Below are 144,063 nucleotides of genomic sequence, written 5' to 3'. Positions count from 1 at the left end.
TCAAAACCAACGCCCAAATATTCTCTGATATGTGGATGCTACATACAACAAGAGGGGAGGGAGGGAGAACAGATGTTCAGTGGGTTTGTCTACAAAGGGGAATGAAGGGAAGAAATAAGAGTTAGGAATAGGAAACAGTAGAATAAATATGACATAACTTTTCTATGTAAATATATATGAATACTCCATGGTGAATCTCCTCATCGGTTATATCCACAAGAGTTTGGTCCTAATTAGAATAAGATATATTCAATGCATGTATAAATATATCAAAAGAGATTCTACTGTCATGTATAACTAAAAATAACAAATAAAAGAAGAAGAAAAATGCAGAATGAGAAACTAGAGTCTAAATATAAATATTTTGAAAATTTAAAAAAATTAAAAAGTTTTATGAAGAATTACATATGAACAATTTTGAAAACCTACATGAAAAGGTTAAATTGCTTGAAGATTTTTAAAAGCTAAAGTTAGTGCAGAAAGAAATAGAAAACTTGAATAAACCAATAAGCATTAAAGAATCTAAAAAGGTAAAGATATCCCTTCCCAATTAAAAGAAAAAAGAAACAAATAATGTATGTGAATTATATCAAACTCTATCCATTAAATTCTATATTAATATCAGTCATTCTAGAAAACAGTTAAATATCCAGTCAGACTTTTTTTTCAATAAAAAAGGGGCCAAATCAATTTATCCTGCCAGGTTAAGAAAAATGAATTTCTTAACTATGCAAGGAGAGTGCAAGTAAATAAAAATAGAGTATCATATCATATGAGCTTAGTTATAGATATCAGAAGTAACTAAAATAATACAGAAAGGAAAAAACTACAGTGCCCTAGAAAGTTTAAAGGCCATACAAAAGCTTTTATTTAATGATACTTTTACTCATTTTAAGGAAAACTAAATAATGAAAATACCAATGGCCATTCATATCTGTAGAAAATCATACAACTATATTGCTTTGATTTATTGAGCATTGAGCATTGTAGTTATGTAAGAAATATCTCCCCATCACTTCTGAAATTCTAGATAATTATAAAAACTAACTTAAGGCATTTTGTTACATAGAAGGATAACATACAGCTAACACGTGTAAGTAAAAAGATTGGTTTTATTATACTCATTCCACATATCTCAATATTATTCATTGTTTAATGAGTAGGATTCAAGGAAATGAAATATACAAGAGCAATTGAAAGATGTATGCTTTGTTCCCAGCAAGACTGGAGGCTGCCACAAGGTCAGCAGGCCTGCACTGGATCCCTGGAGACTGGCCCTGCCCACGTTCCAGAAATGGTGAACCACTAAAACAGGTTCATCATCTTCTAGGAACATGGCTGCAGGGGCCCAAGAAACTCTTAAATGCCAGTCCCAGTTTTTGTTTTTTTTTTTTTTTTTTTTTTAATTCTAGACTCTCTGAGTAATTCCAGTTTCGAAGGAGGGGAGGAAACACTTTTATAACAAGTCCTACCATAACAAAAGAATTATTATAATGCCTTCTCTGTATCCAGAAAATAAATGGAGCATGTGCTTAGGCTAAATATCAGATCACACCCTGCAGCACGTATCAAGTAATGACTGATTGCTGGCACAAAATAGTAACTTTCTGGGAAAGAGACTTCTTTCTTTGTCTTTTTTCAGAAGTAGGCATTTAAAACATTTAGTGAAGCTGATTCTTCAATTAAAAGGCTCACATCAATTTATCCGGCCAGGTTAAGAAAAATGAATTTCTTAACCTCCCTCCTTCACCTATTTCACAGGCACATGCACACGCAGATAGACACACTTCAGAGTGCACAGGCTGATCCTAGGCACAAGCTCCATGCCACAAAACCCAGAGAGTCCAGGAAGTTTGGGGCTACCAGATGGCATCTCTGGATTTCCCAGTTTATTCCCCCATTTATTTCTGCCTTTCAGGTGGAGGCCAAGAGAAGAGCCATCTTTAGTTGAATGATGTTTCCAACAAGGAGTACTGTTGCCAGGAAAAAAAAACTCTTCCCTCACATCTGGGTAGGAAAAAAAAAAAAACTCTTCCCTAAAACTTATAGGGAGTTTGTGTTCCCTTACAAAGAGAAAATGGGACAAGAAATAGAAAATCCCAATAAAAATGATCAACAGCAATTTTAAAACCTTTTAGTATCAATTTCATTCTGATTTCCTCAAAATCATTTTTTCAAAGATTTGATAGAATTTTTACATAAATCTTTAAATCCCTAGGATCACATGCCAGGAAGAAATCCAAACTAGGACATTTTATAAACAAAAAAGTTGCAAAGAAGTTGCAGAAAGATTATAAAAGTTCTCTGTTTGAGGCAGAACCAAGACTTAAACCCAGGTACTCTGACCACCAATCCAGAATTCTTTCCACTCTACTATGTTGCTTTTCTGATAATGTCTCATACACATGTTTTAAGATTAATTTTTAAAGGAAATCTCATTAAAGTCACCATGATTTGATTAACAACCAAGTAATTTTGCTGAACAATCAGAACACATTTGTATTTCCCTGTAAAAGTATTAATGATGTTTATAGCTTTACTTAAATAAGCACCACAAGAACAAATGATAATTAAGATTTTCTGCTGAGATTTGTATTACACAGGTCAATTTGTGGGGAGAGGGTCACCTTAATGCTCATTAACATTTAGAAACAAAAGAAAAATAAGAATTCATTTTCTTAAATGGTGAATGAAGTATGTTACAGATATGTATAAAGGATCTAATAAATAAAGTGAGTTCACCTGGCCACAGACCCTCCATCTAAGGTCAGTGTTACTTGGCATCTGCTGTCACAATCCACAGGGAAGTCACTATAAGTGCTTTTTCAGCTCCTGCATTCATGAGACATTGCCGACACTCTAATTACTCATTTGCAGTGGATTTTTAAAGGGAAAGGTGGACTGGTCCAAATTCTCTGTAAGTGAAGCTTTGACCTTCTACCATCTTCTACTTCAAATGTTTCTGTTAGCTCAGATTGGAAACCTAGTCCCAAGATAATCAGACTGAAAGCAGTAGCCTGCAGCTGGAAAGAAGAGCAGCAGCAACTTATTCTTGGAGTTGGAAAGTAAGTTTTGATTAAAACTAGTGATTAAAAAAAGAACTCCAAGTTTGGCTACAGATTTCCCAGTATGCTTGGACAAGCCAATTTATGTCATCAACTGGGGTCTAAATTAAAGGAAAATTCCTATAGTGACCAGACAGCTGTCTGTTTAATAATGAAAGCTGTTGGAAATTATTTCCTACCTCATTTTCCTCTAAGCTCTTCCTACAAGACTGAACCATAATCAGTTCATTAATGGGCACGCTTCACAATGGCTTAAAAGGGTGTCCTATGTTCCTCTAAAGAAATGTTTTAACCTGTCGGTTCATATACACATATTAAAGACTTGGCTTTTTCTTCTTCTTACAAAAAGCACACCGAATTACAGAGGTCCCTTGAGATGGTCAATATTCCAATTCTGTCCTCAGGCAGATGAAAACATTGAGATTAAGAGCTTTATACCTGGCCTACTGTTCACTCCCCTGTGTTATTTTGACTTTTTTCCCATTCTCATAACTAACCATAATATTTTGTGGCCATCTAGTGGTAATGTAATAATAATAGTTCAGGTTTCATTACCATACAAAACACACTTAGTTTCAATTCTTATTCAAATGGTAGACTCTTAAAAAAATATTTAATAATAAAATTTTAACTCATCGAAATAATTGGATGTCTCCTTATAGTTAATTGTGACTACATGGAATTTTTTTGTTTATTCGCCCACCACTTTTTCAGGACCAGGTATTGTTTTGAGAACAGACAAGAGAGAGGTATAAAAACTTATTATCTACTGGAAAGGAAAGTAACAAAAAGGTGAATTTATAAAAGGGTATCATTTCAAGTAATGACAAAGACCATACAGAAATAAATCAGCAGTGCTACACAGAAAGTGATTGTTTCAGGGGGACAGAAGACTGGATAGCCTTAAGTTGAGTGACAGGGGGAAAGCCTTTTAGAGAAATGATCTCTGAAGCCAGATCTGAATGACAGGATGGAGGCAGGAAGAACATTTCGGCAGAGGCTGCCCTGCAGGTTTTCATCTGTGAGATAGTATACACATCCCTCTCTCCAAGTCACTCTTTTCCCAAATGATGGGACATGAAGCAAACTCTACCATCAAGCCTGTTTCAGAGCAAAATCGAATGTGGTAAAATGTGTCCTGGGAGTCTCAAATCCATCCTTTTGCTCCTTCTCTTCTATTTATTAATTCCTATCCCTGTATCCCGATACCACCCATCATCTTCTTCCTCTTCCCACCACCCAGCTAGCCACGCATGCAAAGTGACGCTATGAGTTGTGCTGATCACTCTTCCACTGAAAACCCTCCTGCAGGGGGCATGAACAGGGAAGCACAGGGAAGCCTGTTCTGTGCCTGATCTGCATTCCATGCTATAAGGAAGATGTGGAAAATAGAAGTTAAAAGACAGACCCTCCAGGAATATATAGACTGATTATGAAGATTAAATGCACAAATGACCATCAAAAGGATCCTTAGGAAGAAGTGTACTGATCGTGTGGCAAAGACCAATTGTTTGCTTAATTCACATTAAAAGAAATTCAAAAGGAAACATCACCAGGGGTATGTAAATGGCTGTATTAACCTGGGCACATTACTTTGACCATATGTTTTCAGTTTGGCCATCTTTCCTCAAAAATGAGAAATATATCTAATGTTTCTGTATAATTTCAGTGATCTGGGCATAATATACTCACATTAGCCTTCATTTAATTATAATTACTTCATTGACCCTTAGAGAAGCTTGTCGGTTGTCATTACTATACCATTTAACGGAGAAGGGAAATTTAAAGAAATCCTGTAACTGCCCAAAGTAAAGGTGAAATCAAGCCTTCTTGTTTTGAATTAGTTCTTTTCCACCAGATTGACGTGTGATTGATAGCAACCTACCTCTCTATGTCTCTAGGTGGGATATATGCAGAGCTGGCAAAACACCAGGTAACCTTACAAAGCAACTGTTACGGGTGGATAGGAAGAAATGAATTATAAGCCCTAACCAAGAAGAACTAGCATGAGCTTCAGAAACAGAGGCACAGCCACAGGACTAACAGACAGCACTCACGGTTCATGATACAGCCTTTCTAGGTGGGTTTTATAATTTTCCAAACTTAAAGTGTCATTGGAATTATCCACTGCATGAATGGAAGAGTTACCAAAAATAGCTACAGAGAGTCATGTGACCACCAGCACAATATTTATATAATGGTCCAAAGTGTTTCATTATAAAATGAGGGGGAACTGGCCAACCACTAGATTCAATTTTAGCCCCACAATGTATGGTCAATCAATTTAGCACAAATGAAAGCAAGACGTGTTCCTTTTGAAAATAGAACTACTACCTAATATTTGGGAAGATAGGTGGGAACTAGGTTTTTGGGGCAAGATCAAGCTCATTAGGGGTAGTATGGCCATAGATGAAACTGAGTTTTTTAAATGCATTAAATGTACCAGAAGTTGACGAACCAACAGGTGAACCATAGGTTCCTATAGATGGTGGAATTACATGTGATCATTTTCTTCTTATTCTTCCTGTTCTTTTGTTTCATAATTTTATTTTCTATATTTCCTATGTTTTCCTATGTTTTTATTACTTTTATGATACGAAAATAACTTAAAAAAAAAATAAAGTCCTATGTGATGAGTGTGTGTGGTAATAACAACCCTCAGTATTACCTGTTCTTCACATTTGTGAAAGTCCAGAGCCATGGAGGAACCATTTCTACCAGGAAGGTTGCTCATCTCCACTGGCACTTCAGCTGCTACTTGAAGCATTTTTAAGTTATTTGTGATATTTCTGCTAAAATAAAAATATATGGAAAAAATCAATACTAATAAACATGGCAGTAAACTGTTTATGTGGAGAGCATTAAGTGGAACTATCAAAAGTGGTTTGTGGAGGAAATTGGAAGTGAAGAAGCTGAGCAGTCTATCCCTGCTGGAAGAAGTCAAGGGCTCTGGATTCTTACAGCCTAAATGCAAACCGCACACTCCAAGCACAGCATTTAAACTTGTTTACAAGTGCCTAGTAAAGGACTGAACTTTGAAAGAGCTTTTGATGAAACTTGGCTTGGCTTTCTCAGGTCTAAGAGTGGCATCTGGGGCTTGTTTACACAGATTGGGATAAGAAGCTATTTACATTTCAAATACATATTTGCTTTTGAAAGAATCAACTTCAGATGGTCTGGAGATTTTATTTGGAGACCTAGCCAAAGGCTGAATCCTCAATTGGGAGCAATACCATCCTCCAGTCTTGACTGTCACAATGCTGTGGTATTTCCACAGGCATCGAATGTCTGAGAGTAACCCAAGAAGCCAAATATCATGCAAGGGACAGACAGCCACACACAACCGGGAACTGTCCTGCCCAAAATGCCAATGGTCTAAGTACAATAAGTCAGTAACAAAAAGACAAATACTTCTGATTCCATTTACATGAGTTACCTAGAATAGTCAAATTCATAGAGATAAAAAGTAGAATGGGGATTGCCACGGAATGCCAATGGGACCAGAAGCTACTGTTTTAGGTTTACAAGACAAAAGAGTTCTAGAGATGTAAAGTGGTAACAATCATACAATGTATCATTGAACTGTATACATACAAATAGTTAAGATGGTGACTTTTATAATTTATTTGTCACAATTTAAAATAATTTTTAAAGAAGCAATGGTATCTCCATTGAATCCAAATCAAATCTTGGGTCAGCCAAAGTGAACATCAAAGCCAAGATACAGGTTCCCTTCTCCTCCAGTTCTTAGCATTAGCCAGGGGTAGTTACAGCTGTCAACTGTAATATGAGACTCAGTGCCCAGGAGCCTGAAGTCCCCTGAACATAAACAATAACAAGCTAGTTCATATAGTTGTGAGATATACGAAGAGACTTCATCCTATATGGTCTTAAAACTTAGGTACACCTCACTGGGTTCCAAATGTGTGCATATAAAAGAGTTTTTAAGGACGCAAAACAATATATAAGATCTTATATCATCAGTGCATATCATCCATCCTGTTGCTTGAAATTAAGATAGTCTACCACAGACAGAACTCGAAAGAGTTTATCTAGCCTAAGTTTTTCAGAACACAATAGTTACTCTATGTGAAAATAGAATAAACACATTGATTTTGCATGATGGTATGCACTCTCAGATTTGATGCTTACATTGTTACAAATCAGTAAGAAAAATATGACATGCCTGGGGAAACAAGAACAAGCAATTTTCTGAAGAGATACAAATGAGCAGATAAATGTATAGGAAAGTTTTTGGTTTTATTAGTAACCTAAAGATGCTAATTCAATAATTAAGATATATGGCTTACCATCAAGATCAGAAATGATATGCCAGACCAGTGACCCTTTCTCTTGCTTTCCCCCACAAAACAATAACTCCTTGATTAAGAAAATCCTTGCTAGAACTCTCATCTCCCAGATTGCCTTCCTTTTTTTTCTTTTAATTTTTTATAGTTGTTGAGAGACCTTTATTTTATTTATTTATATGCATAGTGCTGAGAATCGAACCCAGTGCCTCACACATGCCAGGCAAGTGCAATACCACTGAGGCCCAGCCCCAGCCCCACAGATTGCCTTCTTATATGCAAAGAAATAGAAGATGAAATGTAGACCCATTCCTGTCCCATGTCCCTAAGGTGCATGATCAGAAAACAAGAATAAAAAGAACACTACTTTGCATGAAAAAAAGAGCTTACAAATTACAAAACAGGAAAAAAAAAAAAAGACGGTTTTCTTCAGGAGTTGAGACTGCCCAGTGCCTGAGAATAAAGGCTTGACCTTGGGATATATGTGAGCACTTGCCACGTTCACCAGGAGGAATACCTGATGTAAAGCCTGCAACTCCCTCACTGGTGGGCATCACAAGAGGATGCACAGGCTGAAGAGAAGGGCTCTCACCCTGCTGAACCCACTAAGAGATTTGTGCCCCTAAACACCTCTCAGGGAGAAGGGCTTGCTTGTTGCTTAACTACTTGCCCTTTGGACTTTGAAGAAAGTCAAAGTACATTCTCTTACTTTCCACTTCCTTTGTATAAATTCCTCTGATTTTGAATCATCTGGGCCCCTCAGTAAAGAAAGTTGCAAACACCTGAGTAGCTTGTTTGTTGGTTTGGAAGGGACTAAGGCACAGGTCGTCCATGAAAGGTCCCCTCTGAAGTCTGTGGGTGGAAATAGGAGACAGCAACTCATCAAGAACTCCACATTCTAAAAGTCAGTCAGTGGCCATCAGTACACCTACGTTATAAATTTCCTATTAGTAGAAATTAGATCTTCTTCATTTTAAAAACTTGTTCAGGGGGCTGGGGATATAACTCAATGGTAAAGAACTCATTTAACATGTTCAAGGACCCAGGTTCAACCTCAGCACCACACACACACACACACACACACACACACACACACACACGTATTGTTCAGCATTAAGCTCACTGTCTTACCCATAAGCAATGCTCAATTCTTCCTCAGACTTATTTTGGTGGTGACTATCAAGTGGCATTTTTCCTTTAAATAACACAGAAACAGATTCTTGTTTTCCTCCACATGTTTCCCTTCTGACTAAAAGTAAAACATTTTATTAACTAAAATATCTTACTGATGGGTTCCAAATGGCCCCAGGGACATAAGTGGGAAAATTTCCTGGAACAAAAACATCTTATCCCCATTTTTTCTGGGGTGCACTGCATGGAGCCCAGCCCCAGCAAGGATGCCTTACCTCACTTACGGATTGTAAGGCTGTGTTTCATTAGGAGATCGCTGGAATTGATGTCAATCTGGATTCTAGTCAGGCCCTAGAAGCTAAGTGCTGATAGTGGGTGAGACACTTTATGCCCAGTTCTTCCGGAATGGAGAAAAACATCTGTGTTAGTAGAAAGCAGGTGGACATTATTACCATGATAGCTGAACAATTATTGGGTAAAAAGTAATCTCTCTCCCTTTACAAGAGTAAAGAAGATGAATCTTTCGGGCAACGCTCTTTAAATTAAGGCCTAGAAATTTGGAGAAATAGCAAAATTCTTTTCATTACTCCCAGCTCCCTAGAGTCCAGGAGACTTTTTAACAATGACACATCTAGTGACTCCAGTGCCATTTGCAACATTTTCCTTTATTTAAAATGTTAGCCATTCATCAGGAGCACTGTCTTAGTACCAGATGTCTGAGACTTACCATCAGGATGGAAGATATCCAGGCCGGGAGGGCATCTTTCAAGTACCTGAAAGGGGAAAACAGACACACATTCCAATGCTGTACATCAGCGTAACTTGAATAACTTGAGGCTTGCCAAGACTCTTCCATGACATACGTTACAACCACTTCGTTGTCACCTAATAAATGTTCCCTTTGAAATCTCCTAGATGTTACACCCTTCCTCTCAAGAGATAGGGCAGAGAAGAAAGAATGAGTAAGGTAGAGTCTGCAGTCAGGACAGCTTGCAAGACTTTGCATCCCACTGACCCTGTTCTATTCTAACTCTTGCAAATATCCAAATGGCTCCATTTGGCACCATACTATCCAGTCTGGCCCACACTTTCTATTTTAAATTCTTGCCCACAGTTATTGGTTGGCTCACTAGGTAGATTTCATGTCAATGCAACTAAACATAGACAGTTTAGCCTGGATGACCTGAAGTGGAATAGAACCAAGTATTGGTAAGCTATGAGGGCTCAGCAAAACTGAGGGGCTTGAGCAAGCCTTGTCTTAAGTGAAAATGAGAGTGGTAGAGGAATCAACATGAGTGAACCTGTCAAAGACGTGGGGCTTCAAACTATAATGTCTCATTTGGGAGTGATATATGTGGTAGGCTGAGCCAAATGGTAGGTGAGCACCTTAGAGGCAGCCTCAAGACCCAGCTGCAGGGCTTAACCTTGTACTTGCACACCTGAGGGAACCTCAGAAGAAGAAGAAGAGGGTTTTCCTTAGGAGTCCTGACCTAAGCCAGTGGGCAACAAAGGTGGGCTTAGGTGAGGATTCAGTTGAAGGTAGAATTGATTATTTACCAGTTCTATAACCTACTGTGTTTCTCAGCCAGGTCTGCAAGGTGGATGAGTTCTACCCATGCAACAGAACACTCTCCAAGTTCTAGATTTAGCTGTTCATAGCCAGGACTAGGTTAGGCAGCACTAGCCTGGCAGCACTGGATTTCATTTTGCATCTTCAAGGATAACACTGTTAACCACCATCAGCCTCACTGTTTTTCACTACTTCTACCGTCACTCACTAAGAAAGGCTATCAAGTGTGTTCTGAATTTAATCATACATGAGAAAGAAACCCTCCTCAGGAGGTAGATATTATAGACTTAACAAATCCCCCCGGAAGAAGCAGCGGAAACAGCCACTGGATGCAGGACCAAAATGGCTGCACACAATGAAGGTATAGGACTCCCAGTCTCTAAACTTTGTAAGAAGGTATCAATGTCTCAAATACTTTTTTGAGAGAGAAAAGGGAAAAGTTGGACTTGGGGTGTAGATCAGTGTTAGACAACTTTTTTAGCATGTACAAGGTCCTAGGTTCAATGCCTAACACGACAAGAAAAAAAGAAACCAATGAGACATTTCCCCCACTTGATTTTAAATTAATTTGTTGTGGTTTATGGACAACTGGCATTGATTGGCATTCTAAAGAAACTAAAACCAAGTGCTGTTGTTGTTGTTGATTTTCTGGTCAGTTGGTTGTTATTGCTTTATTTTGTGTCATCTACACTCCTCACATCAGATGCCATTGGCTTTCTTCCATAACTTTTGTCAACACTATGTCTTAGGTTCTGGAAATATAATTTTGCCTAGGTTGCTCACTAAAGTTGGTGAGTATGGGACTAATACTGTGGGGCTCTGTTGACTCTTTAGATTCTTTTAAAATATTTTGTCAGAAAATTGGCATCAGAGATTCTGAAGCCCTGAACCAATTGCAATCCTCTGTATGAGTGACACACAGGGACTAGCTGTCGTTGCAGAAACAAAGAACCTTTAGCCAAGACTGAGCAGAATATATGCTCTAACTCACAAAGGTTATAGAATATGATTTTGGACCTTAATTTTTTTACATAGATTTTTCAATTCTCTTAATTTTTTATAAATACAGGAGTTTGAATTTAGATTTTGGGTAGCTCTATATTTCTGTGGAAAGAATAAACAATACTTGCTTAAAAGGCAAAGAATTTATGCCAGATTTTATTATTACATTTATTTATCAATTACATATAATCTCACTGAAACCTTGAGAAATGATATTGGACTACATGGCTAAACATAAATTGGGATAAATATGAATTTGAAAAATGGAAATATTTTTCACCCCTGGGCATGAAGTGATCATTGAACTTATTTAGATAATATTCATTTTATCCACTTCACTGTCTTCTGGGTGGAAATATACACTGTCTACCAGTGTTCCCACAATGAGACCCAAAGGAGCCATGGTTAGTATTGAAGGGTGACTACATGTTGGTGGACCAAGACTGTCCTAGAGATAGCAGCTTATGTTATCTTGGGGTAGCTGTGTTTCCAGTTTACCTTGAGCTTAATGGTAAGCCCATTGGGAAAGACAGCACAAAGCAGGGACTGTTAAATGGAACATTTCCTTCTTACTCCTGTTGTTTCCTTACAGGTAGAGGGAGTTTAATGAAAGTGGCACTGGAGACCTCACACTGCCACTTCTGTCTCTCTCAGAGTATGTAAGATGCAGAGCAGTGACTTCTGTGATCAGAAAATGTAGGGAGACTGCTCCTCTCCGTCTTTCCTTCTTTTAGAAGAAAACCAACTATATACACTATTCATTGTGCTACTTCTCCAGTGATCAGTTATCATGTCTTTGGCTCTCACACAAAACCAGAATCTCAGATTTAGCCTTCATCAGACATGAAGACAATAATCAGATGAATAAGATGACCTGGTGGTCATCACTTCTTGTTGACCCCATTGGTGCATCTTTCTCACCTGCATTATTTTTATAAATAAATTTTGTGTATTTAAGGTACACAACATGATGTTATGAGTCACATATTGATAGTAAAATAGTTACTATAAGTGAAGCAAATTATAATATCCATCATCTCACGTATTATATATTTTTTATACTAATGTAAGGCATATTGTTGTTGATTCTAAGCCTTTCATTAGGTGTTCTACCTTCTTCAGAAGTATGTCCCTCTCATTTCCTTAAGACTCAACAACTGTACCAATTCCATCCTAAATAATCTCAACTTTCTCATTTATACTTACGCAGAGTTATTTTACATGACTTTTATACTTACTCAGGATGTCCAGTTCATGAGTAAATGAACTCTTAACATTTATTTGTAATACCCAATCCTGTGGCATCCAACACAGTGTATGTATGTTGAAAGTAATTGACTAATTACCTTCTGATAGACAAAGATTTTCTCTACCTTTCTGTAAAATCTGGAAAATGCTGAAAGGTTTCTCTTTTAACACAATGATAATAATCTCATAAATATGAATGTTTAAACCAAAAAGTCAAAACTTCTCAGGTGTGTATTGCTTTTTCCAATATGTATAAATTATTGTGTGGGAAACTAAAGGAATTATCCATCTCTCTGTACCGTACCTTAGAAAACACTTGGCAATCAGTACATATTTGTTCAATGAGCATCTAATATAGATATGTATACTATATTCTAAATACAGGGGATCCAAAGAAGAAGATAAAAGCCTGGCTCTTGTGGAGATCACTTTGGAGATGATCAAAACCTCAAAAGTAAAGCCTTAAGACCACTTCGTCAGAATCACCAGCAATGATTTGCTAATATCCAGACTCCCCGGTCTCAGACCTCCTGAATCTCAATCTCCTGAAGTAGGCCCAGTGATCTCATATATAATGACTTCCCTGGTGGTTCTTATGCATAAAGAACCTCTGCTGATGAGAAATTCAGAGACAAGTAAAGGCTGTGACATCTGAATAGGACAGTAAAGATGTGCCAGGAAGGGCACCCGGTCTAGGGTACTCTTGGGAGACCAGAAGAGTTTCTCAAGGGAAGTGATATCCAGGCAGAGATTGATGATGAAGGAAGAGTGAGCCTTATAGTGAAAGGGGAAAAGTAGTCCCAGAAAGCAGTGGAGTTCTGGTTTTTAACTTGTATCTGCCATGGTTCCTACTCAAAATAAATTCTCCCAACAGTGTGTTGTGTAGTGTGGTTATGGTGGTGTTTTTTTAGCACCTTTTCTCTGGATAACACACTGTTCTGTTTAATTCTCATAACAACCTTCCAAGACCAGCAGAACTGATATTTTTAAATATATTTTATAGATCAAGAAACTGGGGTAAGTAATTTAATCTTGTCATGTTCCTGGGAAATGTCAAAGGTAAAACCAAGAACTAACATGATCTCATCCCAGCACTGGTCTCTTTTATATCACCGTGACAGGTTATTTCTTAAGGACTGTATATCAACTTTAAAACACATTATACTACCCACTTCTGCTCCTGTAATTATTCTAACAAAAATTCCACAAATCTGTGAAAATATTTTAAACTTGTTAAAATGAGATCAAAGTTCACCACTAATTAATTGATTCATCTATGAGACATTGCCCTTAGTTTCTAAGTAGATGTTTATTTTCAGGCAAGAGCCATGGTCAAATTGGGAAATGCCAGCTGGAAAAAACATTCAGAAATTGTTATGATTCAAGTAAGAATAAAAAGATAAAAAGAAAAGGCCACCATGATTGAATATTGTGACATAGCATGATGTCATTTGAATTGTATTTAAATACCAGTAAACTTTTTAAAGGAAAATGTTTAGATACTCATAGAATTAGTTCTGGTTTTGGAATCATCAATTGGAATTAAGACTTAGCCTTTATTTTTATGACTTATTTCTGACTAGTGTAGAAGACATATTCAGATGTGTCAAGGAGCATTGGTGTTTATTACTAACATGTGTCAATAAAGTGATCTTTAAAATAGAAAAGGTAGGAGGAAGAAAGCAGGATAGGGCATATCATTTAATATGCTTTTAACTTAACAAACCAAAAACTTTGGCTCACTGACTCAATCAATAAGGAATTTATTATCTCACATAGTAAGAATCAAGCACAAAATTGTTCTAGGACAGGCTGACTTAGCAGCTCATGGGCACCACTAAAGGACTAATTTCTTTCCCTTTTTTGCTTAGCTGTCTTCAGCAAATTCACTTCCTCCTCAAACAAATGGCAGCACAGTTTCTTTTTTTTTTATTGGTTATTCAAAACATTACAAAGATTGCAGAATCACATCGGTTACACATCCACATTTTTACATAATGCCATAAGAGTAACTGTTGTATTCTGCTACCTTTCCTATCCTCTACTATCCCCCCTCCCCTCCCCTCCCATCTTCTCTCTCTACCCCATCTACTGTAATTCATTTTTTTCCTTATTTTTTCTCATTCCCCTCACAACCTCTTATAAGTAATTTTGTATAACAATGAGGGTCTCCTTCCATTTCCATGCAATTTCCTTTTTCTTTCCCACCTCATGACTCTGTTTAATGTTAATCTTTTCTTCCTGCTCTTCCTCCCTGCTCTGTTCTTAGTTGCTCTCATTATATCAAAGAAGACATTTGGTATTTGTTTTTTAGGGATTGGCTAGCTTCACTAAGCATAATCTGCTCTAATGCCATCCATTTCCCTGCAAATTTCATGATTTTGTCATTTCTTAGTGCTGAGTAATACTCCATTGTGTATAAATGCCACATTTTTTGTATCCATTCATCTATTGAAGGACATCTGGGTTGGTTCCACAGTCTAGCTATTGTGAATTGTGCTGCTATGAACATCGATGTAGCAGTATCCCTGTAGTACACTCTTTTAAGGTCTTCAGGGAATAGTCCGAGAAGGGCAATAGCTGAGTCAAATGGTGCTTCCATTCCCAACTTTCCCAGGAATCTCCATACTGCTTTCCAAATTGGCTGCACCAATTTGCAGTCCCACCAGCAATGTACAAGTGTACCCTTTTCCCCACATCCTCACCAGCACTTGTTGTTGTTTGGCTTCATAATGGTGGCAGCACAGTTTCTACACATCATATCTTCATGACAATGAGACATGACAGAGAAACTGTTTCTTGGATAAATAAATGTTTTGTTTATCCACAATAAACTGTTTCTTCTCATGTGTCTCATTGTGTCAAAGCATTCCCAGAACAACTCTCATCTCATTGGCCAGAATTACATCAGAATCCCATGCCTACACCAATCACTGTCAAGAGAAAAGGGGTCTCCACAATTGCCCTATGCTGATGCTTTCAGTGTAACTAGGAGCCCCCACACCCCAACATGCCCTCCTATACTTTGTATCACCCCACACTCTGCTCACATGGGCACCTAAAAATGTTGGAAATATTTTTAGTTGTCACGGTGATGGGAGATGCTTTGGGAATTTAGATAACAGAGATCAGGATCAAGGATGTTATATGTCCTCAAATACATAAAACAATTCCACAAAACAAAGAATTAACCTAATCTCTGAAATATCCGCTTTCAGAGAAATAGAAGAAGATCTTAGAAGATGGAAAAATATACCCTGTTCATGGATAGGCAGAACTAACATCATCAAAATGGCGATATTACCAAAAGTTCTCTATAGGTTTAATGCAATGCCAATCAAAATCCCAACGGCATTTCTTGTAGAAATAGATAAAGCAATCATGAAATTCATATGGAAAAATAAAAGACCCAGAATAGCAAAAGCAATTCTAAGCAGGAAGTGTGAATCAGGCGGTATAGCGATACCAGATTTCAAACTATATTACAGAGCAATAGTGACAAAAACAGTATGGTACTGGTACCAAAACAGGCGGGTGGACCAATGGTACAGAATAGAGGACACAGTAACCAATCCACAAAACTACAACTATCTTATATTTGATAAGGGAGCTAAAAGCATGCAATGGAGGAAGGATAGCATCTTCAACAAATGGTGTTGGGAAAACTGGAAATCCATATGCAACAAAATGAAACTGAATCCCCTCCTCTTGCCATGCACAAAAGTTAACTCAAAGTGGATCAAGGAGCTAGATATCAAATCAGAGACTCTGCATCTGATAGAAGAAAAAGTTGGCTCTGATCTACATATTGTGGGGTCAGGCTCCAAATTCCTTAATAGGACATCCATAGCATAAGAGTTAATAACAAGAATCAACAAATGGGACTTACTTAAACTGAAAAGTTTTTTCTCAGCAAGAGAAACAATAAGAGAGGTAAATAGGGAGCCTACATCCTGGGAACAAATTTTTACTTCTCACACTTCAGATAGAGCCCTAATATCCAGAGTATACAAAGAACTCAAAAAATTAGACAATAAGATAACAAATAACCCAATCAACAAATGGGCCAAGGACCTGAACAGACACTTCTCAGAGGAGGACATACAATCAATCAACAAGTACATGAAAAAATGCTCACCATCTCTAGCAGTCAGAGAAATGCAAATCAAAACCACCCTAAGATACCATCTCACTCCAGTAAGATTGGCAGCCATTATGAAGTCAAACAACAACAAGTGCTGGTGAGGATGTGGGGAAAAGGGTACTCTTGTACATTGCTGGTGGGACTACAAACTGGTGCGGTCAATTTGGAAAGCAGTATGGAGATTCCTGGGAAAGCTGGAAATGGAGCCACCATTTGACCCAGCTATTACCCTTCTCGGACTATTCCCTGAAGACCTTAAAAGAGCATACTACAGGGATACTGCCACATCGATGTTCATAGCAGCACAATTCACAATTGCTAGACTGTGGAACCAACCCAGATGCCCTTCAAAAAAATGACAAAATCATGGAATTTGCAGGGAAATGGATGGCACTAGAGCAGATTATGCTTAGTGAAACTAGCCAATCCCTAAAAAACAAATACCAAATGTCTTCTTTGGTATAATGAGAGCAGCTAAGAACAGAGCAGGGAGGAAGAGCAGGAGAAAAAGATTAACTTTAAATAGAGACATTAGGTGGGAGGGAAAGGGAGAGAAAAGGGAAATTGCATGGAAATGGAGGGAGACCCTCATTGTTATACAAAATTACATATAAGAGGTTGTGAGGGGAATGAGAAAATAAACAAGGAGAGAAATGAATTACAGTAAATGGGGTAGAGAGAGAAGATGGGAGGGGAGAGGAGGGGGGATAGTAGAGGATAGGAAAGGTAGCAGAATACAACAGTTACTAATAGGGCATTATGTAAAAATGTGGATGTGTAACTGATGTGATTCTGCAATCTGCATTTGGGGTAAAAATGGGAGTTCATAACCCACTTCAATCTAATGTATGAAATATGATATGTCAAGAGCTTTGTAATGTTGTGAACAACCAATAAAAAAAGAAAAAAGAAGAAATAAAAATAAAAATAAAAACATTTTTATTAGATCATTGTATTTATATATAATATTACAGTTCATTTTGTCATAATTATACAAGCATGGAATATAATTTATTCTAATTCCATCTCCAGTCCTTTCCTTTTCCCTCACCTCTTCCCTTTGCCTGTTCGTTTGATAGAGAAAATCAAACTCTATTGATTTTCTATTATTTGTTTTTTTTTTTAATTAGTGTCTGGTAGATACACATAAATGTAAAATTCCCTTGGTATATTCATATATGTACAAAAGTAAGTTTGGTCAAATTCATTTCACCATTCTTCCTTTTGCCGTCCTTGCTCCCTCCCCCTCAATTCCCTTCCTCTAATCCACTCTCTCTTTTCATGGAATACCTCTCTCTCCACAAAAAGGAAAGAAATTCTGACACATCTACAACATGAATGAACCTTGAAACCATTGCACTAAGTGAAATAAGCCAGTCACTATTTACACAGTTACTGCATAATTCCACTTACACAAGGTATGTAGAGACAGAAAGTAGAATGGCTGCTACTTTTTTGTGTGTGACTACATGAAAATTAAAGACTTTTAGGCATCAAAGAACACCACAGTGTGGAAAACCATCTCTGTAATGGGAGAAAATATTTACAAACCACATATTCCATAAGAGATTAGTATCCAGAATATGTAAATAACATGGCAGGAGCAGGGGAGAGGAACAGTGGGGAGTTCTTTAATAAGTATGTTGTCTCCCTTTGGGGAGATGAAAAAAGTTATGGAAATAGTGGTGATGTTTGCACAACCACGTGAATATACACAATTCCACCAAAATGTACACTTAGAAACATTTAAATGATAAAATTTTTACATTATATATATATATTTTACCACAATAAAAAGTGACTAGTTATACATGATAGGAAGTTTAAGAAAGTTTAAGCCAAAGGAAAATGTATTATAAGGCAGAAGTATCTGTCAATGCCAAAGGCAGAGTTACAAATGGTACTAGGGAATGGTCATAAAAAGCAGAGACTAGAACACTGCGGAGAAGCAATATCTCGTCTCTGCCACTGCCTAGTGTCTGCCTCACTCTTTCTCACTGACGTCTTGCTCTGTGTCCCCTGTTTGGAAGAATGTCTACTGTCTAGAATGTCTTGTTCTCAAGAGCTGAATTAGAAAAGGGACATACTGGCCTACATTTTCCAGTCAATCACGACGGCAGAGGCATGTGCAAACCTGTCCACGCCCACTGTAATCCCATATGGGGACAAGAAGTTGTCAGTGAAGGGAAAACCACCGCAAGCTGGCCAGCAGTGGCATTGATGGCTGCTATGAGCCCTCCCACATATTTTTAGCTTTTCATCCTTCTAAATTTTCTCTTTTTCTCCTACTGCCACCCACTTCTCCAAGGTTCTTAGTGTCACTGAACTCACTGGTCCATCTAGACATGGTTTGGGTAAAAGGTTCTATACTTGGAAGGAATTTACCTGTCATCAACCCTTTCACCAAAAATTCTGCTCCACTCTCTGCGCTCGAAACAACTCATTTGGCTCTTAAGTTAATACATAAGTCCTTTCGGGGTGACCCTATTTGCATTTTCACAGGATTTTCTGGATATATTACTTTATTTCTCTTTGTCATTAACAAATATTTTAGGGAAATAGTGGAAATAGTGACATTGGCAAGTGAGTTTGGATCAGTTGTGGTATTTGACAGACAATTGACAAAGATAGTCAAATAACTCAGATAATAAAAGCCAAAATTTATAAACTTAAAAGTACATATATATGTCATCATATATGATTTTTATTTTTAAAAAATGTGTCCTTGTGCTATATAAATTCCTTTATCATAATTAAAGAATAAGTGTTCAAAGTGGTAAAAATATGTATTATTAAATTAACTTAAAACATGGTTTCCATAGAAAAAGAAACTAAAACAGTACAAATTGCATAGAGAAAAAAAAAAGTTGGAGCAAATGAAAACCAGATGATAAATGTTGAATACTAAAGAAAGAAAGAATGGCACACAGATGGCTCAGGAGCAGAACAGAATTAGCAAAACAAAATTCAGGAACACAGAGATGAAGTCTGAACTGCTCCCAATTTTTCAGGAAATCTAACTGATTAGAAAGATGTTTGTTCTGAATTGTAAGACAGAAAATTAGAATGCCAATAAAACTCTGGGATGAAGAATGTCGGCATCGAGTCACAGAATTGGTCTCCGATCTCATTTCTGTCTCTTAAGAAGCTACATAATGTTGGGGAATAATTCAATAACTCATCTTTAAACAAGAGGCAATAATAATACGTACTCCATTTTTTCAGGTGGACTAAAAAGTAATAAATGTAAAGCATTATGTGAGACATTTGGTTAAGTACCAAATATTTCAATAAATATTAGTCTCATCCTTTGAAAATACTATAGAGTCCAGTATAGGGAATGACACGTCAGGTCACTGATATGGTACTGAACTGATTTTATCATTCAACTCTAGTTTTTCCTCTGGATTGCTTTCCCCAAACAAAACATAAATCATCCATATCTGTGATCACTCCAAAACCCAAGGAATTGTAGATATATTCCGCACAATTTAATCTTGGACAATGGAAGCCAGGTAAATGCTATGGGTATAGCAAGGTGATGCAGGGCTTGGGAGTACTTGCTCTGGAACCAGACAGCCAGGATTTGAGATGAGACTCTCCACCTACTATTATTGATACATACTTCACCTCATTTTGCTGACATCTTCATCTGTAATAATGCACTTACCTTGTAAGTCATTTGGAAGAATTGTCTGGCAAAAATCTAGTAAAGAACATAGAATAATGCTGAACATGTTGGAGTCAAGCAATCACTGTGAATAATGTGGTGGGCATTTTGGAGAAGGATGAGTGTTAAAGAGCTTCTGACAAGGCTCTACAATGATTTTCTTTCCTCATAGAAACACATGGGGTCAATACTTTATAATTATTAGGCAATTGCAGTTGTCATCAACATAGTATTGCTTTTCAAGGAAAGCACTGTAGAGAAGAAAAAGAAACACCCCAAATCTCCTGAGAAATGTTCCTTGTTATGTCTTGTTTCTTTCATGGATTTTGCCATTTTATTTCTATTAATGAAGAGGACAATGATTTGATGTTGCTCTGGTCCTACATTTCTTTCCCAAATAGGCAATAAGAGGACGCACACACCCTTCTGAAACACTCACTTTGTCATACCCTCAAGGGTAGGCTATGGATTGCAGGAAAAATTCTTCTATGTTTGCTCCTTTGATCAATAAGCCTCACATCCTGGGGACCCAGAATCCCACTTCAACAAAGTTGAAGACTGGGCAATTAATATCTAATATCATTTTACCACTATCTTTGATGAAAAATAAAGAATCTGTAGGAAAAAAAAATTTTGACTGCTTTCCATCTTCTGATATTTCGAAATCTTTGTCTCATTACAAAATAAGACCCAGCAAAGGCAACGGAAATAACCTTGTTTGGGGCAATGTAAAAGAACTTGGATTCAGGAAATTTGAGTTTCAGCCCCAGCCCCAACTTTAACCTGGTGACTTTTGGAAACATCAACTAAGTTCTCTGAAGTTGTTTTTGCTTTCCTCACTTGAAAACAATTGAACAAGGGAGTCCATTCTAAGTTGTTAATAAATACGGAAAAATCCCCTGCTTGACTTTCTTATGCTAGTAATTGAGAGATTTAAAAGAAATTTGTCAGGAGTGGAGCTAGCTCTCTGTAGCATTTTATGTGAGAAGAAATCCCCATGGTCCCCTCATTCCACCTGTCCTACTCTGGGTATCTAAGAGAAACCCACCCTTTCAGGGGGCCATGAAAAATGGTTCTCGTGGCAAGGGAGGGCTGGGCCCTGTGACCTTGACTATAACTTTGACCCTCACATTCAAATTCCTGCTTTCAAGGTCTAGTCTATTCAAGCTGCCACTTCCACCCTGGGCTCACATGGAGGCATAACTCTCACAACTTTAAATTCTTCCTTAAATTCCCTCAGTACAGTTGAAACAGTACCAAAATGTTTAGAAATCACTGATGCTAGGAGAAAACAAAAGGAGAAAAACATGATCAACTAGATAATTGGGTTTAGAGGGTATAATTTGCTTATCTTCAACCTCGGTCTGTCACCCACCTCCACCCACACAGGAGAGGCCACATAAACTCCTCCTACCTGGGAGCACGTGTCTAAATGCTCAGTGAAGGAGAAGTGCTCCCATCCCTGAGTCCCAGCTTCCCGAGGACCCAAAGCTTCCCAGATCACCGCATCAGGAATGACTGCCCATTTTGAGAGCTGTACCCCAACCCCAGGACTGTCGTTCCCTCACCAGGACAATCATATCACTAACAAGTGTTCACTTGAGGTCAAAAGAGCCCATGGGGCCCTGAGGGAGAGAGGTCCCTTCCTTATCCTGTCAAGCCAAATAATGGATTTTCCTATTCGAGAATTTATAGACCAACCTCCCAAATAAAAAAGGTCTCCCAATTCTCACAAAATATTTTTATATAGACAAGCTAGTTCATAAAAAAAAGGAACCTGTGGGAGTCTAGAGTTGTACAAAAAGACACACCTTGAGAAGCTCAAGGGGCAAGCAAACCTCCACTAACATGTACCTATTTTGCTATTTTTTCTTTTTTAGTTGCATTTATTCTTCTCCAGCTATGAGTAAAAAGGAGAAGAAAGGGGGCAGGGAAGATATTTCAAGAGCAAAGGAAAGTAGGTGGAAAATGATAGTAATAAGTACTTGTGAGATGATTAATCAAGACTCTTTGATTCTATTAGGAGATTAAAATTCCATAAATTCTAGGTCAAACTTTACTTGCCATGACTTATTCACTAACCAAAACAGGCTAGAGTAATGATAGCAGAATTTGGCAATACTGCCTCTTTCTATACTGTCCAAAGGTTAATGATCTCTTTAGTTTCAACATCAGGAGTTACTTTCATAAAGTCAAAAAGCAACTCTTACTCTAGGCAATATTTTTTTACTCTAAGAATAACAAATTACTATGCATCAATTATATACCAAGATAAAAATGCATCCTAAAAAGTTGTATGGCAATAGAAGCAAGCAGACTGCTTTAATAACAACTCAGATCTCTCTTCATCTTTAGTATACAACAGGAATTTTTAATTTGGCAACAAATTTGGGAATTTTCTTTTCTTGATCCTCCGCTGCCCCCTCGTGGCAGTAAAATGAGATGCCCAACACAACGAATATTTGGTTGTATTTCCACCATTAGAGTACCTCTATTGTACTTTATGCCTATTATAAATCTTAAAGTCAATAAACACACTTGATAATGTGATAAAACTTCATGATCATTTTAGTACTTAAAATTGCATAGTAACTTACAGCAACTTTACTTATAATATCTTCCCTGGAAAACTCCAAGAGAGAAATAATCTGGAAAAAAACGGCATTCATGTGGTGGTCTAAAAGCTTGGAAAGCATAGAATATCATATCCTTCTCTTAGAATTCAAGATACAGGATCTCATTAACAAATTTAAACTGAAAATATTATAGACTTGCAAAAAATTTAAAATAGTACATAGAGGTCCTTTATACCTGTCACCCAGCATCCTCCAATAGTGACATCTTAAATAACGATAGGCATTACTAAAGCCATGGTATTGATTGGCATGATACAATTAACTAGACTTCAAACCTTACTCTATATTTTTATCTTTTTTTTTTATTGATTGTTCCAAACATTACAGAGCTCTTTTTTTTTTTTTTTTTTTTTTTTTTTTTTAGAATTTTAACATTTATTTATTTTTTCTTAGTTCTCGGCGGACACAACATCTTTGTTGGTATGTGGTGCTGCTGAGGATCGAACCCGGGCCGCACGCATGCTAGGCGAGTGCGCTGTTGCTTGAGCCACATCCCCAGCCCTTAAGCCACATCCCCAGCCCCATTACAGAGCTCTTGATAAATCATCTTTCATACATTTGACTCCATTGGGTTTTGAACTCCCATTTCTACCCCAAATACAGATAGCAGAATCACATCTGTTACATACTCACATTTTTACCTAATGGCATATTAGTGACTGTTGTAATCTGCTACCTTTTCTATCCCCTACTATCCCCCCTCCCCTCCCCTCCCACCTTCCCTCTCTGCTTCCTCCTTTTTATCTTCTTTACATGCATTTATTTGTATATAATTTTCAAAACTTGAGGCAATTTTAATACATATGTAGATTTATTTACCTACCATCTAATCAAGATATAAATTTATCTCTTCACTAAGGAACTCCCTCATGCCTCTCGTACCCACTCCCTGTCTCCTTCCTGATCCCTGGCAACTATCTATCTGCTGTTCATCAAAATAATCATTGTCATTTTGAGAATGTCATATAAATGAAATCATACTATATAACCTTTGGAAGATTTTTTTTTCCATTGAAAAGCAAACGCCCTTACAAACATCCAAGCTGGGTGAGGTGGCACACAGTTGTAATCCCAGTGGCTCAAGTGGCTAAGACAGGAGGATTGTGAGTTCAAAGCCAGCCTTAACAATGGTGAGGTGCTAAGCAACTCAGTGAGACCCTGTCTCAAAATAAAATTTAAAAAAAAATAGGGCTGGGGATGTGGCTCAGAGGCTGAGAACCCCTGAGTTCAATCCCTGGTATCCCTCTTCCCCCCAAAAAAAAACTATCATGCAAGTTGTTATATTATCCATGTTCCTTTAATGGAGTGGCATTTCAATTACTTGGTCTTGTTCCTTCACTGGAATCCTCAATATGGAGTATCACCTCATCAGCCTTTTATAAAGTGTTCACATGAAATAACTGAAATTGTTATAATGAGGAATAACAGATGTGACAAAGGAAGAAGAATCACAAAGAAAGAAAGTGTTAACTATTCTAAGGAGAAAGAAAACGGGGTTGGGGTTGGGGTTGGAAACAATACCTACATGCCTAAAGTGTATTGTACAGGATGCCAATGGGTCTAATGTGAAAAAAAAAAAAACCTGTTTAATGACAAAGTATAGAAAATAAAAGCAAATGTTATTGCTGTGAATTCACCATTGACATGGTAATGTATGTCTTGAATTCTAAGAGAAGGTGATGATATTCCATGATTTCAAGCCTTTAGACCAACCACCACAATTGTTATGATATCCAAAAGTATATTTAGTAATAAGTAATTATTATGTTAATTATTAAAATTAGTTAAAACTAAAAATCAAAATCTTTTGCATTATCCCTGCATTCTCAAGCAAGGTCAACAAGAAATTATATAATTTAATATGAACACACAGAGCCACATTTGTTCATAACTTTATAAAGTTAACTTTTTATAAACTTTATAAAAGGGTGGTGAGGTGATACTCCATATTGAGGATTCCAGTGAAGGAGCACTTAAAATTGAGCACTTAGAATACAGGACTAAAACATCTTCAGTGTTTATAAAGTGTTCAAATAAAATCCACTAAGATCCTCCACTAATCCCTACAACGGAAATCTAACCAGTTGTCTACTGCGGGTGCTCAAAATTAGTCCTTATTTCTCTCCATCTACATTTCTTTCTTTCCATGATTTGCCCCCTTCACTTCCTCTACTGCTACTCCTAAATCTTTCATTTATGTACACAAATGTTGTGGTTTGGATGTGAGGCATCCCCCAAAAGCTCACATGTGAGATAATGCAAGAAAGCTCAGAGGAGAAATGATTTGATTGTGAGAATCTTAACCCAATCAGTGCATTGATCCCTGATGGGATTAACTGAGCATTAACTAGAGGCAGGTGAGGTGTGGCTGGATGAAGTGGTTAATTAGGGGTTTGGCTATGGGATATATATTTTGTATCTGGAGCTGGAGTCTCTCTCTCTCCCTCCCTCCCTCTCTCTCCCTCCCTCCCTCTCTCTCTCTCTCTCTCTCTCTCTCTCTCTCTCTCTCTCTCTCTCTCTCTCTCTCTCTCTCTCCCTCCCTCCCTCTCTCCCTCTCTCCCTCTCTCCTTCCTCATGTGAACTGTTTCCCTCTACCACCCTTGCCACCATGATGTTCAGCCTCACCTGGAGCCCCAGCCAGCCTTCCATGGATTCAGACCTCTGAAACCATGAGCCCTCAAATAACCTTTTCCTTCCCTACAGCTGTAGAGGTCAGTTCCTTTAGTCACAGCAGCAAAAAAGCTGACTAAAAAAGCAAGGAAGTTATTAATCACTGGTTCTTATTATATTCACTTACGCATTTCTGAACATCCACAATATAGAAGGTAATGTCAGATACTGTGAGGTACCTAGCATGGGTATAATACTTTATTCTTCCTTGTGGTTAGTATCTAAACAAATTAGCCAAGGTTCTGAAGGGAATCAGACCTAAAAAATAGATATTACCTTCATTCATTCCAAAAAGTAAATGTTTGATATCCACCAGGTTGAGGATCCACTGTGCCAAGCTGCAGATACTGAAGATTCAAAACTGAGCAAGGCAATATGTCTGCCCTCCAGAAATTTGTTTTTAATTGCACCTGAGATGTATAGAAGAGAAAAGTAGAAGGAAAAAGGGGGGGCAAAGGACTCTCATAAACTGCCAAGAGAAATAACATTAACCTGGATTGAATTTCCTAAAAACAGGGAAAATCCTTTTCAGTGTGCTTCTGTAAAATCAAAAAGAAAAATAAAATCCTTCAAACCACAAATTTTTCTTGCTGATTTATGTTCTTATCTTATATTCCTAAATAACTTCTCCTGTTCTTCAATATCTGTCAGCCTGATTCCTAAGAAAACAAAATATATGGTAACTTGTAGTAAGGGGTTAGGAGAAAACACACAAACTAGCAAATGAAAGGCTTTAGAAGGAAAGGTAGTTGTCTGTTTTTACTTGTTTGAGATGTCAGGACTTTTAGTGCATAACTTTATTATGATAACATTATTATTACTCACCAATTCCATATTTCAGAGTCCCCAGAGTCATTGAATATATCATATAGATAGCATTTATCTATAAATATAGTATTTTATAGTTTTTCTCTATATATTTATATATAGAGAGAGAAAGAAAAAGTCTATATGTAGGGGAGAAAATTAAAAAAAATGCAAGCTTACAATATGGTAAGTGAATCAAGACTAACAGGAATAAAAACCATCAGTCCACATTGAAATGCAACTTACTTGACTACTAAATATACCATACACCCTAAAGAAGGAATGAAAAAGTCCCAGTTCAAACGCCATCATCTGATCCTGGCTTGCCCATGAAGACATCCTGATTCCAATCTTATTGCCATTGGATCTGGAAATGTCCTTTAAATCTCTGGCAGAACCTTTCCCCCACCTCCCACTCAAATAGTCATTTCCCATTGGTTTCAGCTGGTACACCAGAGGAAATCTATTGGTGTCACAGTTTTAAGCATATTTTAAAATACAATGCACTAGCTTAGAACAGATAGCAATTCCACTTTTCCCACTGATGAGGGAAGGCAGAATGCCAAGAGCAGAGGTGAGTATTGGAGACTTAGCCATTAGCAATGGCCTCACAGGGCAGGAAGCAGGAACAGGAAAGTCATCAACAGGCTAAAATTCAAATACAAGGTAAAACAAGGGGCTCTTCACTCTGATGGTTTTTGACTATCTGCTACCTGCCATGCAAAAGTCCAAATTTTGCTCTTATGATGTTGTACAGGGAAAAAAGCAGTTGTACAGCTTATTCAAGGCACTTAATTTCCCTATATCTTAGTATCACTTGGAATAATAAATATGGTAGATATTAGTTTTCTATTAGCCCTGTAACAAAGTACCACACATTAGTGGCTTAAAAACAACAGAAATTTGTCCCGTCACGGTTCTGGAGTCTGGGTCTGAAATCTGGGTTTCAGCAGAGCCATTCCCTGTGAAAGAGGTAGGGTACGCTTCTTTTCCTCTCCTAATATCTAGTGATTTGCTGGTAACCTTAGACTTTTTTTGGTTTGCAGTTTTCATAACTCCAATCTTGCATTAGTCATTGCTATGTGTCTGTCTTAATGTAGCCATGTTCACATGATCTAAAAGGACACCAGTTTTATTGTATTGGGGGCAATCCTTCACCAGTAGGACCTCATCTTATTACATCAGCAATGATCTTATTTCCAAATAAGGTCATAATCTGAGGTGCTAGCAGTTAGGACTTTATGTTTTCAGAGAGGACACATTCAATTTTTCATAAGAACTAAATTAGAAAACTTCTTAACCTTTATCATTTTTAATACACAACGCAAAAATAATAATAATAATGGATAAGATAACCAGTTTTTAAAATGCCAGTCACCAGCTATCATCAGCCTCTGATAACCAATTCCAGGCACCATGTAATCACCACCTTCTGAAATAAGGGGGTTCTATTTGATTCCTAATATTGTCCAAATCTACCCATTAGTAATGATTTGGCAACTTGAGCTTGCTCACAGCATCCTTTCAGATATTTGAAGACAAGCATTAAAATCCATACTGCCTCTTTTACCTGCTGAGTGTTACCCATCCTTTGATCATTCAACCTGACACTATTATGGCCATTTTGCCCCACATGGATTCCTATTGGTGCACCTTCTTAATTGCAATACTAGTAACTTGTCCTAAGGCCCTGAAACACAGAGACTATATTACAACATGACTAGAAATTGGAGACATTTGCTTTTGTTACCAATGCACACTTATTTGCCAGTTACTGCTGCCCTCATCCTGAACTCAGGTGTATGTTTGAACTTTTACATAATTGGGATAACATAAAAGGGAATAAAAGCCAACTACCAATCAGAGGAAAGCATCATCCAAAGTTCTCTCATCACTCCTTCACCCTAGGGATATAAACTAGCATTATCACAGACAGAAGAGAGAAAGCTCTGACTTGCGGCTCACAAGAGACAAAGGAAAAAAGGCAAAAGATAAGACTTGGAACTTGCTGGTTTCTGAAAGGAAATAAATGACAGGAAAAGAGAGAAAAGTGAGAATTCAGAATCAAGAGCAGAGATAAAATACAGGGTTGCTGGGGGTGGGATTGGGCCTAAAGAAAGCAGTGAAGGTAAATAAATCTCTCTTCTAGCAGGAAATGTCCTTGTGGAGACACTGTAAAGGTCTGGACAGGGAGGACTCATATGCTCCTGCCTAAGACCAAAGCCCACACTCTTACCTACTGCAGTATCTGTATAAGAATGAGTCCAGGGAACTATTGGCAGGATGGGCAACCAGGGGTCAATTCTGCCTGAGTTGTGATGGGGCAGGGATTGAGTGTGTCAGAAAGAAGGCAGATTTGGATGACCATATAGTATCTATACCTTGTGGCATGTAGCCCAGTCTCCTAGACTTAGGTTTGTGCCAGAGAGAAAGAGAGAAGGAAGGAGAGAAAAAGAGAGAAAGGGGAGAGATAAATAGATGGTGGGGAGAGAGGGGAAACTACAGTAAAAGGAGAAATTTTAAAAGTGGTTCCATTACAAAGAGCTTTGTAATGTTGTGAACAACCAATAAAAAAAAATTAAAAATTAAATTTTAAAAAATAAATAAATAAAAAAATAAAAGTGGTTCCATTAAAAACTCTGAACATGAGGCATAAGCAACCCCACTCCTGAATCCAAAGGATATAATATAGCAGAGTCAGGGAAACAAAATAAGGTATCAGCTGGAGCTGCAGTCTCCAACAGGGGCACTAGGATGCTCAAAGGGAAAAAATCTAAATTTGTAGACAGAACTCAATTTTGTACAGCTGTAGGATTTTCAGCTTCTTAATGGAGTTTGCTCTCAGCTCCTAATTGCTGTTCTCAGTTTCTTGCCACATGGGCCTCCAACATAGGGAACCCAAAGCATGACACTCATTTCTTCAAAATCAGAAAATCCAACAAGAGGGGCACTGCAATCTAACGTACACAGAGTTATTTTTGCCATGTTCTATTGGCTAGACACAAGTTGTAGATAACTTGAGGGGAGGAGATACACATCAGCATGAATATTAGCAGTCAGGTTCATGAGAACCACCCTAAGTTGTCCACCTCAACTGCTTTAACCAAGATAAAAGTTTTCTCTCGTGTAAAGGAAATCTGAAGGTAGACAGTTTAGGGTTGCTCCATCATGATCAGGGACCCAGTTTCTTCAAACTCTTCAGCTCCCTCGTAATCCTCAGGGGTTGGCCTTCCTCCAATGAACCAAAAGGTTGTGTCAGAGCTCCAGAGAGCTATTCACAATCCAGGTAGCAGGAGGAAGCAAAGCCCCTGCTCCCTGCAAAAAAAATGAAATGGGGGGCTTACTCCCTTCTTTTTGTTATGATACATCTTGGAAGTATCACTCACATCTCAGATGACATCCCACTGGATAGAATAAGAGTTCAGGACTCCATTTAGCCACAAAGTAATCTGGGAAATATAGCTACCATGCTGAGTAAACTCTGAACTCCAAAACTAAGAAGATGGAGGAGACAGAGTAGGATAGAGAAGTGGCAGTCTCTGCTACACTAGACACAAACAAAATGTGCCAGATAAGAAAGAAAAAAAAGAGGATCTCTTGTGACAGCCCTCAGCATCTTTGGGGGGAGCATTAAATATTCCTGGATGCTCCTGGGAAAGACTGGGAAGTAGTATTCTGCAGGTTGCAGGTCCTACACTATTTAGATTGGATGGGTAATGTTATATTCAGCATTCCATTTTATCCAAGCCAGTGTGGTCTGGAAAACTCGTTATATATCAGTGATTCCCAGATCATTGGCTCAACAATTTAGACTAAGAATCTAAACCTAGACTTGCTGAACTACAGCTTCTATAATTAAGACCAGAATTTTTTGTGAAATTAAGCTCTATGGGGAAGTCTTATGATCAATCAAGTTTAGAAACTATCATCACAGACATTTATTAAAAAATCACTATATCTTTTCCCTAGTCTCCAAGCTATGCTTCCTCAGCTTGGAATACAGACTTAGTGTTAACCTAAGTATCAGTCTAGTGATTCTAATGACTCTTGTTGTCTAAGTACCTTCGTCTATTTTCTGTTGCTATACCCGAGGCTGCATAATTTATAAGAAAGATTAGTTTATTTGGCATGGTTCCAAAGGCTGGAAGTTCAAGATCAGGAACTCATCCGATGAGGTCCTGTTCTGGTGGGGAACTCTACAGAATCCCAAGGAAGTGCCAGGAATCACGGCATGTGAAAAAGGCACATGCAGAAGAGAGGGAAGGAACAGAGGGACAACAACCTGCTCTCAGAAGAATTGCACTAATCCCTTCATAAGGGTGGAGACCCCAAAACCTAATTCCTTCTTAAAGGCCCCACAACCTCTCAACACTGTTTCATTGATGATTAACCCTCCGTGTTGGTGGGGACAATCCATAATCAAACCATAGCAGGAAGGATGCATTAATCATATTAGTCATTTAATTGGCATTAGCAGGTAAGCTAGAAGTACCCAGTAACACTTAGCTAGAAGGTTTTTCAATCTCAACACTTTTGATTTTGGGGACCAAACAATTCTTTATTGAAGGGGGCTGTTCTGTACATTGTAGGATGTTTATCAGCATCCTTGGCCTCTACCCACTAGAAGCCAATACCACCAGTTCTGAAAAACAAAACTATCTATAGACATTGTCATCTGAGAGCAAAATCACCCCAAGAACCACTATCCTTCATCATTTTACAGGAGCCCTGAAAATTTGTGGCAATAAATAAGGTTGAGTAGGAATCAAGAATGTGTACTTAGAGTGTTGTACTCTGGATGTGATACTCCATGCCCCTGTTTTCCTATGTGTACATAAACTACTTTATTTCCATATACTCAGTCCACATTTTGTATATCACCCCCTTCTCCACAGACCCCACCCCAGCACATAAAGCAAATAATGAGGAGAAAGGTGGAGGAAACTGGTGATCAAATGTCTTAAACCTCACTCGTGTTAACCCCTTATAAAATTAATGCTTACTCTAACCTGCCCTCATACATTCCAGATGGCATAATTAATAGATTTAAGTAAGGAAGATGTGCTATAAACATGTTTTGAGCTAAAACTAAAAGAACACAAATAACAAATAGGTGGTAATTTTGATTTTTATTGATAAATCATGATTTCCTATTAAGTATACATAAAAGGGTGCAAGTAACAATAACACAGCATTCCAACATTTAAAATAAAAACTTTTTTAATCACCTTGATCAATGTATAAAGCTTTACTTCCTGGAAAAATAATGTTTAATTGCAACAGTACTCTTCTCATATGTAAAACAGCTTCTCAAAGTGAGGGATTTACAAATGAAACTTTATACAGCTTCTTTTGTACAAAAGGATCTACTTCACCATATCAACTGCACCCTACCAAAAGTCCAAAACACAAAGGCTTGAAGGACCAAAATCAAGCCACGTCCTACTGACGTTATCAAAGATAAATCCTAAAAATCTCCCAATAGAGCATGGAACTACCCTCTACCACCAATTCAATACCCTGGGCAGAAGATGGTAAGTGTTGACCTCATGACAATATGACATAGAAAGATTCTTAAACATAGCAACACATGTGCCAATATAATTCCCATAATAGAGACACACACATACCAATATAAGTGTCCTCTGACATGAGAAACTTGGAAATCATCTAAGAAATGTGTATTTTCCTGTGTTATAATTGGAATGAAAATGACAATATATTTAAGGAATGATGCAACATGACACTGGGTTTTGATGAGGCACATATAAACAGACCTCACTGCCTAGAAACAGTTTTAATGAAAGCCAATTCTTACTGGTTTGTACTTAATTTAAAAATGACCTTTGCTGTTTAGTTTCTTGAAGAAAGAAGAATAATGGTCCTTGACTCAAAGTAATGATAAAAAATATATAACTGAACTTCAAATTCCTCCCAATGTGATTTAAGATGCTTAATATTAACATAAATATCTGAAGAGGCAACAAGAAAATGTTAAGTTCGTAAAACTGCTAAGCCTTACTAAAGAGTGAAAATATGGGGAAATGTTAAATATACTCTTCTGCTGAACAGAGCCGTCTTCTGAGAATGTAAAAGGTTCTGGTGGTTTACTCAAAAGTGAGTCCACTTGTCTTAAATTTACAACATGAAAGAAATTATGCACCCATCAACAGTAACTTGACCCATGGTAGTCACTTGGCAGACTCAAAACAATTGCTAACCTGGTGCTGAGAAATCTTGCCAAAGAGGTATTTACAACATATTTTTATAGAAATGAGTATCCAATAGTTCGATAAAGCAAATTACAAAAAGTTAGGTTGTTATAAGGGAACTCCAGATTATGCGAGCAGTCTAATAAGATCTCTCTTTAAAAAATAAAAATTAAAAAAAATAAAGAAAAATCATAGTTCCAATTTTTTAATGTCATGGGACACCTAAAAATGTCAAATTACATAGCTGAATTAAGTCAAAACAAAGTTAATTGACATTATATTGCCAATCTATTTATAACCATATTTAGCAAAAGCAGAAATAGAGACTAAATATGTTTTTTATTTCCATATCATCAGTCCACAAAAAAAAAAAAAAACAACTATACTCAGATTCAACAGAACTGACACAGGGAAAGTTGTGCCTTCAATTCTGAAAAATCCTATGTTTAGGACATGACGTTGCATAGATAAGAACAAACTGTATACCTGCTTTATACCTGCTTTCTATATAAGCAAACTGCTCCCCATATTATAACATAACTGAAATACTAAGCCCAAGATATTTCTTTTAGAATATTTTGAAAAGCATGGTGTAGCAGACAACATAAAAAGAGGAAGCCTTTTAATGATTGAGCATACTGTAATGGGCTTTCATTTCTTTTTTGGAACAGTAACTAAAGGCAGTAAGATGGTGGTCCTATCCTAGGACTTTTTGGCTATTGGTTATTCCCAACATTCAGTCTGTGCAACCACTGGCCAGAAAAAAATGCAAGTGAGATATTCTTAACAAGTGAGATATTCTTAATAAGATTCCCAGGCAGTGGAAAAGATGAGATTAGTTCATATGAGTAAGCGAAACTGACAGTATTCTCAATTGACGAGCTTTGGCACAAGCAAACTTAAAGGTAAAATGAGTATTTTTTTTTTTATATTACTACTCACAACATGTGAAGAAAATAGCCTGGGCTATTGGTTAATTACCATGACTATGTTCACACCCTCTCTCCTTATGTCTGCAGCCTTGAAACACTGAAGATCCAGCTCCATTGCCTGTAGTAGAAGAGTCCAGGACACCTCCACAGCCCACACGCTTTGAGGCTGTTCTAACTCATCCTTTCTCCTCCTCTTTCTCCTCCTCACTTTTAATATATTTATATAAAATGAGATGAGTTACAAGGTAACTTTTAACCTGAAAATCTGAAGTACTTCACATAAAAAGTATCTGAGTTCTTGTTTTTAAATGAACCTGTCTTTCAGTGGCCTTTCCATTCCTACTATATGACACTAGAAGTTCAATGTAAATTATTTACTGCTGAATGTAACCTTGGATAGTCCAAGGTTCCTGGGAAGAGCGGGAGAGGTGGACTTCCTTTGCCAGCACACTTCCCTAACTTCATCCTAAGAAAAAGTCCCAGGGTATAAAGGCCAGATATCATCACATGGAGGCTCAAATATTAAAAGTACCACTTTCAGAACAGACTGTAGAACAGATTTTAAAAATTTTCCACTTGAAAAGAAAGTCAAGAAAATTAGATATTTAAAATTTAACTACTACTCTCTGAAGGTCTACTTTCTACAAATAGGATGCAAGCACTAAAATAATGATATCCAAAATATCCATGAGTAATATACACATATCCCCTCCAATATAATTTCTTTAAATATAAGCATTCTTTTAAAATTAACTTTAAAACATATCTTTGCATACTTTGATTTTGATAAATTTATTTTTAAATAGCTGAAAATATTATAAAGCACCCTCTGGAGCCCATGGCAAGAATTTCACAGCACTCAAGAAAAAAGCCATGGAGTCAGGAGCAAAATTAAACCACTTCTCAGATTTACTTTTTAAAATGCCTAATTTTTTTATATGTCTAAAATATTTCAATATATTTGAAAGGAAGAAAAGAAAGAAGAGAGAAAGGAAAAGGAGGGAAAAAACAGGAAAAGGATTTTTCTTTAAAATTCTCACCCAGAAAAAAGAAATGCAACCCTCAGAAAACAGGGTAACCAATGAACTAGGTGCTCAGAATTCAGGAATATTCTTAAAGATCCACAGCAAGTATCAAATGTCACTTGACAGCTGGAAGTCTGATGCTTAGACCTCTGAGCCTGAAAAAGTTTTTAAGGATCCCTGGCCAACATTATGGAACTTCAGATCAACAGTCATGTCAAGACTCTGTGGTCCCCACAAACCCTGACCCTTCCCCAGACCACAGCGAGGTAGGTCAGTCTGCTGTGGCTGATGTGCAGAGTAGCTGTGCCCTGGCTCAGATCATCTCCTGTCCTAAGATACTCTGGTCTGAGTCACCTAAGGCACACACTGCAGTAATGAACTCTGTCCTGTCACAGCCAAGGTGTGGGGCTGAGGCCTGAGGGCAGAGCTCAGCAGCAGCACCCTTAAGAACAGTTTTCAGTATGTTCCTCACCCCTGAGCTTAACCTTTCTCATTCTCTCTAGACAAAAAGGAGAGCACAGGTAAAAAGTTTTGGAGTGGGAAAAGATCATTTAACTCTTAAAAATTCACTATCTACATTCTAAAAAGAAAGTAGTGTCCACTTAAAAAAAAAAAATGTACTGAGACCATGGGGCATGAGATGGGCAATAAGGTTAGGGTAGGAAGGACAGAGAATAAGCTCTTCCTGCAGTTTCCCAGGGAAACCCATCTTGAATACTAAAGCAAACTCTTAATGTGATAATGCTGAAGAACCTAGGTTAATAATGATAATCTAAAATAACGCTTCTATTGTGGAGAAAACAAACACTTCTCAAAACAATCCTAAAAGATTTCAAGAGGGAGAAAAAAAGATACACAACTGCAATCATTTTGACCTTCCCCACCAAGGTCAGGTGAAGAAATCTTTGCAAGTCTACATACTAAGACCTGATGACCATCTCCCAAATTCCACAGAAGGTGGAAAAAAAATGTTTTTCAAATATGTCAGAGGCAATATTGGATTATGAAAACAATCACATATGACTTTTGGAAATGTTCATTTTACATGGAGTCCTTTAAAAATAAGTTACAACCAACATTGCAGAGAGAACAGAAGCATGACACAGGAAATAACAAGGATTGAAGAGTGATGAAGGGAGCCTAAAGCTCCATCCTCACAAGGATGGCAGCCCTGGACGTCTCCACAAAGGTCACAAGAGGACAGCTTCACTCTGGAGTTGTAACTTCTCACCGCCTGTCTCCCTGTTCAGAGAGGCAAACATCAGATTACACGTCTCCCTTGTTTAGAAACAGTGAATTTGCCAGAACATAAGAGCATTTCAATACACTTTTGTGAGTTTTCCACTCTTCACATCATTTTCTTTTTCTTTACAAGAAACAACTGAAATGCTCAAGAAAGGCCCAAACTGCAAACCAAATCCAAGAGAGAAACAAGGCATTCAGTCCAATCTATCTACCACCAGCAGTTGGCCGGCATTAAAAGAGAGCAAATGGACCACAGCTGCACACTATGGTCACAAGCAGGACTTTAATCTCTTTCTGGAACAGGAAATGTTTTAAATTGAGGATTGTTTAGCCTCCTCAACAGTTTATTTTAGGATGACATTTTCTATGCATTCAAATAAAATTCTAATCATTATAACAACTGAAAAAAATATTGGCCCTGGCTTTATTTTAAAATACATAAATAGAAAGGAAAGATACTGAGGAACAAAATTGATCAAATTATATGGTTACCTTGTGTGCATATACTAATATATAACAATAAATTCCACTATGATGTATGATTACAATTCACCAATAAAAGTGAACAAAAAAAGGTAATAATACTTAAGTATGTAGTGAAGTCTGTCTATGCAATGCCTTGTTTCAGTGTTTTAAAACTTTGAGCACACAGGGTTAAAAACTATTCAATCTGAGTATAATTTATAGCACAAACAAATATTTTATAAACTATATAAAGTCTATTAGTTCTATTTATAGTGCTATATAGAGCACTATAATGAGCTCACTGCAAAACAAAACTGAGTTTTATTTTATGATTTTTAATAACAAAAAACATTATTTTCTAGTTTCTGTGTAATTGTTTTGTAAATCACAAACCTGTTTTGGAATTTTTAAAAATGAATTGGTGGGAAAAAAATGAATTGGTGGGTTTAATTATTCTTATCTTTCTCATAATCTCATTTTTAAATGGCATCCTCATAAATAGGTGTTTTACACACACCAAAAAAATTTATATAAACGGAATCTTTTTCATTTCTTAAATGCTTAAAATGTTTCCTGTGCACCTAAGAAACATTAATTGGGGGATTTTGCAACCAGGTTAAATAACAAAGTTGGCTAGCAAGGTACAGTCATTGGGTCTCTGTGGTGGATCTCATCTCTCTACCAGGAAAAAGGGTGCTTCTCCTGTTTTTGCAAAATATCCCCCCAAGGGTTTTCTCGTCCTCAATCCCAACAGGAGGAATACGGCAAGAGAACAACTCAGAAAGAGAGTCTTGAATACTCTGTCAAGCACTATCAAAACTTAAGTACATAGTGATCAAGTTCATTTTTTTAACATGTAATTATCTGAAACTACCTACCATAAGAGAAGGTTTATCCTTCTCAGGCATTCTAATGATTGAGTCTTATTCAGGATAAGACTCATTACAATTAGAAACATTAGCCCAGAGATCCCACACTCACAGAAAGTCACTCTGTGATGAGAGTAGATTATTCACAATTAACTTGGGCTATCTCTAGGCCAGCTATTTTCATATCCTAAATTCCTATCATTTTATAAAATAAAACATTACTAGTCAAATCAAAGAAGTTATCTTCCAGTCTATATTTTTCTCGATACACTAAGAAAAATCCTGATATAATGCATAAAAGTTTTAGCAAAACATCAGTCCTTCCCAATGAAGAAACAACTGCAAATGTTCTTTCCTGAAAAGCTCCAACTTGACAGCAGGAGCCTGATGGAATAGAAGCTTGGAATAAAAGCCAAAAAAAAAAAAAAAAAAACACACAACTGGATTCTTTCATCACCTTCTCCTCTGAAGTTTGTGATTATGAATTAAAAACCTAAAACATGCCGGGCACTGTGGTGCATACCTATAATCCCAGTGGTTTGGGAGGTTGAGGCAGGAGCATCATGAGTTCAAAGCCAGCCTCAGCAAAAGGGAGGTACTAAGCAACATAGTGAATAAAATACAGAATAGGACTAGAGTGTGACTCATTGGTTGAGTGCCCCTGAGTTCAATCCTGGTATCAAAAAAATAAAAAAAAAATTAGCAAAAATGTCACTCTATAACATTTGTATGCTAAATGTTGTCATTAGCACTGATTGTAAATTATCAATCGTCTTCATTCAAATAGAAAGCTCACCTCCAGAGGCCACCTCCTACACTTGCTCCCACTTCTTGTGAATAGAAGAATGATAACTGAATGCCTGGCTTCACTTGTAAAGTATTACAAACTCCAGACCACAACTTACTTGGTTCATAGTAATCCACTATGGATACAGAAGCATCTTGGGTATTTGAAACCTTAAAGTTTCTCACAGCAGGAATATCAATACAAAATTGGGTTTCATTTACCTTGAAAAATACAAAAAAAAATACTTTTAAGGGGTTATGGGTTGGCACACCCTGTGTTCATAAAAAAGTAAGAGAGATCTTTTTCTTACCATTTTAGGAAACAGAAACTGATATTTAGGGAAGACTTGTACTTACCATGTACTGCAATAAATACTTTCTATTAATTATCTTTTCTACCTTGTAAAGCAACCCTTACAAGTCAGGTATTGTTCTTAGTTCTATTTTGCTGAAATGGATATTGAGAATTAGAGTTGTTAAGCAAACATTCAGCCCAAGGGTGCATGCTTATGGGGACATGGTTCGTTATCCAAATCCTCTCTTTCAGAGAGTGCACCTGTCCTGTAATGATTCACAGAAGCCCCCTCCTCCAGAGAATCACCCTCAGCTTATGTGGGCCACCTCATGCAGTAAGTGAAGCCCTGAGGTGAGGGTGCACCCCACAATTAGGTATACCCCTGCTCAATGTGGGGTACCAAAGGCCCACCTCAACCGGGTGCAGTGGTGCATGTCTATAATCACAGATACTTAGGAGGGACACCAGCTCGAGGCCAGCCTGGACAACTTAACAAGACCTTTTCTCAAAATAATGAAAAGAGCTGGAGATGTAGCTCAATGGTGGAGCACGCCTGAGTTCAATCCCCAGGACCACACACATACAAAAGGGCAGGAGGAGCAGTTCATGCCAATCTGACAAACAATGTCAGTTAAGAAATCAAAAATTAATAAATTCCTTCAAACATTCATTATACACCAACAGCAGTAAATGAAAAAAAATTAAATCAATCAGAGATTATTGGGCACTCAAATTAAACCATTAACAAGCACATCAAAGATGCAAGACAAACTCCAGAAACAATTACTAAATAAAAACTTTAAACTTTTTTTTTTCAAGTTCCAAATCAGGTCCATGGCTTTCAAGCATAATTTAATATAAGAAAATTCCTTAACAGCAAAGTAATTTAAAGGCTAAATTAGCTTTAACGGGACTTTAATCAGAGTGATTTCTGAAGTGCTGAAACAAAGAAGAACATTCAGGATTTAGCTTTTTAAAGGTAAATATTTAGCAATATTTAGTATATTTCTGACTCATACTTAGCAAAACTGGAATAAGAAACACATGGGTTCCTCCCATGTAACATACAATCCCAAGAATGCTTAGAAATCAGTTTCAGTTCAACCTCTGAGTTTCATATAGATGCTAGAAGAAGAGAAAAAATTCACATACCAACAATTTTGAAACCTAATGAGTCAAGGCTGGAATTCCTCCCTGACCTCTTCCTGCCATGATTTTTACTCTTATCCTTGGATCAGTACTACTCAGACAGCAATGGAAAGGGTAGCATATAATTCTTGGTATAGACCAAACCTCTGACAATATTCTTCTATAATTTAAGCACCTTTTTGTTTCCTCTTGATGTTGAGTATAGAATGTAGGGCCTCACACGTGCCAGGCAAGCGCTCTGGCCCTGGGCCACATCCCCAAACCTAAGCACATAACCTTTTAAGACAGGAATAATAATCACTTAGAGATTTGTTAAAAGCTTCACAAGAGCATTTTAGAACATGTAATTAAAGCTTTCATCTTTTGCATCTGAGCAAGTATGTTTAGCAATTCCTGAAGGTAGAGGGGTTCTCAAATAGAGATCTGGACTGCATTTCTGAACTGGTAAGATGGCAATCTCTACACATTTTGCATCTAATATGAAATAATGATTTTATTATCAAGATTGTCCTCAGGCTCATGATTAATAATAACTCTAAACTAATTATATGGTGATGTCTTTTTAATGTCTTTTAACATGGTCATCATGTTAAAATCATTCAGGGACACAAAAAGCTGAAAGAACAATGACTTAAAGAAAACGTAAGTAAGAAAGACTGTGTGTGTGTGCGTGTGTGTGTGTGCGTGTGTGTGTGTGTGTGCATGTGTGTCTGTCTGTGTATGTATTGCTGGGGATTAAACCTAAGGCTTCACACCTGCTAGGCAAGCACTCTACCACTGAGTTACATCCTCAATCCCTAAGGTAGACTTTTGAGCACAAAAAAAAAATGGTGACTTTATCAATAATTACCCTTTTGAAACTTAGGTTTTACTACTTACAGAATCTAAATAGAGGTTGAGCTTTCCATGATCATGTTCCACCTTCTTCACTGTCTCACTTAAAGGAATTGCATCTGAAGGCACAGTAAAGCCACTAAGAAGGTTAACTTCCATAAGGGCCATGCCACTCCTATCTGGGCCCAAAAACCTACATCAAAAAAAAAGAAAAAAGGAGAAAATCCTTTAGGAAAAGCTATAAATTGTTAGCAAATGATTTTCAGACAAAAAATTAAAACTGTAAAATATTACTCTAATATCATTTAAGTTTAAAAAAATGACTCTAGAATATTTCTGAACAGGTTACCTTTTTCCTACATGTGTAATATTCTTTCAACCATATGAGTAATGCTAATATAACAATGAGGTCACTGGACAGATAGGATGAAATGTCTATAATCCAACAGGCTTGTGCTTTGAGGTTGTCACAAGTACAACGCATATCCTTTCGACCGATTCTAGTGGTGCTTTCAGTGGTGATTCCAAACTGTATGTCATTTTCACTTTCTCAAAAGTTAACAGCATCAAACTTTCCAGCTGAAAGCCCAAGACCTTTAGAGTACCATTGCTTGACCACTTAGTGGCAGATGCCAGCCAAGCCTGTAGGTTTTCTTTATCTGGTTTTAGAAAAAGAAATCTAGTAGGGAGAGGCTTTCCTCCTCTGTTTTCATGCACACACTGAGCACAGTACATGTTTTCTTGAGCCACCCTGAGAGATCTGCAAGCCTTGGAAAGCTTTATTGCACTGCATTCTTTCACCCTATCACACCTCCCACCTCACCCTTATGGTAACTCCCAGCTCAACACCACAGTGTGAGCATCAAAGAATCTGGGCACCAACAACATGTTGTCTCCTTCAAGATACATATTTTTTGAAAACAAATAGGTGGCAGAAGTTTTTCATCTGGAACAGGAGTAGAGTGTGGTTATAGAAAGAAGTTTGCCTCCAACACAAAAGGATTATAGTATTGTTAAGTTACTTCCTGCTGTCCCGTTTGATGGCAAAAGCAAGAAGTCTGTTTAGAAAAGTTTGCTTTTTAGAGCAGCAAACGGATGCCTGCCAAACATGACTGATTGAAAAGCCACTCAATGCAACTTCTAACCTCTGCTGGCTCAACACTCTGAAGCAACTAAATCCATCTGCTGGGCAATGCACTTAGCCAAAGTAGGTGCTATTGAAAACTGAGTAAGTGGATTGAAACCAGAGGAGTTTGCATGTGAGCAAAAATTAAAGATGAGAAGAACAGTTAATCTTTTTAAATGCTTAAAAGTATAATGCAGATTATACTTTCACTACCTTGTCAAAGCACCTTGGTTGACCAAAAGCATTTTGAAAGACTAGTTTACTAGCAAATGAAGAATTTGCTAAATTATCCTGCCCCACAGAAAACCTTGTCTGAGGTCACGTCTTAGACCCTGTTGATAGGAATAAAATGCCTGAATTATCAGGCAATCTTTTTATAAAGTATCACTAAAAATAAAATTCAGTGCTTTTTATTACTGAAAATTATTATTAAATTCAATTATTTTTATGTTGTTTGTGTTTGATGTAATAGTTTTTCTCAGAAAACTAGCAGTTGCATTTAAAACTCTTCCTAGCCAGAACAGTGGCATATGCCTGTGTAATCCCAGCTACTTGTGAGGCTGAGGCAGGAGTATCTCAAGTTCAAGGACAGCCTGGGCAACTGAGTGAGACCCTGTCTCAAAATAAAATAAAAGGACTGGAAATGTAGTTCAGAGATAGAACACTTGCCTAGCATACATGATACCCTGGGTTTGATCCACTGTTGCATAAGAAAGAAGAAAGAAAAAAAAAAGAGAGAAAAGAAGGACGGATGGACCAGCTGACCTTCTATAAAGCCTCCACTTTCACATGAAGACATTTCCTTCTTCAGGATATAATTACCAAGCAATATCTGATGCCCATTTTATTCCTCATACTGGATTAAGATTTAAAATCCTGCTTCCTTACATAAACCCCCATACAAATAAGGAGACCTCTGGCCAGGGATACAGTTCAGAGGAGGTAGTTCAGCTTGGCTACAGTATGTTCAAGGCCCTAGGTTCAATCCCCAGCACCAAAAATATAGATAGATAGATAGATAGATAGATAGATAGATAGATAGATAGATAGATAGGTCTCTTCATGGTCTGAATCATGGTTCTACTTCATTTCCTCCTCTGTTTCTTCACTTGATGCCCCTGAGAGGTCAAATCCCCCTCTCACAGGTCTGCAAAGGTCTTCTCTGACTTTTTCAAAACCACAATTTTAGACTTGCTTTGAGGATACTTTGTATTCATTTCTGCCTCCCCTTCCAAACAGTAAATTCCATGAAGGCAGCCTGGTGTCTAGCTCAGCATTATATTCTCATGCCTGACTGCTGACACACAGAAGAGACTTCACCAATATTTATTGAGTGAATGAATGAGGGAAAGAGAAAAACAGGGAAAATAATAGCATTTAGTGCATGGAGTTATTGAAAGGCCTAAATGAAATGCATGTAAAAGCGTTTTGTATAGTTGCCTGTCATATATATTTGTGATAAATGTAGGTTGATTGTTGACAATAATAACAATTTGATGTTGTCATTCTTGAACACAGACAATTGCAAACCTAGTAAATAACAATAATAATAATAAAAGCCCCACTTCCTTCTTAGCTGAAAAGGAAGCCACTGCAGAGATGTTGCTATTTTCCTAGTACAGAATGTCCAAGAAGGTAATGCAAGGTGCAAATATGTAACACTGTGTCCCAAAGTCATGAATAAGAAGGCCCAAAGATAGTACAGATAGTAGTGATAATGCAGGTGATTTAGGCAGTGGTTGAACATCAGGATGAACACTTAGAGATGGCTTTGAGGAACATCTGGAAGCTCTGAACCACACCAGTGACCTTCAGCCCAACAAGATAAGTTCAATCATAATGGTATGGGATATTTGAAAAGTGCAGACAGCAATTCCTTGGTGTTAGTGCATCCTTTCATAGTAGCTCCCAGCTCACGCCAAAAAATGCAGATGTAACAGGAAAGACTGAGAAGGAAGAAACTACAAAGCCTCTTGATTCAAGAACTTTCTCAGAGTTGTTCTCAAACTTGTGTGTGCATTAGTATGACCAAGAAGCTGAAGAGGCAGCTTCACAGCCTTACTGTGAAGTCAGCAGTTCTGAGGTAGAATCTCTTTTCCTTATGATTTAAGATCCTCAGATGCTCTGGATACAAACCCATCTAAGAATTACCTCAATTAAGTACTTCCAGACAGGTTCTAATTATCCAAGATGCAAATCTAAACTGGAATATTTTCAGTGCATCTAAAAAAAACTTTTCTTCATTGAATGTGCATGCTCTTATAAAGTTCAGGGTCAAATGTATAAATAAATGGAGCAAAGTATGTTATATGCATTTATGAAATGTCAGAATGACATAGTATATATATAATGCACTAATAAAAAACAGACATAAAAAGTTAAGGTTAAATCTGAACCTGAAATGAAATTATTTTGACAGAAAAATGACTTAACAGCAATAAATAACTATTTTGGAATGTTAAACATGATTGGTTAAAGTTTTCCTAAATTAGATTTGAATTTTATTGAATTTATATATATTTTTATATTCTAGTATGTTATAAAATACAACAAAAACTTGTGAACAATTTCTGGGCATGTCTAAGAAATGTTGAAAACAATCAATAGTACTTTTAGTCTGTAATCTGAAGTCATAATTACATAACTAAAGTCTTCATGAAATAAAAGTCCTTACATATAGTTTGATAATTATACATAATTAAATCTTCAAATCTATTTTTTAAAGAAGAAAAATAAAGAAGAGGAAGGACCTAAACAGATACCTACCTTGTACACACATTCAAATTCACATGATTGATATCATCTTTATTATCTTTTACTTCAACATCTAAATCAAAGCCTTCTTGCTTTTGGATAGACTTTTTTCTTCTAAAAGACCCTGAATTTTTCACATTATAAATAACATTGAACTGCAATAAATAACAAATTAGCAGAAATAACAAATTATCAATATATTTATTAACAATCAATTGCCATCACTTTACATTCTAAATATTAGCTAATGATTCTCTTTAGGATAAACCAAACTAGATTTGTAACCTTCACAACTAGAAAAAACTCATTTCACTGGCCAATAATGTGTCATTAGCAACAAATATTATTACAAAGTATTATTTAAAAATTATTTTTAAAATTGTAAGTAAGGGTGAGGTTGTAGGTCAGTGTTAGAGCATCTGCCTATCATGCACAAGAACCTGGATTCTATCCCTAGTACCAAAAGAAAGGGAAAAAAATCTATATCAAAAATTTTAGGTAATATTCCAAAGCAATCACCATAAAACAGAGTATAATATTCATGGGATATTGTTTTTATAAAGAATATAAAGCACACCCTTGAGAGGAAAGGGTGGAGCTATCTTCTTGAGAGTTTTATCTAATTTCTAACTTTAACACCAAATGAAATGTTTTGCACAAACTGGAACCAAAAAATCTCTCAGTAAGATAAATGAAAACTAAAACATCGCCTGTTCAGCTGCTGGGGATTCTTTTTCATGATACAATGCTTTTCAAAGATGATAAAATGATGGACTTGAAGTCAAATGGGTCTTTTACAGAACACAGTCAGTGCCCACCACTGATGTGAAAAGTGCTACGGGAACACTGAGGCAGGGTGAGGGCCAGTATCTTCCTCAAAGTGATCCTAAATCAGAAGGTTAGGAATGTACTCAAAATTTCCTAGGCCATTCTCATCCCAAGATGAAACAGAATCTACTTAATTGTTTTATTTCATCCACTCTTTTTACTACCAAGGTTCATAAAGTTGAATATTGATATGCAACATTATATTTTCTTTTATTTCTACACACATACACATACCCCTCAGAAGTAAACATTAGTGTTCTTCCTATATTTAGATACTTTGAAAAAATCTTCTCACTAAACTTCACTTTTCAAATCTAAGAGTTGTAGTCTTTTATTCTATCACAACCCAATAATCTTCCATCATATAATCATGTAATCTTCCATCTCTTTGATCATCCTGATTATCTTACTCTGGACATTCTCCAGTGCTTTCTAAACTACAATAATTAATTATTAATTTTAAGAATAATTTTAATTATTGATTTTAATTATTGTATTTTAATTACTTCTGGAGAAGAAGTTGATGGTTTCATAAAACTGGAGAGATGGTCTTTGTTATTTCCATCATGATCCTTCAGTGGCATGCAATTTTCCCTTCAGAGATCAATGTCATCAAACAAGGACTATTAGATTTTTCCTCTGTGTCATAATTAATACCCATCTACAACTAAGTGTTAGGACTTATGTATGGATCACAGTGAAGCTCTACACTTCACATAGAACTCCAACAGATCTTGCAGTTGATTTCCAACAACTTAGCATCTTATTACCCAAAAGAATTTAACAGCTACTACAAATATAATAGTTTTCTGTGCTCTTCTTCTTCCAGAACACAAGAATCTCATATCCATTTCTGGGTGTCCAACGTTTTTCCAATTATTTCCCTCCAGTATAAGAAGAGGCTATTGGTCATTTCTATTTGTTTTCCACATATTTATATAGACATGGGACAATGAACATTCTAAATATTATGTACCACAGTTACCCCTCTGTCCTTCAAACCTCAAGTAACAAGCATTTGGTTTCAGTGATTTATCTATATTTGGCTTATCAAAAATGAATCCCAACAATTTGTTGATTTAAGCATACATGATTTTTATATTGTCTAAAATATACTGCAATATTTACATTGGCATTTACTCTTTGCTTTAAGACAGTTCAGGAATGAGAATTTTCCCATGGCCTTTGTTAGTAAAAACCAACAGAGATTATGTACTCATTCTCTTAATAATGTAAATAATAATCTAAATAATCTTTAAAAATTATCAGGAAATTTCTAAATCATACCTGCTAATAAGCAAGGTATACCTGCCCTTGGCAGCATACCAGTTTTCTCAATTAGAATTAGTACACTGATTTTTTTTGAAAGTACCATTTTTCAGTAATGGCTACTGCATTACTTTCTTAGAAAGTGTTTTGAGGTTGGTTTGGTCTTTTACCCATATGTATAATCATTTTCAGTCTATCAGATATTATTTGGGGTTCCAATGAGATGATTTTAAAGTCTGTATTATTTTCATGTATTTTCAGTGTAATATGTATTCTAGTCAGTATTTTCATAGTAATTCCAATTTACTGTAGCTCTTGCTATATCACAAAAAGTAGGCTTCTTCAAGTTTTCTTCCTGTACCACAGCATTGAACATAATAATGCTCTAATTTTTTATTTACTATTATATAAGGATTTACATTAAAGGAATGCATTTCCTATTTTCAAGACAAAAACTTATAATGACACACTGACCTTTATATTCTTGGATAAATATTCAGAATATGTAAATAAAATGTGTATTTGTTCATCAGGTAATAATAGAAACTATACCAACAGTAAAATTCCTGAATTGTAAAAACCAAAAAAGTGGGAGTTCCCAACTATTCACTTAAATCATATTAAAGGATTTTAACTCTCACATCAAAAGGCAAATAATCCCCCAAGCTCATTTTTCAAATTGATTATCAATACATGACTCTTGTCTACTCACTAGTGCATAACACCTCTAATACCTTTTACTAAATAAGAGTAGTATATCTTACCTAAGTCATAGAAATAGATAATTAAGAATTTTATACAAATTGTCTAAGATAAAATTTAGCAATATTCCCAAAGAATTATTATTAAAAGTCATACTTAGCTTAAAAATAAACATTATTACATACCTGACAAATAGCAAATCCAAAACCACTTGCAGAAATATTAACTGTAGTTGGCTGTTCCACAGCAATCTGAACAAAGGGGGGGGGAGGAAATGAATGAAGAATGAGTGTGATTTTCCATATCTAGTTCCTTCCAAGTAGCCAAAGAAATCAGTATCATCCTCAGTATGGGTAGAAGCAATCCATGGAGAATTCTGAGAGCTTTGCATGGTCTTACAAGACAAAGCTCACCTCCTCAAGCAGTTACACAATGAGGTTTTGCATCTGTCCTCTGGAGGAGCAAGCCAGTGTGGGGTGTCACTATTCCACTGTCTTCCCAACCTCTTCAAGGCTAGTAACTTGTTCAAGCCCCTGTTAGTTTGGTGCTTGCCATAGCCCCACGTGTGTAAGCTAAAAACTTCCAGAAAGAATACAGGTTTGGAAAGTGATGCCACCTGATGCCACTTGCGTTCTGTCCCAACTAGTTTGATTAGAGCTGAGAAAAATTTTAACAAGCTGCATCTGCACTGGTCTCATCATGTAGGGTTGATAAGACTAAGGTGAGTGCCACAGCAAGGAGCTGTGATTTCAGCCCTGTCCCTTCCCTCTCCTCTTGAATTACCTAGATCTGCACCCCATCTTTTATCAGAGGACAAGTGATTCAGGAGGCCCTTCAACACAACTGGAGCAACCAGCATCAGAATCGATTTCACATAACAAAGCTACTATCAATAATACCTGTGGAAAATCCCAGCTCCTGATGGGGACTTCCACTCTCAGAAGTGGCTACAGAGGGCACATTCCATCTACCCTGCTTCCTATACCACATCTGCCTGAATGTTTCCACTCTTAAAGACTTGCAGAGAGAGTGGGGGCTTCTCTGACTCCAACATGGAACACTCTAGGCCCAAACTGATAAATCACAACCAAAGAAGCTACAGGAAAGTTACACTACATAGTCCACTGGAAATAAACTCAACAATATGCAACAAGTCAACACCCTAAGTCATATTCTCAGAGGAAAGCTGCATAACAACAAGGACACAACATAAATGTGGAAGAGATACCAATCACAACAAATGCATGAATCTCAATGTAAAAAAAACAAGAGACATGAAAAAATAAGGTAATATTTCGATAACTTCTACCTCCATAGTAACAGATTTCAAGGAAACTGAAGTGGATGAAATGCCAAGAATTCACAAGAATGAGTTTTTTAAAAACTCAATAAGATCCAAGCAAATATAAATTAACAAGTGAAGGAACTGAAGAAGACAATGCAGAATATGAATGAGCAAGTCAATAAATATATGGAATCTGAAAAACAACCAAACAGAAATCTTAGAAATTAAAAGCTCAATAAGTCAGGTAAAATACTCAGTTGAAAGCCTCAACAGCAGAGTAGATCAATTAGAAAAAAAAAGAATACTGGATTTTGAAAACAACTCTACCAAAATATTCCATTCATATATCAATAAAGAAAAAAATGTAAAAGAATGAAGAGAACATACAAGATCTCTGAAACACCATTAAAAAATAAAACATCCACATAATTGGTATACCCAAGGGAAAAAGTGACATACAGAGGGCACAGAAAACCTAGTCAATGAAATAATTACATAAAATTTCCCAAGTCTTGGAAAGATATGGAAATTCAGGTACAGGGGGAATTTAGAATTACAAATAGACATGATCAGAAAAGAACCCTTGCACAACATATTATAGTTAAATGGCCAAATGTACAGAATGAAGAAAGAATATTACAATCTAAAACAGAGAAGAGCCAAGTTACATTTAAAGGCAAAACCAGTAAACTAACATCAGATTTCTCATCTGACACTCAAAAAGCCAGGAGGACATAGAAAAATATATTTCAAGTCCTAAAAGAAAATAACTGCCAACCAAGATTACTAAACCCATCAAGGTTATCCTTCAGAATCAAAGAAAAAACAAAGACCTTCCAAGATAATCATAAACAAAGAGAATTCATGACCACTAGACCAGAATTATAAAAGAAAATATTATACCCACAAGAAGAAAGATAAACACAATTATGAGAGAACATAAAAAAATAAATCCACAGGATGGTAATTGTAGGAAGATAGGGCATGGCTTTAAGAAGTAATTCCCTGGGGGCACAGTCTAGGGGACTACATCTGTCCCTGGTCCTTTCCTATATCTCTCTCTTCTTCAAAGTTGCAATGAGCAGAGCAGCTCTATCATGTCCTACCATGATGTTTCTGCCTTGAAAGCAGTCAAGCATGGAGTGAATCCTTTGGAACCATGAGCCAAAAGAAATATGTTTCCTTCTAAGTTGTTCATGTCATGTATTTGGGTCACAGCAACTAAAAGCTGACTAACATAGCTTCTATCATTCAAGGGAACAATACATCAAGAAGATGTAACAATTATAAATATAAATTCACTGAATGTTGGGCACCCAGTTTTATAAAACAAATGCTACTAGACATAAAGGGAGAGAGATGCCCTAATACAACGATAGTGGGGAACTTCCTACCCTTCTCTCACCAATAGACGTATCATCCAGACAAAAAAATAAACAAAAAAAATCAGAGTTGGATTATACTATAGATCAAACAGATTTAACAGACATCTACAGAATATTCCAGCCAACAGCTGTGGTATACACATTTTTTTTTTCATTAGCACATGGAATTTTTTCCAGAAGAGGTCATATATTAGGCCACAAAGCAAGCGTTAACAAATTCAAAAAACTGAAATAATTTATTGTATCTTTTGTGATCACAATGAAATGAAACTAGAAATCAACAGCAAAAGAAGCTACAGAAATTATACAAATGCATGGAGACTGAAAAAAAAAACACTACTGAACAGTGGATCATGGAAGAAGTCACAGGGGAAATTAAAGAATTCTTGAATCAAAAAAGGAAACAAAACATACAAAATCTGTGGAATATAGAAAAAATCAGTACAAAGAAGAAAATGTATAGCAATAAGATCATTTAAAAAAATGAGATCTCAAATAAGTAACCTAATGATTGCATCTCAAGGTCTTTGAAAAATTAAGAACAAACCAAACCAAAAATTAGTAGAAGAAAAGAAATTATGAAGATCAGAGAAGAAATAAATGAAATAAAGTCTAAAATAACAATACAAAGGATAATGAAATTAAGAGTTGGTTCTTTAAAAAGATAAATAAAACTGACAAACCCTTACCTAAACTAACCATCAGAAAAAGACAGAAGATGCAAATTTTTACATTGAGGTAAAAGGGACACAATACAAGAGAAAGCACTGAAATTCAAAGGGAATATTTTTTTAAAAACTATATACCAATAAATTAGAAAAATCTGAAAGAAATATACACATGACCTACCAAAATTGAATCAAGGGGATAAAAATTCTAAAAGGATCAATCAAAAATAATGAAAATGAAATTAGAGTTGTAATAAAAAAAAAAGTCTCCAAAAAAAATAACTTCAGGACCAAATGGACTCATCACTGAATTTTACCAGACTTTTAGACAGACTAACACTAATGCTTCTCAAGCTATTACATAAAATAAAAAGAAGGAACACTTCCAAATTCTTCTGCAAAGTTAGTATTTCCCTGCTATCAAAACCTGATAAGGACACAACAAGAAAGAACAGTAAGGACCAACACCCTAATAAACATCAATGCAAAAATCCTCAATAAAATATTCTGATTAATAAGTGAGTAAATCACCTGAATAGACCCTTCAAAAAAGAAAAAGTACAAATGGCTAATGAATATATGAAAAAGTGCCCCACATTTCTAGCCATCAGGGAAATGTAAATCAAAACTTCATTGAGATTACATCTCATCCCATTTACCACACCGGTTATCAAAAAAAAAAAAAAAGAAAGAAAGAAAGAAAGAAAGAAAATAAATAAATAATAAATAAATATATAAATAAATTCTGGTGAGGATGTGAAGAAGAAGAAAAAGAAAGCCTTATACATGGTTGGTAAAAATGTAAATTAGTACAGTCACTATGGAAAACAGTATAGAAGTTCCTCAAAATACTCCAAATAGAACCCTCTATGATCCAGCTATTCCACTCCTGGCTATGTAGCCAAAAACGAAAAGAAAAGAAAAATGAAGTCAGCATACAAAAGAGGCACCTCCCCATACTCATATTTAACCCAGATAAGGAATCAGCCTTAGTGCCCATCAACAGAAGAACTGATGAGGAATATATAAAATATACATAATAGAGTATTATTCAGCCTTAGAGAAGAACAAAATCCTGTCTTGTGCAGGAACAATAGATGGAACTGAAAGATACCGTGTTATAAGAAGACACAGAATACAAAGGATAATGAAATTAAGAGTTTGTTCTTTAAAAAGATAAATAAATAACACACACTTCCTCTCAAATAAATATAACTTAAAAAAGAAAGATGTCCTGAGAAATAGGCAGGAATGGAAGGCATGGTTATTCCCTTTCCAATGTGGAAGTCCCCGTATTCTCTCCTTTTCTACCAATATTTCCAAAGTTCCCGTCTCCTCCATCCTTCCTGAGATCAGAAAATTCAACCGAAAGGACACCACCACCATCTCTCTGCAGGGCTCTGGGAAGAAGTCATTGCTCATGTCTGCAGATTAAAAATAAAGCAGTATTCCAGTACAAATAACCAACTGCACAGAATTTTAAATAACTACCCCTGGTTCACACCTCTGCTGTCTGAAGGAGAAAGTGGTTCTGTGTATCGATCAGAAACTTTACAGGACTCGGTGAGCTAGGCTGCAGCACAGTCACTTGGACATTTGTCCTTTCTGTATTCATTAGAGCTGCAAATTCAGACAGGGCCTTTAAGGCCACAATAGTATCCTGTTGAGAGAAAAAAAAAATGATTGTCCATATAAGTATATATCAAGGTCCTCAAAGAGTAGTCAGATTTAGGAAACCTACTGTACATTCATCTACCCTCCTTGAAAATGGAAGCCTTTCTAACTCATCTTTGAATCTCTTGGCTCAGAGAATAGCAGAAGCTTAGAAAACATTTGCCCAGGAACATTGCTCAGAAAACACACACACATACTTACAAATGTCACTTTTTAAACTATTATAACTTAGAAATTTTCAAACTGAGCATCTACCCTTTTATCAGTTACTACAGATACAAAATAGCCAATACAGATGGGGAACTAACTTATTCCATATAAATGTCAGATATGAAGTTTATATTAAAAAATAAAACGAGTCTCTTAAGTCTTGGAGTTAAGTTACTAAGCTTTTCAAAATGAGTAAGTTTATGAAGTCATAGTGAAAAAAAGGAATCATATGCTCCTAATTTAAAGGGGGAAAACTACCATCTCTCACCTGGGTAGATGCAAAGCCTCCCAAGCTATTTCTCTGCCTGCTTAGCCACCTCATAATTGGGATTCCCTCGGAAATCTGAAACTGCAGAAAGTGTGAAAGTAGTGCATAAGCTGCAACTTCAATATCCAGAGAGCGTGGTTGCCAGGACTCAGAAAGCGTGGATACTGATGACACCCAGAATTGCATGCCTCCTGAAAAAGGAAAGGACTAATGTTTCAATTAACTATCAAAAATTACATTTAATTCCACTAAACCTACACTGATCCAAGTTCTGCTTCATTAGCATAAAAATATTTTAATCTAAAAAATATATATATTTTAATCTATGTATATGTTTATGCAGAAACATACACACACACACACACACACACACACACACACACACACACACTTACATATGTCACTTTTTAAATGATTACTTTTCATCCTTTTGCTATTGCCTCTATTTGAGGATGTTTTGAGGAACTATTTTTCCCAAGAGAAATTCCATATGTTTGGCTTAAGACTAAATGACTATAAATAAAAGAAAAAACATATTATATTCCAGGAAAATAATGTATATAATTTATCTGACCAGGACATCCCCAAAATAGTTTAGGACACATGGGAAAGAATCCTGTTCTGGAAATCAGCCACTAACCAGATCTCACATTCTGGGAAACCTCTCCCTTTTTCATAAGATCTTTTATAGTTTCTGAAGTCTCTAAACAATTTCTACATTTATCACTTCTTGAATGAACAGAAATTTGAATCGGTGGGCGTCATTTAAAGTTATTTCTGCCCACCCACCCCTCTCTCTTTCCCTCTTACACACATATATGTACAACTGACTACATAGTCCATTTGGGTAGTAACTACACTTGTGCTTTTGTAGCCAAAAAGCAGTCCCCAGTCAAAAAAAAAAGTCCTAAATACAACCCACTTACTACTAATAGCACCTCTTTTACTATTTTTATAATCACTTTATTATATTTATTTTACATTTTTATAATTGTACATTATAATTACATAATAGTGGGATTCATTATTACAATATTCACACTTGCACATAACATGAATTGGTCAATTTCATTCCCTAATACCTTCCCTCTCCCTTCTCCCTCCCTCTAGTGTTTTTCCTCTACTCTATTGGTCTCCCTTCTATTTTCACTAGATCCTCCCCTTTTTTTTTTCCTTTATTCTAATTTCCACTATATGAGAAAAAGTATATGACCCTTGATTTTCTAACTTATTTCACTTAACACAATGCTCTGTCACAATGCACTGTCCATCCATTTTCCTGCAAATGACAAAATTTTGTTCTTCTTTATAGCTGAATAAAACTCCATTGTGTATATATATATACACATATGTGTGTGTGTGTGTATATATATATATATATATATATATATATATATATATATATATATATCAACCTAGGTATCTGTCAACATATACCTAGGTTGATTCCATAATTTGACTATTGTGACTTGTGCTTTGGCAGCATTTTTTTGATACCTGCATTTAGATCATATTTTTGAGCACTTGCAATAAGGCAGGCTCTGCACATGAGTTCATTTAATTCTTACTCATGATCTCATTTAATTCTCATTTAATCCTAATACAGGTGTTAGTCCCACTTGTAAAGTAGAGAAACTGGAACTCTTAAAGTTAAGTTACAGAATTAGAATTTGAATCCAAGTCTCTCCAGAACCCAAGATTTTAAAGAACATTTCAAATCAAAAAATGGCAAGTGATGTACAGCAGAACATATCTAAAAGGAGACACCTGAGCCCGAAAATTCTATAGGTAACTCCTAGAGGGGCTAGAGGCATCGTCACCATGTCAGGCCCATCCTGAACTCATTCTGTATTTCATTTTTGTAAATGTAACCAACTTCATACCCAGCTTATAAAATCTTCTCACTTAATTTACATCTTCCATAATGCTTAACAGTCCAAAAAAATTCAATCCAGTTCACATGTTACCTTCATGTTCTGCATGCTCAGTCAGCAAATTCAAAGCTTCCTTTGCTTTAGGACTTTTCACTGATGACAACGCGTAAGTTATAAGAGCTAGAGTGTAATTGTCTGAAATTCCTCTACTGAATTCAGACTCCAAAAATGTGACAGAGTCTTGAACATCAATATTAGGCTTGAAAGAAAAATACAGATTTTACTACTCAACCCATAACCACACAGTAAAACAAAAAGTACTTTGAAACATTTATTCAAAAAATTTTTCAACATTTCTTATGATCTTGACCTAGGCAATAGGAATCAACAATGCTCATTGACATTTAAAGATTTGCTATGTATTTTGAAAATAATACTGCTTTTAGTTGTTATAATTAAATAAGCACCATTATTTTTGAAGGAATAAGAAATAAAAAGTAGAGCTTTTGCAACTGATTATCATAATCTTAGATTTAAAAAAAGAAAATACAGCTTAAGAAAAATATTTCTCTGATTTAATTTCAGATACTGAATCTCTAAATTTAAGGGAAAGTTTATGACTAGTGCTGGGCTAGGAAAATAGTAAGAGCTTAATAAAAAGAATAGTGCTGATCTTATAAAATGTAATTGACAGTTAGCAGTAAGGTGTCAAACACCAAGATGTCAAACATCTGGAGCAAAATTAAGCTCATGAGTGTAACTTTCTGTGCACACTCATTCTCATGCAAGCACCCATGCCCATTCAGAGTGTGGGTGTGCTTTCCACTAGATTAACCAATACTGCAATTGTTCCATGGTATTTTAGAAATAAAAATCCTTCACAATCTCATCTTGCTAGAACACATTCCCAATATTTAAGAATATTCTTTTCCCTAACAATAATGAGATAGGGGCTGGGGTTGTGGCTCAGCGGTAGAGCATTCGCCTCACATGTGTGAGACCCTGGATTCGATCCTCAGCACCACATTAAAAAAAAAAAAAAGTGAAATAAAGGTGTTGTGTAAAAAAAAAAAAGAAAATCAGCACAGTGTCCAGGAAAAAATAATAAGATATGTATTGACTTCTCTTACTAATAGCAAGTTCAATACCTATATTAGAAAATATTTTATAATTCTCTTATTCTGAAAAGTGAATTAATTTTATACTCAGATTTTGGGATGTGACCACAAATTGAAAGCAAAGGTCACCCAAATTCAGTTTTAAACTCAATGTAAAATTGCAAAATTCTTTAAGCTTCCAGACATAGATTTGACCCACCAAAATCTACTTTCCTAGGATTTCCCACTTGTCATTTATTATAGATTAAGTACCTGATACTTCTTGTATCCCAGGAGAGAAGTCACAATATAAGCTGTAAGTGTTACTGGACTTTTATTGCTACCTTGAAGTTCACTATGGATCACTCTTCCTGGCTCCCAAAATTCACCATTGGATTTCTGATGTCCTTTGAGCCAAGTATATGTTCTGTGTAACACATTCGGATCAATATCTATGTAAGGATCAGCTTCAAGGAAACATCTTAAAACAAAAGCTGACAACCTTGGTGAAAAGGGGAAAAAGACATAAAACACACTTTACAAAGTCCTCCAAGTAACACTGAGCAAGCAAAACAACAACTCTTTTCCCCATCAAAATATTCACCAAAGGTGAATTTCTCTGAAAAAGAAAAACAAGGAAGAAAGACAGAAGAGAGACAGCATGAATGAACAACTGCCTAGCAGACAGATCTGGTTTCTACTTGAGCGCGGCCAAGAAATTCCAGATTGAGTCACAAAACATCAGATTTGGAAAGGAATTTAGAAACCACCTAATCTAGCCTCTTCATTTTATAGATTGAGACTTTGGAACTCTGAAAGAGCTAAATAAATTGCCCAAGATCATCTTTGTATTCTTCTACACATGTACCAAAGAAGATCTTAAACGTGTGGCTCAGCCTAAAGCTGTGGATGAAGTATATACTTTAGTTACAGTTAGCTCACAAGCTAACTGTAGTCCTCCAAGTGAGAGGATTGGGCATTTTTCTCTCTTATAGTACTGCAGCCCACAGACCCCATCTGCTTGATCCAAATCTGGCCCTGAGGCCAAACAACTCAGGACATGTTTCTGTCTGCACCCCACACATACACCTGTCAACAATGCCAAAACCTAAACATGATTCTAAAAGGGAGAAGCAGAAGAGAAGAGAGGGGAAGGAAGAAAAGAAGAAGAAAGGAAGGGAGGGAGTGAGGAAAGGAAGAGAGAGAAGGAGGGAGAGAGGAAGGAATGCAAAGATGGAGGGAGTGAGGGAGGGAAGGAGGTAAGGCTTATCCAACAGAGACATGTGCCTCAAAATGTCTGAAGTGTTTACTGTCTGACTCTGTATAAAAAAAGTTTTCCATCAAACACATTCCAATACATCAGCAATGAATCCACTGAAAGAGAAATCAGGAAAACTACCCCATTCACAATAGCCTAAAAAAAAAAAAAAAACAAACAAACAAAAAAACCTGGGAATCAATCTAACAAAAGAGGCGAAAGACCTCTACAGAACACTAAAAAAAGAAATTGAAGAAACCCTCAGAAGAAGAAAAGATCTCCCATGCTCCTAGATAAGCAGAATTAATATTGTCAAAATGGCCATTGTACCAAAAGTGTATACAAATTTGATGCAATTCCTATAAAAATCCCAATGACACTCTTCATAGAAATAGAAAGTGCAATCATGAAATTTATTTGGAAAAATAAGAGACCTAGAATTGCCAAAGCAATCTTTAGCAAGAAAAGTGAAGGAGGAAGCAGCACAATACCAGACCTTAAACTATACTACAGAGCAATAGTAACAAAAATAGCATGGTATTGGCACCAAAATAGAAACAGACCAAAGCACAGAATAGAAGACACAGAGACAAACCCACATAAATACAGTTATCTCATACTAGACAAAGGTGCTAAAAACATTCACTGGAGAAAAGATACCCTATTCAACAAATTGTGCTGGCAAAACTGGAAATCCATACGTAGCAAAATTAAATTAAACCTCTATCTCTCACTTTGCACAAAAATCAATTCAAAGTGGATCAAAGACTTAAACACTAAAACAGAGACCCTGTACCTAATAAAAGAAAAAGTAGGCTCAGATCTTCACCTAGGATCTGACTTCCTTAACACGATCCCTAAAGCACAGAAAGTAAAATCAAGAATCAATAAATGGGATGGATTCAAATTTAAAAAGCTTCTTCTCAGCAAAGGAAACAATCAATAATGTGAGGGGAGAGCCTACAAATTAGGAGAAAATCTTTACCACATGCACCTCCAATAAAGCATTAATCTCTAGGATATATAAAGAACTCAAAAAACTTAACACCAAAAAAAAAAAAAACAAATAACCCAATCAATAAATGGGCTAAGAAACTGAACAGACACTTCACAGAAGAAGAAATACAGTTGATCAACAAATATATGATGTGTTCAACATCTCTAGCAATTAAAGAAATGCAAATCCAAACTACACTAAGATTTCATCTCACTCCAGTCAGAACGGCATTCATCAAGAATACAGACAACAATAAATGTCAGCAAGGACACGGGGTAAAAGCTTCACTCATACTTAGCTGATGGGACTGCAAATTGGTGCAACCACTATGGAAAACAGTATGGAGATTCCTTAGAAAACTTGGAATGGAACCACAGTTTGACCCAGGTATTCCACTCCTCGGTTTATACCCAAAGCACTTAAAATCAGCATACTATAGTAATGCAGCCACGTCAATGTTTACAGCAGCTCAGTTCACAATAGCTAAACTATGGAACCAACCTAGATGAATGGATGAATTCAATAGATGAATAGATAAAGAAAATGTGATATATATATATACATATATATATATATATATATATATATATATATATTCATTCAATGGAATATTACTCAGCTTTAAAGAAGAATGAAATCATGGCATTTGCCAATAAATGGATGGAATTGGAGAATATTATTCTAAGCAAAATAAGCCAACCCCCCAAAAAAACAAAAGCTGAATGTTTTCTCTAATATGCGGATGCTAATTTATAAGGAAGAGGGCACTAGAGAAGAATAGAGTTACCTTAGATTAGGTAAAGGGAAAAGAAGGGAAGGAGACATGTGGATAGGAAGGATAGTAGAATGAAACAGACATTATTACTTTATGCATATATATATATATATATATATATATATATATATACATATATATATATATATATGACTGCATGAGCAATGTGATTCTACAACACGTACATTCAGAAAAAATGAGAAATTATATCCCATCTACGTATGATATATCAAAGTGCATTAATGCATTCTATTCTACTGTCATGTATGACAATTAAAAAATTTAAAAGAAAAAGTTTTCCAACCTTGATATGGAACACTATATTAAAGTAAAAAGAATATACAAAATCGTCTATTTATGGATCTATATCTGACTCGTGATAAGAGAAAATTTGAAGCAGAATCCATTTCATCTTATAAAAGTTTTAGCATGATAAATATCACTAATATTCAATAATATGCAGTTTTCCTTTAAGTATTAATGTTCGATAATATCCAGTTTTCCTTTACTTTGAGTTTGCAAAGGGATTCACTTCCCTGCCCCCTTGGTACCAGCTCTGATAATGATAAAGTGAGTAGAAATATTACACTTAGACTAAAGCATCCAATTGCCAGTGTCAGATACTGCAGCCTTCTCTTTTAGGGCTGTGGCAAGCTTGGAGCCTCCTGTTCTGATGGTGAGATGCTGGCTGCCAAAGCACAGAGAGCAGAGTCCCCTGCTGACCCACAGTGGAAATGCAGCAAACGAAAGAGAGACCATTGTTAATATGCTTTTGAGATTTAGCATTTATAGTTTGGATCTTGTGTTCCAAGATGTGTTCCCCCAAAGTCACATTTGCTAATGGCTTGATCCCCATGAGGGTACTATTGAGAAGTGGTAGAACCATTAGTGAGAGGTGAGGGACTATGGGGAAGTCCTTAGATCATTTGGGGCATTTAGGGCATGGATCAATGGGATTGTGGAAACCTGGCCCCTTCTTGTTTGTTTTGTTGTTGTTGTTGTTGTTGTTTTAATTTGTTTTGTTTTGTTTTGTTGTTTGTTTGCTTGCTTGCTTGCTTGTTTGCTTCCTAGACATGAGGTCAGTGTCTTTGTTCGGCCACATCTTCTGCCATGAAGTGCTGCCTCAGCACAGACTCAAAACAATAAGGTCAACCATGGACTACAATATGCAAAAATATCCAAAATCTTTTTTCTATGTCTCTCTTTCTCCCTCTCTTCCTCCCTCCCTCAAAAAAAAGGGGGGGGGCTGGAGTTGTGGCTCAAGCGGCATGCGTGCAGCCTGGGTTCGATCCTCAGCACCACATACAAAGATGTTGTGTCTGCCAAAAACTAGAAAATAAATATTAAAAAATCCTCTCTCTCTCTCTCTCTCTCTCTCTCTCTCTCTCTCTCTCTCTTTCTCTCTCTCTCTCTCTCTTTCTCTCTCTCTCTCTCTCTCTCTCTCTCTCTCTCTCTCTTTCTCTCTTTAAAAAAAAAAGTTTTGTAGATACATTCTTTTAACATTTTTTTTTCAGAAATGAGGATCAAACCAGGGCCTTGCACATGCTAGGCAAATGCTCTGCCACTGAGTTTATATACCAGTTCAATCTTTTCTCTTTATAAGTAGATTATCTCAGGTATTTTGTTATAGTAACAAAAAACTGACTAACATAGTCAATTTTATTCTGAAATATGAAATTGAAGATAGTACAAAGAGAGAGATTAATTATCCAAAATCAGCCACATAGAGATTCATTCAAGAGGAAACTCCAAATGCTCATTATTTAATCTAATCATTGTGTTTTTTTAAATAAAACAACCTTAAATAAACCACATAGACTGTATTAACAAAACACTTGCACTAATCAGATCAGCTTATAGAAAGAACAAGGTTACAATGATGAATTTTCCTTGTCAGCTGCATAATTATCACAAGATATTTTTAGTGCAAAAAATAAGAGAAAAACAAACAAAAAGAGAAATTGTAATTTATCTTTTCTAAGTAAAAAGTATTTGATTTATTAATGTTTTAAACCATGCTTTAAAAGATAATCCCTTTTATGGGACTGTAAGAAAAGCAGCTGCCAAGTCTATACACAGAGACATGTCTATCGGTTCCATGGCCAGTGTGACCTAGTAAAAGCCCATGCCATGACACATGTGTTGGACTGGAAAAATCACTTACCAAGTGCTCCCAGAAGGGTCGTTATTCCCAAAAGCACTGAAGGAGCCATCATCCCTCTGGTACAGAAGTTCCCTCTGGTAACCTGAAGAAACAGAAATGGACTAGTATTCAATGTAATCACCTCGCCATAATAAAAGTTTCTAATAATGACTCCATGTTGAGGAAATAGAGCAGAGAAGTGGAAAGATGAAAACATAAACCCACACCTAATAATGAGTACTCCCTATGTTAAGTGTTACAGGAAATTTTAAATACTAGGACTTTTAAAGCAGAACGCAGAAAATAAGAACTGTAATACCCCAAATTAAATGCAAAAGACTTTAAATTTTGGACAACACTTGGAGACCTTCAAAAGCAAGCAAATTAAAGGCAGAGTTTTATTTAATGCTCCAGTGTTCACCAAGATGTTTTTTATGCTTAGTCATCTAAAATTATTTGATGCCAAAAAAAAATAGTATTTCCTATGGTATCATAATTAAAGTTTACAAGACCTCAAACAGTAAAAATACTTTCTACTCATATACCAGCAATAGATAAGAGGAAATGCTATTAATCTGAGATAACATCTCAAATATTTTGGTCATGGCCAACTGAGGCAAAACAAAACATCAATGGTCAGCATACCACAGCAATTCTACATTTCCACTCAAAAAAGTACTTGGTCATAAAACTGAAGGATTAGTTTTAAAAGTAAAAATTGGAGAGGGATATTAAGGCTCGAATATTTGTCTTCATAAATGCAGATGTTTCATATTTGCAAACAAATTATTTCAAATCAGATGCAGTTGTTTCATATTTGCAAAGCAATACATACAGGACCAAGTCCAATGACTGAGAAATCATAGGCCAAACACATAGTGAAGAAAAGAAAGTACTATGTTTCATAGTAATCTTTAAGACTTAACCGAAAAAGGAATATGAACGTTTAAAGTGATAACGATTTTGCTTAGTTTGAAGAAGGGAACATTAGATTATGATCTTTTTATACAACCGAAATATTATAGTATGGTAATTAAATAATCCACTTTCATTCAACACTGACTAGATATCAAGAACTGCTCAGGGTCCTTTGCAAGTATTAACTCAGGTAATTCTCACAACATCTACCCTGTGGCATAGATGCTATTATTATCCTCTTTATACCGATAATGAGGCTGAAACTCAGAGTATAAAAATACTACATACACAGTCACAACTGGTAGATAGAGAATGTGGGATTAGCCAAGGTCTAACCAGCTCCAAATAATTCAAAGAATTCTTTCAATGATTAAACATGACACTGCATGAAAAGTCCTTAGCACATTAAGCTCTCAACAAACGGTAGGAATTGGTCTCTGGGATGTGGGAAAGGTTTTCTAAGCACCAAATAAGACAAAATAAAAATTGAAAAGTTTGACTATTAAAAAAGATTTTAAATTCCTCAATGAAAAATAAACCACTATAAGTTGAAAAAATAAAAGGACATATTGCAACATATAAAATGGATAAATAGCTAACATAAATAATATTAATCAATAAATGTATTTGTATATTTATATGTTGACATTATATATACATATATAAAAAAATTTTAAACTTCAGGGGAAAGATTTTTTTAAGTCCTATAGGAAAAAAAGTGAACAAAAAGACAAGAATAGACAAGTCATAAAAAAAAAATAAGATGAACTTAAATATATGAAAAATGCTCAACGTCATCATAGGAAAAATACAAATTAAAATTACAGTGAGTTACCATATCTTATTTATCAGATTAGCAAAGATTCAAAAGCTTGACTACTCATTATGTAAGGAAGATAGTATTCGTCCATCACTAAAGGAGATTCAAAGTGATATAACTATTTAGGAGAGTGTCTCTCCCCTTTTGAGCCAGTAACCCCACTTCTGGGAATCTACCCTGGAGACACACCCCCAATAACATAAAACTATATATGCAGATTATTCATTTTAGCATTATTTGTAATTATAAAATATTGAAAACTACCTAAATAGTACCCAAGTCAGAAATTGGTTGAATAAACAATTACATCTATGTAGAACAAAGTACTATGTGACTGTGAAAAACGACAGAGGAATATCTCAATAAACTGATGTAGGGTCATTTGTTGGACATACCTTTAAATTAAAAGGCCAAAATCTAAAATAGCATATCTTATATGCTACTTTTTGTACAAGAAAAAAGAGGAAATATAAAGCATACAAGTATATGTTTATTTTTTTCAAAAAGAGAAGATAAACCCGAAACTAATAAAGTCAGTTACTCACAGGGAGTAGGAAGAAGAGAAAGGAGAGGGAAAGAGATCTCTTTAAATATACTTTTAAAAATGAGATTCACAGGATGGGCACGGTGGCATATGCCTGTTATCTTAGTGGATTACAAGTTCAAAGACGGCCACAGCAAAAGCAAGGTGGAAGCTACTCAGTGAGACCTGTCTCTGAATAAAACACAAAATAGGGCTGGGGATATGGCTCAGTGGTTAAGTGCCCCTGAGTTCAATCCCTGGTACCCCCAAAAAAATAATAAAATTCACTTTTAGAACCATGTTAATGTTCTGCATATTCAAAAAAACAAATAAAAATAGGAAAAAAATAAATCATCAGCTTTATTATGAACACTACTTAGTTCATTTCATCATGTTTTAGTTTTTATACAACCCTGAAAAAAAAAAAGCATATAAGCTCTTAATTTATCAGAAGCAATCAGAGATCACAGAGAAGCAGAATAATTTCTTAATCTTCACAAACAATATTAGCAAAAGAGTCTGAGACAGTCTCAGGACGAAATCCACTAGATAGCCAGAGCTCAACTGTGAACTCAATCTAACAGGGAAGTGGAGGGGAGAGGAGACCTTTGGAACCCTCCATCATTACAGGAGGTTCTTCTGGGGGAGAGAGCCATGTACTTCCAAGCCCCCACACATCAACAACTGCAGTTCCAAGTATGAGATCTTGTAAAACCAGTCAGAGAGCTGAGATCATGGAGATGAGATCAGTGCTTATGGAAATTACCCCTCAGGTGGCTGACCTCCAACATTCCCTGTTAATATCAACAACTAGCACCATTCTTCCACCAGGGGCAACCAGCCCAGAGGAAAAGAGGAGCCACATGTAGAGCCAGTTGTGGAGTGAATTTCTTAAACTGACATAGATAAACCTGAGAGTCTAAACCTCCAGCTCTGCTCCCAGGAAAAAATAAAGGAAACAAGCAGAACCCAGCGAGAAGAACTTACATGACTGTCTTTGTGGGCGTCCCCTGAGAGGTTTCCCTCCTCCTGTTACACCAGCCACGCATTGTTGGAGAACCCTCAGCTGTTTGTCCTCCAGTGCATCCTAGTGCATCAGGCCTCATTTCCACTCCATGAGCAGAAAAGGACACTGTTGATGGAGCTACAGCTTTTGTTCTTAATAAAACAATTCAACATTCCAGAGCAGTCGCCTGAGTTGATGACTTTTCATCACAATAAGTGAGAATGTCAAAAACATGGTTTTCTCCAAAAGTTTATGAAAAAAACAAGACTATTGCTTTTAAATTAATAGTTTTATGACCAGCTCTTGAGTTTGAAATTAATAACATAAACAGAATTGTCAGACACTTCTGAAAACTGAAATACAGAAGAAGTCAAGAGACTTTTTTAAGATAATGACCCAGAAAGCACTGTTTACAAATGACAAAATAGGACACATACATTTCAGGGTCATGAATTTTCTTTAGACTAAGTATGAATTAAAAAAAATCCTCAGAATTTACCATAGTAAAGATAAAAGTACTGTTTACAGAAACACATCAAAAAGTAACATTCCAGGGCTTCAGATGTAGTTCAGTGGTAGAACACTTGCCTCACATACAGGAGGGCTTTGGGTTTGGTCCCCAGACCAAAAAAAAAAAAAAGAAGAAAGAAAAAAAAGAAAGTAACATTCTGAATACAGTTTGGCTTGATTTACCTTAAATATAAAAATTATATGTAAATAAAAGAAGTAAAATCAGCTTTTTTTTTACTATTGAAGCACTTTCTCTAGCAAAAGCTGATAAAGATATTTTCTTTACTAAAAAGAAAAATAATCATTATTCACTTCCTTTCTTTCTCTGACATGAGATATAGATAGAGAAGTTTATGGGTTTTTCTCCTCTAGGTTCTTCACTATTACCTCCAGCTATACTGGTGATGGCCAAAGGCAGCAGCAGAATTCTAAAGCCCATTTTTTTCCTGTATTTATTTCAATAGACAAAAATATAGTGTTTTCAACCAGACTTGGTATGATTCTCACTTGAAAAACTTAAGCCACAAATGCTATGATTTGAATATCTCTGAGGAAAATAAGGTTTAAATCTTCAGTTAACGGGATTTCCAGTCCTTATCAGAAACAGTTTTCATTTTATGATTCTGCTTTTTGCTTTTTTTAAACAGCAAAATACACACACTTCATTCAATGATGTAGCTGTTGTTTTGACCCAAAAAATCAATGGGTTAGGTTACAGGTTTCCTGGGCCAAGCATGATTTAAGTAAAACAATGCGCTGTCCATAAATGACATTTAAATAATGTAATCATGACTCACACCAAAGCCACTTCAATTTCTTAAAAAAGAAAAACAACTACACTATATTTAAAGGACTTGGGCAAATATGATGGCAAAAGAAAAGACAGTCTCTGATTTCATTATGAAATCAGTGTCTGATTTCATAATGAAAAGTATTATACCAGGAAACTTTTGTCTACCACTTTGAAATGTAATTTGGACTAGCATGTGAGATGATGTCTTTGGGGAGCTCAGTTTTGCTAACTTTCATCAGTCACTTCACCAGATCAAAGGGGAATATGTTGAAACCACGGGTCACATTTCCCAGCTGATAAGACCTCGCTGAGACCAGGGGGAATCTTGAGTGTCTACAGATAATCACTATATTGTGGAAGTGCTTCAAAAATCTTCTAGGCCCATCTCCACATGAAGACGGTGACTCTAAAGCCCATTGAAAGAAGTGAATATGGATAATTCATTCAACCATTGGCTATTTACTGAGATACCTCTAAAGTCATAAAACGAAGATGCAGTTAAACCCTGTCACAGAGTTCATTCTCCAAGTGTAGGAGACAGATGACGAATAGGATAATTTTAAAGAATGTTAAGTGAAAAAAAACAATATGGAGTAATATAAATCAGAGTCACTAAATGGTCAGAGAAGGTCACTCTGAGGAAAACACAGCTAACTAAGGAAGACAGTCAGGGAAAGATCTGAGGGAAGAGCACTCCAGGAGAAGGAAGAGGAAGTAGCTAGAAGCTGGGAATGCTCCAGACAGCCCAGTAAAGGGAAGCAGAGAGTGGTGGCAGTTGGGGAGAAAAATAGAGGATGAAGCCAGTTCACTCAGGACCTGGTGGGCCCAAGTCAGTAGCCCATTGGAGGACTTTAAGCTAGAAAATTACATAATCTAGAAATTTTCAAAAGATCCCTTTTATAATATATGGAGATCATATACTGAAGAGGAGGGACCACAGAAGCAGAAAGACTAATTAGACAACCAATGGATTAGTCCAGATGAGTAACTATGCTATTAGAATTGGAACAGTGAGCCCTGAGATGGAGAGAGGTGGAAGGATTTCTTATTTGTTTCTAGAGGTAGAATGGACAGGATTTGTTTGCTGACTTTCAACCCTAACTCCAGAGTTAGAAGAAACCACTCTCATAACTGACATACTTAACAGTTGAATACAGTGCTGAAATATTTCATTCGCAAGTCAACTGTATCAGGTGGGAAAACTGAGGCTCCAAGAGGGCTAGAAAATCCCAAGGTAGGAGCCAGGATTTAGAGCCCAGTTCTGACTGCCTCCTTAGCGGGTGCTACAACACCTACACTCCAGTTTCTCTCAAGAGAAGACAGGCTTTCTTTACAGCAGTAGTGCTGGACAGTCTGAACAATTTGGAGGACCATTTGGCACTTAGAGACCAAACATTTCTTCGCCCTCTGGCTGCTATGCACCTTCTAACAACCAACAAAAGTGAAGAAAGCTTCCAAGTAATCAGTGAGATGTTCAGAGGACTGCTTAGAAAAACTTACAGTTTGGCACCAGCCTAGTCAGGATTGGCCTGAAGGAACCAGCACTGCTTTTGGAGCAAGGGCTCTTTGGAAAAGAATTGGACCAGTCATTTTTTTAAAAAATCTTTCCTGACCCAGAGCCAAGGATCTATGTCACAATCTCGAATCATCTTTTTTTTTTAAACTATTTTCTTTTTTTAGTTGGTGATAGACCTTTATTTTATTTATATGGGGTGCTGAGAATTGAATCCAGGGCCTCACACATGCCAGGCAAGTGCGCTACCACTGAGCCACAGCCCCAGCCCCTCAAATTATCTTTAAAGGACAAGTTATCATTCCTTAAATGTTTCAAACTATTCCTTTAAGGTTCCATCTTTCAAAAGCATTAGTATTAGATTAGCCAAAGTTCATAAAGCATATATAGATATGAAATTATGGCATTTCCTGAAATATTTCACTTCACTGTATTAAAATATCACAAAGAGTGAATATAACAAATTAAAAAACACCAGTGTACTTCTTAAATGCACTCTTTTCTTGAAACCAAACAAACTAAATCTTGACTACACACCAGATCTTGTTTTTAAATGTGCAGAGTTAACTTAGGATAATCTCTAATAAATTTTACTCATCTTCTTAAATATAACTAATACACCAATGTATAAAGATCTCATATTTTTAAGCATGGCACACAATATGCCATAGAGAGCTCTAATAGCACTTCTTAAACAAAATTATGATAGAATTTGAAAAATAAACAGTTTTTATATGTGTGCATTTAAAATATAACTAATCCACAAATATATGTATAACAAATGGCAATTTTAAGTGGAAAACTCTACAAATAAAATGCTAGATCTTTGAGTCCTTAAAGGGCCAAACCACCTCCTGGGTTTGAGAACCAGTCAGTGTCTGCAGGACCTTTCCATAATCTGAAGGAAAATATACCAGTATCTCCATCCTCACTCAGAACTCAGAACACATTTAGCCCTAATTCCAAATCCTGGTCACCCTAGTTTGTCATAAACTGCCTGTATTGCTCCTGATGTAACCCCTTGACTCCCACTCAGCCTTTGTGTGTACCATCCAGTCCCACAGACAGTAATTCATCTACTTGAATCCAACACCTAATCGTTCACATTGTTGTAATCTGACATTACAGATTCTAACCTGTGGTGTCTCCTTCCCCACAGGACCCCATGTTTCTCTCTCACCATTTTATCTGAACATTCACCAAGACCTCAGTACATTAATGGTACTCCAGCATCTTGGTCCAATTCCTGGTCTTCTTCTATTCTATCCCACTGCTTCTAACACCCTAACAGCATTGCAAACTGGAATTATGCTGCAGTGTTCTGAGGAAGATCATGGACGGAACCAGATGACCTGGGAGTAACCATAGGTAAGTTAGTTAACCTCTCTGTGCCTCAATTTCCTCATCTATAAAATAGAAATAGCAGTCCATTTACCTCCTAGAATTAACTGAAACATGTACAGGGCTTTCCAACAGGGTTAGTTGCTATTACCATTACTACACAGACTTTAGGTTAAACAGGTCTCTAAATTATAAGGGAACATGCAAGAAGAGCTCACATGAAAGCAGTCTTTACTGAGTTTTCCAATTCTTTTATTCAAAATTTAACAAAAGGGCTAACAGCTTGCCTCTCTTTGCATTTAACCTATTCACTATAAGAAAGAAAAACAAGAACTTAAGAATTGGAAAACACTGAACTATACTTTACTTAGATTATACTGAACAAGCATTTTCCAATCATCTTGTATAAAACATTCAAATCTTCATGAATCTGAAGGACAGCATACAAATCACACAGACAGGAAAAACTCAGTCACACAGTGATCTTCCTCTAATAAGGAAATGCAAAAACTGAAACTGTAGCTTCAGGATAATTTTTGGAATATTCCAGAAAATCATATTTATATTATTATTATTATTATTGAAAATATCTCAGAATTCTTCATTTTGCTCCTAGATGTAAATACTAAGAGCACAGACTCTGGAGCCAGATGGGTCCAAATTTCAGCTCTGCTACTGACTTGCTACATGACCCTGGTGAAGGTGTCATGTAATGCCTCCACTTCTTCATCTGTAAAAATGGGGTCATGCTAATATTCATTATGAGCATTCAATGAGATATTAGATATAAATTGCTTAGAATACTGCCTTCTACAGAATAAGCTCTCAATCCTGGTAACTGTGGATATTAGCAAGTGGCCAAGCCATCTGGTATCTAAACAGTGCCACCAAATGTAAATTGATACAGCCAATATGGAAAGCAGTATGGAGATTCCTTGGAAATCTGGGAATGGAACTACCACTTAACAGCTATCCCTCTCCTTGGACTATACCCAAAGGACTTAAAAACAGCATTCTATAGGGACACAGCCACATCAATGTTTATAGCAGCACAATTCACAATAGCTAAACTATGGAGCTAACCTAGATGTCCTTCAGTGGATGGATGGATAAAAAAAATGTGGCACATATACACAATGGAATTTTACACAGCAATAAAAGACAATAAAATCATGGCATTTGCAGTTAAATGGATGGCATTGGAGAAGATAATGCTAAGTGAAGTTAGTCAATCCCCCAAAAATAAATGCCGAATGTTTTCTCTGATATAAGGAGGCTGACTCATAGTGGAGTAGGGAGGGGGAGCATGAGAGGTATAGATGAATTCTAGATAGGGCAGAGGGGAGGGAGGGAAAGAAAGGGGGTTAGCAAGGATGGTGGAATGTGATAGACATCATTATCCTAAGGACATGTATATAGACTCGAATTGGGTATAAACATTCTTCATATACATATATATGTGTAATAAGAATTGTAATGCATTCCACTGTCATGTATTTAAAAAATAAAATCAATAGAACTAAAAAAAATAAAATGAAAAAATAAAAAAATAAACAATGCCACCTCTCAGAGAGTCAGGGCAGAGTCATTACCAATATGGCATTTTCTGAGAAGCTGGAAGGTCCTCTCCATACAAACACTCCTCTCCTAAATTCCATCTGATGGATATTTTAAATGCAGTGAGAAGGTCCCCATCATAGGACACTGTCTTCTCCAATGACAGTGATTCTTCAAGAAAGGCCCCAACTTCCTCTGTTTCCTCAGCACTAGAATTGACCCTGGCACTAAGAGATCTCCATAAATGTGTACTGAATAAAGGAACACTCATTCTTTTAGATTTTTAAAAGAGTTTTAAATTTCAGATCCCTTATTATAATACAAACCCTCTAGAAACTACCTGCTTAAGCCACTGAGAACACCTTAGCAGCAGTTACTGAACAGTTAGCTGCATGAAGGATGGTGACAGCTTCTAACACATTCAACACCATCTGGTCCCACCATTGCACACCAGTACAATACCCATCTAGGCTGAAATATAGTCTAGGGCAAACTCTGCCTGGAAAAAAAAAAAAGGTCAAACTTTTTATTACAAATAAAAGTATATTTCTAAAATGTTTACCTTGCCTCATAAATGAAAGTGATTTTTCTTTTATATTATCTGTCAGTTGTTTCTTCTTTGTCAGATAATCCAAAATGTAGATATTTGGAGCGAAATTGATCATGTTCTGTTCACCGCAGCCATAAGGCATCCGAATCAGCGAGGCTAAGCCATTGATGGAAGGCCCGAGAACATCTCCTGAAAGCACAAGACATGCAATCCATTCAGTAGTCATTCACAGTTATCTGCAGGCGGCAAGTCTTCCACTGAAAACAGAAGGTATTTGTCACTGAAGCAATTAGAACAGAGTGGAATCTTTACATAAATTACCTGACCAGAAAAATAATAATGCAATGGTACTGAACTTGTAAATTAGATGATAAATTAGGAGACTTTTAGCTCAGTGAAACATGTGACATTCACAGTAACAAAAACAGCATATTGGCATAAAAATAAACACATAGAACAAGGAACAAAAAGAAGAGAGGACCCAGAACTAAATCCACACACCTTCAGGCAACTTATTCTCAACAATGGTGCCCAAAACATAACATTAACTGGAGAAAGGACATTCTCTTCTATAAATGGTGCTGGGCCAACTAGATATTCATAGGCAGGATATTGAAACTTGACACATTATTTCTCACCCTGTACAAACATCAGCTCACAATGAATCAAAGACCTTAATCTAAGATCTGAAACTATGAAACTACTAGAAGAAAACACAGAGGAAACACCATTGCAGGCAATGATTTCCTGAATAGGACTCTAATCGCTCCGGAAACAATGATATATGGGATAACATCAAATTTAAAAGCTTCTGTACTACTAAGTATATAATCAATAAAGTAAAGAGACAACCTACAGAGTGTGAGAAAATCATTATCATTTGTTCACCTAAAAGAGTTTTAAAATCCTGAATATAAAAAGAACTCAAAAAACTGAACAAAAAAAAAATGAATAATCCAATTTGTAAATGGGCAAATGACCTAAATAACCACTTCTTAAAAGAAGAAGTACAAGCAACTAATAAATAAATAGAAACAGCTAATAAATATATGGAAAGAAATGATCAATATTTTTAGCCATCAGGAAAATGCATGTCAGAAGTACACTGAGATTAATTCTCACCCCAGTTAGAGTGACTATTATCAAAAAGTAAACAAACAATTAAAAAACTAAATGATGGGAAGGATATGAAGAAAAAGGAACCCTTAATATGCCATTAGTGGAAATATAAATTAGTACAGCCATTATGGAAGACAATATGGACATTCCTCAAAAAAACTAAAAGCAGAACTTCCATATGATTCAACTATCCCACTCCTGAGTATATATCCAGAAAAAATGAAGTCAGCATACAGAAGAGATACCTCCTTACCCATGTTTATTGCAGCACTTACCTCAATAGCCAAAATATAGAATCAGCCTATTTGTGTCAACAGATGAATGAATAAAGAAACTGATATATATATAGATATATATACACACAAAAAATGGAATATTATTCAGCTATAAAGAATGACATCATGCCATTTGCAGGAAAATGGATAAACATGTAAGGTCATCATGTAAGCAAAATAAGCCAGATACAGAAAGACAGTATCACATGTTTTCTTTTGTATGTAGAAACTTAAAAAAAAAAAAAAGCTTTAAAGTAAGAAGGACCTACTAAAGACTGAGAAGGGAACTTGGGAAAGGGAAATGAGAGGAAAGAGTGAGGGAATATATAAGGGAGGTTGGACATGATCAGTGCACAATATATGCACGTATGGAAATGTCACAGTGACTTATAAAATCATAAAGTTAACATGTTAATAAAATATGAAAAAAGTGACATAAATTAGGCAAAAAATATTTCTTCTTTAAATCTTGAATAAAAATGTAAGAAATGGACCATGAGGACCCATCATTCTTAAACATGAACAAAATGTTTTATTATTAGTATTCTTTACATGACTAGAACTCTTTATTTCTTACTAACGTAATACAAATGCTTGGCAAATGTTATTTCTTAAAACAGGGGTGGTAGTGTTTTTCACTGTCCTCTATTTGGCAGCAACAAAGTAGAAATAACAAGAATAAGTTTCCAATGACCTTTAGGATCAAAAAATATGGGGAATATTCTTCAAAGGTAGGAATCTAAAAATAAGACAAAACAGATACTTAACAGACTCTTCTACCCACATTCAAACACCCTTGGGAAATAAGTAAAAATTCAGATACAGCTTGAGTTTTTAATTTTGACCCCTACTGTTGTTAGCTGTATGAAGAAGAGTATTCGGCTATGTAATTTACTTTGAAAACTTACACCATGCCAAGTTCAAATAACTAGTGAAAATCTGATCCTAACAAAAAATGAATACAAAAAAAGAGATCTCTTTCATATGAACAAGATGCAGGCATGCCAAAATGTCTCAAGCTTTAGATGTTAACACAAAAAAAAAATACAGTTCTTATTATTACCCCTGAAAATTTACATTTTTAATATTCAAAATGAACATAAATTTACAATTTCAAAATCCAAAGTAACAAGCTAGAATTCATACATTTTGGACCTCAAAGGTTTTTTTTAATCATATAAAAATAAAATTTGAAAATCCACTCTTTGCATTCAGCAAAAAAAGTTAAACCTCTGAGTATTTTTGTGACCCTAGATAGGACAGACTCATTCCTATTTAGAGAGTGATAGTATACATTTAAAATTCAGAGATTCTGGGCTGGAATTGTAGCTCAGTGGTAGAGTGCTTGCCATGCACATGGAAGGCACTGGGTTCAATCCTTATCACTACATAAAAATAAAATAAAGGTATTGTGTCCATCTACAACTAACAAGAATATTTTTTTAATTCAGGGATTCTTCTATATGTGCGTATGCAGATGTGTATTGTACCTGCACTGTATTTCTTCTGCATCTCCCAGAATATCAACACTGTGAGAGAAGCATAGGCAGAATGTTCTTAAACAGAGAGCTTCTTTCATTCTTTTAAAAAATTATATCTCAGGCTTCAAATAAAGTCCTCTGCACAGTGATTAGTTCTTTGTGCTTACAAATATTACACCTGTAGGTAAGATTTTTTTAAAAGTCTGAAGGCCTGAAATCCTGGTGTCTTAAAGGCCTAACAAACTATTTAGATGTCTTTAATTAATACATTTTCTACAGTTATTTGTCAAATATAATTTATAAGAGTATTCATCTATGTCATTTAGAAGGACCTATTAGATGTGGTAGTTAATTTTATGTGTCAACTTAAGTAGAAGAGATGTGCCCTGACTAAACATTATTCCTGGGTGTATCTGGTGAGGGTGTTTCTGGATGAGATTAATGTGAGATTTTGTTTCTCTAGAGAACCCTAAGACACCAGTGTGCAAAGGTTATGTTTAATTCTAAAGTATTTTAGATTGCAAGGCACTAAAGTTACTAAGAGACATAATTAGAGTCAGTGCATAGTTTCTTATCCTCAAGGTAACCTGTGTCCTGCAGAGAACTAACTGCTCTAGGCAGTAGCTCCCAGCTCTTGGTTATTACAATCACTGTACCTGCCTTACCCAAGAAATTCTACTATAGTTGGTTTAGAGTAAAGCATAGATATCTGTGTCTTTACCAAGCTTCACAGAAGATTCTGATACTCACCAGTGGACAAGAGCTAAGAAGCTATGCTTTTAGGAACAACCCTTTCATCCAACCACAGCAGGGTAGCACCTTGCTATTCATGGTGTGATATGCCAGAAGCTTCACGATAATATACCTGAGAGCTGATTAGAAACGTAAAATCCCAGCTCCCACCAACAGGGCTTTCAAACAAGATCCCCAGTTGATTCATATGCACATAAGACTGAGAAGAGCGATTATTCTAGGACACATAATTTGCTAACCTTTCTAATATAATCATCAGTTGGGACCAATTAAAAATTCTCATAAATAAATAAGAAAATACATATATAAATAAATGAATAATATATATTATTACATACAAATTAATCAGAAGAAGGGAATATATTCTTACCAACTGCAGTGATCTGAATTCTTTCACTGCCACTGACTGTATGAGGAGGAAATGAGAAACTGAAAGATTTCATGGTGGTTTGCAGTTTGTTGTCAGTCAAGTCTGGTAGGATGGACTGTGAATATGATTTTTCTATTCCTTCAGCCTATTGAAAAAAAAGGAACACAATTAATATGGTCTCTGCACATCTATTTACAGAGGACTATATGCAGATATGAACACAAACACCAGGCCTGTTGTTCTACAGTTTCTATACAGCTAGATAAGTAATTACCATTTCTTAATTCTTACTTCAAATCTGTTAAGTGTTTACCTTCTAGTTGAATTAGAAAAAAGTTTCACAGAGTGTGGTAGAAATGACAAAGGTGAAATGTGATGAGAAAAAAAATGTATAGGGTAGGTTCTATTTATTATCGAAAGAGAGGGAGTAAATATTTCATCCAAAATCACATTCAGCAGCGCAGAGATACAAAATGAGGGCTCTCTCACCCCAGAATCTAAATGCACATGTGCTATGCTGACTTGTCTTTTTCTGCAGAATGTCTTCTACAGGCACTGAGAATTCCAAAATTTCAAATCTACTTATCAATCTGACCATGATTTAATAGGATCCCAATGTAACAAAGACTAAAGATGTAAATGACTATAAAAGAGACTTTGTGATCTTGAAACTCACTGTCCTGATTAAATTTAAAGAGTATACTGGCAATTATTTCTAAGCATATATGTTATATTTTTACATAGAGATGAGAAAACAACTGGGCATTATCAGGAGGATTGAGGAAAAGATGTACTATGTTTGCCAACAAACTTAACTAAAAGAAAAATCATCTTCTTTGTCCTTTCCAATTCCACATACATATTTTCATTTATTTTGGACTCCCAATATTTACCTTTACTAAAATCCTCTGGGTGATAGCATCAGAAGCAGTGGGTGAAATAGCCATAACTGTGATAGGAATTTCTCCCAGATGTGTTGGCCTGACAGGAAAAACTACAGTTGCCCCATCCTCACTGGGAACCAGAATGGTCTGTTGGTGTCCTGTGGCACTGATTTCATTCGAAGTCAATAGAATATCATATCCATCACTTTTCTTAATGATTACCTTAACCTGGAAGAAAAAAAATGCCTGAGGTTTTGTATAATAAGTGCTCTTTAGCAAAGTGTATTACCACCACCATAAGTGCTGTTATAACTTGCAGCTCAAAACAAGAGAAAGATGAGGCCAAAATTCAGCCAATGAGAGAATGAAAAGGAAAATCCTCATTCATTTCATATGCTTTCCTTTCTACCTCAAGATATTTGGGGAAAAGGCACGCTTCACCTCCATTTCTAGTCCTATCCCTTACATTAAATTCTGTCATTATGCAAAGCCATTGAATGATAAGGCTATACACAGAACGTGGTGTAGGTACCACCACCAGCCTGATTTAACTGTGTCATTCCATCAGAAAACAATGAGACAAACAAGATGAGATGCTATTACATCCCTTGAGAATCTCCGTGAAAATTATTCCAAGGAAAGTGTGACTCAGAAATCAATCCTAAAGTGTATCTTGGTTATAAACTTTTGTAAATTATGCCAAAGTTGCTAGTCTCATCAAGAATAGCATTTCTCTAAGCCTTACATTTTACAGATTATTTTCTAATCTATTTTCTCAATTGCTTTTCAAAATACTTTTGTGTAGATAATAGTTATGATTCCCATTTTATAGATGAGGAAACTACAATTAAGTTAGTTGCTAGTACGTGGCAGACTGGACACTGAGCCTTCTGACTGCAAATCTTTTGTTACACTGTACCATGCTGACTACATTAAAAAAATACAATTAAAAATTTTAAAGACTCGCTGGTAGAGTGTGTGCTTACCATGAACAAAGCTCTGGGTTTAATCCTCAGCACCAAAAGTAGTAGTAGTAATTATAATAATAATATTAAACATTTTATTATATATTTTTAAAGTATGTCATTTCCAGCCAGGTGTGGTGGCGCATGACTGTAATGCCAGCGGCTCAGAAGGCTGAGGCAAGAGGATTGCAAATTCAAAGTCAGCCTCAGCAACTTAGCAAGGCCGTAAGCAATGTAGCAAGACCGTGTCTTTAAATAAATAAAATATTTAAAAGGGCTGAGGATGTGGCTCAGTGGTTAAAGACCTCTGGGTTCAATCCCCAGTACCCAAAAAAATAAGAAATACCTTTCCATACAATAAAGTTAATTGCATATCCCTAATTACTCGGGGGGGAAATATCAACCATTTGGTTAACACTACTGTGGGCACGGTACAAGCAATGGCCCTCATCCAGGCCATCCAAGGAATTGACTAGCTAAGGAGACACAAAGCACATGACTCAAAAAATAAATTCTTGAAAGTGTAATATACTGTATAACTATGGGGACTGTAAACACAGCAGAACAGGTTAGATTCCTCAGGAAAGGCATCTTGGTTCCAAGCCAAGTCCTGAAGGGGATAAATTTGCCAAATGCACTGGGCACAGAACGTCAGTGAGATGTGACAACACATTCTAGACGTGGGGGACCATGGGGAAACATGGGTCAGGGTAGACAGGAGGGAGAAAGGCATGCCTCCAAAACCATAAGGAAGGACTGTGGCTGAAGGGGAGAACCTGTGCTGGGAATCAAGGAGGAAGTACACAGACCTGCTAATGATTCCCTAGACGTTATTACAGAAGAAGCAACTAACTAAGTACATCCATATTAATCTCCCAGAAAGGTACAGCATGCCTAGAAGCACAGATGTGCAAATACTACCTATGCTAATCCACATGTTTTCTCCTGAAACATAAACAAGCAACAAAACCTTAAACACATTACCTCAGTGGCCTCTTTCAAATAATTGAATATGGTTACTTCCAAAGCAAATTCTTCACCTCTGATAACAGAGTAGGGAAGATTCAAAAAAATGAAAAATGGTTGGAAGGCTTGTAGCTGGAAAGAACACAGTGGGTATATGTTTTTATTCAGGTCAAATGTTTCACACTATATACAATTAAAAACAATCCTCACAAAGCCTGTGAAGTTTACAAGTCCTCTTAGAATTTTCCGCTTTCCTACCAACAGAAGGCAAATAACAACTTTTCCCAAATAAATTATATCAAATTGTCTTGATTTGTGTTATTCAACATTATTAATCCTATACTTTATTAAATGCCTAAGAGGAATAAGGCACTTCACAAATTATTCCATTTAATCATTATAAATCTATAAAGACTCTATGCTCCTATTAAATAGCAAAGTAACGTTCATGGGATCTGTCACTAGTAGAACCTCAAGTTAGAGGCAAGCAGAGAGACCAGAAGCAAGTTGCTGTCTAATACTGAAGCAAGTTGCTCTTATTTTATGCTATATTGACTCCATCATCTGCTTTGAAAGCCATTGCCCAAATCAACAGTCTCTGTTTTAGACTAGTGTGGTAAACCTCAACACAGCCGGCCTGGTGACAGTTTACTTCTACACACACATCCATGTGTGTTTCCTCCAGGTGGTCCAACTCTGAAAATGTTGGCTAAGTCCTGCAGGGGAGGCTGAGGCCCTCCCCTGACTCTGAGGTTTAGTTTAAGCCATGGTCACACTGGCAACAGTAACTCCTTCTAGAGGTTTCTTTGGACATTTGTGAAGGTGTCTTAGGTCATCACAATGATTGGAGGATGCTACTTAGTGGGTGAAGGTCTGCAATATTCAGGACCAACGCAAACAATGAAGGACTGTTTCATATTCCTCAGGACTCTTGAATGTTTCTTTAGATATGCACATAGCTAAAGTACCTATTTAAAATGACTTAAGCTTACTACATAATTCCAATTTAAATATGACTAAATTTTTCTGAATACAACTATTTTGTAAGAGAAGAATGCATTTTGGTTTGTTTGTAACTTTACCAAAAGTTGTTCACCATTTCAGAAATTTACAGGCAGCACCACTCAAGGATTTTGAGTTGCTGAAATAATACATGTACATCAAAACACGCCTGTAGTATTACACACAGGGCGATTCCAGGCATGGCATAAGCATTTAAAATTTCGCTGTATCTTTAGTGCAATAATGTCTGGTCATGAACATATTTAAATACATATCATGTTACCATGTGTTACTTTCTTTTTATTTCTCTTAGTATCTCACTTAAGGCATCATGTTAACTTTTTTGAAATTGTATACATAGGAATGTTATGCTTTCTACTAATTTCGTTTTGGGATGCTAAAGAGGCAAAACAAATGTGTTATAAAGAATAACAGAAGTGAGGGGCTGGGGTTGTAACTCAGTGGTAGAGTGCTTGCCTCACATGTGTGAGGCACTGGGTTTGATTCTCAGCACCGCATATAAATAAATGAATAAAATAAAGGTCCATTAACATCTAAAAAGAATCAAAAAGAAAAAGAATAACAGAAGCAAGAAGTATTGGTCTTTGGCCATTCATAGTCATGTTATGCCTCTTAGTAAGTAGAAACGAGATGTGATGGCATATCTACTAGGGGACGTCTTGAGAAGTTGTGCTCATCCATGAAGGACACATGAAAATTCTCTCTCCTCTCTCTATTCTGGCCATTGGAAGTTGTTAGAGCACATCCATAATAAACTTTTCTATCCTAATCTTAATATGGACACTTACCACTTAACACTCTAATATAGCTCTCTTTCTAAAATTTAAAACAGATGAAAAGCAGAAAGGAAAAATCAAAAAAAATCTCTAAACTATGATAAACATTATAAGCAATCATTTTTTAAAAATCTATTGAGTAGCTGGAACTTCCTTAGCTTCACGGTACTGTAACAGTAATAAGCAGCCCCTCCATAGGTTACCTCCACTGGGGCAGTCGTTAATCCAAGACCTAAGTCTTCGGAGATCACAAAAGCAGTAGCCACCCAAGAAGTGATAGAGTCAGGTACTGTAACTTCAAATTCCTGGTGAATCTTGGATCTGAAATCAAGACAAACATAGAAATCACAAAACCAAGAACTGACATATTTCAAAATAAGTCAACAACTATTTTCGGAAGAATTTTAATTTTATATATCACTTATATATCTAAATTTAAAACCATTTAGCATAAAAAAGCAGATCCCAAGTTCTCAAAAAAGAGGTCATAATATTTCATACTAATTCAAATTCTAATAAATTCTTTCTATAATATTTATATCTTCAGAATTCCCACTGTAGTTTCATAAATTTTTTATAAAGAATAAATACATATTTTCAAACTCCAATTTTTTCTCAGTTTGAAGAAGAGTTACTTTTCTATATCCCTGTAAATACTGTTATTTATTTTTTTCTGAGATTATTTAGAATATTCCTAAATAGCTATCTATATATTACTGTGTAGAACAAAATTTATCTCATCAGGTAGCACACTGTTTAGCAGTGAGGCTGAATTCCTTCCACCCCCATGTCCCTCCTTCCCCTGAGGATGTTCTATGAGTATCAGTAGCAGCACTGCCAGTGGTCCAGGAGGTGATCACTAGTGCTTCTCACCTAATGGCAACAAATGTATGTCCAGCAATTTTTCTCCAGTGAGAATTATGAGACTTCAAAGTTAAAATCACACTTCATTGGGGGATTAAAAATAAAAAGACCTATCATCTTCTTATTAATAATCTCCTGCCATAATTTCCATGTGGCTTTATTAAATACTACAGGTAGATTTGATGAACATCCTAAAACAAAATCCTCTTGGTCTACTTAGTTCTTCATCAACTATGTACTATGCCCTCTAGAAAAAAGAGCAAATCTTATTTAAAACATATACTAAGTGAAATATGTGTGAACAAAGAACTTTATAAATGTTTACCCCATATCAGTGTCTAGCCAAATCCAAGTCTCTGGAAAATGCTTTCTTACACGTGGGTTGCTAAATGAAGAAAAATCATTAATATCTACTGGATACCCCTGAGTTTCCTCCACAAACATCTCAGCATACTCCGCAGTATCATCTAAAAACAAATATTGATAGTGGTTAGAAAAACAGTCATGGGAGAAAATGAATTGTAAACTTGGTGCATGGACTCATAGCCCCTCTCTGCTGCAGGAGATCTTAGTCTGTCTTGTCCAACCCTCTCATTTTCTCAGATGAGAAATCTGATAGGCAGAGAAGTCAAGTGATTTACCAAACACCACATGGACAGTGACCTCAGAGCCAGAAATAATTTTTTTAAACTGTTTCCTGTCACTAATGACCAATAATAATAAAAAAAAATACTTACAGTTCAAATGCTTAAATTTTTAACTTGATTTTTTTAAGTATTTAAAAGTATCATTTTAAAACCATTTATAACTTTTCTATTCCTCTCTTTCTACCTCCTTAGTGCTGACAATAAAATAAAGACTATAGCAGGCGGTGGGCAGGATTTGATAAGTAGAGATGAAAAAAGATGCATAAAAACAGAGACTGGAAAATGGATAAAGACAGATTCTTGGAAGGCTCGTAGGACAGAGAATTGTATGAGGAAAATTAAGTGTAGCACATGTTTTTAATAAATAAATATCATAAAAACTCATAAATCTTTAAAACTATGAAATATTTTTTAAGTTTCAGAACAGAGGCTCATGGTGTGACAAGAACCAACAGAAAGCCAGATAGCCTGGGGCTGAGTGCAGAGTAACTGAGAACACCTGATAGGAAATTCAGACAGAGGAACTGTGATAGTTCTGGAACACTTTCAAGATGATATTAGTAAATTTTACCTGAAAAAAAGAGGGAATAGCTTCTACAGTTAACCACCCTTATGTATACATTTCCTCCAGTCAAAATATTTTATGATTTCTTTGTAAGAGTATACTTTTTTTTTTATTTTTCAGTGGTCACCTCCATGGATGAAGTGTGTGTGTGTGTGTGTGTGTGTGTGTGTGTGTGTGTGTGTGTGTGTGTATGTGAGAGAGAGAGAGAGAGAGAGAGAGAATATCTACTTTTGGCATCTGGGCTATTTCTGAGTGAACATCAAAAAGCTAGAAAACACAAGTGTTTCAAAACATTTGTGTTTCTCCTTTGAAGTAGTTCCAAAATAATAGCACAGCTTTCAATACAAATTGGAACCAATATGTTCAAAATATAACCACCTCAAAGGATTACACAAAACAAATGAAAAGCATACATTTCAAAGACAGGAGCTCAGAAGAACATTTTATGTCATGGCCCAGATGTACTTCCAAGTATGATAAATTCCAAACATTTTAAGATACAAATATTCATGTTCAACCAGAAAATATCCATACCTGTATAAAGTAATACTAAAGGTCTGATGTAAAAGACAAATATCTTGCAAGCATACTGCCAGTTTTTACTTACAAACAATATCAACATAATCCTTCACAAGGTTTGCATCCGTCAATACCCAGAGACCACATTCCTAGAAAAAATAATTTTAATTTTCTTTTAAAATAAACATTTAGATGTTCTCTAATCACAGAAGTCTCCAACACTCTAGACTCACTCTTGCCCATTCTTGAGAGCTTAGATAGTTTCTCTCTCTCTTTCTTTCTCTCTCTCTCTCTCTCTCTCTCTCTCTCTCTCTCTCTCTCTCTCTCTCTCATATGCATGAACAGCCATTTCAAAGTCAAAGAAAGTAATATGAAGGAAATAAACTATTTGTTTAGTGATAATTCCATTTCTCTCTCTAATGGTGAATTTTTCCATTTACTTTTAAAACTGAAAGGATGATTATCTTTCCATCTCCAATTATACTTATGTAATAGTGCACTTTAGTGACACATATAATAAAAGGTTAACATCTCACAATGATCTTTAATTCTGATAGTGTTTGATATAGTAAAAGATACTATGGTCTTCAAATTATAGAACAAATCTAATACTTTTTTTTTTCTTTTGCGGTGCTGGGGATTGAACCCAGGGCCTTGTGCATGTGCGGCAAGCTCTCTACCAACTGAGCTACATCCCCAGCCCCCTAAATTATAGATAAAACTGAACATACCTTAAAGACAGCAAAAGAATTCATAAACATGCCTAAATAATATCCTGTGTTATAAAGTTCCAAGTCATGGACCACCTACAAAGAAGATAAAATACACAGAATGATTAGTTTCATATCAATACTTTCTGTCTTCCACATCATTTCTTATAAGTAACTTAGATTAGTCATAGCCCCCAGGCTTATTAAACTTGAAAATGATTCAAATCAAGGAGTAATAAATATGTGAATGTTCTGCTCATGATTCAATTGGTTGGAATTATAGTTCTTCCAACCAATTTTAATAAACTTATTTTTATTCTGCTTAGCAATCCAGAACTCCTTCAAGTACAAAATTGAGTTTTGCCCAGAAGGAACTTAAATGTCACTGATTGACAGATCAACATATAAAGGTCAGTATTAAAAATTATCTGGCAGAGATATTTAAACTGGATGTCAATGAATATATCTATAAAATATCATTTACCTAATTTTTTCAATAACCTAAGCAGACAATTCAGAAAAGAGGAAATATAAATTATTAATAGGAAGAAAAAATATTCAACCTCATTGATGATCAAAGCAATACAAATTATACCTATAAGATAATATTTCCAAATTATACCAATAATAATAACATTAGAAATATTATTATTTTTTAAGAATAGTACTCATTGCTAACAATAATAGATAAATAGGCTAAAAGAGTGAGTAAAACTCTCATTCTTTTTCCTCAAAAATTTAAATATGTAATTTAGAATATGACTCAGCAGTTCCACTCCTAGATGCATACTAAAAAGAACCAAAATCAAACACTCAAAGATACTTCTATCAATGTTCATTACAGCATTACTCACAATGGCCAAAGGTAGAAGTAATAAGTAAATGTCTAGAATAAATAAATAGGTAAACCAATCAAATTCATAAAAGACAGAAGTGGATTAGAGGTTGCCAGGGGTCAGGGCCAGGGGAAAATGGGGAATTACTGCCTGAATGTTACAGCATCTCTGTAGCAATGAAAGTTTTGGAAATACTAATGGCGGCTATATAACTTTGCAAAGAAATCAATGCCACTGAATTGTACGTTAAAATGGTAAAAGTGGCAAATTTTATGGTATACATGTTTTACTATAATAACAAAATTAAAGTATTATATCTTTTTAGGTCAGTTTTGATACTTCTCCCTATTTACATTAGCATTGACCAAGACAAACTGAGATAAAGGTAAAAACCATGAAAGCATCTAAGTTGAAAAAACTCATTCTAGGATAGAGTTAAACACCTGCAACCTCTGTTTCAGCTAATAACCATGGTTACACCCGCATTAAGCGAACATGATGATCTGGCACTGTGTTAGTTTTTTGTGGCTGTGACTGAAATTCCTGACAAGAACAATTTAGAGAAGAAAAAGTTTATTCTGAGCTCACAGTTTCAGAGGTTCAGTCCGTGGTCAGCCGACTTCATTGCTGTGGGCCAAAGGTGAAGCAAAGCATCATGGGGAAGAGCATGGCAGAAGAATGCAGCTTAAGACATGGTGGCCAGGAAGCAAAGAGGGAGAGAAGGAGGATTCAGGAGGACAAGCTATAATCCCCAAGGCATGCCCCTAGTGACCCACGTCTTCCAGCCATGTCCCATCTGGCTACAGTTACCCCCTAGGATAGTAATACTTTCAAAGTATTAACCCATGAAGTGACTGGGTTACAACTCTCATAACCTAATTTTTTCACCTCTGAACATTCCTACATTAACACAGTAACATTTAGGGGACACTTCAAATCCAAACCATAACAGTCACCAATAAGAAAACGATCAAATGAGAAAACAAAAAGTTTCATCATGTCTCAAAAAGCCAGCAAATATAGTTAGGCCAACCCATAGATGATGGAGCCAGGGCCAGAGTCAGACATAATGAGAGAAAAGGTTTTAATTTCATGACTCTAGCTCTGCCACAAAATACAAATACTTGAAGATCTGCTTCTGCTCTCACTCAAGTAGGAACAGATGTTAACTAATCAAGAAGCAGCATGTATCTCATAAAGCAATCCTCCTTTTCTCACTGCCTCAATAAAAAGCACTGCAAAGCTGCAGCACAAGCTAACAATGGGAAGGCTAAATGCCTAAGAATTGTTCCTGGAAGATCTAGAACAATTGAAGTACTCTAAACACTCAACAAGAAACAGGGAAGCCAGGACAGACTGGTATCACAGGCTCCTAACTCCCACCTTCAGAGTCAACTCTGGAGAAATAATAAAAGCAAAGAGAAAATTTGGATGAGTGAGATACGAAAATCCCCAAAAGAGTGGAGGATATCTTGAACTGGTGCTGGAAGGAAGCAAATGGCTTCAGTATGAGGCAGAAGATAACTAAAGAGAAACCAGGAGACAGGATGGAGGAAAGTTTTCATAATTCTGCTGTTGCTTCTTTTCAGGAGATAGCATTAGGAAAATCATTCTTTTCAATTTCCCTGTCAAGATCAACAGCAGCTGACTGCCCTTGTAGATGCCCCAAAGATAATAGCAGGTGGGCATTTCTGATGTGAGAAAAACATGGCCAGACCCTCCTCCCCAACTCTTCCAAACCCTCAGAGCTTGGATCATAATCTCTTCCTAGTGCTTCATTTCCCTAAGAGTTTAAGTGAAACTCTTGAATAGAAGCACATAGCAAAAATAAAGGAACAAGAGTAATGAGTTTCAACCCATTCTTTATCTTTAAAATCCCAGGACCTACACCAAATATTGGAGCCTGGTATTCAGTTTTCCCCCCAATAGATGTTATCAGAGGAGAGAGACACCCAAAAGACACCCAAAGGTTATAACTACCAAAGAAAAATATCCAACTGGACAACATATGGCATGTGAAGCATAATTGTTGAAAAGATCAACTCAAGAATTTAAAATAAGCCTAGTAAACATGTATAAAGAGATATAAGAGAAATATTAGCAATATGAAAAAGGAAAAAGCCAGGTGCAGTGGCATACACCTATAATCCCAATGACTATGGAGGCTGAGGCAGGAAGATCACAAATTCAAAGCCAGACTCAGCAACTCAGTGAGACCCTGTCTCTAAATAAAGTACAAAAAGGGGCTGGGACGTTGCTCAGTAGTTAATCACCTCTGGGCTCAATCCCTGTTACCAAGAAAAAGAAAAAAGGAACAAAAAATACGACCCAAATGAAAAACAGGTACTAAAAATATAATAGCTAACAAAATAAAAATAAGTTAAAAACAAAAATGAAAATCACAACCAGCATAAATAAAAAAATAAAATTTATCAAAGTAGGATACATAAGATGATAAATAATCTCAGAGCTGGAAGAATCAATGGAAGAACTCTCAAAGAACTACAGAAAAAGAGACAGAAAACATGAAACAAAAAATGGAGAGATACAAAGGATAAAAGTAGAAATGCCAAATTTCTGAATAATAAGAGTCCCAGAAAGAGATAAAAAAATAAAATGGGAAGAAAAAAAGAGTGGATACAAATTTGCAGGATTAAAAACTGAAAAAAAGAACATAGAGGGCAATCCATAATCATACAGAATTAAACGACACCATCATCTGGTCAGGGCAGGGGAGGAGAAAGAAATGCCATGGAGACAAAAAGGATATGAGAATGAAGGGAAGGGGAGGAATGGGAGCAGGAAAGACAGTAGAATGAATCAGACATCACTTTCCTATGTTCATATATGAATATACCACCAGTGAAACTCCACATCATGTCCAACCACAAGTTGGGATCCTAATTAGAATGTATAATGTGTCAAAATACACTCTGTCGTGTATAGCTAAAAAGAACACATTTTTTAAAAAAGTGTATAATTTTTAAAAAGCTAAACTCACATTTTCCATTGTAATATCATTTGAGGCATTCATCAGATTCACACTTTTGTCAACAGCTACAATCCCAACTACTGAGTCCGGCTGTGTTACAGAGACCCTGAGAGAGACTTTCTCAGAAGGTTCAGCATGAGCTTTGCTCCAAAACAGCTTTATCTAAGAAAGGGAGAAAATAGGATTGATTGATTTCACTTTTTAAAAATCATTACTTACATACTCTACCAATAACAGATCAAGGACTCAAAATCTAAAAATTTCTTTACTTGCCTTGGTCCAGGGGTAATTCTAAAACCATACATAAGAAAATAACAAAAAGAAAACTATTCCCTCATACTTGCAAGTCAACTTCTCACAGTAGTTATAAATCTGAATTATCCTTCCCATCTCTCTTCCCTGTCTCTCTCCCTCTCCCATTCTTCATCCCCCATCCAATGCTTGACATAAGATAGCAGTATCTAGCACACCTGGGAAGGACAACATCCTAGAGGGGGCACACAAAAGAGGAAAGAAACCTAAAGTAACCTGAACTTGGGAATAAACACAGAGAGCTCCCAGAGGACTCACAGAACTAGCTGGGCTGTGAGATATGGGGGTTCTGTCCAAGACCTCTGTGCCCTATGTCTCCATAGCTACCTGAACTTCTTGTCATTACACACAACGAAGTGTGGTCCTACTACTTCTTAGAAACTGTCAGTCATTGCATGACTGCTGAACAGAGGGCTTTGTCATGAGGCCCCTTCCCACTGGGGACTCTCATTTCATCTAGCATCTCTACATTCCCCTGTATCAATGATGGCACCATCTGTCCAAGATGGCCTTAATGCCACCTTAGGCTTCATTAAACTTTGGATAGGCTTCTTCCTGACTGTAGCCCCCAACGTTCCTTTCCTTAGAACATCTGCTTTAGACAACTGGCAATTCAAAGTCTTTCTCTGACTCTTTAAAACTTAAATATCCTGGTGGGAGCCATCCTCTCAAAGTGTAATCATAAAGAATGGCAGAGTCCCAGCTATTTTCTTAGTCTCAATGGAAAAGTGGGAGCCAACTTCAATAAGTGCTGATTAGCAAAAACTGAGGGTCTAAACACTTACCAATATCCCCACAACAATCTCCAGTACTTTTATTTTAATTCACCCAATGCTTTAACACTCTCCTGCATTTTTTTTAAATATTTATTTATTTTTTAGTTTTTGGCGGACACAACATCGTAGTTTGTATGTGGTGCTGAGGATCGAACCCGGGCGGCACGCATGCCAGGCAAGTGCGCTACTGCTTGAGCCACATCCCCAGCCCCATCTCCTGCATTTTGTTTCAATAAACTTGAATTCAATCTCTAGTCCATTGTAGAGTCTTGAGTTAAAGTATTCCCCTCCTGCCTATCTGATCTGGTGCAATACACTCCTCAAGCCTTCATATCTAGTTTACTTTCTTCACCTACACTCTAAAAGAGAGAGGGGTTATAGGGTGGGAAGTAGTGTATTCTAGGCTGTCTTAGACCTTGTAGTTCACTCTATTCTCTGAACCTCAGACACCCCATGGCTTCAACTTACACTTCTATGTGGATAATTTCTAAACCTACATCTTCTTATCCCTTTCTATATCTCATTCATTCATTCCATTGTCATCGTTGAACATCAACAAAGATTCACAAATTTTCTCCTAAACACTTTCTATTATGATTCATGCAGTTTCTGCATAGTGCAATAATTGTTGCATAAAAGTTTAAGATACATCTTTGCAAATGGAACTGAAACTAATTTCCTATCTCATATGTCTAAGAAATTTCTTGAAATATGCTCTCAAAAACTCTGCTTCCTCAACATCCATGATCTTGTACACTGTTACTACTTTTAGAGCTTGATCTCACTTTCAGAAATGTGTCTCCTTGGTTAAGCCTCCATGACTCCTACTTTAAAATTCACTTTTGTCAAGTGACTACTATTACTAGAAATAAAAATTGGGCTCTGAAGCTAACAAAATATAGTCTTTTCTTTTCTTTATTTTTTTTTGTAGTTGTAAATGGACAGCATGGCTTTTTTTTATGTGCTCATTTTGTATGCAGTGCTAAGAATCTAACTCAGTGCCTCACATGTGCTAGGCAAGCACTCTGCCATGAGCCCCAGCCACAACCCCATTGTGTTTTCTTTCTTTTTTTAACAATTTTTAATATGTACTTGGACACAATACCTTTATTTTATTTATTTGTTTTTATGTGGGGCTGAGGATCAAACCCAGGGCCTCACACATGCTAGGTGAGTGCTCTGCCGTTGAGCCACAACCCCAGCCCCTGTGTTTTCTTTCTTAAAAAAGAAAAATATCTCGTGTCTTTTCATCAGACAAAAGTAGAAGTTTATATTCTGATAATCAAAGTTAGGGTTAACAAGTCTCAACAAAAGAAAGCATGGAAGAACCATACTCTGTAAACCACTGCTTTAAAACAATGAGGACTAGAAAGACAGTAATTTTTAGTAAACTATGGCTGATCCATGTGAGATGATTCAATCATGTTTCTTTTCGGTTAGGGGCCAAGGCAGCTTTCTACACAAGCTGATTACTCAGGCTATAAAAAGCACTGATGCATCTGGAGGCCAGGCTTCACAGAGGTCCTCATGTGCAAGGTGACCAAGTATATTAAAAAAATCTGTCCCAGGTTAGTTTCCAGCTGATGTAATAGATAAACCAAGCCCAGGTCTGCTTCTTAAATTCATGGCAGATGGCCTCACTTCCTCAATCCATGGCAATGTCAAACCACACAGATACTACGGTGCCACTGAATTTCACAACCAAGCAACGTCAACTCAACTATTTGAAAAGTCCTGAATGGTTTCATGTTTTTAAGTTGAAGTCTTACAGCCAAGAACATTGTGTCACAAATAAGACCCATAGAGCCAAACAATTCCACATGCAAAAACACATATATAGGGGCTGGGGTTGTGGCTCAGTGGTAGAGTGCTCACCTAGCACAGGTGAGTCACTGGGTTCGATCCTCAGCAACCCTTAAAAATAAAGGAATTATGGGGGGTTGGGGTTGTGGCTCAGTGGTATAGCGCTTGCCTAGCATGTGTGAGACGCTGGGTTCGATCCTCAGCACCACATAAGAATAAATAAAATAAAGGTATTATGTCCAACTACAACTAAAAAAAAAATTTTTAATAAAATAAAATAAAGGCATTATGTTCACCTACAACTAAAAATAATTTTTTTAAATATATACATAGTAACTAAATACAGAAGAGGTTTTACCATAGTTTTAAAGGGAATAATATATCCTCCCAACCAATTCAGCTTAGTGATACTTTTCTAAAGAAATAGTATATGTCTCAGACTTCACTAATATAAGGGTTTCTTTTAAATATTATCATCTTAAATCTTACCTTATTTTTAAAAATAAGCTGAACAGGAATTTTTAAGACATCATTTATAATTTCTCCATCATCTTCAATATAATACACAATTATACAAGCCTTTGGTGCCCAAGAACTTTCTGGTATTAAAGAGAAGGTTGTTGTATTTTGTTTGCCTACAGCCACCAACTGTCCCTTGGATATTACCTAAAAAAAAATAGATAAATTTAATTTTTTACTAAAGCTAGTAGGAGCTCAGTTGAAGTTATATTTATCATAATTTTAAGCAAATCCATAAATCTTGACTTAAACCAGTCTTGACACCTTTTCAAATATAAGAAAACCTACTTGACAGATAATATAACCTAAGAAATAGAAATTGAAGATTAAAACAATGCTGACTGGAGTAACAGCTTTGTAGTCAAAAATCAATATTTTTAATTCTCAATTTATTGGCATTTTTTATTTTTATTTGTCATGTAACATTTGTGCATACTTGTGGGTCATGGTATGATATTTCAATACAGCATGTAATGATCAGATTAAGGTAACTGGCATATCTATCCCCTCAAACAATTATCATTTCTTCATCTTGGTAAAGAATCTATTTTTGATTGGAGAAATACAGGACTCCACTGGGAAAGTTGGGTTTAAAATATTACAAAGCCATCATGCCATTTTTATTTTCTCTTATATTTTACAAATTTCTACCCAAGGATGTATATTATTAATCTAATAGAAATTTGAATTTTAAACACAGTGCTAAAATTAATCGTCCAGTTTACATTAGAAATGGAAACACAGATGAAAAAATTTAAAAAAATATTTTGATTGCAATATAAAAGGGACAGCCTAATTTTAAAATAAATTCAGTGTAGACAGAATATAGATACCATTTAAGATAATTCTATAATAAATCATAAATTTAAATTCTATAAGAGATTACCATATAGCTAAATTCCTTCAATTGCTTGTTGCCATTGACCACCAATTCAAAAGGTGATCCCACCTTAAAAAAAAAAAACTCAGTTAATATGCACATATCAATGGCAAGAGAGTCCAATTGTACTGTAATTATCAGGTGAATTATACATATTACCTTTATATTTTCATCTCTTGCTTTTAGCTGGATGTATGTCTTACTGGGAGATGTAAACATGCCATGAACTGCCATGCTACTTACACTAGCAAGAAAATAAGCCTAGAGCAAAAGAAAAAAAGCCATAAATTTTCACCTTGAGTAACCTTGAAAAAAGATGCTGTCTGATGAATAATTACTAAAAGCCAAATTCGCTTTCTTTTTTTGAGCAGTAAAAATACATTTACCAGATACTCATCTTCATCATTTTATAACCATACCATCAAGAATCTGCCAATTTGAAAAACATAAGAGTCTTTACTATAATAACCTGGGCTGGAATGGGGGGTGTCACAGCTCTTTTTCAGAAACAAAAGTTATTTTATCAAGAAACATTCTGAAAATGAAATGGAAAAGGAACCCTTTCCTTTTCCACAACACACAGCTCACAAACACCTCACTCAATCCACCAAGGTTCAGAGTGCAAATCAAAGAAGCCACATCTGTGGAGCACCCTGCTGAGCCAGGGCCCTGAATGGAGCAGGACAGAGTAACCAGAAGGCAGGCAGCAGGGACGGCTGAGGATTCTCAGACAAACCACTCTGGGAAAGAAAGCTCAGCAAAGGTTTTACAAATACATAAACCTGTTTGATTCCATCTCCTGCTAAAATAAATTCACTTTTATTTTTATTTTCCAGTACTAGGGTTTAAACCCATGTTTAATTAAGGCCTCACTCATGCTAGGCAATTGCTCTACTGCTGAGCTATATCCCTACCTCTTTCCTATGTTATATCTTTATATGGCTCTCTAAGTTACCCAGGCTGTCCTCCAATTTGTGATCCTCCTCCCTCTGCCTCCTGAGTAACTGCCATTACAGATGTGCATCACACACTAAAAATAAAATTTCGAATGACTAAAAATCAACCTAGACCCCGGTTTTGTGGAGCTTCTCCATCATATCTTCACATTGTTATATTTTACTCTGCTCTTCAAAATGAACTTACAAGGAAACATTCAGGCCAATCCTTAGTCACTGTCATCAAATTACTTCTAACACTTTCTCCCACTTTAAAAAATAAAAACATGTCCACTTCCTTTGCCCTTTGAGCTCTGATAGGTTGAGTATCTACATAGTTACAATTGAGATGATGGTGTCCTGGAACCATAATTGTGGGAAACAGAGGTCACCTTCAGCTGTAGCTCACTGGAGTTGTCCAGGATTGGGAATTCAATCTTAAAGATTCCATTTGGGGGGACCGTATAATTCACGATCTGGACAGTGTCCATGTCCTGATTGCCACGGTTCTGTCTGCTCCAGAAATCGGTTTTGTTTCTCTGTGTCACTGTTATGACTACATTATTTCTTCTTTCTTCAAGAGTCAGTTGGTTGCCATCAGAACGGCTTACCTTCACCTAATTGTCAAAACAAGATATTTTTAAAACAGGTAATTTAAAAAAAAAAAAAAGATTTAAGTTCAGCTGGCTGCAGTTTCCATCTGTAATATCCCATGACACGAAGTCTCAACAGTTATTGATGGCACCCTCATCTTCAGATTCATTGGCCTCTCTGTAGGAGGCATCTAGAGGCCCACGATCCTGCTTTCTGAACATTATGGCTTCCTTGACTTCCATGGCTCCACAGCAGTCTCCTTCATTTCATACCTCTCCTTGTGCACCCTCTCAGTGTCCTTTATGGTTCCCCTTTCCTCTCACAAAATATGGGAATTTGTCAATAAACTCTTCCCCAAAGGTCTCAGTGTTCCTAGGGCTTAGCTTGTTGTTTCCTTGGGATTGTACGGCAAATTCAAAAACCCTGTTTTTACCTTGCACTGCATCTCACAACAAAATACCTCCAGTTCCCTCCAAGAAATTTTCACTTGGCTCCCAGTCACCAGGAACTCAGCATGTCTAACACAGAACAACCATCTTGCCTTGCTTTTTTCATTGATACCACAAATCTTCAAAACTTACTTTCCGAAAGTTCCCTCCCTCACCCTACCTCCAAAATCTAATGCACACCAAGACATATATTTCTCTGCTCCACCTGCCACTCTTCCAGCCACCACCACGAGGCTCCCCATCGCCCCACCCCGAGGCTGCTTCCATCCTCCAGCACATAACCCCATTAGTCCTACTCAAACAGTTTCCACCATATCCCTAGGGTATAAAGTTCAAATCCATTTGGGAGACATTCAGGACCCTCCTGTTTTATCACTCCCAGAAACAATGCTCAGCTGGGACTGCAATTGTCCAGTCACTGCCTTCTGAATACCTCTGAATTTGCCAACCAGCCTCTCACTATTGTTTGTTTGTTTTTTGTCTCTACTCATCTTGCTCCCCACCTCCCACCCCCATGCCCAAACACTTAAAACTCTACTAATCTTTTAACAAAGCGTTCAGAACTTCCTCTTCCATATAGTATTCCTTAACCCCCATTCCTATCCCAAACCCAAACCTTCCTTCCTGAACTCCATTGTTTCCCTCATCTGGAAACAAATATCAGCAGCCTTGTGATTTTTATCTTTCAAATTGTCTAAATTATTGAGATAACTGAAATCAGCAACTATCTAAAACTTCTCCTCACGCATTCAACAAGGATCTGCACCTCCTTTCTTTTAAACAAGGGTTAGCTAACTGGAAAGCAGGCATGCCCATCCAGTATTTTTGTAAATATAGTTTTACTGGAATATAGTCACTCTCGTTTGTTTACAAATCGGCTGTGGCTACTTACATATTACAATGACAGAATTGAGTAGATGTGACAAAGACCATATGGCCCAGAAAGCTAAAAATATTTACTATCTAATCTCTGGAGGAAAAGTTTGCAACACCTGCTTTAAATCCCTACAGAAACTAACTCATGTGTGAATCTTATACTTCCTTGAATTATAGTTCTGTGCATATTTTCTTGTCACCATCAGAAAAACCTTGAACTATGTAGCACTGGGTCTTTCTTAGCTCCATAAGCCCTGCCTTGCACCACACCTTGCACTCTGTCAAAATGTATTAAAGTAACAAGTGTTAATTCAACATTTTCTTTTGAAAAAGAGATTTGATGTTAAATTTTAAAGTTGTATCTTTTCTAGAAATAAAATTAGCATTATAAAAATCAGATTTAAGCCCAGTGTGGTGGCACAACACTTGTAATCCCAATGGCTTGGGAGGATGAGAGAAGAGGATCTAAGAGTTCTAAGGTGAGGTGCAACTCAGTGAGACCTTATCTCTAAACAAAATACAAAATAAGGAAACAGGGCTAGGGATGTACGGCTCAGTGGTCGAGTTCCCCTGAGTTCAATTCCTCAGTACAAAAAAAAGAAAAAAGAAAAGTGATTTACATTAAAATTTTGACCACTATCAAACCCCTTCAATTAATAAAAGCTTCAGTGTAACAAATCTAACTTAAACTATTTGCTAAATGAATCTCTAGGAAGATATTTTGTTGTTGTTAGAAATGACTCTTAGGGGAGGGGAGGGGAGGGGGGATAGTAGAGAATAGGACAGACAGCAGAATACATCAGACACTAGAAAGGCAATATGTCAATCAATGGAAGGGTAACTGATGTGATACAGCAATTTGTATACGGGGTAAAGTTGGGAGTTCATAACCCACTTGAATCAAACTGTGAAAGATGATGTATTAAGAACTGTGTAATGTTTTGAACGACCAACAATAAAAAAAAATAAATAAAAAATTAAAAAAAATTAAAAAAAATAAAAATAAAAAAAAATAAAAAAATAAATGACTCTTTTAGAAAAAGTAGGCCCAGATTACTTAGAAACAATTCTACATACCTCACATATCTAAAGAGAAAAGGTAATATATCGAATTTTTGACTAAAATTTTTGAAGAAACACTGAGTATACTCTTTCCCATTCTGTTTCATTCAACTGAACTTACTGCTATGGACTAGTAATAAATATACCAACTTACAGTGGCTGTGAAGTTCAGAGTTGGCTTCAAGACAGTAGCATAATCAAAAAATTCAATGATGTAATCATGTTGCTTGAAAAACACATTGGAGCTTGCATTTCTTGAGATGCCTATTTTGGAAATTGCATCATTTAGAATTAAAAAGAAATAATTCACCAACAGCTTCTATCCACCAAATCTTTCCATCTAAGCTACTTATAAAAGAGGCTGAAGATATCAGGACACATAAGCCTCATTTCTATACTGGCTTAACACACAATAAGAGAACCACATGGTCTATTATGTTCTCTGTGGACTGCTTTTAATTAAACACTACTACCACCATCCTCCCTCAGTGACATAGACACACAAAAGCAGATTAGGGCCAGTGACAGAATAGTCTTTTGCTCTTCCAGTGATTGGTTAAAGCTGTTGAAATAACAACAGAAACGTACAAATAACTAACATTTTTTTTATTAAAGGAGAAAATCATCTAGAACCAGGTGAGATTTTAGATTATGTTAAGTAATTTTTTTAAAAAAAAAAAAAGGAGAAGGTGACTGGGGTTGTGGCTCAGCAGTAGCACTTTTGCCTTGCATGTATGAGGCTCTGAGTTTGATTCTCAGCATCGAATATAAATAAATAAAATAAAGGTCTATCAACAACTAAAAAAAAAAAAAGAAGGAGAAGAAAGAGGAAGAAGAAATAATAGCTGAAAATGTAGGCCTTTCTGGGTGGGTTTTCAAGCTAAAAAGAGACTAAAAATTGAAAAATGCAAATAGCTATCACATGTGATTGAAGCACAAACTTTCACAGAAAATAAGTTTCACTTCTATTATGAAAACATCTCACAAGTTAGACTATTTTATAGTCTTGAAAACTTCAACATTAAAGCATCTTTAAAAAAGCAACTAATGCCCCCAAGTGAAAGTGCAAGTTATAAAAAGAGATTTCAGAGCAACAACACATAAGTAGCTTTACCTTCAAGTCAATGTCCACAAACCTGTAAGTGATTCTGTCACTGTGGCTAGAATTTCTATTGGCCCAGGAGTAGAGAGATCCGAGTGTTCAGAATGCCCATCTGAAAAGTCCATCACCTTTTTCATCTCTTCATCATTAAAAGAGAAGTTTGCAGATCCATTTATCTGTTTTGTTTAAAAGTTCAGTTTTATTCTCACTTTAGCAATTCAAATTCTAGAAATAAAACTCACACTAAGTCACAACACCACAATGGCTCCATATTAATCAGTGTTGTAAGTGGGTAAATTCTCACTTTTCCAATGCCACAAAGTTCTTGATTTTCTTACATTCAATTTTTTTTGCTAATTTAGTACAAAATCTTATTTTTAGGAAAAATACACATATTTTCCCATCACAAGTTATAAACTGAAAAAATTACCTTAAATTTTTTTGTAATATTTTTCTTTTCTCCCCAAAAAGATAGAGGTAAAAATGTAAGCACTACATCTCCTTTCACTGGCTTCCCATATGTATACCTGAAAAACAATAAACAGGGTTTTTTTTCCCAAAAAACTTAACATTATCAGAAGAACAAAATAAAAAATATTACTTTCAATAGCATACACTAGCAATCTAATGTAGAAGTATTATATTAAATACATGCTTCTACAGCAAATTTTTAAAAACTAACCCAGGGCCTCCCACATGCGAGTCAAATGCTCTACCACTGAACTACATCTTCTACTATTTTTATTTTATTTTGAGACAGAATTGCTCCAGCTGGCCTCAAACTTTCAATTCTCCTCCCTCAGCCTCCTGAGTAGCTGGGATTACAAGTATGAACCACACCCAATTTGAAGATTTTTAAATGTCAGTTGAACTTGCAATCACCATGGCCAATGACTGCATGTTCCAATATTTGTCAGGAGGGATTTTTGATCTTAGATTCTGAAGCACTGAATGAACTCACAGCTGCCAAAAAAATTATTTTTTGCAAGAAAAATCAAAAATAGTGATTTTTTAAATCTATAGTATCAAACTTATCTTCTTGGATCAAATCTCCTTCTCTGATGTTAGCAGTCTATGTATTATTAGTATCCACTCTCATCATGGGAAATTGTCCTCATGCAAAGGAGAGGCACTCTGATGAGTCATTTTACTGCCAGGAAGTCTTTTTAAAATGTGTTTTCTAGATTTCTTCCATCTCTATTATGAAATTCGAGTCCAAATGTAAAAGTAATTTTGCTTTGCATTCTATAAATTGTATAGTAAACTACAGCTTCCTGAATCCAGTGATTAGACACAGAAATAGCCCCTCATCTGGGTAAACTCAGCTCAAAAGCAAACATTGCAAATCTCAAAAAAAAATTTTCAACCTTCAATGTATCACCCTTCCAAACAAAAATAGTAAAGGTAGTAGAAACCCACATTAGAAACCTTAGCATCAAAATCACTTACTCTAAAGTCTTCCAAACCTAACATTGTTTGTATCTTGTTAAAGATTAAATAAAAGCAAGCTATAATACCAGCATATTGTATTTTACAAAGCTGTATCACATGCTAGTAAAGAATTTTAAAATAATAATTTACTCTCACATGCAAATTTTTAATTTTGGCTTGAATGTGAGGCAGACTTAGCTTTCTACCAAGCTGATAATAATCACTGTGAAACAGGAATACTTAAAATTAGTATCCTAAATAAAATCTGAATGTATTTAGAATGCCTTAATTATTCATAAAATAACTTGACAACATTTGACAAAGCAAATCAAAGATATTCTGGGATAGTATCATTAAGAAGACAAGAATTTTTTTTCTAAAAACATCCATAGTACAAAAATTTATAAAATAACACCTTAAAAAATGAACCCTATAATTAATGTTTCTCTCCACCTACCTTTTTTTTTCTTCATGTTATTTCCAAGATACAAATGTCTCAATTCATCAAATAAATACATTTTAATAAACCTTAGATTAAATAATCTATTTTAATTCTACTGTTCCCAGGAGTTGTAGGAGCAAACTAGATATATGCTGTGTTATTTGATTTAGAATCCTCTAAATCTCACTGTGGTTAGGAAGAAAGAATCTATTATTTATTTTTAATGAGGTAGTTAATAAGCAGATATTCGCATCAAAGGTAACAGACAAATACACTAAAAACTTTTATTTTTTTGGTCACCTCATTTAAAGACCTCAAAACAAAATGAAATCTTTTTTTAGTTCATTCTAATTAGTTATATATGATGGTATAATGCATTTTGACACATCATACATAAATGGAGAATAACTTCTCATTCTTCTGGTTGTATGTGATATAGGATCACACCAATCATGTAGTAATATATGCACATAGGGTATTGTATCAAATAGAACCTTTTAACCTTCTCCAAGAAATTTCTAGCAATGCCCTGAACATTTAAAATAACCTTGATGGAACAGATGTCTACTAGCAAAAAAGAGTAAGCTAAATTGCTTATCATGCATCCATAGAGATGACTATGACAGCTATTATAAAATAGATATTTACAAGATCTTTCTATAATTTAAAACAATCACATGAAAAGTAAGACAACAGAACCCATCTTTCAAAATACACCTGAGGAACTTGATTTCGGGTTCTACTCTCTACTCCCTAATTTGATAAGACCAAACCTATTGCCCATCCAACTCAACCTGGTTCACTCCAAATCACAACTTTTAAATTTGGTATGAAGACCTTGGCTGTGCTACATACAGCTTGGAACTGAAATCTTAGGAGCTGTGTGTTCATGCAATGTTCTTCCAGCAGTATTTATTGGATGCCTATTCCATAGCTGACATGTACTAAGCACCAAGGTGCAGTAGTAAGACAGACTCATTTTCAAAGAAGTGGACCAGCAAACAGCAAAGCTGTGCAACTAGTTCTGTGATGAAAGAGGGTCCGGGGGAGTAGCCACGCCTTGAAATTACCTAAATAAAGATCATAGAAAGCATTTTTCCTTCTTGAAAACACAAGTGAAATTTGGGGAGTAGAGTTTGAGAGAGAGGAGAAGGGGCTGCATGGTGTCAGGAAATACATTTAATGGAAACTGCAACAGTAATTAAGAAGAGATGATGTAGGTCTGAATCAAGGAAGTAGCCGTGGAGAAAAGTGGATGGATTTGAGAGATATGAAGGAGACAGAATCAACAGCACTGGTGGTTGATTGGATATGGGAATTGTTAAAAGAGAAGGAAGAGCATGGCTGACTGGAGCAGCTAAACCAATGAAGGTTCAGTCCACCAAGATGGCAGGAGGGGTGTCACAGAAGAAGCATCAGGTTTCAGAGAAGTGATATGCTTAGTTAAGAGCCTATAAGATACCTGAGGGGAGATGTCTAGTGTACAGCAAGATATGAGCATCTAAACCTCAAGACAGACATTGGGGCTGAAGACAAGGATTTAAGAGTCGTCAAATTATACACCATAGCCTGCTGAGGGCCATTACCAAGTAGGAATGACGCATCGAAATTTCCTTGCCAAGTGTACCCCTTGCTGCTTAGAGGACATTTGATGGAACATTGCATACATGCTTTAATAAGGTGACCTTGCTCAAGGACCAAGGCGGATTCGGGTTTAGAGCTGATCAGGTTTGAGGAAGTAACCGGCTCCTTGAGTTTAAGGCGTTGCCAGTTTAAGATAATGGGTTTTAGGGAAGTTGGAAGTTGAAGATTATTGCTGGGATTAGGGTGTTCCTGCTGCTTGTTCCCATTGAGTTCTCGTGAGATTAAAATGGGATTTGGAGAGAGCCTCGTGGGGTAGGTGAATTGTGCGGGTAGACGGCAGAACGCGTTTGCCCCTGGACCTGTGTGGAGGCGGTGTGAGAGCTGGAATAAAGAATTGCTGTTTGAACCTACAAAGGTGTGTGGTGGCTCGTGATTCTGGTGCCAAGCCGAGACATTGGCCCTTGGCATTTTGGTGGCCCGTACGCGGAACGTCTGAATTTGGAGGTGAGTAAAATCGCTCGCCCCTGAGGGAAGGCGAGAGAATGGGTGACCATTTCAAAAAACAATGTGTTCTTGTTTTGATTTATTTCGTTTTTGTTTCAAGCTGCCTATCCCTAGAAATTTCTCAGGCAAACTGGGAAAAATGGTTGGCTCAAGGTTTGAAGTTTGTTAGCCCCGAGAAAGAGAAAATTGATACAGTGAATTTTTATTCAGTTTTTGTTTCATTCAGTTGTGGTTTTGTTTTGTGTTATCTTATTGGGTTGCGTTATCTTTATAGAAGATTAGAAATTATTAAAAAAGAAGCTGAAAAAGTGTTAAGTAAATTGTTAGAGATTCAGACCATGGAGGAAGACATTTTAGGTCAAGCAAAAGAGAAGGTCTCTCGAGCTAGTCAGAGAAAGGGAGAAAATTTAAAGGAAAAGGGGTTATTAGAAAAAAGGCCACAACAAGAGGCTGTCACTAACTCCGTTTTACCAGAGGGTGTAATTCAACCAACAGCCCCACCGATGGAGACAGCTGAATGGCCCTCAAACCCCGTAGTTGATAGATGGGATCCTGAGACAGGACCTCAAAGATTAGCATGCCCTGTATTTGAACAGGCAGGAGGGCGGCGAATTCACCGTATTTTAGAATTTAAAACAGTGAAGCAGTTAAAGGAGGCTGTAACAACCTATGGTCCTCAAGCCCCCTTCATGGTAAGCATGGTGGAGTCCATTACTAACTTGGACATGACGCCAGCAGATTGGGCTAGCATGTGTAAATCTGTGCTAAATGGAGGACAATATTTGTTATGGAAGGTTGCCAATGAGGAATTTTGCATGGAGACAGCTAGGCGAAATGCAGCAGCCGGTTACCCTCAAAGAAGTCTTGAAATGTTATTAGGAAGGGGACCTTATGAGGGTCAGCGGCAACAAATGGAATATGATCCTGCTGTATATGTACAGATTGCTGCAGACGCAGTTAGGGCATGGAAGACTTTACAAGGACATGGAGATTTACAAGGTCAGCTATCTAAGGTAATACAGAGACCTAATGAACCTTACGCTGACTTTGTAGATAGGCTTATTCAAACGGCTGCCAAAATTTTTGGTGACACAGAACAAGCAATGCCATTAATAAAACAACTGGCTTATGACCAAGCAAATCGTTGCTGCAGAGAGGTTATTAGACCATGGAGACATGAAGATTTAAACACATATATTAAATTATGTAGAGATGTTAATGAACAAGGGCAAGTCTTGGCAGCTGCAGTACAACAGGCTTTAGATGCCAGGCTAGAAACATGCTATAATTGTGAACAAACAGGACATTTTAAAAGGAGTTGCCCCATAAGAGGAGGGTTTAACAAAACTAGAAATCAAAGGAATAGAATACCGGGTATTTGCCCACGATGCCATAGAGGGAGACATTGGGCTAATGAATGCCGTTCTCAAACCACCATAGAAGGTACTCCCTTATCAAAAAACGGACAAGGATCAGGTATTTACCCACGATATCGTGGAGAAAGGCACCAGGCTTCATTGCCAAAAAACGGACTGGGGGGCCCAATGCTCCGGGGCCCACAACCACAAATATACGGGGCAGTGGAGGAACCCAGCAACCCCATCAGGGTGGTGCCCTGGACACATTGTCCATTAAATCCCTCATCAGACAAACCCGAGGGAGCGCAGGGTTGGACATCTGTGCCTCTCCCAGAGCAGTATTAACTCCAGAGATGGGAGTTCAAATCATTCCTACAGGAGTAAAAGGACCTCTTCCCCAAGGAACAGTAGGCTTATTGTTGGGACGTAGTTCATCTACATTAAAAGGACTTATGATAAGTCCTGGGGTAATTGATCCCGATTATGTAGGTGAAATAAAAATTATAGCTAGTTCTCCAGGAGGTATATCAGTAATTTCACCTGGAGATAGAATAGCACAGTTGTTAATACTACCCAGCCTACATAATAAGTTCTCTAGTCTTAATGTAGAAAGAGGTTCCAAGGGATTAGGCTCCACAGGTGTAGATTGGGCTATGTTGTCTTTAAATTTAGATTCTCGCCCAATGTTAAAACTAAATATTCAGGGTCGTGACTTTAATGGACTGCTGGACACAGGTGCTGACCTTAGCATCATATCTCTTCAAGAATGGCCAAAACATTGGCCATTACAACAAGCCACTCAAACGCTTCGAGGCCTAGGAGTGGCGACTAATCCCCATAGAAGTGCTATGGTATTAGATTGGAAGGATCCTGAAGGATGTGAAGGAACTATACAGCCATATGTTTTGGATCACCTTCCTATTAATTTATGGGGACGAGATGTCCTAGATCAACTAGGTTTGATGTTAACAAATAACATCAATCCTAATGTGCCCACTACTAGGGCTAGACAAGGTATCAGGAAAGAAAAAAGATTAGGAAAACAAGAACAAGGTATAGCAGCGCCAATTCAAATAGATCAAGGAACAGACAGACATGGGTTGGATTTTCAAAAAGGGCCACTGAGACAATCAAAATTACTTGGAAATCAGAAAGACCAGTGTGGGTTCCTCAGTGGCCCCTGACTAAAGAAAAGATAAAAGTAGCCCATGAACTGGTCAAACAACAATTAGCGGAAGGACATTTACAACCTTCCGTATCTCCTCATAATACTCCCATTTTTCTTATCAAAAAGAAATCGGGTAAATGGAGATTATTACAAGATTTAAGAGCAATTAATAATGAAATGGTCATTATGGGACCTGCTCAATCAGGGATTCCTCAATTGTCTGCTTTACCAAAAACGTGGCATGTTTTAGCTATAGACATTAAAGATTGCTTTTTTTCGATTCCAATTCATTCCGAGGATAGTCCACGTTTTGCATTTACTATCCCTGCATTAAATCATGAAGGTCCTGATGAGAGATATGAATGGAAAGTACTCCCTCAAGGAATGGCTAACAGTCCAACTATGTGTCAAATATATGTTAATAAAGCAATCCAGCCACTTAGAAATCAAAATCCTGAACTAAAAATATTTCACTATATGGATGATGTATTATTGGCACATAAAGATAAAAACACATTGCTGGAATGTTATGCCACACTTACAAACTTGTTAAAAAATTATAATCTAGAGATAGGAATAGACAAAGTACAATTAAATTTTCCAATTAATTATTTAGGAGTTCTATTATCCTCAACCATGGTCCGTCCACCTAAAATTCAAATACGAGTAGATCAACTCAAATCACTTAATGACTTTCAAAAGTTGTTGGGAGATATAAATTGGATAAGGCCTTATCTAGGCATACCAACAGGAGAGTTGGGACCTTTGTTTGATATTCTAAAAGGTCCATCAGATCCAAATTCACCCCGAATGTTAACTCCTAAAGCTAGAAAGGCATTAAAAATTATTGAGACATATATGGAAAATATGCATTTAGATAGAATTGATATGTTTGCCTTTATTATTTATTGTATTACCAACAAGAAATATTCCTACAGGAGTATTTTGGCAGGAAGGTCCATTATTGTGGATACATTTATCTTATTCTCCTAACACTATTCTTACTAGGTATCCTGAGGCTGTAGGACAATTAATACTCAAAGGTATAAGAGCAGCAAAGACAGTGTTTGGAATTTCTCCCAATAAAATTATTACTCCATATACTATGGAGCAAATTGATGAGTTAGCTAATGAATTAAATACTTGGGCAATAATCATGTGTAAATTGAATGTTTCATTTGATAATCATTTACCATCTAATCCTTTGTTGTCTTTTTGGTCTAAGCATCCTGTAGTTTTTCCTAAAATGACAAGAAAAACACCTATCATGAATGCTCCAAATATATTCACTGATGGGTCTAATAATGGTACAGCTGCAGTAGTTACCCCTGATCAAACTTTTACATTTTTAGTTCCCAAACAGCTCAAAAGGTAGAGCTTAATGCAGTTCTACAAGCTTTTGTGATGTTCAAAGATTCTGTATTTAATTTATTCTCTGATAGCCAGTATGTAGTTAATGCTATAACATCCCTTGAAGATGCTGGTAGGATTTCCCCTTCCTCTACTGTTTTCTCTTTGTTTTCCACTATACAAAGTCTAATCTGGGATAGAAAAGATCCATTCTTTATAGGACATATCAGGGCACATACAGGATTGCCTGGAGCCCTTAGTTTGGGTAATGATTTAGCAGATAAAACTACACATGATATACATATTTTTTCTACTGTAGAAGAAGCTACAAATTTTCATAAAAGGTTTCATGTTAATGCTAATACTTTACAAAAGCGTTTTAAAATAACTAAGGAACAAGCCAGGCATATAATAAAACAATGTCAGAATTGTGTGACCTTTTTACCACAAGTTAATCTTGGAGTCAATCCTAGAGGACTGATACCTAACCATATTTGGCAGATGGACGTCACACACTTGCCAGAATTTGGAAAATTAAAATATTTACATGTTACAGTTGATACTTCTTCCGGATTTTTGATGGGCTCCCTTCATGCCGGAGAAAAAACTAAAGATGTTATAGCTCATTGCTTACAAAATTTTGCCACTGTGGGTGTTCCTAAACAGTTAAAAACTGATAACGGTCCTGGTTATACGTCTAAATCTTTTAAACAATTTTGCTCATCATTTGGTATTACTCATATAACAGGAATCCCATACAATCCACAGGGACAAGGCATAGTTGAAAGAGCTCATCAAACTATTAAAATGTACCTATTAAAGCAAAAAGAGGGAATTGGAAAGGGGTATATATCCCCCAAAGATAAACTTAAAATAACCCTTTTTACTCTAAACTTTCTAAATTTGGATTCATCAGGACTTAGTGCTGCGGAAAGACATATGTATCCGAAAAATGTACATAAGCCTAAGGTACTTTGGAAAGATATTCTAACAGGACAATGGAAAGGTCCCGACCCAGTTATTGTCTGGAGTCGGGGTTCCGTTGTGTGTTCCCACAGGGAGAACAGCAGCCGATTTGGATTCCAGAGAGGTTAACCAAAACAATTTCTACAGAAAAAGAAGATGATTTGACTGAAATCCATAACAGCTGATATCCAGAGCTCCAGCTTGGCTATTCTTACATCTGCGACAGTGATTAATCACGGTGCTTTTTTTCAATATCTATTTTATTATTGCATTTTTCCCACATCGTAAAGTTCTATTTTATTTTTTGAGCTCATACAAACCTAGGTTAATGTTTTTCTGATCAGTTTTGTTTTTTGACTGTGTTTTATTTTTTTGACTGTGGAGTTTTTAAACATTGCAATGGAGATTTTACATAGGTAAAGCTACAAGGCCGTTATTATTGTCTTATGTGTTGTATGTTATGTCTGCACTGTTTTGTGTTGCATGTCAGTATGTGTGTATGTCCATATTTTTATATGAGGAGCGCTCATGAAAAAATGGATCCGAATTTTCTTTTTTTATTCACGTGATTTAAGTGGTTTAATTTAAATTAGGTAAACAGCTGTTAATGATTGTTTTCAAAGGTGGTTAACAGATCTGTTTGCTTATTAATTTAAATTAGGTAAACAGCTGTTAATGATTGCTTTCAAAGGTGGTTAATAGATCTGTTTGCTTACTATTGTTTTTAAAGGTGATTAACAGATCTGTTTGTTTACTTTCACTTTAACTTTTCATCATATTTAATAATTCTGTTCAGGATAATGTCTCTTTAACATCATTGCCAGAATTCCCATCTCCATCCCAGTGCCGGTGAAGACAAAGAAAACCAAACTACAGCTTCTATGATAGCTACCACAGTAAACTGTATAAACTGATGCATCAATGAATATAACTCAACAAGTAATGCTCAATCAAGGACTTGATTTACTTTGGGAGGAAATGGACATATTGATAGACTCCTCCGATTTGAACTGCCTGCAGAACTTGCCTGGACTATATATCAGTTGCATGCATTGTGAACTATCGTCTGGTGCAGCGAATTGTGGTACTGCTGGCATATTTTTGCTGATGGTGTCACCAGTGATGCAATTTCCTTGCCAGCGCACCCCATGTTAATTGTGGTAATGCTGACATCTTTGCTGATGGTGTCACCAGTGATGCAATTTTTCCAAAGGAGCCGTCAATTGGCTTGGTGTCGTGGCATTTCTGTATCTTCCTCCCTTCTACTAGTGATGGTCTAAAATTTGGGGGCCAACAGAGGTGAGGCAAGAACCTCACCCCCCCACTGGCACCAAGGTTAAATTTGGGGGCCAACAGAGGTGAGGCAAGAACCTCACCCCCCCCACTGGTGCTTAGGCCTATCCACAAGCATGGCTGAATGCTGGACCGGTAGTCAGCGACGGGTTGATCTGATTGCAGTGGATTCAACCTAAGACAGGGGACTGACGCCTAGAGGTCAGTTCATCCGATGACGGGTAAGAACCATATGTTGAATTGGACAACCTACCAGGCACGGTCCTAAGCCACATTGCTTGTTGTTTAATTAATCAGAAGGGGGGAGATGCTGAGGGCCATTACCAAGTAGGAATGACGCATCGAAATTTCCTTGCCAAGCGTACCCCTTGCTGCTTAGAGGACATTTGATGGAACATTGCATGCATGCTTTAATAAGGTGACCTTGCTCAAGGACCAAGGCGGATTCGGGTTTAGAGCTGATCAGGTTTGAGGAAGTAACCGGCTCCTTGAGTTTAAGGCGTTGCCAGTTTAAGATAATGGGTTTTAGGGAAGTTGGAAGTTGAAGATTATTGCTGGGATTAGGGTGTTCCTGCTGCTTGTTCCCATTGAGTTCTCGTGAGATTAAAATGGGATTTGGAGAGAGCCTCGTGGGGTAGGTGAATTGTGCGGGTAGACGGCAGAACGCGTTTGCCCCTGGACCTGTGTGGAGGCGGTGTGAGAGCTGGAATAAAGAATTGCTGTTTGAACCTACAAAGCTGTGAGTGCCTCGTGATTCTGGTGCCAAGCCGAGACATTGGCCTTGGCAATAGCCGAATCCCAAGCCGTGGGGAAGGAAATGAAATAAACGTGTACAGAAAGAAGAGTGCCAAAGATGGAACTCTGAGGAACAAGAACTTTTCAAAGATGGACAGGAAAGAAGAGACTGCAAAGAGTCTAAAAGGAGTAGTTAAAGGCAAGGAGCAACCCCAGAAAGGAAATTAGAGTGGATAGCAATGCCAAATGCTACAAAAGGGGAAAAAAATATAAAAAATATTTTTTAAAAAATGTGCCCATGAGACTGAGCAGGAAGGAGGCCTTTATGATCATGGTGAAAGCAATTCTGACTGATTGTAGGTGGTTGAGGAATGAATGGAATGTGAAGAAGTGGAAAATGCACTGTGACTGGCTGTGAAGAAGCCAGAGATAGGGCCCTGGATGGAAGGACAGGGGAGGGTTTGTTTCTTTAATGATAGAGATGATTAAGAGTGAAGATGCCTCTAAAGAACAAAAGGTTAAAGATACTGAACGGAAAAGTCCCGACTCAGGAAGAGGAAGTGGGATTGGAACTCTCCTGATAGCAGCCTGACAAGGACCAAGTGGAGGAATTAGCCTTTAGAAGGAAAAGAACTGCAGCTTTCATCATGACAGACAGGATGATGGAGATGCAGACAGGGAGAATGATGGTTACGATCATCTCCACCTCTACTGGGACACAGTATTTATAGAGTATGTGTAGGCTCAGCTATAAGCTGATTTAAAAAAAAAAAAAAGCCAGGCATGGTGATGCATGCCTGTAATCCCATCAGGCTGAGGCAGGAGGATCACAAGTTCAAGGCCAGCCTCAGCAATTTAGAGAGTCCCTAAGCAACTTAGTGAGACCCTCTCTCAAAATAAAAAAAATAAATAAAAAATGGCTGAGGGTGTAGCTCAATGGTTAAAGCACCCCTAGGGTCAATCCCAAGTACCAAAACAGAAACCTGATAAAAAGATCTCACTGACCCAAGTATTTCCTTACTCTACTGCAGTGTGGTAAACTACATTCTCAGTCGGATTCTCAAGGCAAAAGCAGACTCTTCTGAAATTCACTGGTAGGCCCAGCACTCTATTTTGGTATAGAGGGAATGTTCATGATTTATTCACAGGCCTTGGCAGGGAAAGGGAAGGGTTCACACCATGTTAGTTGCAATTCTTCTGAAGTCACACAAAAGACCCAAGTTTGCACTGCTCTGGAATAGAACTATCTGTCACCCCCATGGACATCACCTCCAGGCAACTGAAGCCTGAAGGAGATTTTAATAGAAAGGAAGGACAGAATAGATCATCACCAGAGCTAGCCAGATCTGAAAGCAGCAAAGAGGCTCACAATCCACACCTGAAATACCAAGCACACTGTGATGGTCCTGTAGGTGTGTCAACTTCGCCACGCTAGATCATCCTATTACAAAATCAAACACTAATCTCGGTATTGAGGTAATGGTATTTTATAGATGTTGTTAGAATTCATAATTGGTTCGCTCTAAGTAAAAGAGATTTTCCTAGATATCTGAGTGGGCCTGATTCAATCAATTCACAGATCTTAAAAGCAGCGCTAGGATTTCCCTAAATTCTGCCTGTGGAGGCAACTTAGGCCTCTGCCTGAGAATTATAGCCTCATCCTCCATTCCTGGCAGCCTGCCCTATGGATCTTGCACTACCTAACCAGTGCCGCAATCACTAAGCCTACCTCTTGTAATATATCCTCTTGTACTAAACATATATTACTATATGTTTCTTACTGCTTCTACTTCTCTGGCCAACCTCTATACACATACTAAGATTGCAATACAGCGAGCACTACAGAAATGCCAGGAGACTATCACAAATATGTCATTCTCAACTGTTAGTTAGAAATTCAAGCATTACAAACTGTGGTGAAACTATAAGGTTCCCTATTGGGCTTGAGGTAAGGATATTAGTGGTGAGAGCTCAGAGGGTCCATGGCGCCCTAAAATTATATGTAAAATTTTCTGGAGGTTACTCAACTTTAACAACCACTGTTTTGACTGTTTCTACTAAATTTTCTGGCACACCTCTGGAAACCAAAAACAGAATCAAAGAAGAGATCCAGGCTCAATCCAACCTATGTGGACATGGATTGTGCTGATCTACATATATTTGGGGTTTGTACCAGAGTTGTTCCAAGTTTTAAAAACATTTACCAAAGAACTCAAACCCCAAACAGGATGCTGAACCTTTGACTAAAATCAAGTATAGTATAATAATGATGTAAAATGCAGGCATTTGTGTGTTTTCTAAACCAAAAATCCATCCACAGCCTCCAAATTCATATTGGACGTTGTTTCTTGAACACAAGCAGATATTAATTTGGTATAAATCATAGACATGATTTTGTTTCTGTATTGTGTGTTTCATGTAACTTTTTTTGTTATTGTTGCACACTTTAAAGCAGGAATTTTTAGAACATTTTGGATTGTGAAGTGCTTGCTTCTGCCAGGAGACTCACTGCCCATTGCTTACACTGACATAGATCCTCACCAGTGGAGATACAGTGGTGAGACAGCAGTAGGGGAGTCCAGTTTTTCTTAGCTCTTAGAAATAAATTTCAGAAGCTGAAGCACAGATACAGACACATCAAAAAATAAAAGCTACAAAAGACCAATCCTTCAATTACTTGAGGCCCATCCCAGCCTGAACCACTAGTCTAGAACTCTGAGTATGCTTTTTGCCTCAGCAATACAAAATGCTGTGCTGTTCAAGCTAGGGGGTCCAAATCATGACAGCCACCAGACATATATGAGACAGGGTAAATTGAAGGTCTCTGTGTACATATGGTGAAATGAATGAATGTTGATTATTCACATATCTGCCAATTTCAATAAGACAACCACTTCCTCTCCCACCTCCATTATCAATGAGAAAAACAGCATAGAATTTAAGAAAAGCTAAGTTAGTTGCCTCAACTCTACATCATCTAAATGGAGAATAAGGAAATACACATAATTTTTTTTTAATATGGCAACTTATAATGTATATCCTTAAAGTAGTCTTGGTTTTGGGAAATATTTTAGGACTAGATTGGCTTGGAAACAGAGACATGGATATAAAGACCTGTCTCATGCTTGATTACTTATTATAAATAGTTGTTTATCACCCAGTAGGATATTTTGATAAGCAAAGCATAGTGCTAATATTCTGGAATATATAATGAGCTTTTTGTTTTACAGTTTTATAATGATTGAGAGTCTTATCAAAAGAAAAGTAATACTTACTTTGCGGTGATGGTACCATTTAAATTCTTAGAAGTCAAAGAACAATATAATGGTGTCTGCAAAGCAACTTCAAATTTTGGTAACACTGGGGGAAAAAAGCAATCTTTTAAAGAATATGTTTTACCATTATCTTCAGCTTAGCAAAATAAAAAATTAAATTTTTCTGAAATAGTTGATAATTTTTATTACTTAAACTTAGAATCATTAGAATCCAAACATACATTGACACAGATGAAAACCCCTGTATTCAAATTAGAAATCCTTACTTAGGTCATCTTTATGTAATTAAGTATGAAATATGTTTTAATTAATACTATTTGACATAAAGCACCCCACCAGAGCAAAAAATGTTTGTTTGCTTTTTTCTGATCTACTGAAATTGTTTTCTATAGTTTCACTGATCAAAGACAGATCTAAGTCTCATAACAAGGAACCTCACCATTCAATTAACAGAAGACAAATATCAAAAAGACCTCTGGGTCCCATGGAGGGAAGACTTTCAGCTCAAATAATGCTAAAGGCCCTCTTCATGCTCCAAGTCCCTCCTATACCCTGGGCCAATCTAAGACAGGAGGCCAAAAGGGAAATTCAAATACCTTCTCCTCACACATTGTAGGTTGGCAATTATATGCTGTACCCCACCCGCTAGAAACAGTGTGTGCTGAGATCCTAAGCCTGAGCCACAAAGGGATAAATAAGCACACTACTTTCCAGAATTTCAGCTGCCTGAATGAAACACAGTCTCAAAAAGTGGCACAAATTAAATGAAAAAACTCAATATACAAACTCAAAGTATCTACTTAAATGGTAAACTAAGATGGAGATCCCATGCTTCCACCTTCATCTCTCCTCCATTCATAAACCAACTAGCTGAATCCACAGTTTTCATCTGTTTTTAACACAATATTATAAGTGCTGCACTTATAAGAATATGATTAACCTGATTTAAATGGGTGGTCTTCAGCAATGTTGACCAAATAAAAATGTGGAAAATAATTGACAGTAAGATGGGGTTTTTTAAATTTGATTTTGTGGTGTGATGATGAAACCCAGGGCCTTTTGCATGCTCTACCACTGAACCCCAATGTTTTTATATTTATTCATTTATTTATTTATTTATTTTGCTTTTTGGTACCAGGGTGCCTTACCACCAAGCCACATTCCTAGTTCTTTTTTTCTTTTTTTTTTTTTTTTCCTATTTTGAGACAAGCCTTAACAAGTTGCTCAGGCCAGCTTTGAACTTGGGATCCTCCTACCTCAGCCTCCTGAGTTGCTAGGATTAGAGGCATGTATCATTGCACTACACACGACTAACCCCAATGTTTTGACTTTTAAAAACTCAAAAATTTTAAAATATTTTATGGTCACAACAAATAGAAAAAAAAAAACTATATAAAAGGAAAAGACTAGCATAATGAGAATTTAGGTAATATTTTTTCCTACTTTATTCTTTTAGTGAGATTTTAGAACTTTATAAAGGAAAATACTTGTTTAGACCTATAAGGAACACCAGAATTTTATCTCCACTGGAATTTTTACTTTAAGTAACCTATCTCTTGACAATTTCTCTTATCTCTGTAGAAAGTAATAAATGTGTTGTTGTTGTTGTTGTTGTTGTTGTTTTCCTTCAAAATAAACTGAGGAACTCACCATATTCTGAGACTTGAAATGATTGATAATATGTCTGGTCCTATTGGGAGGAAAAAGAAAAAAGACAAAGCATATGAGCTCTTATTCAATCATTTTGCTTGCTTACTTACCTGCATATAAACGTTTAGAAAATTAACTTTGTTACATTTATGATTTAATGAACAAAACAGTTTATCTTAATTTGTGAAAGTTTATTTTTAGACAAATGCAATAATAAGCTTACGAAATTTCAGAGTTTTACTTCTCAACTTTGCTTACATAAACAGATGACCTATCTCTTGAGATAGGTCATTTAAATAAAACTGTTTAATATGGTTTCCATCATTTGCAAAATAAGATTAAATTTGATAATCAACAAATTTTATAAAGTAAGGATAAACCATATCAATTAAATAGGAATGACTTTAATTTGTTTTGGTATCACTATAAAATAAACAATGGTTAAAATGATGTTAAACATAATTGATTTTTTTTTTATTTTGAGACAGTCTTACTAAATTGCTCAGGTTCTCCCTAAATTGATGAAGCTGACCTCAAACTTGTAATACTCCTGCCTCAGCCTCCCATGTTGCTGGGATCACAGGCATGAGACACCATGATGAGTTCCAAATTCTTATATGTAATCTAGGATACAAAATCATCATGAACCAACATGCTCCACCTTTCTAATTCCTTGAATTATTATCTAGTTAACCATTAAATCAATACAGTTTATCCTATTTTAATAGATACCATAATTATTTCCTTTTCTAATATCAAGAAGAAAACATGGTTTATTATATCATTTTTCTAACTCATATTTCAAACTGTCCATTCTAAATTATAACACATTAAATAGAACCTTTTCAAAATAGCTAAGTAATTCCAACATTAAAATTTGTATTCTAAATCTGATCCCCTAAACTCATCAAAGCAAATACATTGATATGACTATGAAATGTTAATGTTTCCTAAAGTTAAATCTAAAACATCTGCATATCAAGAAGTTATTTTTTTTACTGTCTACTGGGAATTTTTTTTAATTTGTTCTAATTAGTCATACATGACAGTAGAATGCATTTTGTCATATTGTACACATATTGTACACAATGGAGTACAACTTCTCATTCCTCTGGCTGTGCATGGTACAGAGTCACTCCCATAGTATAATCATACATGCATATAAGGTAATAATGTCTATCTCCTTCTACCATCCTTGCCATCCCCACAGCCCCACCCCTCCCTTTCTTCCCCTCTACACAAGCCAAAATTCTTTCATTCTTCCCTATGCCCCTGTCCCACTATGGAAGAAGTTATTTTTTAATCTTAAAGGAAGGCTATAAGAAACCCTAATAGCCAAAGTAATCCTATGCAAAAAGGGCAACAATGGAAACATCACAAGACCTGATTTAAAAACATACTACATAGCCACAGTAACGATGTAGCATAATGCTGGTATAAAATCAGACCCAGAGACCGTAATAAAACAGAGGATCCAAAAATAATCCACACTCTTACAATCATCTGATTCTCAACAAAGGAGTCAAAAACATTGGAGAAAAAAAAAAAAAACAGCATCTTAACAAATGATGCCAGGAAACCTGGATGTCCACATGTAGAAGACTGAAAGTGTATCCCTATCTATCAACCACACAAAAATCAACTTAGAATAGATAAAAGGCTGGGCGCAGTGGCACATGCCTCTAATCCCAGTGGCTCTGGGAGGCTGAAGCAGCAGGCTCATATGTTCAAAGCCAGCTTCAGCAACTTAATGAGGCACTTAGAAACTCAGCAAGACCTTCTCTCTAAATAGAATGCAAAAAGGACTGGGAATGTGACTCAGTGATTAAGCACCCTTGGGTTCAATCCCCAGTACCATAAAAAAATGGATCAAAGACTTGAATATAAGTCCTGAAACTCTGACACTACTAGAAGAAAACAAAAGAAACACTTTGATATATTAGCATAGGCAACAATTTCCTAAATAGGACTCTAATAGCTCAGGAAACAAAAGCAAAAATTGATAAATGGGGTTTCACCAAATTAAAAAATACTATAGAGGGCTGGGGATGTGGCTCAAGTGGTAGCGCGCTCGCCTGGCATGTGTATGGCCCGGGTTCGATCCTCAGCACCACATACAAACAAAGATGTTGTGTCCACCGAAAACTAAAAAATAAATATTAAAATATTCTCTCTCTCTCTCTCTCTCTCTCTCTCTCTCTCTCTCTCTCTCTTAAAAAAAATTTTAAAAAATACTACAGAGTAAAAGAAACAATCAACAGAATAAAAAGACAAGTTATAGAATGGGAGAAAATCTTTGCCAACTATTCATCTGAAAGAAATTTAATATCCAGATTATATACATGAATACCCGATAGAAATTAAATATCCAGAATATATTATAAAGAACTCAAAAAACTTACCAACAAACCCCCAAAATTAATCCAATTTAAAAAAAAACTGGATGAATGACCTGACAGATACTTCCCCAAGAGAGGTACAAATGTCCAGTAAGTGTATGAAAAATGCTCAATATCTTTAGCCACCAGGGAAATGTAAAACAAAACTACACTGAGATTATATGTCACCCCAGTTAGAATGCCCATTATCAACAAAGTAAAAAATGACAAATGCTAGCAAGGAGGTGGGGAAAAGGAATTCTTCATACACTCTCAGTGGGACGGTAAATTTGTACAGCCACTATAGAAAACAGTGTTGAGGTTCCTCAAAACACTAAAAAACAGAACTGCCATATGATCCAAGTATCCCACTCTTTGGTACATATCCAAAGAAAATGAAGTCAGCATACAAAAGGAACATCTCCTTACCCATATTTATTGCAGTACTATTCACAATACCAAAATGTGAAATCAGCCTAGGTTCACATCAACAGATGAATGGATAAAGAAAAGGTAAAACGCACACATGCAATAGGAAAGGTAGCAGAATACAACAGTTACTAATATGGCATTATGTAAAAATGTGGATGTGTAACCGATGTAATTCTGCAATCTGTATTTGGGGTAAAAATGGGAGTCCATAACCCACTTGAATCTAATGTATGAAATATGATATGTCAAGAGCTCTGTAATGTTTTGAACAACCAATAAAAAAAAAAGAAAAAAAAACGCCCACATACACTGGAGTATCATGCAATCATAAAGAATGAAATCATGTCATTTGCAGGAAAATGGATGGAACTGGAGGACATGTTACACAAAAAAAGGCAAACACAGAAAAATAAGTATCACTTATTTTCTGTCATGTGTTGAGACAATAGAATAAATGAATAAATAAGATTATCTGAAAATAGAGAGGGATTTTAGGGAAGAGAAAGGGACCATAGGGGACAGAGAAAGTATGACAAGAGAAGGCAGTGAGAAGGTGGATATAAATAAAGTACAATATATGCATTTATAAAAATGTCACAGTCAAACCTGTTAATTGTACAATTCATGTGAGTTAAAAATAATATAATTTTTAAAAGCCAATATTTTTTCATTAAAACAGTCATGCATGAAAGTGTTCCTCTGACATTTAGCTATTCCATTATTTTTAAAGGCTCCTTATTAATAGTCCTTCTATGCCGGAAGATAAAGAACACAAACATTAATGATAAAATTGTATGGATTTATTTAGAAAATAAAAAAAGTAATTTCAAAATATAAAACAAATATAAGTACTTATATGTAACAAAATAGTTGTCCAGCCAGGCACTGTGGCGCACATCTATAATCCTAACAAGCTTGGGAGCCTGAGGGAGGAGGATAGCAAGCTCAAAAGACAGTTTCAGCAACTTAGTGAGGCCCTGTCTCCCCCACAAAAAAATAGGGCTGGGGATGTGGCTAAGTGGTTAAGCACCCCTGAGTTCAATCCCCAGTCCCCAAAAAATAAATAAATAAATTGCCATCTGAAAGTTGATTTTAATATGGTCATTTAAATAATATCCTAAATAAGTTGTGCTGTTCTGATCAAACTTAATCATATCTGTGATGTGTGACTTAAATTGTTCTTGTCAAATACAGAAATATTATAAATTACATGTATTTAATTCATTTGTTAGTTTTAATTTGTCACCTTAAAAATCAAATCAAGAAGGTAAAGTACTCAAGTATCTGTATTATCATTTTACTGGCAAAGAATTCTAGTCTTCAAAATGGTTTTTGCTTTATTACTGAGGCCAGCACAAGTAAGGCTGTGGATAAGTAATTAAATTTACATAGCAAACACTAATTAAGTAGTACATGCAAAACACCACATGAGGTTCTATAAAAATGAATTCAGACCTCAGCATCAGCAGCTGTGGAGAAGGACATAGTCAAGGGCTATAACAGTCATGTACTGTGTAACAATGGGCACAGAACTGTGGTGGCCACACCATACAGCCTAGTGTGTAGGAAGATATACCATCTCAGTGTCAAAAGTGTATTCCACAATGTTCATACAAAAACAATCGCCTAATGATGCATTTCTCACACTGTGTTCCTTCCATTAAGTGAAGCATCACTGTACATGATTGATAGTGTCTCAGGATTTCTGACGGCGCTTCTGCTCATACTTTTTCCTATGTTTGACTTACTGATACTTCCATCTCTACCTATCTTCCAAGGCTTAGTTCAAAATTGTTTTCCTGAATCCCCAAACGAAAAGCAACCTCTCTGCCCTCTAAGCCTTCATGAATTTTAGCCCTTCCTTTACTTCCCGTCACTTTTTTACCTGTACTGTAAGTATTTAGATTCATGCCTTATCTTGCTGCAAGTTCTGTGAGGTCTAGATTCATGTTGGATGGTTTCTGTATTGTTCATAGTTTATCCCTAGGGTTGCTAACCTACCCCACGTCTTATGCAAAAAAAAAAGAAAAAAGAAAGGTGCTGGATAAATATGTTAGTTTTTAAAAAAATTATTAGCTTCTACAAATGTAGAAAATCATCACATTTATTTGGGCCTACTTTAAACAAAAGGCTTAAAGCCAAGTTTTAGGCAATTATTTGCTTACCACATAATTATAGAAGATAATATTTTAAGTAAGTTCTCTCTCTCCTACTGCCCCCTACCTTGCCAATCATTCTTGATGACTCCCTGGGTTTTCCATCTTTCTTTAGTCTGTCTCTTCCCTTCAAGTCTTTTGTTCTCTTTGTACTCCTAAATACCTTTCTGACTCCTGTTTCTTTTGTGTGCTCTCTTTCTGACTCTTAACTTCTGGCCCTTCACATATGAACCCAATGCTCTCCCCACTCCAACTTGTAGGTGAGCTCATCAAGTCTCGTGTTTTTAACCATTATTTTTATCCTAGAGACTCTTAAATCTTTATCTCTAGCTCATACCTCAACCCAGGAATTCAGGTTCAAATCCACCTGCTGGATATCTCCACCCAATGTTCTACCAAATGTCCCAGATTTATTTATCTAGATTTACCCCTTCCAAGTAGATTTTCATGATGTGCTCCTCTGTGTCATGCTGAATCCCCTTCTCTCCCATACTGCCCTGTGAATTATTCAACCATTTTATTTAACACAATATATTTTAATTATCTGCTCTACATCATGTCCTATAAATGACTATGAAATCCTGTGGGCATAGCACCTGGCCAGCAAACTGTCAACGTTTGTTGAATTCATGTATCTATAAATGACTGAAAACTGATTCTTGTCCCCAGGCTGATTCTGATGGTGCTCATGAGATTAGCCTCAGTTATCAAACAGTATCTCCTGCAAGACATTAAAATAACTCTTGAGAAGAACCAGGCTATACCAAGGAGGCAAATGACCCTCGGAATAACCTTACTTCTGCCCTTTATTTGGAAGGAAAATAAATGCTAAGGAGTAGACGAGGCCACCAACAAAAAAACTGAAGAAAAAGAAAAAGGAAAATATTTCTTTCCATTGTCATTTTAATTACTTCCATAAATCAAGAAATCATCTTGCAATCAAGGGCTGACAGCATACTTTGTATCATGCCATATCTTCCCAGAGTATTTACAAATGGTTAAATGCACACTAAGAAATAAGTTATTTTACTGTCTGTTATGGTTTGATGTGAGATGTCCCCAAAAAGCTCATGTATGAGGCAATGCAAGAAGGTTCAGAGGAGAAATGGTTGGGTTAGAACCTTAACTTAATCAGCAAATTAATCCCTGAGTGGGGTTAACTGAGTGGTAACTGGAGGCAGGTAGGGTATGGCTGGAGGATGTGGCTATTTGGAGGCATGGCTATGGGTATATATTTTGTATCTGGAAAGTAGACTCTCTCTGTTTCCTGGTCGCTGTAATGTGAGCTGCTTCCCTCCACCACCCTCTCCTGCCATGATGTTCAGCCTCACCTCAAGCTTTGAGGAATGGAGCTGGCCTTCTATGAACTGAGACCTCTGAAACCAGGAGCACTCAAATAAATTCTTCCTCCTCTATAATTGTGCAGATCAGTCTTTTAGTCACACCAGTGAAAAAGATAACTAAAACACTGTCCAAAGGATTTGGTCAAAAACAAAATTGAGTTTTGCAATATTCAATGTATTGTCTACTAGGCACTCAGGATACTAATCTTCACAATGAGTTAGTTATTTTTATAAAAAATGTAATCCAGAATGGTAGAAGATACCAAAATACTTTAAATTAATAACAATTCATACAAAGAGTAGCCATTCGTGCCATACATAACCAAACAATATTGATATTAAGTATTTTCATTAGTCTAGAACAGGGATCTGCAAAGAGCAGGCAGTAAATATTTTAGGCTGTGCAGTTTATATGGTCTCTGTCACAACTACTCAATAATTCCACTGTGATGCAAAAGCAACTAGAAATAATATGTTTGGGGGGTTGGGTGGGGGTGACTGTGTTCCAGTAAAACCTTAGTTACAACAACAAGTATCAGGGGCTGGGGCTGGGGCTCAGAGTTAGTACACTTGCCTGGCATGTGTGAGGCAATGGGTTGGATTCTCAGCACTGCATATAAATAAATAAAATAAAGATCTATCAACAACTAAAAATATACATTAAAAATAAACAGGTATCAGGCTGAACTTTGTGCTAGGCTTTGCTGCCTTTTGATCTAATAAAAGGAAATAAATTTATTTTGAAATCTTTTTATTACTTTTAGCTGAACTAAATAAAACCTGACTGAATTTATCTAAAACCATGGAGGAAAAAAAAAATCTGGTCTTTTGTTTGAAGTACCAGTTTGCTTTACTAAATGATTTTCATTCAGTTTCAAAGGAACTGAACCTACTTCCAAATGACTTGGTATGTCAATTTAGGTCATCAAATATGGCTATGCTCATTCACTCTGCCAGAAACTGGAGAAAGCAGTATGACCTGAAGGCTAAATATATGGACAGCCTGTCTTTTAAACAAGCACCTTTTCTGGCAAGAGAATACATAACTCATCAACGCCCTCTGAGCTCTTCTTACCCAATATAGTCATCATTCCATAGAGAAACCTCTGCTTTAGAAGTAAATATATTCACTGCTTGCATCAGATGCAAGCCTTCCTCAATTAGATTTTCTAAACAACTTCTAAGGCAAAAATAGAAAAGAAGAACCAGTGGGTATTTTCTGTAACTCCTGCAGCAATCTCTGTAACTTCTTTCTCTAAACATTGATCCTGAATTAATAACTTTTTATGAGGTTTTGTGTTATGTAAATAAGTCAAATGAAAGGGAAAGAGAGAAAACATTATTTTTACTGCCTTCTAGGAAGGACTTCTAAGAAGTCATGCTATGACTAGGGTACAAATTACAGACGTGTGAATTATTGAAACCATCTATTCCAGTTACAGAGTTTTCCTTCTCTAATCATGAAGTCACCCAACTCTTCAGAGTTTCTATTTTTAACAAATTTGAAGGAATATGGCACACTACATGACCATTTTACAAATATTCATAAATGCAAGTCAGTTTCTTTCAACTTTGGCATCTAGATTCAAAAACAAATGCTTAGAACTAAGGAGCCAGGCATGGCACATGCCTGTAATCCCAGCTGCTCTGGAAACTAAAGCAGGAAGACCTCAAGTTCAAACCAGCCTTGGCAATGGTGAGGCACTAAGTAACTCAGTGAGACCCTGTCTCTAAATAAAATACAAAATAAGGCTGAGGATGTGGCTCAGTGGTCAGTGCCCCTGAGTTCAAATCCCAGTACCATTCCCACAAAAAAAAAAGAAAAGAAAAAATAATAACTCACATATCAATTTGAAGAAGAAAAAGTGCTAGTTTTAAATGCCTTCTAAGCCCAGAGAGTTCTTATGCCCCATGACAACACTGTTACTGTGAACCACATTTTGTAGGATAAATATTTGCAAACTCATATATTTCATCTTTATACATAACAAGAATTTTTTTAAAGAGAGAGAGAGACAGAATTTTTTAATATTTGTTTTTTAGTTTTCGGTGGACACAACATCTTTATTTTACTTTTATGTGGTGCTGAGGATAGAACCCAGTGCCCCATGCATGCCAGGCGAGCGTGCTACCGCTTGAGCCACATCCCCAGCCCAATAACAAGAATTTTTTATAGTTCCTCTCTCTTTTCTTCTCCCAAGTCAACCAGGAAGAACTGAAGGCAGCCCAGTAAGTTGGAGACAGGGAGCCATACCAAAGAAGACCCAAGCTGGGAGAAGGGAGCGCTATGTTTTATGGAGAAGAACACATGAGTTACTGAACGTAGATTAGTAAGCAGGGAGAGGTTGACTATAACAAAAAACAATTAGTTAGTAGTAAAGAACAGGACTAAATGGCAAAAGAATAACATTGTGGGGCTTTTTATTATTACTATTATACCTGTTGAGTAACAAATTTTCAATCTTACCAACCTCACAGTTACATGAAATAACTGGGCACACAGAACTGGGCAGCTGCTCTTCTATGAAAGGCTGAGGATGAAGAAGATAGCCAAATTTCCAACTTGTAAGATGTTTTTCCACAGCAATCAGTTCTAGGCCAATTCACAAAGGTTTGCCTAACATCAGCATGTCAGGCAGGAATATGAATATCCTGAGAATACCACAATATGAAGGAAATTACACAGTCTTTTGGTGCTATCCTCTTCATATTCACTCTTTCCTTAGAACAAAAGTTTCAAACGAGCCACTCTTCATGACACCTGTAATCTGAATACTACCTCTACCATTTCACAGCACAGAGGATGTCCAGGAAACAGCACAGCTGGCCTCTAATGGCCCATCCCTTCTCTCTGCTTGTTCTCCGTAAGGCCTCCTCAGCTCCTGACACTGTAGCCACTCTTTCTGAACCTCTGTCCTGCTGCTCTGTGCCTGCACTCTCTTGGCTCTCTCTTCCCGGGTCTGGCTGTCTTTTCTCCAATGCTCTGAGTGTCTCCTCTTCTGAGATTCTAAATGTGGTGATTTCTGATAATTCAGTCCAAATATCTTTTGCTTATCTCCCTCCCTAAACTGGGCTTCCTCCCCATAGCTTTAACAAATGACTCACAAAGACTCACATCTGAAATTTCAATCACCTTCTTCTGCTCCTCTTTCTCTTTTGCCCTAATCATGACCCACTCAGTCACTGGATGATTCTTCCTTTAAACTTTCTCTTGAATCCATCCATTCCTCTTTAATATTTTCTGCACCCCTCACATAGTCCCTTATGACCTTCAGACTGGACTATTACACACTAACACAGAAGATATACAGATATTTGTTAAACAATGATCCTGATCCTCGGACTTCAGTTTCTCCCCTCTTTATCAAAACCACACATTGCTACCAAAATGAGCTTCCTAAAATGCTGCTTCAATTATGTCAAACTGTTACCTAGGGCTGGGAGCATAGCTCAGAAGTAGAACACTTGCCCAGCACACATGAGGCACACTGGGTTCAATCCTCAGCATGGCATAAAAATAAATAAAAACAGAGGTATTAAATTTTTTTTTGATTGTTACCTAAAAACTTCTACAAAAATCAACAAGAAGACAACAAATGTTAATGATTTTTCTGTTTGGGAGTTTATCATAAGGGTATTATACTTTCCAATGTGTAATGTTTAAATATTTTTATCTTAATTATGCATTGCTTTAATAATCAGAAAAATTGAAAAGGTAAGATTTTATCATTTATACTTCAAGAGGCTTATTCACACACTTTGTGTGTGTGTGCTTTCTTTGTCCTCAGAAGTTTATATGAAATTGTAACGCTGATTAGCATGGAAAGGAAAGAGAAATAAAACTATTTAGAGCTTTCTACTTTCTATAAAAGGAAATCTAATAAAACTTAAACCTGGTATCCAATACCCTCCACAGGTCAGCTCACAAACTCTTCCAACTTTCTCTTTGACTGCTACTATCTACAAGCCCTCATTCCATGCACATTTCTGCTCCCAACATTAGGACTCTGTCACCTAACTCAGAGCCCCATTCACTGCCACCTCCACTCATCCCCATTCAAGTCCTAAGGTCCCTCTTGCCCCATCTATTTACAAGGACTTGGAAAGCTGTGAAGCTCTCTGATCCAAGTCTTATATTGTACAGTTGAGGAAACTAAGATTCAGAGCTGAAGCAACTTGCCCACAACCCCTCATCGGGGGCCCAGGATTTCATAACTTCCAATCCAATAATACTCTTTGCATTTACTACATGAAGCCTCCCAATTTTAAGCTCATTGAAAATAGGGTGTCTTTATCATCTTCAGATGTTTCCTGGCTGGTGTTTCCTCTGATCTAGCACATGAGAAAAAAATTACATAGTTTTAGCTTTATTTAGATTCTTACTAACTTGGATGTGTTTAAAATCTATTGCCAGCATAACAGTAATCACATAACAGCCTGTCTTTTCTTCTCTTTTATCTTTACCATAAAATTGGCAAAGAGTTTAAAAATAAATAAGAAATCACAATGGAAATATCATCCTATAAAAGTGTCAGTAGATGTATATTTTTAAATACCTTTGTTTTATTCATTTATTTATTTGTCTATTTATTTATTTTTTGTGTGATGCTGAGGATCAAACCCAGTGCGCCACATATACTAGGCAAGCACTCTAAGTACTCTACCACTGAGCTACAACACCAGCCCCATTAGATGTATATTTGCCTACCTAGAGGAATGATGGAGTCAACAGTATTCACAAAATGACTATAAGTGTTTATTAGCACTTACATTACCCTTTCCTTTCCTGTTTAGGGCCTAAACATCTGTTGTCTAAACTATAGTTGCCATCTACTTCTGTAGGGGTTTTAACCCAACTGAGTAGCAGGATCAACTATGGTGGGTTTAATATATAGAGATCCTAGTTCCCACCCCAGAGCTACCGAATCAGAACCATCAAGGCTGAGGCCCAAACATAGCAATGCATTCATCCATCTACTCTTTCAACAGCACTGTGCTGGGGGGGTGGGGATATATCATCCCTAAATGGAGACTTTCTCCTAAGTAGAAAGATATTTATCAAATAATCACACATATAAGTACATCATTACAAACTATGATAAAGTCTGTGCATTAAACCTACAAGAATTAAGACATCTGGAGATGAGATGGAGAAAGAAGAGCCACATCAGGTAGGGCCTTATATAGGCCATAGTAAAACATATGAATTCTATTCTGAGAGCAATGGAAAGTCTTTGGAGAGTTTTAACCTAGAGAATAACAAGATCCAACAAATGTTTAGATTCCTTTTACTGCTGAGTGAAGAATTGGCTGCGAGGGGGGAAAGTAAAAACTTAGAGAGAAGCAGCTCAGGACATGGCAACCAGGAAACAAAGAGAGAGCTCTGTTCACCAAGGACAAAATGCAAACCCCTAAGGCACACACCCAGTGATCTACTTCCTTCAGCTACAACCTACCTGCCTATGTTTACCACCAGTTAATCCATTTCAGTGGATTAACTCACTTATTAGCACTAACATTATCCTTTCCTTTCCTGTTTAGGGCATAAACATCTGTGGTCTAAACTATAGTGCTGAGGGCCATTGCCAAGTAGGAATGATGCATCGAAATCTCCTTGCCAGCGTACCCCATGCTGCTTAGAGGACATTCAATGGGACATTGCATGTATGCTTTAGTAAGGTGACCTTGCTCAAAGACCAGGGCGGATCCGGGTTTAGAGCTGATCAGGTTTGAGGAAGTTTCCCCGCTCCTTGAGTTTAAGGCGTTCCCGGTTTAAGACAATAGGGGTTTTAGGGAAGTTGGAGGTTGAAGATTATTGCTGCTGGGATTAGGATGTTCCTGCTGCTTGTTCCCGTTGAGTTCTCGTGAGATAAAAATGGGATTTGAAAAAAGCCTCGTGGAGTAGGTGAATTGGGCTGGCAGAACTGGGATTTCCCCAGAACCTGTTTGTGTAGAGGCCGGTGTGAGTTCGGGAATAAAGAATTGCTGTTTCAATCTACAAGTGTGTGGTGGCTTGTGATTCTGTGCCAGGCCGAGACCTTGGCACTATAGGTGCCATCTACTTCTGTAGGGGTTTTAACCCAACTGAGCAGCAGGATCAATTATGGTGGGCTTAATATAGAGAGATCCGAGTTCCCACCCCAGAGCTACCTAATCATGTGTCTCATAATCTAAATATCTAAAGAATCTTAAAGGGTAAACATTATGGGAATGGGTAATGGTCTGTGTATGAGTAGGAAAAGAGTGAGCTGTCAAGGAGAACTCCAAGGCCACCCACTTGTACAGCTAGATGAATGCAGAATAAGTCAGTAAGCTGGAAAACAAAACTGAGTGAGTTGGAGAAATGGAGGCAGAGTGATTCTGTTTAGAAGACTGGCTAGTTAGGGAGTATGAAATCATTATAGAGGTATATAAGGTCAAAGTGCTCTATTTCTGTTTGTTTATGTGAAAGACTTAAATATAATAGATTTTGTGGATTGATCTGGGAGAGAAATGGATCCAGGTTGATGATCTAGGAGAAATAAGAGGTTATTAGTACTGTAAATTTTGTGAGAGAACAGTAGAAGGGAGAAGCCAAGACAGAGTAGAAGTATTGGTCTTAGATCTGAAGAATAACATCTTTTCTGTAGGAGAGTAAGCATGAGATGGACACAGAGGCAGATAGGAGTTGAAGAAAGACCCATCTGATGAGTTCTGTTCCTCTGTGAAGCAGAGCGGGAGAGAATCTACCTGGGATGAAGAGGGAGGAATCAGAATTTCCTATGAGACTCAGACTTTTCCTGAGTCCCTCATCAGAAAATATTGTAAATATTCTGTTGCTCATGAAGACTGGAACTAACCATCTGAAGAACTGAAGTCATTGTATATCTGACAGTCAATCATAATGATAGGACTGGGGGGAAATGGAGCTACCTCAGATGTCAGACATGAACTGTGAGAAGGACAGTGGTCAGGCATCCAGTGGCACAGGCACACTCATTCCTAAAAAGTTTTCCCATTTGCAATTCAAGTACATTGCACCATACAAGAAAAAACACTGGCTTTCCCTGATGGAACAGTACTAACTAGAAACATACAAACAAAAATCACTCACATAGCCCTCTCTTTTCCAAAGAATTAAGGTTTGTAAAAACATATAACATGACTACCTTTTTTGGAAACTCTGGAAAGCAAGGCTTGGAAAAAGCAGTAACATAGCCACAGCTTCCTATTTAATGAGAAAGTTGTCCCTGCAGTAACAGAATTCTGTTTCTTATCCTTTACTCCTCAATTCATCCAGAGGAAGACTAATAATCCTTTTTAGCACCCCACTCTGGTACTGTCACCTCCAGTCAGCACCAGCAAGTTATAATATTCCAAAATTCCCTCTATGCCACTGAAAATTAAGCATCGTATAGAACTATAAACATATCTTACACAAATGTCAAATTCTTGGTTTTGATGAGGTACTATAGTCATGAAGATATCACCATTGGGTATACTACATAAAAGATACCCAAGACCTCTCTGTATTGCCTTTGCAACTTCCTGTGAATCTACTTCAAAATAAAGTTATTTTGAAGATTAATCTTTTTATGCCTTATATGACCAAGATTATATGGCTGGCTAAATGCTAGCTAATCTCTAATAATACAGTAATGGATAATGGTTACCAGATAACCTATGTGCTAAAACCCAAGTCTCCTAGTCTCACATGCTCACTCAGAAGGCATGGCTGTTGTGGCCAAGATCTGAGACACATAGGAACAATCTAATGTGTGGCGAGGTGATCCATGTGACACCCCCAAACCACACAACAGCATCTTCTCCATCAATGGGTAGAGCAGGTTCTGAAGACATCTAAATTCACACCAAAAAAAGTGATCATTTTAAAACAGCAATAGCTGTACATTTTAATTTTATAGGGCTGAAAGTATCAGGAAATCTAGCTTCTCACCCAAACCCTACTATAATACATTATGTGAATCTTACTATATCACCGCCCTTCATTCAGATTCTTCCTCCATAAAATGAGGAGATGGACCCAAGCAATGTCTAATCTCTCAGTTCCGAAACCCCACAGTATGTGCTGGGGTTTATCTGATGATAATGACATACTTAGGTCTGATCCTAAAGTTTTCTAACTGATGCTAAAAAGATGAGGGATAGGGACAAGACATTTGAAAGTAAGGCACTCCTAAGGGTGGTTCCTAGAGAGAAAGAGCAACACAAGAATTCCTCACAAAAATTCACATCAGCCAGGTGCAATGGTATAGGCCTGGAATCCCAGCAACTCAGGAGTCTAAGGCAGGAGGATCACAAGTCCAAGGCCTCAGCAACTTAGCAAGACCCCATCACAAAATACAAAAAAAAAAAAAAAATTTAAAGGAGCTGGGGTATAGATCACTGGTAAAATGCCCATGGGCTCAACCTCCAGTATCAAAGAAAAACAAAAAATGTCACAGGGTTCTCAGAAATTAAAATGCACACCATCAAAGAACTGGCAGTAATAGATCAAATGGCTCAATATTTCATAGGAATAATCTGCAATGAAAACTGTAAGAACAGTTTAAATTTTATGAGGAATTAGAACCATCAAGACAAGATCTGTCCAAACAAAGATGTGGTCATTTGCAAAGGAAAAACAGCTCTTTTTTAATTTTATAAATCAGAAAGTCCAGAAAATTAATCCAAAAGTCATATTCCCCACTGGCTGAAGTTCTCAAAATGAAAAAAATAAAATAAAATAAAATAAACATATTCTTACTAAATTGCAGAACCATACAGCATAGAATGAATATAAGTCAAAGAACATCACAGATGATAATAACTGAGAGCAGGAGCTCAGGAGAAACTGTTCCTTCACTCCATTCTCACATTCGTTCTACCCACAAACATAAACGAGCTCCTATAACAGGTCAAATGCCATATCAGAATAAATATAAAAATTAATAAAACAGGACTCCTGTCTTCAAGGATCTCACAGTCTAATGAGTGAGACATATTTTTTTTTTAACTACACTGGTCACAACTTGAGAAAATAAAACAAATTCTGGAGTTGGTCGGTGGTCATAGTGGCATACAATGTGAAGGTATTTGATATCACTGAACTGATTAAATGGCAAATCCAATGTTATGTGTATCTTTCCACAATATTTGTTAAATGAAAAAAAAAAAGACACTGATCAGTAAGTGCTGTCATAGTGCTGTCTCTAAAGGCTCTGAGGAATAGAAAACAAAGTATGACACTTTTACCAAGAAATCAGCATTCTAAAACCAGTTCCTCTCTCCCTTTCTCACTGCACATGCAAGTAAGAACTGGAGATCTTTCCCTGCAAAAAAAAAAGCATTCTTCTTATAAGCAGAGGCCAGCAACAGTATTTTGGAAGCCTCATCAACATTCCAGAGAAGATGCCACTGTTTTCTACCCTTCGTGCTTCCTGTTAAGTTGTCATCACAAGCCAGAGGGGTTACCAGATGCTATTTGTAGAGTGCTTCAGGGACAAGATTTGTCCAAACAAAGATGTGCTCATTTGCAAAGGAAAAACAGCTCCTGACAGTGAATACAAGTTGACCTAGTAGGCAACAGCAGGGCAGCAAGACTGGGAAAGATAAGGAGTATTCTGAAAAGCTTTGAAAAGTAGTAAGATCTTTACAGCCCTCTACAACTAACTCTAGAGAAAGTAGATGCCACTGTTATGAGAAAAGGAACAATTCAATGAAAATTGTTTATTAATTACAAATAATTTGACACTCACAATTTATTATACAGTCCCCCAAAAGAGAAATTTCAAGCTTTGAATCTATTTGAGTTTTCTATTATGAGCATTCTATATGAGCATTCTATTTCTTGTCCCCGTTCTCAACACTGAAGATTAGGACAAAGGCTGAGAAACTTCAGTGATGGCTACAAGAGACTACAAGATTATCGGGCTTAATAGTTCCCAAGCTGGCTGTGTATCAGAAGCACCAGAGATCCTATTGTAAAAATATAGAATGTCCCAAAAATTCTCATTTAGTATGTCTAAGATGCAGGGAGATCTACCGAGCTAGTCACCTAGAGAGATAAAGTAAATAGCTGAGAGTGTCACCACTAGGAAATTCAAATAAATCAGATAACCTGTCCCCAGTTCCATACAGTGTCTATTACACAACAATGTCTCTCAATAGAATAAATACTAAAGACGCTTCACTCTCTGGTCATTTGTCAGTACTTCTCAAAATGTGGTCCAAAAAAACAAATATAATTTCCTAGAATTTCCTTGATACAAAGTACTTAGAATTTGTCAAATCAGAGACAGAAAGCAGAAAGGTGGTTGCCAGAGTAGAACAAAGAGGGACATTGGGAGTGATTGTCTAATAGGTACAGAGTTCCAGATTTGCATGACAAAAAGAGCTCTGGAGATGGATGGTGGTTATGGTTGCACAATAATATGAATATACTTAATTCCACTGAGTATACACTTGGAAATGATTAAGACAGTGAACTTTATGTGTATTTTATTGCAACTTAAAAAAACAGAGGAAAACTGCAACTATTTGGGAAAGACATCAATACCACCAAAAAGATAAAATGCCCAGAGAAGCACAGCAAAAAACTAAAAAAAAAAAAAAAAAACAAGCAAGGTCTAACTTTTAAAACAAGATATCTTTGCATAGTGTATTTGCACATTAATTCAAATCAGAACACATTTCCCCACTTAACCTAGAATGTAGCTAAAGTATGACAGCCCCATAAAACATACTTCAATGCTGAAATGTCATAGCTAAAAATAAACCTCTTCCCTTTGAGAGGAGGCCTGGTGTTCAAGGAAGCTGAGAAAGAAATGACAGAAGAGAACTGAGCAATCAAAATATGGGAGAGGTAGAAGAGACGGCGATTCTTCTAAAGATTCTTCTAAAGATTCTTCTAAAGTACAGGGCCGGGTCCGTAACTCAGTGGTAAAGCACTTGCCTCGCACATGTGAGTCACTTGGTTCAATCCTCAGCAACAGATAAAAAGAAATAAATAAAAATATTATGTCCATCTACAATTAAAAAAAAATTTCAAAGAGAAGTATAGTCCCCAAAGCAGAAAAAACAAATTGCACATTCAATGTAATTATGCAAATTAAGCATATGCATAAATAACACCAAAATGTGTCAGTGTTGTTATGAAATTTTACTAATTTTAAATTAGCAAAGGACTTTAAGAAGACTTCAAAATAATAATCAAGAGTTCCTCTACAATTAAAATAGCCTTTGAGGGGTGGGGTTGTGGCTCAGCAGTAGAGCGCTCATCTAGCACATGCAAGGCACTGGGTTCGATTCTCAGTACCACATAAAAATAAATAAATAAACTAAAGGTATTGTGTCCAACTACAACTAAAAAATAGATATTTTTAAAAAGCATTGTAAAAAAAATCATACGTTCATTAATATATAAACTGTCCTTGTCCTTCCACTATATACCATACAATGAAGGACATAAAAAAGACAAGAGTAAAACCTAGATCAAAATAAGTACTCATTATTTCATAATTCATCATTAAAAATACTGAAGATGAAAGCAATATGTGAAGGTCAAATGCAATTTAAATTATTCCAGAAAGGTTAACAGTAAAATAAATGACACATTATCTTAATCTTCTACAATTAACTTGTAGTAATTGGATAAAAGCCATGGAGTCCATCAAATGTGTTTCACTAAAGGACCCTTTTCTGACCTAAAAGAAAGTGTATTTAAAGAAAGCCACTTTCTGATTATCCACACAGTCACTATGAATCAAATAATCTGATAAGTCCTGTGTTTTTAATACGTTGGCCTTCGGTGGTGATGCTAACATCATTGCATACCTTTTCTACAGACAAATAGGATTTCAAAATATTGTACTGAAAATAAGTTTCCCCTCACTGAGTTTTATACTGAGAATGGTCACTGCCTCAGGAAAGTAAAAACGTAATCTATGATGGTGGACTATTTCATAATAAATATATTTCCCCCATAGTCATTATTCACTGCTAATAAGAAAATCTGATAATAAGCAATATATAGTCCTTAGTGATGCTCAGGAGTCAACGGAGGACAAAAACCAGAGATAAAGATGGTCTGGGTGGCATTTCCAAATATCTCTTTGACTCTACTGACCTCTGGTGGCCACTAAAAAGTTTTTTTAAGGGTGGCTTGGTTTTTTGTTTTTTGGTTTTTTGTTTGTTTGTTTTGTTTTGTTTTCATAGTTGTGGGACACAAGTTAATATTTCATCAACAATAAGAAGTACATGATCAATATGCTTGCCTTCAAAAGGAAACAGATATTTAATAAAATGTAGAAAGGGGCACTGTATTTAGTTCAGGACATTTAATAACTGTTGACTGCTGCTTATATGTAAACCGATTTATTTATGTATACATAGAAATATGTCTGATGAAAGGATGGAAAAGAAATGAAGAAATGGAGTTATAGGATCTTGTATGCATCATTATCTATTTTTTAGAGAGAATTTTTTAATATTTATTTTTTAGTTTTTGGTGGACACAACATCTTTATTTTTTATTTTTATGTGGTGCCGAGGATTGAACCCAGCGCCCCGCAGATGCCAGGTGAGTGCACTACCACTTGAGCCACATCCCCAGACTGCATCATTATCTTTATAAATATACTTATGTCTATCTATTTGCATGTGTGTCTTTAGCTATGTTTCTGTATTATAAAAAGAGATGTGAAAAGACTTCCCAAACTGTTAGGTTTAAGGGGAGAAGAACTGAAGGTCATGGTAAAAAAGTAAAAAAACAAAAAACAAAAAACAAACAAAAAAGAACAAGACCTTCCACATTAGTTGAATATTTAAATAGTAAGCATATGTTAGTTTTTAAAAACTCAATTATTTTATTTTAGAATATTGAAATGAAAATTGTAAAACTAAAAGGAAGTCAGAAAATATTTCCGGCTTTCTTGATGAAATGTTTCACAAATATGTTTATCTAAAGTTAATATAAACTTCTATGCATTTAGTATTTACATACAGACCCTAAATTATTTATTTGAATGTATTTCTGACTTTTTTCGTGGGATAAAGTAGAAAAATAAGTGTAGTAAGAAAATATAGAGCAGTGGAATTTGATTTGAAAATATAGAGTATAATGAAGATCACTCTTTGGAAACTAATGGATTTAGAAATATAATTATTTGAATTTTTGTTTCAAATAGGTCTAATTCCTATGACTAAACACTTAATGAGATAATTATAAGACTTTCCCCTTCCTCAGTAATCCATGTTACTATTTAAAAAGTTTAGTGAATGAATATGAAGTCATAATGAAAGCTATGATAGTGTCTGTTGTCTTCCATATTTATTAGTAGTTGGGCCAATCCCAACTGGCTTGTGCCCCTCACCCCCTACCCCAACCAGCTTTTAATTTCAAGCTCTTCATTTAATTAGCTTAGTGGAAGCACAAAGAAAAATAAACAGTGGGCTGAGGTTTCAGCTTTAAAGTATGAACCTGACTTTGGTTCAAAGTATGACAGGAAAGCAACTTCAATCTCCCTAAAGATCTTTAGTTGAAGATTGTCATTTTTGGAACATATGAAATGTACTATTTTGATAGTAAAATCAGACACTCTGCTTAACCTGCAGTATTTCACAGTATCCCTTCTGTAAATTTCTTAAGTTTGGAAAAAGGCATACAAAGTTTTCTAATTTATATATATGAAATAACAGATGACAATTCCTTCTAGTGGTGAGGACTTTAGGCATGTATGATGTGCTCATTAGTATGTGTCCTGTTAATTTCATTATTTGCTTCAATTTATATGTAAATATATTTGTGTTTATTATTTGAATGGTGAAATAGCTTTTAAATTAAAAAGGGAAATCAGTGTTCTGTATATAAAAGCAAAAAATAATAAAATGTGATTTGCTACATTTTTCATGTCTAAATGTAATAATCTCTGTTTTATAAAGGAAGACTTTCTAGTTGAATTGTTCAAAATGAATTATGACATCAAAAATGAAAAAGAAGTTTTAGCTTTACTGACAGTATTTTCTTGAAACATCTCTTTTCCAAAAGAAATTGCTCAAAATGGAATAAAGATTCTGATTTCTTTACTTTGAGAATGATGGAAAGATAAAGAAGTGGATTTAGAATTTATTGACTTACCTGCTTACTTTGTATAGATACAGTGAATTTATAGTTTATACAAGATATCCCCTAATATCTTACTTGTTTGCATTTTATCTTTGCCTCTTGAATACCAGGTCTTAACCTTTCCTAGTAGATAAATCAGTGGATTGTTTTGTTTTACAGTTAGAGGTAGTATAGAGTTCCATATAAATTATGGGTCACTACAGTTATCAGGAAATGTCTTTAATCACATCAACTTTGATGGTTTGGTGTGTCCACCACGAAGTGTTAGCTCTCCCTTTGTTAATAGAAGCAGTATTTCCTAATGTGAATTATTCCCTCACCTTGCCTCCTCTGCTACCTAAATACACAACACTCTAGCTATCTCTGTACTATAGACATTCTCTGTTAATAATACATTCCCTGGACTGTGGAAACAAAGAACAAACTCATTTCCATTTCTGAAGAAAAATACCAGTAGGACAATCCAGTTCTGCATTTATGCATCAGAATGTCTTCCCCAAGACTGTGGGTCCTGAATTTTCATCTTAAGTGTATATTCACAGTATGCCTTTGTTCCCTACTGAGCCTTGCTTGGCTTCTTGTTTTATGATGAGTCCTTGGTTAGATTAGCAGTTTTTCTTTTGTCTCACAGGACCTTATCTCATTCAGGTGATTTCACCTTAGAATAAGAAAATATTTGAGAAATTGTCAATTGCAAATTAGACTTTGTGAAATATATTATCTTGGGATAAGTGCAATGGGAGGTCATCAATTTTGAAGATTTCTCTATAATTTTTATCCAAAATATTGGGCATACTGGTTCATTTGAAGTATTAGGAACATAATGATTTGTTTCTCTTTCTCAGTCTTAAGCATTTTTTCCTGAAATAAAATTTATACTGAAGATAGAGATATATTTTGAAATGAAATGGAAATAGCCATCACTCATTAATCCACTGAGAGGAGGGAATGCCTGTTTTCCCCACATTTTCATTACATCTCTTATTTATGCATTATTTTTGGTTGAAATCATATTGAACAAAATTTTTATAATGTGAGGTAACCCACTTGACATTTAAAGTTATTAAAAACTTGGAGTTACTATTATAAGAAATATAAATTATGACATAAATATGCATTTTATAAGAATTTGGAGTAAAAATATGTATAATGCTATCATCCTGAAGCAATTGTTAACATTTTAGTGTATTCTTTTACTATTTAAAATATATATTTTCCTTTTACAAAGTTGATATAATATTACAGTCGGTCTTTTGTATCCATGGGCTATGTATTTGTGAACTCAACCAAGCATGGATCAAAAGTATTTAAAAATTAATAGTGTTTGGGCTGGGATGTGGCTCAAATGGTAACACGCTCACCTGACTTGCACGGGGCGCTGGGTTCGATCCTCATAAAAATAAAATAAAGATGTTGTGTCCACCGAAAATTGAAAAATAAATATTAAAAAATTCTCTCTGTCCCTCTCTTTAAAAAAAAAACATAGTAATTGTGTTTGTACTTAATATACAAACGTTTTCCTTCTCATTATTCCCTAAACAATACCTTACAACTACTACTTACATATTTACATTAGGTATTATAAATAATATAGAGATGATTTAAAGCACACAGGAGGTTTGCGTGGTGTATATGCAAATACTAAACCATCTTAACGTAAGAGATTTGAGCATAGCAGATTTTGTTATTTACAGGTGATTCTGGAACTATTCCCTTATTTATACAGGGGGGCGACTACATATACTTCCCTGTATATTCTTTATTTTTGCTTCTATTATAGAATTTTTTCATGTGATGAAAAGTTACATTTTTAATGGCTGCATCATAGTACTTATTATACAACTTTGTAAATTATTTGGAACTTAATTTTTTAATAGTTAATGTTTGCCTACAAGTAAACTTGGAGAGCATTTACTTCATTTGTCTGTTCAAAATGGGAATTCTTTAAGAGGCAAATGAATAGAGGGTATACCAGATGACTAAGAATGCAAGATGAGCTCTGGGGGCAAGGCCAGGTAGCCATGTGTGAAGAGAGGACAGCTGGAGTGAGTGCAGGGGGAGCACTTGAGTCCATCCATCACAGTGAACTGCTACAGGACTCCAATCTGTCTTCCAAGAGCTCTTTTGCCAATAGGCCACAGATAACTGAGTAAGCGGACTTGGAATTGCTGCATCCATTTTTTAAATGAAGTTTTGTAATCTAAAAGATTGCATTATGAAGTTAGAGGCCCAACTTGATCTGTGATACCTTAATAAGTTTTGGAAAGTGAAACTTTGAAATTAAAACTAGTCCAATATGTTCCAGAGAATTCAACTTGAAGTTTTCATTAGTTAGGGTCAACTTTGGTTTGTTGTAAACCCAGAGGATGAATTTTGTAGATAGAAGGTTTATCATGGATAGTGAAATAGACAAAAAATAATGCATTTTTAAAAACCCTTATTTTATTTATATTTATGTGGACAGAACCCAGGGCCTCACATGTGCTAGGCAAGTGCTCTACCACTAAGCCCCAGCCCCAGCGCGCATGTCTTTTTACTGTAACTTTTCCTTCCAAATATTTTAATCACAAATGAGATTTCAATCACTATCAAACTGCTCTTGTTTAGTTGGGACACTATCCATGCAAAGGCCAAGGCAATATGAATGCTGTGGCACACAGTTCTAAGTACATACATATTTAAATAATAAAAGAACACACTAAAATGTTAACAATTTCTTCAGGATGATAGCATTATATTTGTATAAGTTAGAAAAAGTAAATCATTGCAAATTTGCCAGTCACTTTGGTGTTTCAATCATGCTGTGATCTGAGTATTCCTTCTCATTTTTCCTCCTTTCTCTGTTATCTTTATTTGTTTTCTTTCTTTTCTTCTTAGGAATTATAACATTTTACTCTTTAAAGATGATGGAACTAGAATATTAAAACAAATAGAGAAATGTAGCCATCTAGTCCAGTATAATAATTGGATGTCATGCATTTAACATCATCCTCTTAATCCTGCCATTGAAATTGCCAAGAATAGAGGAAAAATAGAGAAAGATAGGATTAGGTTCACAAAAACCCATAAAGGGTATCCACTATTCAGAAAAGAGAAATTTGGAAGAAATTCAGGAACATAACAACACAAGTGAGTTCTAAGCTAGGTAAAAATCAACCTGGCAGATTTTTATTATGTGCAAAGGAAAAGTCTCTTTGGAACTGCAAAAGACAGAAGCCAACAGATATCTAGGGTAAGAGAAAGAGAGGAACTGGAATTAGTAATTGGCAAGGGGCAAAAAGCATTTCTCACTTCACAGTGGCCATCCTGAGAACTGTGGGTCACAGCATTTATATTGCCTTGGCATTTGCATGATTAGTGTCCCAGTTAAACAAGATTATTGGGACAGTGAGTGCCATGTAAGGGCAGTTGTTTACAACTAGATAAAGGAGCAATGTCCCAACTAACTTTGGGCTACAAAAAGACACATGATTTAAAAAAAAAAAAAATAGGATAACTCCTTTATCTGGAACTGTGGGAAGTTGAGTTGCATCTTTGCCTTTCATTTTATGAGGAAGGCCCATTGAGTGAAGTGGGAACTTGCTTCAGGAACCACTAAGATAGTCACACTGATTACAGAAGTGGGCAGTGCCAAGTTTTCTTGGGGCTTCCAACATAAATATGGTGTGGGAGTGAGTCCTTCTGGTTGTTTTTTCTCACAAATGGACAGTAGACTGAGAATAAAATAAAACTGTTAGAAGCAACCCCTCTGCTTTTTTTTTTTTTTTTTTTTTTGTCACATTAAAGTTTATTGTGAAAACAGGCTGGTGTGGGGACATGGGAACAGACATGTACATTGGGTTGGGTGGCTCAGGTGAAATAGTGCGGCTTCTTCACATTGATGCCATATTCTCTGAAGGCAGGGGTCAAGTCCTCCATGGTTAGAGTGTACTTGTGGTCCTTGCTTTTGCTCCGGGAGCTGCCAGAGGCTGTGCCTTCATTTTGCAGTGCTGTAGGGCATCGTTGGCAATATCAGATGAATTTCTGGGCAGCTAGGGAGATGAGCCGAATTATGCGTGGATCTGAGGCCTCAAAGCCAGCCCGGTTCAGATAATAACCAGTCACTGCATCTGGGATCCTAGGCGTGTAATCCTCCAGCTGCATCAAGAAGTCCACCAGCGGCGTGCTGGACACCACCGGCTTTACGTCTCGGTTGGTCGCGCTTGGCAGTACGCAAACCCCGTAAGACAGAGCCCCCTCGGGGGCACCGTGCCGCCTGCAGACACCGGAGCCGCCTGGCACCGCTCGGCCGGCTCCCGCGCCGCCACAGGTCCTGTGACCCCAGCCGCGGCTCCAGCCCCAGGACCCCCTGCAGTTCCCGCGGGGTTGGCCTTGTTCTCCGCGGCGGTGCTGACCGGCAGCGCAGCGGAAGCCTAGAATGGGGGCGTTGGGCCTGGGGGCGTTGGGCCTGGGGCCCAGGCGGCGGAGGCTGGCGCCACCTCGGGGTCAGCGCTGGAGCAGCTGCAGCTCATCCGGTGGGTGGGAGAGGCGGCGAACAACCCCTGTGCTTTTATTTGGAACTATAGACTGTATATGTGGACAATTTTTAGTACAACTCATTTTAACTCACAGAATTAATAAATAAACAAGGATTACCATGTTAAGAATGAGTAAACTTCAAAGACAAATTTTATTGTTATGAAAGTATTTATTAGTTCCACAAATAGATACCTGCATAACGAAATAGAGCAAATATCCTCCCAAGAAATAAACTTACTAAAAGATTAATGGTAATATATTCCTATTTTTTTAATTACATCAATTGAGTGTCATAACACTTACTTTCCGATTTCACAAAGTCCACAAATTAATGTAAGAGAGGCAGTGAAGAGTAAATTGATACTTTAGGAAAACATGTTAACGAAGTAAAAATTTACTCCTAAACATTTTTTGTTACTTAGAAGAAAAAATGAAATAATTATGATGTCGAACAGATAAGAGACAGGAGTAAATGCCTATGTGGAAAAGCATAATTCTAATTGAAATTCATATTATTCACAAGGCAATTTGAAAAAGGAATAAAAAATATGAAGTCATTGATAAAAATTCCAAGTTGAAAACTTAATTTGCAGTATATATTAGAGAAAAATAATTAAGAGAATCAGACAAAAATATTTGGATAAAATATTGTAATTTCCAATAATGTAAAAAAATTTGTAAGTATGTAAGTATCTAACAAGGTAAAAACTGAAGTTACTAAAAGGAGGAAGATCTTGTGTTAGTATGTGATATCTCAATAATACTAAATGCCAGTAGGGAATACAGTAAAGATACAGTAAAGTTCAAAAAAGCACCATGTGTGTGTTTGTTAGTATTGTTTTAATGTTTGATTAAAGTGTCCTTTTAAGTTAGTGAGAGAAAATAATGCATTATTTACATGGATAATGTTAAGTTTTGGCTACCTGGTTTCAGAAATAATATATAAAGATCTGAGAGATATTGGTGAATATTTTTTGTTAAACCCTGATAATTATTTATTAGGGAAAGGAGTTTTTGTATTTATGTTTTTTGTTCTTTTTAGATATACATGACAGGAGAGTGATTTTGATATATTATACATACATGGAGTATAACTTCCAATTCTTGTGATTGTACATGATATGGAGTTACAGTGGTCATATGTTCGTATATATAGGAAAGTTATGTCTGATTCATTCTACCATTTTTTTTTCTATTTCTATCCCCTTTCCCTTCCCTTCATTTCCTTTTGCCGAAGCCAATGAACTTCTATTCTCTTCCCCACCCCATTATTGTGTGTTGGAATCCACATATCAGAGAGAACATTTGGCCTTTGGGGGATTGGCTTAATTTTCCGTATAATGATAGTTTCCAGTTCCATACATTTACTGGCAAATGCCATAATTCTATTCTTCTTTATTGCTGAATAATATTCCACTGTGTATATATACCATTAGGAAATGTTGTTTAAATTCATGGGTAGATAATTCCTTTATAACATCACCCTTAAGTTCAAAACCATAAAGGAAAAGACAGAAGACGTATATGTCAGTAAAATCTAATTGTCTACTAAATATCAACCTCCTTTTTTATAGTTTAGAATTATCACTAGGAAGCACTTGATAACCAGGCATGTTTTGCAAATGTTGCATGTAGGTGAGGGCATGTGAGTATTTCTTACCAATGGAGTACAGTATGTACAATGAGTTATTTCTGGGTCAATCTAGCTATGAAGTTTTGCATTCTCTTTGCTTGGCAACTGGATGGAAGTACATCAGGCTACATAACAGTTTGTGGCACTACAAAATGAAAAGACCTAGGTCTTAAATCACTGAAAATAGTGAAGCTGACCATTGGTCAGGAAACTGGCATATCCATACAATGGAATCCAATGCAACAATAAATGGAATGAATATTTAATATGTTGTAATTTGTATTTATAGATTTTTCCAAATGTCTTTAAATGTGTGAATGAAAAATTTAAATTGTGGTATATTTTTGGATAAACAGTCATGAGGCTTTCCTATAGAAACTTCTAGGCTTGAAGGAAAGATTAAGACAAAACCCAGAGCACTGTCAACATCTATTTATCTCAAATTATTAATTTCCAAAATGCATTCTCACTGTTTTTTGTTTGGGCCGGTTGTGACATGGAGAGGGACCAGAGTAAAGATCTGTGCTCCCATTGTGGCCCAGTTATCTTTGATCCTACTAGCTTATCTGGCAAAAGGAGATGCTAAACATGTAACATTAATAAACTTGCTTTACTTATTAACTTGCCAAAGACTAATATATATAAGACTTTTTTATATGATTATACTGAATGTTAATGATATAATTAGCAGTTTGTTCATTTGAGGGTCAGCAACCTTTTCCTTTAAATGCCAAATAGCAAATATTTTAGGCTCTCTGAGCCACACACGGTCTTTGCTGCATATGCTTTGGTATTTATATTTGTGGTTTTTTAACAATCTCTCTTAAAAGTATAAAAACCATAATTAGTCTAAGGGCCATGCAAAACTCATCCCTGGGCCAGTAGGCCAAAGTGTTCTGACCCCAGATTTATATTTGTAATCTAGGAAGGTATTCACATACTTCATATTCTATTTAAACAGTTGCTATTATATTTTTTTAAAGAGAGAGAGAGAGAGAGAGAGAGAGAGAGAGAGAGAGAGAGAGAGAGAGAGAATTTTTTAATATTTATTTTTTAGTTTTCAGCAGACACAACATCTTTGTATGTGGTGCTGAGGATTGAACCTGGATTGAACATGCACGCCAGGCAAGCACTCTACCGCTTGAGGCACATCCCCAGCCCTGCATTATGTTTATATTAATTTTATTAGAAATATCATTGCCTTAATTTCCTATGATTACTTTTGTTTCCTTCAGATAAAGGTGAAATACTTACAAAAATTATATAACTAGTGTAACCAAGAGGAATCTTAAAATTTCCTAGATCAGTGGTTCTCAGACTGTGAGTCTAGGGATTCCTGGGGGCCCGAAATATCCCTTTAGGTCATCCTCAAAGGTCAAACTTATTTTTATTACATGTTGGCATTTAATTTTTTCTCTTTTAATTTTCACTTTTTAATTTTCATGTGGTCACAGAAAAATTTGCAAAAAGCTTTATTACATATTGCATCTCAAGAGATTGAATGCAGAGGCAGACTTGAGAATCCAGCTGTCTCCTTCAGAGGCAGAGAGTAAAGAGATTTTCAAAAACATAAAACAATGGTACTTCTTTCATATTTTTATTCTTCTTTTGGAAAACATCATAATTTTTCATCAAGGTATGTTACATATTAAAATGTAATAGATATATTATTTCTATTTTAAGTAAATTAATAGTTTCTAATATGGTAAATATTGTTTATGTTATATTAATAACATAAACTAAAGCTCCTTGACTGGCCTCTATAGTTTTAAAGAGTAGAAAGGTTCTTAAAACAAAAAGTTTAATAACTGTAATTCTAGAGTATGATAAATTCATATCCTTATCCTTTTACTACATTACATTTGTGTATTAATTAAATATATTTATTCTTTTGATAGTGGCCAAGACAAGCCCTGAAACACTTTCAAAAACTGACCATCCTTTCTTACCACCAAACCATCTGCCAAACCTAAGAATCAGACAACATTAAACTCAGAGTAGAAAGTCATCAGCTAGCATCGAAAGGATTTCTGATATATTTGATAGGATTGGTCTCCATAGGATGGGACAGGGTCTAAGCTTTAACTTCCAAGAAATGTCTGACTGGGTTGTAGAAACAGAGGAATTGGGAGAATATGGAATAGCTAACAAAGGATAAACCATGGCAGTTATATTTATTCAAGACAAGAAAGTAAAACCAAATGAAAAGCCATAACTTCATTTTTAATTGGACTAAGTAATTCCTGAAAAAATTGTGCAAATGATGTTAGCTTTCATTTTCAAAAGAAAGAGATATTTATTTCAAAATGTAAAGCAGCTTTTAAAATAATGAATAAAATAATAAAAATAAAATAAAACCAAGTTTACATTTCTCCAAACTTCATAGTGACTTTAAAAAGTGATAGAAAAACATAAATGTAATGAAGTATTTATGGATTTAATTTTTATTAAGTTAACTTTTATTGAAGTATGAATTTTAGTCAGAAAGTATACAATTCAATGTCTGCAGCTTGTGAATTTTTATGAAGTGAACAGGACTGAGTTAGCACTACCCAGAGCGAGAAATGCAACACAACCATCCTCCGTTCAGCCCTCTCCTCCTCCATGCAACCACTACTTTTACTTATAATACCATACATTAGTTCTTCCTTTCCTAAAAAAATATATGTGAGTGTAATCATTCATTATGTAGTTATATTGTAAATTCCAGATGCTCCAGTGTATTGAGCCTCTCATTGGACAGATTTCCCACCTTCCTCTCTCCTGACTGTGACCTAGAGATATTCAGAGTACCAGTGAAATTTTCTCATGCCTTTGTTTGTGTTCTCTACCCTGACCCCATACTTGCATATGGGTCGATCTCTTTCTCTCTCAGTCCCCCACCTGCTTAATTGAGCTGTCTCCATGTTCCCTTGCTGTTCCTCACATGTGGTCTCTGGTGGCATATGGTGAACTTTTCTCTAGGACTTGTGAATATAATAAATGTTTTGTCCTGTACCTCTCATGTGTCTCCTTTTGTGGCCATGCCTGACTTTGAAAGAGTACAAAACAGTGTTCTTTTGTAATTTGAAATTTTTACTCAATATTATGTTTGCAAAATTTGTACCTGTTGTTAGGTATAGTAGCAATCTATTGCTTTTCATTTTTGCCAAGTATTTCATTGTTTATATAATGCACAATTTATTCTAGAATTCTACTCCTCCTCCCTTTAGCTGTTACAATAGTTCTGCTGCCCACAATACTTTTGCATGGGGATGGGGGTTGGGGAATGTTTGCAGGCTTAAGGCCTTTCTGTTAAGTATGTTACGTATATGTCTAGGGATATCTCATTTCTGGGTCATGTGCTATTTTACATTAGCAAATATTTTTAATTTACCAAGAAATTAGGGAAATGAAAACTAAAACTACATTCAGATTTCATCTCTAGTCAAAATGGCAACTATCAAGAATAAAATAATAAATGTTGGCAAGGATGTGGGCAAAAGGGTAGACTCATATAGTGTTGGAGGGACTGCAGATTGGCCTTATACAGTAATTGTGAAGTGTTCTCTATTTTTTTATTTTCTATTTTCTTTTTTTAAAAATAAAATTTGGATAAATCTACTGGTGATGCCATCTGAGCCCTCAGTTTTCTTTGTGGGATGGTATTAAGTTACAGATTTTATTTCTTTAGTAGATATAGAATTATATAAATCCCCTGTTTTCTTTTGTGACAAATTCCAAGAGTTATGATTTTCTAGGAATTTCTGTACTTGTTAATTACTTTCAATTTTATTGGTAAAAAATGTAGTGTCTGTAGGATTTAAAATGTCTCTCTTTTTATCCTTGTCTTGACGTGGAAAGTTCTGTTTTCCTCCTCTACTTTTTAGTCTTTTCAAAGCTTTATAAATTTATTAATTTTCAAGACTTTTAGTAATATTTCCTATTGAATGTTTGATTTTTCAATTTATTAAATTCTGCTTCTTTCTTGCTTTTTTCTTTCTTGTTTTTGACTTCAGTTTTTTTATTCACTAGTACATGCTAGTATATAATAATGCTATATATTTTCCTATAAGTACAAGTTTAACTGTGTATCACAAGTTTAATGTCACATTAGCATTATCATTCATTTCAAAATACTGCTTGACTTCTACTTGGACTTCTGTGGTGAATCATTATTTATTAATTTCCAAACAACTAGGAGTTTTCCAGTCATCTTTTGTTATTGGTATCATTTGATTACTTTGTGTTCACTGAACATTTTATAAATGAGTTCAATTCTTTGAAATATTTGGCCCCTGCAAATGGTTGATTTGGGTAAATATTCCAAGTATACTTGAAAAAAATAATTATAATGTAAGCATTGGTTGCAGTGTTCTATAAGTATCAATTTGTTCAAATGTGTTATTAGTCTAGCAGTGACAACTTTGCTCTGATTAGTGTTCACATAATTTTACTTATTCTTTTACCTTCAAACAGTCTGTATTTCTGTTTTTCATGTATGTCTCTTAAAAGTGAAGTGAAATTGAGGTTTACCCCTTAGTATGAAAATAAGAGTGTTTTAATTGATTGACTTTCGTGTAATAACAGATACAATCAGGATTAAATTTTCTCTTATTATTGATTTGTTTTTATTTGTCTATTTGCCTAATGTTTATTCTATTCTCCTCTATTTAATTCTTTTGGGATAACAAGTATTTTGTATCCCCCTATTTATTTGATTATTGGTTACATATTCTTTTCCTTTTCTCTTAGTGCTTGAATTAGGTTGAATACTTTTTTCCCCAAAGTTCATATCTATTCAGAAGCTCAGAATGTGACCTTATTTGGAAGTAGAGTCTTTGCAGTTGCAATTAGTTATGATGAAGTCATATTGGATCAGGGAGAGCCTTAAATCCAATGATTGTTATCCTGATAAGAAGAGGGGATAACACACAGAGAGACATTGGAGGCAGAAATGAGAGTAATAGACCTACAAGCAAGGGATATCAAGTATGCCAGAAGTCACCAGAAAAGGATAGAGGCAAGAAAGTGTTCCTCCCTAGGGCCTTCAAAGGGAGCATTGACCTGAGAACACCTTGATTTTGGTCTTCTAATTTTCAGAAGTGTGACAGAATAAATTTCTGTTGTTTGAATCCACCAAATTTGTGTTAATTTGTTATAGAAGTCCTAGGAAACTAATACATAATTTATGCACAATGCTATGAAATGCAACTTTGATTTATTCTAATATAAATTGATATTATTATCCAGGAAGGCAAGAACCTTAGAACATTTTTAGAGTTCTACCTTTTATGCTGTTGTTTCATGTGTTTCAATTTTATAAACAGTATTCTCAGTCAGTAGTAATTTAGATTTGCCCAAATATTGACTTTTTCTGCTGTAGTAATTTTTTCCCCCTGAATTTCTGTGCTTTTAACTTAAATCCTTTTTTTTCTAACAATTCCTTTAAGTAATTAATTTAGTGAAGCCTACTGGTGATAGACTCATGTGTGTACACATGCACATAAATGCATGAAGAACTTCATTCCCCCAAAAAATTTTATTATAAAAATTTTTAAACACCAGCAAAGATGAAAGTAACTTATGGTCCACCCCTATAATGCATAGATTAATATTTTCCTATACTTGTTTTGTTGATACCACATATCTATGTACCTATCCCCTGTCTCTCAGCTAATCAATTTTTTCTTTAGTCCATTTAAAAATAAACTACACATATCAGTACACTTTTTCCTAAATATTTCAGAATGTCTATCATTATAGCTCTTTATTTGCTTGTGATTTTTTTTCTTTTGGCTTAAAATTTCCATACAATGAAATGCTCAAACACAGAAGTTCACTGAGTTTTGACAAATCTGCATGCCTCTGTGTTATAAAAGTTTCCATGTGTCCTTTCCCCATTCCTTGTCTCTACCTACTCACTCATCCACTAATCTCTTTTTCCAAAATAGATTAGTTTTGTCTATTCTAGAATTGTATATTATGTGTAAAGTTTCTTTCAATCAGTATGTTTTTAAGATTCATCCATATTTTTATGTGTCAGTAGTTCTTTTTATTACTCAATAGCATTCCATTTTAGGAATATGATGCTCTGTTTATTCATTCTCTTATTGGTGGAAAACTGAGTTCTTTCTAGTTTTTGGCTCTTATAAATATAGGTATGATGAGTACTCTTGTAAATTAATTTGGGCAAAATATCTGTGTATGGTTGAGTGTTCTGTCACAATATTTCTGAAGTTGTTATACTATTTTGTATCCCCACCAACAATGTTCAAACCCCAACACTGTACAACCAACAATGTTTACCCCCAAAACTGTACAACCATACTAGCATTTGATTTTATCATTTCCTTTTGCTATATACTAGATATGTTGTTTTATCTCAAGGTATTGTTTTTCCCCAATGACCAATAATATTGAGTACTTTTGTATATTCGCCATTATGTTCTTCTTTCAGAATTGATAATTCGTTTTCAAAGATTTACCATCATTTCTGCTCTATTTCAAATTTCCACCCTTATTCCAGATTCTTCAGATTCAAAGGAAATCAAGACTAGCAGTTCTTGCTTGTCTCCACTTCATCAACTTGATGATTCTAGAGAAATGGGAGTCAAAAAATAAGTGTCTACTTTCCTTTATGTTTTACTGGCCTTTACTTGAATAATTTGGTTCCTGCAGTGATAGATATGGAAATCTGAAAATTAACACTTGGCAAAAATAATTTCTATAAATTGTACACCTGTGTTTCTTTAAATATAAATCCATTCATAATGGTCTTACCATTGAAATGAATCACGTGAGA

General features: G+C 36.2%; 1 protein-coding gene and 1 pseudogene across 1 annotated transcript; both read right to left on the bottom strand.

Annotated features, from left to right (window-relative positions):
- Positions 1-31,360: 31,360 nt before the first annotated feature.
- On the bottom strand, positions 31,361-110,831 carry LOC144368481 (CD109 antigen-like). Its single transcript, XM_078027430.1, has 29 exons — positions 110,826-110,831; positions 110,716-110,755; positions 109,066-109,150; positions 95,390-95,486; positions 94,994-95,135; positions 94,012-94,121; positions 91,269-91,493; positions 90,101-90,202; positions 89,948-90,010; positions 89,032-89,208; positions 85,661-85,813; positions 81,845-81,919; positions 81,202-81,262; positions 79,708-79,849; positions 78,722-78,839; positions 76,738-76,851; positions 74,798-75,016; positions 73,905-74,049; positions 69,919-70,095; positions 60,397-60,478; positions 55,476-55,704; positions 54,199-54,364; positions 52,232-52,422; positions 51,584-51,739; positions 46,927-46,992; positions 43,955-44,097; positions 40,108-40,255; positions 37,904-38,006; positions 31,361-35,661 (listed from the first exon to the last, which is right to left on the bottom strand). Exons 1-29 carry the CDS (start codon positions 110,829-110,831, stop codon positions 35,486-35,488), a joined length of 3,711 nt encoding a protein of 1,236 aa, XP_077883556.1. The 3' UTR covers positions 31,361-35,485.
- Positions 110,832-134,880: 24,049 nt separating this feature from the next.
- LOC144369999 (transcription initiation factor TFIID subunit 10 pseudogene) lies at positions 134,881-135,639 on the bottom strand (annotated as a pseudogene).
- Positions 135,640-144,063: the final 8,424 nt, after the last annotated feature.

The sequence above is a fragment of the Ictidomys tridecemlineatus genome, chromosome 2 (genome assembly GCF_052094955.1).
Source record: "Ictidomys tridecemlineatus isolate mIctTri1 chromosome 2, mIctTri1.hap1, whole genome shotgun sequence".
In the NCBI taxonomy this organism is placed as follows: domain Eukaryota; kingdom Metazoa; phylum Chordata; class Mammalia; order Rodentia; family Sciuridae; genus Ictidomys; species Ictidomys tridecemlineatus.
Note: the sequence above shows the minus strand (reverse complement) of the source record. Positions and strands in the feature narration are given on the sequence as shown.

Coding starts and splice junctions, on each gene's coding strand:
- LOC144368481 (XM_078027430.1), bottom strand. Junction 85,814..89,031: donor AGCTTATTTTTAAAAATAAG/GTAAGATTTAAG, acceptor TCCCTTTCTTAG/ATAAAGCTGTTTTGGAGCAA. Junction 51,740..52,231: donor GAGGCTTTGCATCTACCCAG/GTGAGAGATGGT, acceptor TTCTCTCAACAG/GATACTATTGTGGCCTTAAA.